This window comes from Canis lupus, chromosome 34 (genome assembly GCF_003254725.2).
Source record: "Canis lupus dingo isolate Sandy chromosome 34, ASM325472v2, whole genome shotgun sequence".
Taxonomy (NCBI): Eukaryota; Metazoa; Chordata; class Mammalia; order Carnivora; family Canidae; genus Canis; species Canis lupus.
In genome coordinates this window covers 20107644-20228518 of record NC_064276.1, presented here as the reverse complement: position 1 = coordinate 20228518, position 120875 = coordinate 20107644, and the positions used below count along the sequence as shown (strand labels likewise).

Below are 120875 nucleotides of genomic sequence, written 5' to 3'. Positions count from 1 at the left end.
AGCGCCTTTTGTATTAGGTGTTAAGTCTAATAGGGGATGAAGTAGAGCAGCATAAGGGGAGCAGAAGTCCCAGGTTTGGGGCGGTGGGGAGGGACTTGCAGGCTGACCTATCAAAGGTCAAGGAAGTTCTTATCAAGAAGATGAAATCTGGGGGCCCCTGGGTGGCTCAGTGGTTGAGCATCTGCCTTTGGCTCAGGGCGTGATCCTGGGGTCCTGGAATCGAGTCCCACATCGGGCTCTCTGCAGAGAGCCTGCTTCTCCCTCTGCCTGTGTCTCTGCCTCTCTCTGTGTGTCTCATGAATAAGTAAATAAATACTCCTTAAAAAGAGAGAGAGAGAGAGAGAGAGAGAGAAGGTGAAATCTGAGTAGACTTGAAGGAGAGGAGGGGATTTAGAAGCAGCTAGGTGGGAATAGCATGCCCGGAGAGAGAAGCGAATTACTCTAGGAGCAGCCAGGAGGCCAGCCATGGTGATCCGCGGGCGCTGGGGAGGGTTACAGGAGCTAAGGTCAGAGAGACCCTGCAGAGCCTTGTAAGCTATTTTGAGGAACGGGGTTTCTCTCTGAGAGAAATGGACACCAAGGCAGGGATTTCAGCAGAGGAGTGAAATGATTCGATGTACATTTCGAAAGGGTCATTCTCACTTGTGAGTTTCAAATATACTGGGTTTCTCAGTTTCAAATATACTGAGAGGCTCAAGGGAAGAAGCAAGAAGACCAGGTAGAAAGTGATTGCAACCATCCAGGGAGGGGTAGCTACAGGCAGTGAGAAGTGATTAGATCCGGATATGTATTTCAAAGGTGGAGCCAACACAATTTCTTTAAGCCAAATGCAATCTCTAGGGCCCCTTCCAGCCCTAAAATCCTTTGACTGCACTACAATCCCTCATCACCTCCACAAACTTTCCCACTAAGCATGGGGAGAGAGACAACTGTGCTACTTTTAAAAATAAATCCAAATTCTCTCAATGGTTCTGTTTCTTGACATGAATATGAAGCCCCTTGACTTCCATTCTATGGCCCAAGGTTTATGGGATGATGTTGACTCAACCCTGTTCCATGCCCAAGTGTAAATACACAATGAGAGAAATAAGAAAGAAAAGGCTCTTTCCCTCCATCAGAAGAACTGCCAAGCCCAGAGGCTACCCAAGAGGGACAATAGTGAGGCTGGAAGTGATGGTGAAAGGGAATTCTGAGCAAGAAGGTAGACTCCCTGTGAAGTGCCTGGTCCCCTGAAAAAAAGCTCCGTTCTTGCTACTGTTTCTGACTGAAGGAAATGGCTATGATCTGTTCCCTGGACCATCCTAATAATCAGCTACCTGGTTCCCAGAAATCCCTCCTCAACCTTCTCTTCGCTTACCACCAGAAATGCAGTCCCCAAGCACAGTGAGGTTGGCATCGTCTTGCTCCTGACCTGTTCTTGCACACCAGTATCTACCCCAGGCCATGGCCTTAAGGACTTTCCTCCTAAGAAAACCACCCCTGCTCTCCCAGATGCCCCAGTCATTGGTGGAGGACATCCAGTTGGGGCAGGAGAATGAATTCAGTTTTGAGGTATTGCATTCTCTTGACCTCAATTCCACCTGGACGATGCAGCCTTCTTCACTTCCTGCCCTAATTGCTGTGCAGTGTTACCGTGGGCTGTTAAACAGCTGCCACCCTCCACCCCAGACCTGGATGCCATCCAAGGGCAGGTAAAAATATTCCTCCCTTTACATAAATTGTCAGAGTCTGGAAGAAACATGCTCAAGAAATAGCGTCACTGTGGCCCATCTAGTGATTTTGGCCTGTCCCAAACTCTAGGAGGGAAATAAGTGGCTCTCCAAAGGTCATGGGGAGAGAAAGTACCTTGTTCTTCAGGATTGGTCACCCTGTTGACTGTTCTTCCCTCAACTGTCTCTTTCTTTACTTCTTTTCCAAGTCTGGAGCTGAGGGGTTTGGTCTAGAAATCATGAAAGAGCACAAAACATTTCAACAGGAAAGAACTCAAAGAACTCATCTTTTTTTTTTTTTTTTTTCCTAAGCTATAAAACCTCCTTCCTTTTATCCCCCAAACACACCAGACCTAGATCTCCAATATATACAGTATATAAAGGCAGAGTGCCTTTGATTGAAGTGGGGTATGGGGGCCCAGTTTACTTGCCTCCTCCCACCCAAGTGACCAAGCTACCAAACCCAGAAGCCCCTAATTCGTTCATTTTCATTTTAGAAATGATAGCAGTTGAGGCCTAGAGATTTATCCCAAATCATTTAGTGAATCAAAAGAAGAGGACAGATTAGGACCTTGGTTCCTGATGTTCAACTCAGGTGGTTTAAGGGCTCAGACATTATTAAGTCATCGGGTGCACAGGACCCTGGGTTTGACTGGAGAGAGCCAGGAGAGCTGTGGCAGTAGCACGCTGGAGTCACCCTATCTTCTCCCAGAGTCAAAGGCACACACCTCTCAGCTCCGCTTTCTTTCTTTCTTTTCTTTTTCTTTTTTTAAAGATTTTGTTTACTTATTAATTAGAGAGAGAGGGAGACAGAGAGAGAGAGAGAGAAAGAGAGAGGCAGAGACACAGGTAGAGGGAGAAGCAGGCTCCATGCAGGGAGCCCGATGTGGGACTCGATCTCGGGACTCCAGGATCACACCCTGAGCTGAAGGCAGACGCTCAACCGCTAAGCCACCCAGGCATCCCTCAGCTCCACTTTCAGTGAGTTCAAGTAGAAGGCTTGAAATTGGCCATGGTGGGAAATTGGCAGATCCTACAAGTTAGGGCTTTCCTTTTCCCCCAGGAGAACTGATCAAATGCCACAGGCTTGGGCATATGCAGTCTGGTTTACCAGGTCCTAAAGTAGACTTCTCGTGGAATGTGATCCTGGCTTCTTAGTTTTGAACAACGTCAGAGAACTGTCTTGAAAGGTGAGCAAGCAAGGAGGACTTTGGGATGGTCTTATCCAGGGGAGATAAACTGAAGTGCCTAAAGAACCAGTTGATAAAGTAAATGGGCCAAGTAGCTGGGTAGAAGAACATGGAGAATGATGAGAATTGTGGCAAAACAAAACAAAACAAAACAAAAAAAACAAAGCATTTCCATCAGCAGCAACAAAAGTACGTGAGTTTGTCAGGACTGCCAAACTCACAGAGGATTCTAAACAAGGTGGCTCGGACAACCGGACCTGGCAGAGCTGCTTCTTTAGAGGGCTGAGAGGGAGGGCCCTGTTCCAGGCCTTTCTCCTTGGCTTGTAGGTTGTTGTCTTCGAGGTCGCATGGCATTCTCCCCGTATGCATGTCTGTTTAATATGGACACCAGTCATGTTGCATTAGAACCCACCTTAGGGATTTCATTTTAACTTGATTCTCTTTGTAAAGGCCCCATCTCCGAATAAGGTCACATTCTGAGATACAAAGCATTAGGACCTCACCATACGAATTTTTGGGAGGACACAACTCAATCCCTAACATCCAAGCAGGACAAAAAACAAACCTGGGAATCACCTCTGGCCTGATGCTAGTCCATTTGCTAAATTTTGCAGGTGTGCAAACTAAAACTCCAGGAGGGAAATGAGTGGCTCTCCAAAGGTCATGGGGAGAGAAAAGCAGAGGCAGGCCTTCCGATTCCAGCCAGAGGCTCTTCTCTTCCACTTATCTGCCTCCTCTGATTTGAGGTTACTTCATTCACATGTGTATCCCCTCTCAGTACCCTTGGAGAGCTGGTAGGCAGCCTGAGGGTCAGGCCCTATCTTGTGCTCATCTCCAAACTCCCCACAGCTTACAGCAGGGTGAAACGCATGGTACACCCTCAGAAAATTCATGTTGAATATCATGGACATCAACTCTCTGTCCTTAGCAGAGGTTGGGGGTGCTCCTGGGCTCCAGGCTAATTTCCAGCCTCTGCACCATGGAATGGACATACGTGCTTTGAGACTCTGGTTTTTCAGTAGAGCTTCCTTGCTATAGACCCACAAAGTGAGGTTAGAGAGAATGAGCATGGGACTTCAGGATTCCACTACTTTTGTTGAAAGTAACTCTAAGAACAAGTCAGACAACGTGGTTCAAATCCTAGACCCACTGCATCAAACGTTTACTCTATGGTGTGACCACTTACCCTCTCTGAGCCTTATTTTTCGTATCTGAATATTGGGGGCTACTAATACTTAGCTCACTCAATAACTCATTCATTTGTTCTTTCAACCAGGCAATATGTATGGTTAGAACCTCCTCGTGCCCTGGGTTCATTGAAGTGAAAAAGCCATGGCCCCTATCCTCTTGAAACTTGCCCTTGAATGAGGAAAGTAGACTGCTGCAGTCTTACAGTCTGTGATCATGCATGCCAAAGCAAAGTTCTGGAGACTGAGTAGACGTGCAATGGGAAAACTGAGACAGACTCAGATCCAAGCTGATTCTTGAAGGGGGAGATGTGTCCAGGCGAAGAGTGGAGTGAGAGAGCCAAGTGCCACCGAGGGACCAGTAGGGATCCAGAAAAACATGTTGGCCATAGAGAGTCCTATGTTTAAAGACCTAGGCGGGAGAGAGCCTGGGGAGAGAATTAAAGAGGTAATGAGATAATGTATGTAGAAAGTGCATCGTGTAGTGCCTGGCACTTAGTGGGTAGTCAGGAAACATCACTTGCTTCCTTTTTCTTCTTACAACATACCTATATATTTTATTTTCTCAAATCTGAGACTAAGAGATGTAAGCATAAGGTTGAAAAATATGCCTTAGTAATATGACTTGAAAGCTACTAGAATCCATGTTCTCATTTATGATATTCTAAACAAGGCATATTTATTTATTGGCAAAGCATGCATGATATTTTTCAGATGCACGGGGGAAAATTATTGTCAATATATTTGCATGTATTTTTTTTTTCGTTTGAAACAATCACTCTTCCTTGTCCACATGATGAATTTACTATCTGCTGACTTGAGTGAACACAAATGTTATTGTTTGTTCTGTACCTTCTAATTATCTTCACACACCTTTCACTCTTTGATCGTTCCAGGCTTTTCACATCAGAATTCTCGGCCCAACCTGTGACTGGGCTGTGCAAGCAGCCAGAAAGCAGCAGACTGCAGGAAACTCACTCAGGTACTCTGTTAATAAAAATAAGAATGAGAGCAACAATCTTAAAGATAGAGAACAACCTGAGGGTTGATGGAGGAAGGTGGGTGAATGTTGGGTATTAAGGAGGGCACTTGTGATGAGCACTGGGTGTTATATGTAAGTGATGAGTCACTAAATCCTACACCTAAAACCAATTTTATCATATGTGTTAGCTAACTAGAATTTAAATAAAAACCTGAAATTAAAAAAAAAAAAAGAATGAGAGCAACAACCTCTAATGCCTATGTGGTTTTCTTTTTCTTGGAAGTATTTTTTGTAATGTGTGTGCCTGTAGAAAATAAATCCCCTCTCTTTTTTCTTTCTTTTTTTTTTTTTTTTAATTTTTATTTGATAGTCACACACACAGAGAGAGAGAGGCAGAGACATAAGCAGAGGGAGAAGCAGGCTCCATGCACCGGGAGCCCGATGTGGGATTCAATCCCGGGTCTCCAGGATCGCGCCCTGGGCCAAAGGCAGGCGCCAAACCGCTGTGCCACCCAGGGATCCCTCTTTTTTCTTTTTTAAAACTAATTAGTAAATTTAATCAGTTAATGGAATTTTTAGAGAAAACAGTCTCTCAAATCTTATCAATAATTTTGTAACAAAAATCAAAATATATCTATTCACAAAGAAAATCCCCTCTCTTTTCAAAGCAATGTTGGGTTATATTGCACAAAATAATATTACCATCTTCACTGATTCATTGGCTGGTAAAAGGATACCAGTGTGAATAGAGACAAGAGGGGGTAGAAAAACCAAGAAAGAATTTAGTAGGCATTTAGTATTTTTCCAAGATATGCACATCAGCACTGAGTGTATTCCTTCCTTCCTTTTCTTTTTTTAATAAAACATCTAATTGGCAATTTCTATTTGTTCAATATTTTGCTGATTATAAGGTGAATTACCATTTTTTCCCCTCCACACTACACTTAGGGAAGATAGTTCTTATTTTTATCATCATTTTCACTTTGCTGTGACATAAACTTGTCCAAAGTTGTATAGGTTGTGTGTGACCTCTATTTATCAGCCCAGGTTTCTTCTCCCATTATATCCACCCAGACAATCCCTAAGATCTCTTCCAGCTCTGACATTTGGTAGAATAAAAGCTTTATGAGGGTGAGACCTTGCCTGTGTGGTTCAACATTCTATCTCCATCATTTTGCACAGTGCCTGGAAAGTCCAAGGAATTCAATAAACAATTTTTTAATTAAATTGAAGAACATGCCCTATACCCCTTTTATAGCCTCAAGAGTTAATGCTAAAGTGATTACTTGATGAGTGATACTAAGCAGCTGGCGCCCCAGAAGGTGACAAACTAAATCCTGTATGAGACCCAAGGATATATACAGAATTACATACAGCGTGCCACAACAGCAAACACAGCACCCACAAGAGAAGAGAGATTAATATCCCATATAAACATCACCACTACTGGTGATGTGGGGGTTGGGATGAGGAGACTGGCAGGACATCCCCTGGCTTCCATTCTTGAGTCTTCCTTTCCCTAACGACATCATTCTAGGATACTGGAGCTCTGAGGGTTTCCAATAATTTGGCCTGAAAAATTCACTGGGTTTTTCCAGCCTGGTAGTACTTCCTCCTTAAAGCTTCAGCTTCTCAAATTGGTAAGCATTTAATTTCAGTTATAAAATTAGTTGCTTATTGGTATGACGTATTAAACTGATAATCTACCAATGAACAACCCATTACAATTTACACAGCATTTTCACCAGACAACCATTTTATAGAGAAGGAAGGAAGATTCCAGTAGAGATAACTGTTTTGTCCCAGATCACACAACCAATAATTTATAACACCAGATTCAGGCCTTCTGACTCAATATTCTCAAATCATTCCATTAGGACACTCCCACTGTGACACCAGTACTGTCAACCAAACAATCCATGAAAATCATGGGCTATAGGGAATCATGGAAACCTACTTGCTCCTACTCAGTATCTTTCCTGTATTCATGATGGATTCTATAAACATAATCCACTCTATCCCAGTCCTTCCTCAGTTTCTTCTTATTAGGTCTGCAGTGTCCAGTGTTAATTGTAGCAATGTCTGTGAATTCCTAAGGTGGAGTCACAGGACCTCTTTCTGAGCACCTTCCCTTATTGCCAACTTTATGAGAATGTTCTCCAGACATGTACCCTATGCGGTATGTGGTACTCAGCCCTATTCATGGCATGCTTACCTTCCTAGATGCCTAACTTAGAAACCCAGAAGTCATCCTAAGCCCATCTTCCTCACTTTCCTTTCTATATCATCCAGTCCCTAAGACTGGTTGATTCTTCCTTTGAAATCTTTCTTCATTCTGTCTACCTACTGACCCTAAAGCCACTTTTAAGTCCCTGTCACATCCCATGGGGTTTCTGCGATAGTCTCCCAACTGTTCCCTCCCACTAGCATCTCTATAAAATGAAAAGGGTGATGTCCAACTCTGCTCTATACATCATGAAAGGAAAAGGCCAGGGCCAATGTCAAATGCTCTACAACGCTTTCCAAAATCAGACAGTGGACAATGCCAATGTGTGGTTGTCCTCACTTGCCAACCTCATCTTCACCTTGTTCTGTTCACGTTTTTCTTCAAAGAAACCACGCTGCTGAATAACAGTTAGACATTCTAAAGTAGAACTCTATGCTTGGTCAGTAGAAAGTGGCATCCTGGCCTACGTCAGAGGAAAGATGACAGGCGACAGCAGAGGAGCCATATATGACTTCAAAATACATTACATCTGCCTGCCGGGCAGGGATTGGGCTCCCCCAGGGCAGGTCTCTGCAAATGTACCCTTAACATTTGCCTGAAACCTTCTAGGGAGCTTGTAGTCTGCTCTGAATTTCTGTTTTTACTACTCTGTCCACAATCTCCTGGTCTCTGGGGAACTATTCCACACCAAGGACCAGGTAAGGAGGAAGGAACACCAGACATGAAATCAGAAGGCCCCTAGTGACCATGGCTAACCCCCATCACCTCTTAGAGCCTATTTCCAAACCTGGTAAATAAGGATAGGGAGCCTCACCAAACTGACCTCCTGGGTTACAGAGAGAATTGAGAATCATGCAACATATTGAGGTCAATGTTTGAGAGGGCTGGAGGAGACATTGGTTTTGGAGTCAGAAGAAATGGGATTTAAGTCCAAGCTTTGCCACTTACTCTCTGATCTGGGCCCAGCCAATAATAGCCTATTGGAACCTCAGTATCTTTATCTGTTGAGTATAACTAATAACATATCCTTCATGCAGAGCTTATGCAAGTGAGAAAATGCCTCACACATGGTGTAATAATATTATTATACTGTATTTGGAGTACTTTCTAGAGTGTTCTATTGTCCCAGGGTTCTTTGCATAGCCTAGCTCAGCATCTTGCTCTTCGAGAGTCTGCTGTCTGGGACTCCCTCACCTGCTGGGGAAAGTATGCCCCTGGGGTGTGTGTGTAGGGCAAGGCTGGAAACTCCCAGTGGAAGAGATCATGGCTTGTCTGGAGATGGCCTTTTACTGTGGGTGGTCTGGTCAAAACAATAGTTAAGTATGAATCAGGCTCCAGGAATGGTGCAAGGACCACAAGACGAGGCAGATCTTTCCAGGGTGGGAGCACTTACAGATGCCCAGGAGCATCTTGGTTGGGATTGCCTGGTTTTACATGTGTTCGTGTGTCTGTTTCAGTGATGTGTGTGTGTGCGTGTGTGTGTGCTTGAGATGAGCAGACAGCAGCATCCTATCTTTGACCTGTTCAGATTCTTCAGTCAAGTCAACCATGCCTTCAGTGCAAGTAAGGAAGAGTCAAGTAGGAAGAGTGCTGCGCTGGCATCGCAAAGCCTAGGCTTCATCTTGGCCTTGCTCTGTCTGCTGGGCCAGGCCTCAGTCGTCACTCCCTCTCTGAGCCTCAGCTTCCCTTCCTAGAGAGCTCTACCCACCCCGCAGAAGCGTGTGCAGGTTGTGGCTGGTGTTAAAGATAGCAAGCCCTCGGTGAAAGCAGGAGAGTCCCAGTCTTGCTACAGAGATGCTATAAGAAAAAGGATCTCTTTCTGGTGTCACACTGCTGGCAGCACCTGCCACGAAAGACGTACTTCCACAACCTCTGGGAACTGCTCTGCCGTGTTGTATTGGGACTCACTGGATATAAAAGGCAGCGTGACCAGGATTCCTAATTGTTTATGGATCAAAAGTAAATAGGTAGGACATTGTAGCCTAAAGACAATTTTTTAAAAGATTTTATTTATTTATTCACGAGAGACAGAGAGAGAGAGAGAGAGGCAGAGACACAGGCAGAGGGAGAAGCAGGCTGCATGCAGGGAGCCCGACGTGGGACTCGATCCCGGGTCTCCAGGATCAGGCCCTGGGCTGAAGGCGGCACTAAACCTCTGAGCCACCCAGGCTGTCCCAGCCTAAAGACAATTTAAAGAAAACTGTCAATTAAAATTGTTAAAACTATTTAAAAAAATAAAGGAATGCTAAGGAGATAAGCGTAAGCTAGTAATGAGAATAAACCAGAAGAAAGGCTGCTAGACCTGGGCTCAGAATGCCTGTGTTTTTCCCCCCTCTTCCACTTCTACTTTGGCCTGTAAGCTCCCTGAGGACCCGATCATATTTTGCTTATAACTGCATCTCACTGTACCTGGCACAGACTAGGAAGCTGTTTAATTTTTTTAATAGTTTATTTATTTATTCATGAGAGACACACAGAGAGGGGCAGAGACCTAGGCAGGGGGAAAAGCAGGCTCCCCTCAGGAAGCCTGATGTGGGACTCCATCCCAGGACCCCAGGATCACGCCCTGAGCCAAAGGCAGACACTCAACCACTGAGCCACCCAGGTGCCCCTAGGAAGCTGTTTAAAAGTATGTACTTGTTAGCAGATTGGAACAGTAATACCCTCACAATACATCATTGTGTGTTAGAAAAGCAAGCAGTATGAACAGTGTGTAGGAAAAAAGCAGGAAAGGTATTAACGTTGTTACATTAATAGCCTTATCTTTGCATGATGTGATTATATGTTAACTTAATTTTCTTCCTTTTTTTTATTCTGTAACTTTCTACATAAAACATATATTAGTTATATAATTTTAAAATTTCAAAATGTACCTATCAATACATAACTATATTTTCAATACCTCCTTATGTTTTTTAAAAAAATTTCCTCTTGGATGATCTCATTAAACTGTAAAAGAGATGGGGGGAATAAAATGTTAATTCGTATAAAAATAAAAATTTTGCAAAAATTGGCATCTAGAAGCAATAATGGAGGCTGGTTTTGTTCCCAGTGATGCATAGAGCACAGATCAATGTGAGATACTAACTCACAGCAGGAACTAGCAAAGTCTTCATACTCTCTACCTGTTAATTCAGACTGGGTTGAAAACAACTCAAATCCTCAAAATAGAGTCCTGGCTCACCAAACCTCAGGATATATGCACTATGGATCATTACAGTGCTTCAAAGATCTCTTACACTTCTAAAATGTCAAGTATGCACGTTATAATATTCTAAAGTAATATTTACATGAAAGGCTGCTAAGTTGCCCATATATATTTTGTTATAACTCTGTGAAAACTCATTTTTTAAAGAAAGACCAAGTTCAAACAATGTAAACATAGAAGTAGTTCAGTTCCTTATTTTGTAGTATTGCTTAGTTTTACGATTTTTGTAAGAAAAGAAAACAAGTGGAAAACAGTGAATGGTGGCCCACCAGTGATTAAAATAATTTCTAAATTTCCTTGGAATTCCAGAAAATGATAAGCAAATCATAATAGAGAAACAAATGCTCATGTACTATGCTGTTGTTAGGAATGTAAATAAACCCAAGTTTCCTAAAACATGACTAGGAAATACATATGTCAGATTTTAAAAGTGTCATTTTCTTAGTTCTACCAATTCTATTTTAAGAATTTCATCCAGAAATAACCAGATACCCAGAGACATTTATCTCACTATCACTTGTGATGTGGAAAAAAAATAAAGGACTTACAAAAATGTCCAACAGTAAGGAATGAGTAGAAGGGATGGATGTACCAGTAGAATGTAATAGTCAGGCAGCCATTCAAAACATCCCACAGACGGGCACCTGGGTGGCGCAGTCACTTAAATGATCGACTCTCGGTTTGGCTCAGATCTGATCTCAGGGTCCTGAGACGGAGCCCAGCTCAGGCCAATGCTGAGTGAGGAGTCTGCTTGAGCCTCTCTCTCCCTTTCCCTCCACCCTTTCCCTGCTCTCTCTCAGTCTCTCTCAAATAAATAAATTAAGTCCTAAGAAAAAAAATCCCATGTTATTGTATTTAGTATTGGGGGGAAAAAAGCTTCATTAGAATACACAATTATTAGATTACCAAATAGAACATGCCATATAATTACAGTTATCTTAAAAAGTTCCTGAAGAATGTAAACCAAAACCTTGACAAAGGTTGTTTCTAGGTCATGGAATTATGGGTAGTTTTAATTCCTTTCCATTTCTTTTAATGTCTAAATTTTCTATTATAAACATATATTACTTTTAAGTTAATGACTATTCCAAATATCATAGCTGGCAAAATCGTGAGGCAGACTCTTCATTTTTGGTTCAGTTGAAGATAGAAATTGCATTGCCATATGCAAGTTGTTTTGACCCCATCTGCAAACATACTCGCTTCTCTCCTCCGCTCCCCACCCCACCCTGATATATAGAAAAATTTCTCAGTGCAATCTTCTTTTCTGGCACTAAATGCTTGTGCACACATCTGCGCTCACATGCACGTGCATGTACACACATGGCCATGCACCCCCGTGCTGGGCTGGTTGCACCTGGCAGGATGAGCCATGCCCAGGCCCCAGGAGGCCTCCTCAAGCCCCAGCAAGCTGCACTCTCTGCAGGCCCTTAGGCAGGGTATGCCCCTTCTTTGGGACTCAGTTTCATCCAATAAAGGAATGAATTGGACTAGAATGCTCTAACGGCCCTCTGAGTTAGTGGTATTTTATTCTAAAGAATAACATTCCTGGATGGGAGGAGGAATTATAAGAAAAATGAAAATAAATCTTAGAGATTCAGTCCCCAACCGTTGGGCCTCTTTTCCTGTTTGGATGTGACATGAAAAAGATGCTCTTGTGAGGTCCCAATTCAGGGACTTGGGGCTGGGGCGGGGACTTTTGGAAAGCCAGCTCTCAGAAGGAATGGGAAGTATGAAAAGGACTTATGAGCATGGGCTAAAATGGCAGAGGATTATAACGGACATGCCATGGGCTGGGTGACAGGATCTTACTTCCAGCAGGGCTTTGGGTCCACACTCTGAATCCATGAGGCCTGGTGCCATGGGGCTTAGTGAAACCTGTGCAAGGACGATGAGTGCTGTGCTGGGGCTGGTGCACTGGGTCTCAGCTGACTCCCCTGTTTCCACACAGGACTGACTTTGCTCTGGGCCTCATCTCAAGTGGCTAGTATGAGGTGAGAATGGGAGGATCTCTCTTTTCAGAGCCTCAGGTCCCTTACCTATGAAATGAAAGCTTTGGACTAGATCAATTCAGAGGTCCTTTCCAAGTCTAATCCTGAATAAAAGCTCTTACACCGTTGGTGGGAAAGCAAGCTGGTAAAAACAGTATGGAGTTTTCTCAAGAAGTTAAAAATAGAGCTACCTTATGACCCAGCAATTGCACTACTAGGTATTTACTCCAAAGATACAAATGTAATGACCTGAGACAGAATTAATGTTTATAGCAGCAATATACAATAGTCAAAATATGGAAAGAGCCCAGATGTTCATCAAAAGATGAATGGATAAAGAAGATGTGATATATATATACATGCACACACACAATGGAATATTGCTCAGTCATCAAAAAGGATGAAATCTTACCTTTTACACTGATGTGGATGGAACTGGAGTATATTATGCTGAACAAAGTAAGTCAATCAGAGAAAGACAATTATCACATGGTTTCACCCATATGTGGAATATACGAGGAAGGGGGAAGGGAGGGAAAATCGAATGGGAAGAAATCACAGGGGAAGACAAACCATAAGAGACTCTCACCTACAGAAAACAAACTGAGGGTTGCTGGAGGGGAGGTTGATGGAGGGATCTGGTGACTGGGTGACAGACATTAAGGGGCACGTGATTTGACTAGCACAGGGTGTTATATGCAGCTGATGAATTACTGAACTCTACGTCTGAAACTAATGTTCTATATGTTAGCTAATTGAATTTTTTTTAAAGAAAGAAAGATGCTTTCTACAAAAAGAAAAAGAGAAGAAAAAGACCTGAATTTGAGAATTACAAACTCTCTCGTGGTTTGGCTAATTCAGAATATGTACAGAATATTGACATTGGACATTAATGATGCATTGACTCATGAGGGTTTGCTCTTCTTTTGTGAATGGTGGAACACTTCAAGATGCATGAGCTTCTAGACCTTTACCTGCCTTCCTTCTGTGTCCTGGAAGAGCAGTATGGGCATTTGATGCAATTATTGTTGCAACTGATTTCTCTTACCATTTTTTTCATATATTTCAATTTTGTTGCCTTCCTTTCTTTCCTACTTTCTTTATCTCTTCTTTTTTACACTTTTGGTGTGTCACACATAAGATAGAGGCCATAATTTTCCCTGTATCTCTTCTGGATACGGGATGAAGCAACACTCAACTTCGTATTGAACAATGGACTCTTCTGCTCAAGACACTCTGGTTTAAAATCCAAAACTTGAATATTTATTCCAGTTTGATATCTAGATGCTGACAATCACTGAAAATTAAATATGAGTCCCAGTCCATGTTTACTACCCAAAAAAGGACAGTTTTGAGGTCATATTTTATCATTATATATAAAAAGTGAAGTGTTAAACACTAATTGTGTGCCTGGCACCTGTGTGGGAATTCTTCCCTCCAGCCAGGCTCAGCCATTCAGGGAAACTCATAGGGCAGAGAGGGCTCCACCCTGGGTGAGGCATCGGCCTGGACTGGGGAGAAAAGCAGGCTCATCTGGTGGTGTACTGCTTTGCCAGTATTTACCGCTCCCAGGGAGCACGCTGACGGCTTTTGGGTGATACCTCCTTGGTGTGTAATTAGGTCTCTTGTCCACTAACAAGACCTTGACTGTGAACCATTCAGAATCTTTCCTTCCAGTCTGGGAAGGATGGCATTCAAGGTACAGGATGGCATTCAAGGATCCTAGATTCCAAGGTTCCACTTTTATCAACCTTCCAGTGACTTTGTAGAAAAGTCATTTTCTCCTCAGATGAAGTAGGTGGGTCATTCATTCATTTGTTCATTCTGGTGCCAAGGTTTGGTATAGGATGGGAATTGCTTGTTGAAGAGCTTGCCAAAGGGAGGGTAGGAGAGCTAGCTCTGGACCAGGCTGCCTGGTTTTGAGTCCTGGGTCTTCCTCTCCAAGTTGTGGAGGCATGGGTAAATCACTTCACTTTTCTGTCCCCGGTTGTCTTGTCTACAAAATGGAAATAATGGTAACAATACTAACCTCATCAAGTTGTTGTAAGGATTCAATGGGAACTCAAAATAGTGGCTGGCACAAAGTAAGCACGCAATACATGTCAGCTCTCTCCGTTAATGAGAGAGAGAGAGTTGTCAATCATTAAAGCACAAACAAGTACGTTGTGTGCTTTAATAGAAGGGTACACCTGGGAAATGATTGATTCTGGGGTATTCACAGAGAACTCCTCATCAGTTAGGGCTCCGTGAGAGGAGCAGAACCACTGCATGTGATATAGAACCAGATATTTATTTTCGGGGCTCAAGGCTCTCAATTGTAGGGACCAGCTCTGCTCATCAGTCAGTGCAAGGCTGTTGTTTCACAGTTGATGCTGGGCTTGGAGTCAGCAGGGAGGGCAGAAGGGAGGGAGAAATGGACATAAAGTGGGGAAACAGATGACAGACTGCGACCAGCAAGGGCAAACCAGAGCCCGTTTCTGCCTCTCACTGTCTCCAGATGAAGATGCTAATGAACTGCAAGACGCACAGCCCTTCCCACATTGTCCACAGGTTGGTCCAGGGTTCAGAGGAGCTGCAAGAAGAGGTCCGGTGTGACCTACAGGAGCTGAGGGCTCAGCTGCTGCCCCATCACAACAGGTGAGCCAGCAGATCAGGGACAACATGTGTGATGATGCCCACTGTGCCCCGCACTGAGCCACTAAATATTAGAACATAGTAGCTAGGCTTCTCTAATCCAAATGCTGTGCAAAATGTCATTTGTGGCCAATGAGGCTATGGAACTATGCTGGGAAAGGGAGTCTGGGGAACACAGTCCCAGCTTACCTAAATTGACCTAGCGCAAATCCACTGCAGCTCCACAGAGAAAGTGACGGAATTGGGTCTGAAAGCATTAGTATTTGCAACGAGGAGAAAGGAGAAGGATGTTCCAGAACGGGGGAATAGTGTGTAGATTGTGAATAGGTCTGGTGTATTTAGGATGCTTGTAGTGACTGCAGCATAAAGTGTTCATCTTATGAGGCCATGGAATCAGCCCAATATAACCATAAGTCATGGTAGCTTGAGGAAGTACAGATCTCTCTATCCATTGGGCCATAATTTTTCTTGAAGCAAAGACTGAACTTTTTGCTTCCAGGTTAATGTCTTGGCCAGCATCAAGGCACTTAGACAGCAGCAGGGAAAGGAGTATTGAATCTGGAGCCAGGAGACTGCCTGTTGATGCCTACCCCTCTGTGTCCCACTCTCAGTGTGGGGGCTTAGACAACAATTTCACCCTCTGGAAGCTCTGCTTTAAAAGGAGGGATGTGTACTGAAGTTATAGCCAAATCTCTAGAGTCATATCAGACCTTGATATTTTCTAGCAACTTTCAGGAGACAAAAGGCCACAGGAATTTTCATTCTAGTGAAAGTCAAAACAGAAAATGCAGGACCCTTTTGCCACATTGCCTGACTTGGATCGCTCCATCTGGGAAGCGGGTACAGGACAGTGTGGCCTCCCGTGGTTGTTCCTGGGGCGTAGGCCTGGGATGATCAGGTGTCCCAGGCCAAGTGAAGGCTCAGTTGTGTTTGTCTTGGTAGCATTAGCCTTGCATTGTGTCAGGAGCGTCCGAAGCTACCGGTAAATATTGGATGAATGAACCTGTGAGAGTGGTCCTGGTTGCTCCATTGTTTTGGCATTGGTGTACGGGCCGCTTTCGGGAAATAGCAAGTAGACTCCTTCATAGGGGAGACTCTGAATCCAAAACAGGTTCCTCAAACCCACTCGAATCTTGTCCTGTATCCCCGGGAAGATTACAGGGTTGAATTAATGAGGGAGAATGTCAAGACATTGCCTGTTTATGGTAACATGAATTCTTTTTTTGAGGTAACATGAATTCTAAACAAAGAAATAGCCACCCAATCTTTAATTCTCTGGATATATTAATAAATATTCCTGACTGGACCTTTCCTAGACATAGTTATCTCCTCTCTCCAAAATTATTGGAGAAAGTCAAACTAATGCCTTATGGGTTTTTTTGTTTTTTTTTTTTTTTTTTGCCTGTTTTCAGAGATGTTCAGACATTGGAGCCCAGGGAAGCCATGGGCTTGGTCTTTTTGAAACACAATAAAATCTTGAGATATTTAATTTTCCCTCTATTATGACAAGTAATTTTGCTAGCAAACAACACGGATGTGTTTTATGTTCACAACTCGGGAATTTGGAAAATGGGGGCTTTGGAATCTCCAAATATGGGCTTTACTTCTTAACAAGTATGTGTATACCAGGCACATTGTTTCATATCTGGGCCTCAGTGCCTTCTTCTATAAAAGGGGCACGATAATATTGATTGTTTACAACTCTTTTTTTTTTTATTGTTTACAACTCTTAAGTAAGACGGCATTCATAAACTATGGTAAGTGTTCAATATTGTTTATTTGCCTTATTAGGCCTCAAAACATGAAAATGGCAAAGACCTCTTTCTAAGTTTTCCTATTGCTATTTGTCTGTTCTTAGTATCTTTATTGTGTTATATATTTGCTCTTGAAAGCAGATAAGTGATAACAGGAATGAAGAGATTGAGAAAAAAAAAAGTCATGGGACAAAAAGGAAACTGATCTTATTATTTTTTTTCCATACAAATTCTATACAAAAAGACACTGTAATTCTGTTTTGGAGGCAGAACCCATTCATCCCTTTGAGAAGCCCAGGGATATGCCATCATAACGGTCAATTTCCCACTTTGCACAGTCATGTTTTAGGCATGAAGTAGCTCTGAGCCTTGTCTGCTAGACCCACAGACCATCAGCATTAGATGTTCTTAGAGGTTGTCCAGCAAAGCCCTTTCATGAATGGGGAAACTGAGGGGAAAAAAGAGAAATGAGTTGCCCATGATCTCTCACATGGATGGAGATAGTGCAAGGACTGGAATTTATGTCTTTTGATTCCTCATCCTGTAACAGCATGCTGTCTCAGAGCCTTTGCTGACTCATCACATAATCTTGGAAAACTCCCTTCTTTTTCTGCGTACTGGTCTTTCCACGAAACATAGATGGCAAGGCTAAGTCCTGATCCCTACTTCATGGAGGTGCCTGTGGATTAGTCAGACCCAGGCTGCAATAAGCATTCAGCTCCTGAGAGTTGGGTGCAAACCATCAATTATTCATAAAAGATACTTGAGTGTTACAAAGGAAGCTGCTTTGTGCTAGTCAGATGGAGGGACCCTCCTTCCGTGTGGTTGAGAGAATCCATGGTCGTAGTCCGTTAAGGTGCGGCATGATCCCAGATGATTCAGTTGTCCTCCCTCAGCTCCAGCATACTCATCTGTAAACCGAGGAATATGGCCCTGAGCGTCACTAAGCTTCCTTCTTGCCCTAACGGTGTGACCTTCCAGGAGTTATTTCAATCTAGGACTAACTACACTTCCCAATGACAGGGACCCAGGCCAACTTAGAATCACTAGCTGGAGAGTCAGAAAAAAAGCCAAGGAGAATGAAACTAAAGTAGAAAGGAATATAAACTCTTTTAAGCATCGCTTATCTGGTCTATAATCATAACCATGTAAGGATATGCTCAGTTCTCTTCACCTGGAAAAAGATTTCCAACCAGTGTCTCAGAAGTATTCCTGTCTTCCTTCTTTCTCAGGGTAATCATCTTTCCACAGACTCAATATACAGACATATATTGACTATTGACAAGCAGTGATGACAAGCCAGGGTAAGTGGATCCAGGCCAGGATTAGGACCAGGTTTTTGTCTTTATCTAATCTCACTTTCTGCCAGGATAAAAAGGCAGCGTGCGGGAGAGACATGAGCTCTGGCCGGGAGTCACTGGCTGGCTCCCCAAGCTTTGGCCCTGTATGTTCCACTTTGAGCCTTGGTGTTCTCTGTAAGGGAAAGGGGTTAGGCTAGATGCTCATTACAGTTCATTTAAGGGCTACCATTCTGTTATTTGGCTTATTTGGGTTCTCAGAGCAGGGTCCTTGAAGCAAGTATCCTTTACCAAGCTTTGTCTCACGGGCCAGAGACCCCCATGTCTTTTCCCTCCAGGGCTCCAGCACAGGGATTGTGCTTGGTCCATTTGCAACTGAAATCTGTTTCCTTGCAATGAGTATTTGTGTTCCAATAATTTTTTTTTAAACTTACACTAAGTAAAGCCAAAAGCATTCCTCAAGTGGCTGCCATTAAAAATGCATTAATGATAGGGGGTTAGGAGTAGAGGGGAGTTGGAAGAAGAAGACCGGGCTTCCCCTTGAAACCCTGCTAGGTACAAGCAGCCATAACTCTGATCCCCTGGAACTGCTGAGTTGGCAATGCCTTTAATGACATCACCTCTCTATAACCTCAGTTTAATATGTTCCCGCAACGAATCCTTCATCTGTGAAGACAGGCACAAGTTGATATATTCATATGGACTTCTTTTAAAAAATAAGCCCAATGAGTTCACTCTGCTTTTAGAAGGCTGAGGAATTAATCTGTGGAGGAAAGAGTTAACATTTCCCTGGCTTGAGCTTTGCAACAGGCAAGCCCCTGCTGAACGTTTGAGAAGCGAACATGCAAACAAAGATGGGCAAAGTTCTTCAGGCTCAGAAGCTTGTTTTGGAAAAGAACTGCAAAAGTTCAGACGGTTTTGCTGAATTTTATCTGATTATTCAAGCTGAGGATGGGAGAACACAGAGGCATCCATGCAGCCAACAGAACATGAGGTGTGTTCTTGCTTCATCGTTGCCACCTTTACATTTTAGCTTATGTGCGTTTTGAGGAGAAACCTAGTCCACATGTTTTATATCTTTTGCGCATGAACTCATGGAGGTGCTGGTTGGTAAGAGGGTGGTCCAGATGGCCAGGTGGCTGCTAAATAGTAGGAGAATCCTCCAAGCGGAAATGCATCCGAGAGTGCAGATCAGTCAGTTCCCCAAGTACAGGCAGAGAACGAGGCAGGAAAATAGGGGCACAAGAAGGACAAAAAAACAAGCGACAGGACAGGATATAGTCTGTGACCCCAATAGAGACTGGAGGGCAGTACAGAAAACCCAGAATTTGAAAGTAGGAGACTGGGGCTTGAGTGTCTTCAGCAACTATAGCCTTAGTTTTCTCACCTGTAAAGTGGACATTTTGATCAATAATTCTTGTTCCCTGAGGTTATGTTTATAAAAGTCGATGGTTCTGTGCTTGGCACAAAATAGGCACTGAATAAATATTTATTGCCTCTTAATGTTTAAGTTCAATGCAAATCCTGGCTCCTTTATGTGTTCCCCAAACTGATTCACCCTGTCTCCCACCCACAAACCCTAATTGTCACCATGAGAGCAGCAAGGAGTACGCTCTCTTTGGAAAACAATATAAATTGGCTCACATATTTTTTTTCACACCAAACAGCATGGTTTCAAAATGCTCAAAAAAAAAAAAAAAAAAAAACCCAGAGCCAAAGTAAATTCTCTCTCCGCACCTCCCCACCCCCCCGCCCCCCCATCACATTCACATGAACTTTTAAACCTTGGAAATCAGACGAGAGAGAGAGAGAGAAAGAAAAAAAAGCTCAGCCTTCCATTGCCTCACACTGTATATATATCGAGTTCACTTCACAAACACAAAGTGCACGGTCAGAAGTGCCTTGGGCAAAGTTTGTACTCTGCTTGAATTCTAACTTTTGTTTACCAAGGTAATAAACCGGTCCTCTGCTGCTCCAGGTGTAAAGCTATTATGAAAAGGCATATTTGTATTTTACCCCACCTCCGATGTACGGTATGTGGGACATCCTGCACTGTAAGAGCAGCCTGGGTTTACTGACAGAGAGAGGCGCCCAAGCCCGGGAGGGGTGTCGGCAGCCTGGGCAAGGCCGGGCCCCAGCAGGACCAGGCCACGCAGCCTCCTCTCTGCTCGTCCACCTGCCCCTTCCTACACCCGTGCTGGCCCCCTTCGTGTTGGCGAGAGCCTGGCCTGGGGGCCACCCTCCAGGGCCTCTGTGGTCTCTAGTTAGACAAGATTTGTCTCTTCGGCATCTCATCCTAAGCTTTCCAACCAAGCCATTCCGGACACATTTTGTTCGGCCAGAAAGAGAGCGGACAAATGCAGCAGCTGCAGAGACTCCTGCTCCAATCCTGTAACCGAAAAATCTCCCTGGTGTTTCTCTCCCCCCGCCCCCCTTCACCCTGGCTGTCACACCCTGATGGGTTATCTTGTGGCCTGGGATGGCTGGGAGGAAACTTTCACCCAAATTTTTGACTGAGCTAAATGGTCTGGAACCCACTGTAAATCGTCTCTTGAAATCTTGGCACAGGAAAGAGGAAAGAATATATGGAAGGGGGCCGGCTCAGAAGGCCAGAGCTGTTAGCCTGGGCAAGTGGGAGAGCTGCAGAGGGCTTGCTGTGATGTTGTGGCCTCCAGGCACGTCTGGCCGACCACCCAGAAACTTGTGCTAAGGCACAACACAGCAGCAGCAGCGTCCCAGCTAAACCCCCAGCTGCAGGAGACAAGCAATCCTCTTGGTCTTTGGTCCTTGGCCAGAAAGGGGGGGGGGGGGAGGCTCCCTTTTATCTTCTGGGAAGTCGTTCCAATGTCTTTGGAATTCTCAATTCCTGTGTTTTCTGAGCCCCTACTAAGTGCAGAAGATTGAGCCAGGGGCTAGCACATTGTCCGGCATTCCATAAATATTTTGAAATAATGAATTAATTCCAGCTTCCTCGCTTGAAAAAGTAAGATCTTGAGCAAGATAATTAACCCCTGTAAGCTCAGATTCATCTTCTGGAAAGTGGGAATCATAATAGTAATTTTTTATTGTTGTTTAGAGTTGGTATAAGGACCAAGCAGAGAGCCCCTGGTCAACTCAAAAGAGCTGCACAGGGCAGCTGCAGTGGCCCAGTGGTTTGGCGCCGCCTTCGGCCAGGGGTGTGATCCTGGAGACCCGGAATCGAGTCCCATGTCTGGCTCCCTGCATGGAGCCTGCTTCTCCCTCTGCCTGTGTCTCTGCCTCTCTCTCTCTCTCTCTCTCTCTCTTTCTCTGTGTGTGTGTCTCATGAATAGATAAATAAAATCTTAAAAAAAAAAAAAAAGAGCTGCACAAACGGTAGCTACAGCGATGTTGAACTACTTCTGTAAGTCACACTTCTAGCTCTTGCTGTGCCAGTCATGTTTCCCGCACGTTGCCTGGAGACTCAGAGCCACACATACCCCTTGAGCATCTACTAAGGTTTAAGCCCAAGGAAAGCCATCGAAAGTACAGAGATGAACATAAGTCTTCACTTCCCTTTCCTCAGGGAGCTTGGTGGGGAAGAGGTGAGGGTAAGAAAAAGACACTGCATCCCTGAACATATAATTATTGAGTATCTAAAGTTCAGTCACTTAATAACTATTGAGGGCTAATTATGGAACAGGCATTGAGAATTCTTTGTCACTGGGAACTGTTTGAGTTCGGATCGGCTACGGTAATGACTCAACACCAAACATATTACTTTCTTGTTCTCCAGCAGCAGCTATAACAAACAAGTGCAAGGTGAGACTCTGGTGCGTGGAGAATAGAGCAAAGGCCGATGTGGTGGGGGCACTGTGAATGAGGGAGAACTTTAGAGAATGAGGACAGAGAAGCTCCAGATGGACCAGATTACATAGGTACTCAGAAGCCAGGTAAAAAATTTAGATTTTGAACAATAAATTATGTTTCAAGATTCATGGTGATCAATGTGGAAAGGAGGTGTCTAGGGCTTATTCATCCTCCAATCCATTAATCCACTGACTACTCACCCCCAGCTCTGCTCCGCGCTGCAGGAGGGCTGACCCCTGTGTGTCCCAAGCTCCCATGTCAGCTAGCTTCTGTCTGGAAACAGCCAATGGGAGGCCGTAGCAGGAGAGTGGGGGGCAGGAGATAGGGGGTAAGGGGAGCCTCATGAGCACATACGTCAGGTCTCTTCCCCGTCCATGGCCCCCAGCTGCTGGATAGGCCCACTGTGGTCCAGCTTCTGCTGGGTGATCTCGACCTCTGCACTCTGGTAATATGGCCTCCTCTCTACGTCCCTCTAGCCCAGCCTAGTAGCAACCCCTGCTATTGCTAATAGATGGATTGACTTTTCAGCTTCTTCTATCACCTCTATAGCCAGTGACCTGCATTAGATTCCGTGTGTCTAAACTCTTAGAGTGGCTTGTTTCCCCAGTTGGACCCTGATGACTGGTACACCGTACAAACCACATGCTGCGGGGATGTTCTCTTGGCAACTGGTCCCAGGCCTGGCACATGGCAGGTCCACAGCGACTGTCTGGCTTTCCTATTGCTGTGTAACAACACAGATATTACAGTTCTAGAGGTCAGAAGTCTGACTAGGCCTCACTGAGCTCATATCAAGGAAGCTCTATGGAAGAAGCCATTTTCTTACCTTTTTCAGATTTTCCAGCCTGTATTCCTTGGTTCGTGGTCCCATAGTATATCTTCATAGCCAGCGATGGTAGGTCCAGTCTTTCTCTTGATGTCACCACTCTGGTTCTTACTCTCCTGCTTCCCTGTGTGGGGACCTTCGTGATTCCACTGAGGCCACATGGATAATCCTGGATAGTCTCTATTTTGAAGGTCTGCTGATCAGCAAGCTTCATCCCATCTGCAACTTTAGTCCCCCCTTGCTGTGTAATAGAACATAGTCATAGGCTCAGGGATTAGGATGTGGGTATGTTGGGGGAGCCATTACTCTGCCTCCTGCAGGGACATTGCAAAGGCGGAGTGTGGGGAGGAAGGTTAGGGAGGCTCGCTAAAGGGGACAGTGACCTGGCACCTTATACTGTGCACAGTGAGGGCTCTATGTCCACGAACTGAATTAGACACAGAGACTGCAGTGCCCCGGAGGGAACATTTGTGGCCTCTGGTTCGGAGGGCCTCTCCCGAGATGCTTGAAGCACAGCTCCCTGTTGGAAACCCCTCAGTGTGCTCTTGCCTGCCATGCTTGGGATGCGACGCTGGGACACAGCTCTTGTTCGTCTCTCACCCAGGATGGCACGTAGGTTTCTTGTTTTCCCAGAGAAAGGTTCATTTCGGAGAGGGGAGTGGGTGAAGGCAAACTGTTGGCTGCAGCACGTGAGTCCCATCAGTTCCAATTCGGGGACAACTGGAGTTGATGCAGGCGTTCCATCCAAATGTAATCAAACGCCTCCTGTTGCCAGACGACGTGTTATTCAGTGGGGGGTTGGCGGGGGGTGTTGTGAATCCGAGATGCCTTCTGTAACTTCCTCAGATGGGTACTGGGAGGAGAGGAAGGAGAGCAGATAGAAATTCACTTCACTGGTAAATAAACTTCCAAACTGTAGTCTGATTCCTGAAAAACTCTGGAAACTGCCTACGGGGAAGACGATCCACAATGAGATGGTGGGCGGTGCTTGCTCAGAGTAGGAGGATTTGTGACAATGTGAGCCCACGGGGCAGCACACGGCACCAGATCTCAAGGAAAATCCTGGGAACCGCTCCTCCACTTCCTTGTGTGTGGAGTGGGGAGGTGAGTTTGAAGAGGACAAAGTTTGGGTAAGTATAGAATGGCTTTCTCTATTTTGAGCTAGTTTTTGTGGAAATGACTTTCTTTAAACGGCTTCATTGGAATTAGAATTCCCCCACCCACTCTTCCCACATCTCGCAGCCTAGTACCCTAGGGCAGGACAAAGTGAGGAAGTCCTTGCCAGGTCTGGTCTGGGGAGGAGGAGAGGCCTGCCTTTAGGGACATGGCCTGGCGTTCATGGCTTTCTTAGCTACTGCAACTCAGACACATACAGACTCCAATGTCAAGTTTTATGTTTTTTAAACCAGTAGGGGCCACTGGGAACATCTCAGGGAATCTTTGGGACAGACGCCTATGAAAGGGTTGTGTCTTGGTTGAGTACCTCCAACCACCTCTGTCAACTAAGAATGCTCTTTTTAAGGAGATGCACTATCTAATTCTGGTTATTTTCCAGATGGAGGTAGTAAAATTTTATCTTTGGTTTTAAAGATTTTATTGATTTACTCATGAGAGACACACAGAGAGGCAGAGACACAGGCAGAGGGAGAAGCAGGCTCCCTGTGAGGAACCTGATGCAAGACTCGATCCCAGGACCCTGGGATCATGGCCTGAGCCAAAGGCAGATGCTCAACCACTAAGTCACCCAGGCATTCCAAAATTTTATCTTTTATCAGCACAGAGATGCTGCATTACAGACACGCTTCGTACTTATAGACAATGTTTGGTTCCTGAGAAGTTTAAAGAATCAATTAGGGCTGCTAACTCATTCAAAAACTGTCCAGAGCTAGGCATAGGACTCCTCTGGAAGGATGTTTAAAGGACCTGGGAGAATGCTGAGTGGTGGAAGGCAGGAGTGGGAGAGAGACTTTTCACTCCCTGCTCTTTGGTACCTTCTGAGCTTGGTACTCTCTGCGTGTGTTATTTATTCACAAATAAGTAAAGCATATTGTGAGATACATGGGGTCAGATTGATCCCAACTATGTAAAATGAGCCAGGTAGGACAAGGGAACTGTAATGAAATGTAACTGGTCAGGATGAGATGGCTTTTTAAATCTGTACCTTTGGACTTTTTCTCTATCTTCCCCAATGAACAGTAACAGTAGAGTTTTCAATGATTTAAAAAGTTACACTTTGGGGGCACCTGGGTGGCTCCTTTGGTTAAGTAGTTGCCTTCAGCTCAGACCATGATCCCGAAGTTCTGGGATCCAGCCTGGCATGGGGCTCCCTGCTCCGAGGAGAACCTGCTTCTCCCTCTACCCCTCCGCCCTGCTCGTGATCTCTCTCATGCTCTCTCTCTTTCTCTCTCTCTCTCAAATAAATACATCTTTTTTTTTTTAAAGTTACATTTATTAACCAGCAGGGAAAACAGTATTTCCACATGCCACAGCTACATTAATCTATAGATCAGGCTGGAGCTGATAAGATAGGCCTCGCCCATATGCCTTTTCCATTCTCCGTTTCTTTCCAGTTTGCCAGCCGCGAGTGGGCCACGTTTCTAGGTCTGATTCGTGGATCCCTTGTTGGTCACTCAAGTCATAGTGAAACAGGGTGCACACATTACACTTTGTGCCGGCGGGGTTTCGATTCAGGTAACCCCCCGTCGCCGTGCTCCGCTGCGGCACGCAGCACCAGCTCTACTGTCAGCCGGCTCCAGGCTCAGCACCCTAAGCGCCCTGGCACGCTGGCAGCCCGGGGCCGTGTGCTGGGGCAGGTGCCGAGGTGGCCCTGAGCTGTTCCGCCCACTAAGCTACGTCTGGGAAGGGGGAGCATATGTGGAGGTAGCATTGATTGGAATCAGAGTGTGGTGAGGGCTTTTAAAGGTCTCACCATGTGTTAGACTGTGGGCCGGGAGTAGCCACCGATGCTTGCTGCAGGGAGGAAACCTGCCTTGGTCGCCTGTGACTCTCGCTGGTCTTTACCACAGTCTACAGTGGGGCATGGTCACGTCCTTATCTTGGCCCTTTTTCTTGCCTAGTGTGGCCCACTGAGTGCCACAGAGATACGAACAGAGTGCTAGGGAGCTTGGAGGAAGCAGAGATGAATTCTGATCTGGAGGCCGAAGCTAGCATTTGAGCTGACTCCAGGGACGGATGGCATTTAGGTAGCAGAGACAGAAGGAAGAATGACTTAACAGAAAGAGTGGGGCAAAAGGGTGTGGGGGTGCTGTGTGGGGATGCTCTTATCTGAACTTTAGATTCCACATCTGAATGTGAGGGCAATTACATCACTGACCTCAGAGGGCGGTCATGTGGCACGTCGAATGTACAGCTAGCATTTGCACTGTACCCGCTGGGGGCCCACAGTCATGCAGCTAGCAAGGAGCAGAGCTGGGACACACACTTGAGCTCAAAGGTGAATGCCCCGAGCCACTACTCTGTACTACCCTCATGGGATGAAGAAGTGGTCCGTAAACCAAACCATTTACAAATGTGAATTATATTATTCCTTCTAACTTGTGCCTGTTCCTTGGACCCTGGAGGTTTCCGATCTGAAATTCCGGATTGTTTCTGAGCTAAATCAGCATCCTGACAGTCATCAGCCCCTTGACCTGGTACTTCATCTGCTTGTGAGGATGTTACTCTAGGTGTGAGCCTTCCCACAACTGTAGAGTACCGATCAAACCCTGGACCTGGAGTGATCTGACGTCGGGAGGGCTGTCGACTCTAGGCCTGATGGTGACCAGAGCTCCTTGACTCCCACTTTGAGGAACCAGCCACCATTCAGAAGCCCCTCATAGTTCTGAAGTGCTCAGTTACCGCAGACGTGAGTCACCTGGGCATCTTCCACGTCAACAGCCTGCTTGAAGAAAGAGCTAGCATAGGCTCAGTTACTTCCAGCTATGTGAACACGCAGATGGCACGTTCTCACCTCGGCCTAATGAGAGCATAATGCCTTTTTTGAAGAGGTCTTTAATTTTCACTGGAAAAATGCTAACTCATGGCCCAGTAGATATCAAGCCTTAAAGCTGGTATTGGACTCAAAGATTCCTTGGGAAGGTTCTCCATTATGTGTCTTCATTACTGCTGTGGTGGTACCTACAATGTCACCACAACTGCTTTTGATGGAAAAATGATCCAGGAATAAAGTTCTTTTTCTGTGCTTTCTCAGGAAAACAGTCTTTAGAGTGACATACATATTTGTCTTATGTTTTTTAGCCCGCAGTGCTTTCGCATACATTACTTTCAGCCCTTCTAACAACCTTTTAGTGGCGTGGGGGGGTGGGGAGGATGACAGGAGGATTCATCAAGGAGAGGTATCACTTCCTTGGAATCCATTAAGACTCTGAGGCTCAGAGAGGTTGAGCAATATAAAGAAGGTCACACAGCCGGTGAGTGATAATGCAGGCACACAGATGCCAGGTTCCTGCTTCCAGAGCGCATGCACTTCTAGCTTTCCTGAATTCCTGGGGACGCCCTGTCCCCAGGCCCTTAGATGTGGAGGGAGCCTCTGTGCCTGGTTTCCACACCCTCCCCAGTCCATTGTCAGCTACATTACTCTAAGGAATCTGTCAGTTTGGATTGGAAATGCAACTCAGGGGGGATGGTTCCCAACAGAGGATGATTTTGCCTCCAGGGAACTATTGGCAATGTCTGTAGACATTTTGAGTTGCCGCAGCTAGGGACAGGGAAGTGGATGCTATGGCATCCGGTGGGAAGAGATCAGAGATGATGCAGAGCATTCCCCACTGCACAGGAGAGCCTTACAGCAAAGAAATATTTAGCCCAAAATGTTAACTGTGCCAAGGTTGGGAAACCTTACAGGTGAGAGTAAAGGGGAAAACCCACAGATCCCCAGTTTCCCATGCACATAGAGAGCTTTCCAGAAATGTCTCCTTTTAAAAAACAACTCTAGATGTTTTGTACGCATTTCTCCCTCCTACCATAATGAAGATCTGCCAAATATGTCAGAACTGAAAGAAGAAACTGAGGCCCAGAAGAGGGCAAGGACCGCTCAGGATCACCCAGCTAACATGTGGTGGAGAAGGAACTGGCTCGGTGAGCCCCAGGTTGAACACATTTTCTACTTGATCATGCTAAATTCCCCGCTCACTCGCTCTGCTTTAAGCCATTTTCTGACTCACTGATTCAACAAATGTTGTGATCTGAATATGCTCACTGACACAGACCTGCCTACAGCTTATTCTAATATAAAACAGTACAGTGGCGGAGAAGCTCATGGATGCTGCCTCAGTCCCCTCTGTGTCTTCAGATCCAGGGCCCCTGCACAGCTGCTGGGCGGAGGGGCTTTTCCTCTCTCGTTAGGAGACAGAAGGTCAAAGCTGGAAATGAAACTGACATGCCACCCAAGCAATCAGGTTTCCCTGCAGGAGGCACATTACTGAAAATACCTAAGTTTCTTGGAACTGAACTTTTTTTTTTCATATTTGATTTTTTCATAGCTCGTTCTGTTGGTTTTATGTTTGTTTTTTACTCAGTCAGTGAAACTGGGTTGGTCAGTGAAATTTCTAGCGCCTGGAGGTTTCACTTTCAGGGTCTGAAAGTTTGGGTTTGGGCTTTTAAAGCCTTCACAAAGGCAATGAGGGGGTGCAGCCTTCTAGCCAAGAGTGAGTTTTAAATTACATGAACACAGAAAATGCTTGGATAGTATTTGTCAAGTAGGTTCGTTTATACAAAATATTGATTCAGCGTGTGCTCTGTATTAGACTCTGACATGTGCAGTAGAAGTATAGCCCCAAGCAAGACCAGAACATCCTCCCACAACTGCTTACAGTCTGGTTGGGGATGTAAGTCAGTAAATAGCCCCCATCTTTTCCCCTCAAACGCTCTTTATTCACTTTATCAGGGACTTAGCTCAAATTTTATTCTCAAATTTTAATACTCTTACCTTTTTGTCTTTGTCAAATTTCTATTTAGTTTTCAAGGGCAACATCAGATGCCAACTCATTTCAAAAAATAAATAATAATAAAAACTCTTAGAAGATGAACATAGGGAAAGGGAAGGAAAAAACAACATGAGGGGCAGCCCAGGTGGCTCAGCGGTTTAACGCTGCCTTCAGCCCAGGGCCTGATCCTGGAGACCCGGGATGCAGTCCCGCATCAGGCTCCTGGCATGGAGCCTGCTTCTCCCTCTGCCTGTGTCTCTGCCTCTCTCTCTCTCTCTCTTTCTCTCTGTGTCTCTCATGAATAAATAAATAAAATCTTGAAAAAAAAGAACAAAGAAAAATAAAATGAAAACAGAGAGGGAGACAAACCATGAGAGACTCCTAATTCTAAGAAACAAACTGAGAGTTACTAGAGGGGAGGTGGCTAGGGGGATGGGGGAGCTGAGGGACAGGCATTAAGGAAGGCACGTGATGTGATGAGCACTGGGTGTTATATGCAACTGATGAATCACTGAATTCTACCCCTGAAACTAATAATACACCATATGTTAATTAAATTGAATTTAAATTCTAAAAAAAAAAATTCTCCCTAGGGAATCAGAATATACTTGTTAAATGTATCTTCAACCCCTCCTTTAAATGACTACAAAACTGTCAGCATTTATTGTGCCCGCTTGTAGAGAAGCAGTGTAGGCTGCTTGTGTTCAAATCTAAATTGTATCATGTACCTACTGGTACCTTGGGCAAGTTACTTAGCCTCTCTCTGAGCCCAATTTCCTAATCTGCTGTGAGGATGAAATGTCATCAAGCCTGTACAATACCTGGCATATGGCAACTGATCAGTACAGAGTGAGCCTGTATCAGGTTCTAGGATCTGTGCTACAAAGGATCCCAACATTCAAAGTAACATGAACATTTGTTCCCAGGAGTTTATAACATAGGAAGTACACAGAAAGGTTCACAGAAATCTTTGCAGAAGATAGACCACCCTTGGTCTATCTTGGTGTTCAGTGTTAGAACATTTACTGTAAGAAATACTTGAAAACAGGTAAAAATTCTGAGTGAGTAGATCTGATTCTATGCAGGTTCTTGGAAAAGTAGAATTTAAACTAGACCTTAAAGAGAGGATAGGGCCCTCCAGGCAAATCTCTGCAGGTGGGGGAACCAGGGAGAGAAATGTATTGGGTATTCTCAGAAGAGGGAACAGCTTATCCAAAAGCAGTGGATATGAAAGTGCCAGGTGTGGTCAAGCTGCCATGTACCTAAGGGAGGAAATTCTAGAGGTTATGTCAGGGTGGGAGGAAGAGGGTTTGGGATTGGGATAGGACTGAATATAGGCTGATTAGCAGAGGTAATTGGAAAGATAGATCCAAACATTTAAGGGCTTTCAATATCCAATATAAAGGGTGTAGACTTACCCCTGAGTGCAAAAGGGAGCCACCCAAGATTTGTGACTTAGAAGGAGCACTCCAGTTGATTAGATCCCTGCCATCAAGGAGCTCATAGTCTGGTTAGGGAGAGACAGTGGAGAATGAATGGTAAAAGGATGCTATGAGTGAGGAGGCTAGAAGCATGAAGAAAAGTACTGTGAGATGCATAGAAGAGGGAACAACTGAGGAGGAAGCTCTTACCAGGAGAAAGGAAGAAATCTAGCCCTCTGAGCTCCTCCATCATGGCAGCCCAGCATAGTATTGTCCTTACGCTTTGATTTTATCTGCCTTCTTCTCTGGATTGTGAGCTTCCTTAAAGGTCCAGGTACAGTGTCTACATTCAACAAACCTTCAAAAGATGTTGGTTACAATGAAAGACTGGAGATAATTCTAAGCATGACATGTAGAGTAGATTGGGAAGAAAGATTGTTGAGGCTGGGCGATCACTTAGGATATTTTGTAGCAGCTCAAGTGAGAGCTAAGGAAGTTGGAAGAGGAGCAGTGAGTGGGCATGGAAAGAATAGGATGGACCAGAGATACACAGAGAAAGAATAAACTCTACAGACCGGTTGGAGGTGAAGTGGGTGAGACAGTAAGAGGGTCAGAATTTACACAAGATGTTGAATCTGGGTGCTTGGGAGGGGGATGATCTACCAACCCAAAGCAGAAGGCTTGAATTGCATGGACATATCACAAGTAGGAATTCAATAAATATTTGTGGAAAGGATGGGTGGATTGATGAATGGATGGATGGATGGATGGATGGATGGATGGATGGATGAATGGATGGCTGAGTGTAGAGATGGGTCTTAACACTAATTAGGAAATTATGAACTCATTTATTACAAGAGCTCAAGGAGAACTTCCATAGCATCAAACCTCTCATTCTATATATGAGTGAAATGAGGTAAGATGGGGGAAGTAACTGCTTTTGATCACATAGCTACTAGGTGATAAATTTAGGGCATGAAATTAAATCTCTGGACGCCTAGGCTAGTGTTCTTTCCAGTATGTTATATGGTTATTTTCTTCAATTCTTAAAAAGAATTTCAGAGGAAATGGTATGCATGAATATCATATACCACTTGTAATTTTTTTTTTAACTAAAAGCTACATTGGAATTTCATTTCCGTTTCGCTGATTAAAATAGGAATTCTGAAAGTCATGCATATTGATTGAAGAGTCCTCAGCTTTGGGGCCAGATTCTCCCAGTAGCTGTTCCCTTCTACAATCCCATTTCCCCAGACATTCCTCTGTGGCCCATGGGAGTGCACAATTTGCAGCTGAAGAAATGCAGGGCAGGCCCGGGTGAATGTGTGTGTAGCAGAGAGGCCAGCAGCACTGGCCTGAGAGTACAGCCAAAACTTTGCAAAGGTGAAATGGCCATTTAGGTAAATAGCCACATGGTGACTGAACCCATCAACACGAAGCACACACTACTGTAAAGCAAAGGGACTGGTTTCCTTAAATCACACCAAAAAATCAGTTCCGTTCCTTCTCCCCACTTCGTATGTATTGTGTATGTCCTGTGCGCTTCCTGAGCACACTGGTTGTCATGGTGGAAAAGATGATAAAAGAAGTTTGAGATATGATTCCTCCTCTAAAGAGGCTGCATCCTAATTGAGGAGAGGAGACTCACATAATTTACGGTGTAATGACTATCTCTTTCTCCTTGTAACTTTCAGCATTTAAAAATTCATAGAGTGAGAGAGTCTCAAACTCAGAAGCTTATCGCTTTAAATTCCCTTTGGGGATTTGAGGGAGACTCCAGCATCCCAGCCCATAGGTCATCACTATCTGATGTCAGAGAACATACCTCTTGTCCCCCAGGGACAGTATGATGGTCGATGATGAATCAACTGATTACATTTAATGTGAAGGGGTAAGTACCGGGCTAGGAGCACAGAAGGAGAAACCCCGTTTCACCCAATCTGGGCGGAGCCACCTGGAGCCTCCCCACCTCTGTTCTCTCTCCTCTCCAGCTCATCTTTCACGCTGAACCAGTTGTTAGAGCTTCTGGTAGGTCTCTATTGTGGCAGTATGCTTTATTTTTAATTTTTTAAAGATTCTATTTACTCATCCATGAGAGACATACAGAGAGAGGCAGAGATACAGGCAGAGAGACAAGCAGGCTCCTTGCAGGGAACCCAATGTGGGACTTGATCCCAGGACCCTGGGATCATGATCTGAGCCCAAGGCAGATCCTCAACTACTGATCCACCCAGGCATCCCTTGGCAGTGTGTTTTAATAAGAAAAACAACCAATATTTAGTGAGCTCTTACACTGTGCCCAGGACTTTCCTTAGTATTTTACATGCATTATCTTGTATAGTGACCACAGATCTGAAATCTTGGTACCAGTGTCGCCAATACCTATGTGGGTATCATTAGACAACTGCCAATTTTCTCTATGGCATCTCTTCATCCATCAAGTGATGAGGCAGTTCCAGGGCAGGAGGGTGAGTGTGGAAGAGGCACTCCTTTCAACTGTTTGTTGGAGTATCAAATAGTACAATCTTTTTGAAAGGAATGGTGTGATTTCTAATAAGATGTAGCATATGCATATTCTTTGATTTAGCAACTAACCTCTAGGAATCCATCTGATGGAGATAGTAGTAAGAGTACGTCAGGATTCACGTGCAAGGATGTTTGCAGAGGCATTCCTTGTAAAAGTAAACAGGGTGAATCATCATAAATGTCTATTTACAAAAAAGCACTTGAAAACTTATGGTATATCTAGTCGATGGACTAGACCACATATGAGGCATGAAGTTGGAAATTTTTTCACAATATAGTTTAAAATAAAAAACAGATCAATATATAAGGCATAATTCCTCTTCTATAAACGTGTGTGTATATATACACACACATATAAACACACATGCTTATATATGTAGAAGGAGATATATTTGATTTAATTAGGAAAATATCCTGACTGGTAAATGTTAATAGACGAAACAAAGAAACTTTTACTTCATTATGCAATTTTTAAAAACTACATAAGGGAATAGGGGAAATTTTAACCTTTTAATGTCTCTTGAAGCTTTCAAACACAAACGAACACCTGCCTTTTGAGGAAAGAGGATAGGAGGGTCTACCTACTGGTCCCTGGAGGAAGCCCAGCAGAGATAGTTGACTAGGCCGGGGGCAGTCTGGAGGGGTGGCTGAGAACTTGAGATGGGAGGGAAGGCCCCTAATAGAGAAAAACCACTAAAAAGACAGATACTGGGGGCACCTTGATGGCTCAGCGGTTGAGCATCTGCCTTGGGCTCAGGTCATGATCCCGGGGTCCTGGAATCGAGTATCACATCAGGCTCCCTGCAAGGAGCCTGTTTGTTCCTCTGCCTGTGTCTCTGCCTCTCTCTGTGTCTCTCATGAATAAATAAATAAAACTTTAAAGAGAGAGAGAGAGAGAGAAACTGGCCACCACACAAGGCAAAACAGTCAGTTTTTTAAGAGAAGAGGAACAACGTATGTCATTCAAAATAATTTGAGTTGCTATCATGCCTCTTCCTCTGTGTCCAAACTCAGGCACTGTTCAACCAAGCTTACTTCACATACATACTCACACGTACAAAATTAAAAATAAGAATACAAGGACAAAAATGATTTGTATCATCTCCAGGCTCCCTTCTGGCTGAAATGTTGAGTGTCTCTGTACCTTTATGTCTGTCTGCCCTTATCTGGACCCACCACCATCCCAGCCTTATCTCCTGCTGACCTGTGTGTCTGCTTCCATGCATCTTCCAGATGAGCCTTCTGCACTTACATGCCTTTCTACTTTTACCTGCGCTTCTCATGCCATAGGATCATAGGATCCCTCTGCTTTCTCTGCTGGCCCAGTGGATCCTACTCAACCTCTAAGGCTGTGCTCACACGTGCCCTTCAGTCATGCTCCCCACCCTCTACCCCCAAGATCTGTGGGAACATTCTGCTCCAGATGCCTCCTGTTCCACCCACAAATATGCCCAGGATCATGCCATCAATTGGATGTACCAGGCTCTGCTGGCCCCCAAATGGTCCACAAAGTCTGTTTGGATTCCCGAAGACCAGTTTCCCTAAAGCCCTAAAGGGGCGTGGTCTCACTAGGAGCAGGATTGGGCCTGGAAGATTGGTGGTGGCCATGCCAGCGGAGGTGACGTCAGCACAGGAAGAGGGTTTTTCTCAGAGTAAAAAGCTGATTCTTCCCTGAAGCTGATGGTCCTTTAATGGCTTAGTGATCATGTGAGAGTCCTTGGCCTGGCCTGGCCAGGCACTGAAGAACTGGCAGTGCCAGGCCTGGCATAGGAGAGCCCCACCCAGGTTAATTGATCTGTTCTATCCTCCGACAGGCCTTGGGCAGGAGTCAGCACATTTTCCTCTGTGTACAGATCTTCCCTGTGCCAGGCTCACAAAAGGAAGTCTACTGAGCTGAGAGGGTCAGACTGGTGTTAAGTTATCCATGTCTTGTGCATGTACCCACACTCCTTCATTACTTCCTCACTTTTCTTTCCTGTCCCCTAATTTTTATCTCATTTTCAGTCTAGTTCTGATGTTCTCTCTAGATGTCTGTGCCTTTCTCTTTTTCTCGTTTTTTCCTTCCTTCCTTCTTTTTCCCTCTTTCCCTTCCTTCCATGTTGATTTGTTCTCCTTCTTATCTCTCATTCCCCCACCCTTAGTCCAGATTCTTTCTCTCTCTCTTGTCCATAAGGACTTCCTCTTCTTCTCCCTTCCCACTCCCATGTCTCTCACCAACTCTTCTTTCACCAACATTTTAGAAGGCTTCCCTTTGCTCTCCTGCCTGCACTATTGGACAGAAGTCAGATAACTTTTTGTATTATCTCACCCTCCTTCCTTCTCCAATCTCTGAGCAAAGAGGCCATACAGTCTCACTTTACTCAAAATTGTGTTAGGTACAATGCCTGTGCTGGATCCATGCCAGGATCCCCTCCTGGTGGCCAGGTTGACCAATGCTGATGCACAGAAAACAGACTCAGGCCCCTGGCCAAAGCCAATGCGGGTTGGCTCTGGTATGCCCTCATGCTGAGATTGGCAACCCAAAGTTTAGGAGTTGGCTTCTTGCTCTTTTTCTCCATCTCATAAGCTGGGACAGGATCCCTCTGTGTACTCTGATCACACTTGAGTGGTCATGGATGAGCACCAAGTTTACAGCCATAGAGACATAGAGAGGACGTCTGGTGCTTCTAAGATAGATCTTCCGATTCTCTGATGTTTCCTGATTCCTCCTCATAAAGGATAAAATGGAGGCTACTACTAAGCTTATCGTCACTCCGAGGGGGCTTCCAGGGCACAACCTGGATATAGATGAAGTGCCTCTTTCTTCCATTAATTTATTCAATAAACAACTGAGCAGAATTTCTGGGCTTGGAAATAGGGATACAAAGATGTTCCCAGTTCTCAAATGGCTACAGCATAACAGAGGAGATGGACCTGTACACAGGGAACTAGAAAAACTTGAGGAAATTGCTTAAGGAAGTATGGATGAGGTGTTGGAATAAAGACTGATTAACAGATGGGAAGATATTTGAGCTCTTAAATTTTGAGAAAAAAAAAATGTGCAAGGTGGCCAGGAGAACTGGTATTAATCTAAGGGGAAAGAGAAAACCTGAGGAAAAGGAAGTATGAAAAAGTGAGTGAAGCCCCAACAAAAATTAATGGTCAAAGAGTTAATCCACTCCCTGCCTCCCAGCCACTACAAAACTCTACTGATATTTTTATTTGAAGTGGACATATGTTTATCAGCCCCTCCACCGCAATTCCAGATCAGACATCCTAAAACTAGAGGAAGAAAGACATGGTGGAAAGAGGATTTAGAACCAAGAAGTTGAAATACATTTGTCTTTACCATACCACTCTGAGCAAATGCTTTCTCTTTTAGCCTTTAATTATTCCAAGGTCCCATCAACTTTAAATGTGATGGTTATTTTTCAGATTGATAGCAATGGTGTGGGTTCCACTATGCCCCTGCCAAGCGTCTGTGTTATCCATGTCAGGCCTGTGTTCCTAAAGCCACAGTCTTTCGGGAAAGAAAGAATGGGGGCAATTTTCAGACATTTTATATATCCAGAAGAGAAAAATACTTGGGTCCTACTCCCCCAATGAATCTTCCATTCACCACATTTTTCTAAGCAAGTGGGTGGAAAGAGGCAGATGAAAGACTTGAATTATATCTTTAAAAGGGAGAAAACTGCCACAACAAAGCTATGTGGAATAGAGAAAGAAGTTAACCCAGTTCAGCCCCTAATTTTAAGTATGGGGAAAATTTGGCCGAGAAGAGCAATTGGCTCTGCCAGGCTCCCATAGAAGTTAGTGACATAGCTCATCCTAGAGTCCTGTTAAGCCAGCTTCCAGTGAGATTTACTTCATCAAATATCCCCATATCTCTACCTCCATGCCTCAGCTGTTCCATGGCCAGTTTGCCTCCCCATACTCACATCCATGGTCCATCAGTAAGGCTCCATCCCTGACTGAGGCATACCATGTTATGGACAGCATAGAGAGCATGTCCAAGGGCCACTCCAGAATATGCACTGGTCAGTTCATGGGAACTACTCTCCTTCTTCAGGATGGGGAATTGAGGCATATGCTTCATTAGCAAAGGCCAACTCTGCTTTGTGCAAGTAGGCTTCTGGGGGCAGATCTGCTGACAATCTTAACACACAGCAAATCCTCTTCTCATTCATCCAGAGGATGGAGTGAGGGACAATGAAGTGGTAGGACAAGAAGTCTCCAAGGGCAAAGTAACAAAAGGAAAAATGAACTACTGGGACATCATCAAGATTAAAAGCTTCTGCACAGCAAAGGAGACAGTCAACAAAACTAAAAGGCAACCCTACGGAATGGGAGAAGATATTTGCAAATGACGTATCTGACAAAGGGCTAGTATTCATGATCTGTAAAGGACTTAATCAAACCCAACATCCAAAAAAGCAAATAATCCAATCAAGAAATGGGCAGAAGACATGAACAGACATTTCTCCAAAGAACATATAAATGGCCAACAAGCACATGAAAAAATGCTCCACATCACTTGGCATCAGGGAAATACAAATCAAAGTCTCACTGAAATACCACCTTAAACCAGTCAGAATGGCTAAAATTAACAAGATGAGAAATAAGAAATGTTGGGAGGATGTGGAGAAAGGGAACCCTCTTACATTTCGGTGGGACTATAAGCTCGTGCAACCACTCTGGAAAACAGTATGGAGATTCCTCAAGAAGCAAAAAATAGAGCTACCCTACTACCCAGCAATTGCTCTACTAGGTATTACCCCCAAAATACAAATGTCGTGATCCAAAGGGACAACTGCACCCCAATGTCCACAATAGCCAAACTGTGAAAGGAGCCAAGATGTCCATTGACAGATGAATGGTAAAGAAGATACAATATATCATATATAATGGAATACTACTCAGCCATCAGAAAGGATGAATACTTACCATTTACATCGACATGGATGGAATTGGAGGGTATATTATGCTGAGTGAAATTAAGTCAATCAGAGAAAGACCATTATCATATGGTTTCACTCATATGTGGAATATAAGAAACCGTGCAGAGGATCATAGAGTAAGGGAGGAAAAACTGAATGGGAAGTCATCAGAGAAGGAGAAAAACCATGAGAGACTCTTAACTCTAGGAAACAACTGAGGGTTGCTGGAGTGGAGGTGGGTGAGGGGATGGGGGTAACTAGGTGATGGGCATTAAGAAGGGCACATGATATGATGAGCACTGAGTTCTATATGCAACTGAAGGATTATTGAACACTATATAAGAAACTAAGTATGTACCATAGGTTGGCTGATTGAATTTATATATATATATATAAAAAAAAAGAAGTAGAATAGAGGAGATAAAGTCCTACCTGTTTGTTTGCCAGCAGACACACACGTCTCAGTTTTCGTGAGGAAAACATGCATAGAATCATGGTTCTCTCTCCTAATTCCCAGGAAAGAACACTGAACCTTTAGCCACTGAAATAACATGACTGAGATCAGGAAGGGCAAGTGGAAGTCATCATTGTGGACATTTATATAAATAATAATTTTCCAGGGGGAACTGTGAACTCTCTTTTTCTATTTTTAAATGCTAATTGCTTCTGATTTTGTTTACGTAGGCGGAGCTAATAAGAACGTTTACTTCTTAACCATTGAACTTAATGTATCTGTTTTTGGACACTTGTGATTTATTTTTGCACCCATGCTCCAAATTGGTGCTAATTACTTTAAAGGATCAGGGTTTCTATTCCAAGAGGGATGACGACAGAATGTCAATTTGCAGTCTCTGAGCATAATGTCCCAATTATCAATGCATTCCAGACCAGAATGGACTTGGCACCTTCTTGAAGGGGTTTGGCTGCACTTTTATCAGCCAGTCCCTGGACATAGCTTCATTAAAACTTGCTTTCTAGTAACTTGTGGGTATGCCTATAACTTTCCTGTGTCTTGAAGGCCCTTTAGTGTTGTTCACAGTATCCAAATACCTACCTTTCCACGTCCAGGTTAGACACTTTTCCCTCAGAGCCTTCTTTGATCTCTCTGGCTGATAGAAATTTTACGCCTTATGAAAGTCCCAGAGCACTTTGCTGGTCCCTTCCTCAGGAAACTTAGCACTTCCCACAGTGAATCAGAATTATTTATTCACCTACTTATTTCCTATTTCTTCTCTATACTATAAGCCCCTTAGTGACAGTACCTTATCTGAGTTATCTTTGTCCCCAACTGCATGCTGAAGCTTCTCCTACTGCCCTATGCATGATAGATGCTCTGTGCATCGATTTAATTGGATTTTTTTCTAACATTCAACTTGCTCCAGAAAAGTTTCAACATAGGATTAGATAAATAGTTGTGGAGCAGAGGAAAGAATACATCTATACACACACAGATAAAATGACTAAAGTCTATAATGAATTTGATGAAGTGTATTTGGATAACCCAATATTTAACTCATATTTAGAAAAGAAAAAAGATCCACTGTGCTGTGAATAGTGATTGTGTGTGACACAGGACTCAAATCTTGACCAGGGCCACCAAAGGAATCAAAATGTCTGGCACGGTATTTGCTCAACACGAGTGTTTAGCTGAGCACAACAGATGAAAATCTATCCCACTGAGGGTTCACTGACTATACAGAGTGAATGTGGAGCATATTGTGACCGAGGAGATATGGTCACAGGAGAAAGAGTAAACAGGTCTGTCCTAATTTGCTTATTTACCATTCACTTATTCGTCCAACACACTTTTATAGGGAAGCCTCTATGTCTAGCACCACACTTGCCACGCAGATACAAAAATGAGTAAGAACATTGTGGTTTAGCTCTTTGGGCCAGCCGTATGTACTATCTATGGCTGCTTTCCCTCGACAACTGCAGCGTTGAGTAGTTCTGACAGAGACTATATATCCTGCAAAGCCAACCATACTTATTACGTCATCTGTCCCTCTACAGAAAGTGTGTTGATCTAATTTATAGCCTAGTTTAAAAGTTATTAAAATGCACTGGAGAGAGTGCCATGTGGGGTGAGGACAGGTTTCTATGGGAGACCTACGCAATCTTGGAAAACCAAGGAAAGCCTCTTGGGCTAGGACCCTAGGGACAGAACCCACATGTCCCTTGCTTACTGTTCTATTACAAGTGCCTGAATGGTGTCCAGCGCACAGTAGGTTGCTCAGTAAGTATTTAATGTATGCATGAAAGAATAAAGTCACTTCTAAGGTGTGGAAGAGTGACTGGAGTAACCCAGGATATGTGTGGAGAGATGGATAGAGAAGGGGGCAGCACATGCTATGGCCCTGAGGCAAGAGAGAGCCAAGTGTCATGGAGAGCAGATGCAGTGCGGCTGGCAGGAGCATAGAGTGTAGGAGTGGGGTGTGGGAATAAGGAGGTAAGGCTGGAAGATAAGAAGGATCCAGACCAGGCAGGACTTTTTAAGCCTCTTTTTGGAGTTAGGACTTTATCCTGAAGTTCATAGAGAGCCACTGATAAGTTTAAAGTAGGACAGGTACAAGTTCCAAGAGTTATTTCAGAAAGACCACTTTGGAGGGCAGGTCCAGGGCATAGCTGGTTAAGTAAGATTTGTGGCAGAAACCCAGGGGCCTGCACTAAGATCATGACACTGATGATAGCTATCAGTGGAGTCATGCTGACATGACTTGGTGGTTGAATGTGAGGGGATGAGGAATCAGAGAGAGGGAGGAGTTAAAGATGATGACAAGATTTCTATCTCAAGAATCTGGGTAGAAGGCAGGGTCCTTCACCGAGATGGGGAACACAGGAAGAATAAAAGATTAAAGAGGAGGGAAAATATTGACTCGATTTTGGGCATGCTGCATTTGAGGAGCATACAAGGTATCCACAAGGAAGTTAAATATGTGGGTTTGGAGCTCGGGTGGGTAATCCAGTCTGATGATGATCTAAAATTGGGAGTCATTAGAATCTAGACAGTAATTAAAGCCATTAGAGCAGATAAAATTGGCCTGGGAGAGTATGTAGAGTGAGAAAGGAAGGGTCAAAGAAAAAAACTTGGAAAACCTGAGGCATTCCAACATGAATAAAGGAACAGGACCCAAGCCGTCCTTCCCAAGGATTAAGACAGCATTTAGGATGATAGGAAGAAAATCAGTACAGTTTGGTGTGTAGAACCAAGACACATGATGTAGTGAGGATAAGAGTTTCAAACGATTAAGAAAGGTCTACTGCAATAAATATGGCAATTTATTTTTTTTTAATTTTATTTATTTATTCATGAGAGACACACAGAGAGAGAGAGAGAGACACAGGCAGAGAGAGAAGCAGTCTCCCAGGTCTCCAGGATCAGGCCCTGGGATGAAGGCAGGTGCTAAACTGCTGAGCCACCTGGGCTGCCCAAGATGGCAGTTTAGACAGAGGCAGGACAGCTTTGCTATTGCCTATCGTGACATGATGGCAGCTTGGGTAGGAGAGGGGGGAGCCGAAGCAAGGTGCAGTGAGCGAGCCATGAATGGGAGATGAGGAAGCCCAGCCAGCGCACAGTGTAGGAGGGAATTGGGGTGGGTAGGACAGCTGCTGAGAGGGGTGGAGGGAGGTTTCTTTTCTTTCTCTGTCTTATTTGGAGTCAGGAGATCTTCGATCATGCTTACACATTAACTGGGAGCAAACAATAGTCTCATTTTAATCAATCACTGGGAAAACTTGGCTTCTGCAGAGGACTTCACATGTTTTGTCCTGTTAGAGAAAGAAAATTCAGTAGCCCAGGGTGTTCTCTTTTTATACTTCGTTTCCAGGAAGCTTGGAATCAAATTCAGTTCCCCTCAATGTCTGGTAGTATTTGGTACCACTTCCTTCACTTGCTTTCTGTTCTGTTTTATATCTAAATACCTTGTTTTTAAAGAATAATGATCATGAGCAGCTTACAAGTTGACAAGCACAGCATGTGTCCCCCATTCCCCTCATGTTTTCCCATGTGCCCCTGTGGTCAGGTCCTCTGCTTTATGTGGCAGACACAATGCTACGGGAGTAACAGGGTTGCTGCTTCTGCAGTCCAGTTGAGACAGACATGAACCAAACGATTGTGCTCCTAATTGCAACTGTGATCAGTGGACCAAAGGAAAGTGCTGGAATCCCTAAGAACCTGAGGGATCAGGAGAAGTGTCCTTGAGACTGAAGGATGAACTTGGAAATGGGCAGGATAACCTCCATTCTAAATGAAATCTCTTTGGAGACCTTGTTAAGCAATCATTCGGCTCCTGCCTAGACACTTGCAGTGGTGGGAACCAGCGCTGCATTTTTGGGCAGTGCCAACAGTCAGGGCAGAATTTGACTCATGTAACCTCCACCCAGATGTCTATACTTGAGTCCACACAAATAACCTGAACTTCTGTCTTGCACGGTGCTTCACGACCAGAGATGGTGGTGATAAGCCCCACCTACGCACACCTATAGGCAGCTCTGCTCTCTCATAGTTAAAAACAGGTTTTCCAATTTTCATTTTCCTTGTTTCCAGATGATGTCATATTTATAGTGACTTCTAATGGTTTCCAAATATCCCTTTGTAGCTTCCATCGAAATACAATTCCTCGTTCCTGTATATAGAATTGTTAGCTAGAAACCTGGCTGTCCTGGGTGGGGGGGGGGGAGGGGAGACTATATTTTCCAGCTTCTCTTGCAGCTAGGTGCAGTGGATTATTGGTAAATTTTTATCACCTCTTCTAGAAGGAAAAAAACAAAAGCCCTGATTATTATCTGTAGTGTTCATTCTCTCATATCCAATTTTAAGCAACTAACCATGACTCACTGAACATGGACTCGGAAGGAAAAGTACACAATGGGCACTCACATGCCATACGAGTGGACTCTAGCACACCCCCAGCTAAGTGGGACCACACGATGAAGTTCTCAGTGGGATATGAGTGGAAGCACTGTATTATTAACTGTCCAGTTGTGCCTTAAATGGAAGTGGGGGACCTCTACTCCCCCTTCTTCTTTTTCCAGTGGCCTGGAATCCAAACACGGTAGATAATCTACCAATCTACCATGTTGCCATAGATAAAGATAACAGAGCAACAAGATAGGAGGAGCCTGGCTTCCAAATATTTTAGTGCTACCTGGCTAGACCTAGTTTCCTTGTGGGTGATTTTTTATATAAACAAGTAAGACGTTTCTAGCTTGTTTCAGCCATTATCATTTTAGGTCTCTGCTAGCAACAACTGAACCTGTATCTGACATGACAGAGTCATCCATCACAGAATGGCAACCAGACCACTGCTCCAGCATCATCCAAAACCCTGCTACTAACAAGACATGGGATGAGCAGGTGAATTAGACATTCCCCCTGGTCTGGGGAGGCCAGCTCAGGACAAAAAGGTGGCATGGACTCAAGTTGCTGTGAAGTAAGGTGCAGGTCATGAGGGCTCAAAGTCAGCATGGATAGGCAACCACACGGAACTACTCTTATTCTGAATGAGGCAATGTTCGAACCCAGCCATCAAAGATCGTCAGAATTTTGACAAGTAGAAAGGAGCAGCAAAGCATTCCAGGCAGAGGGATTGTACTTCTCATTCAGATTTTAGATTCCAATCATTCTGAAAATGTGATCCCTCAAAAAATCTCTAGACTGTTATTTTTTCCCTTGTAATAGAGCAAATTAATATTGTAAAACTATGACAAAAATGTTTAAAATATTGAAGAGAATCAATTGTTTTCTGAGTTTCTGATCCCCGCCCCATTTACAAAGAAGCCCTTGATTTGTTCATTTCAAAGTGTTTTGGTGGATTAATTAAAGCATTCCTCTAAGTGCTTTCCTAGGCAGCACTTTCTGGGCTTATTTTTGAATTACTAAAGGTTCCTAAAGACACTAAAACTTCATTCCTTAAAAAAAAAAAATCTATAATGCAACCTTTTCACTAATGCAAAGGCCTCTTTTCTAGTTAGTTTTTCTTTCTTTCTTTTTTTTTTTTTAAAGATTTTTATTTATTTATTCATGAGAGATACAGAGAGAAAGAGAGGCAGAGACACAGGCAGAGGGAGAAGCAGGCTCCATGCAAAGAGTCCGATGTGGGACTCGAACCCGAGAATCCGGGATCACACCCTGAGCCAAAGGCAGGTGTTCAACCGCTGAGCCACTCAGGCATCCCTCCAGTTAGTTTTTCTTAAGGGAAGAAATGGCATGTTTCTTTTTTGTTGCTTCATGGTGCCCACCACAGCAGTGAGCACAAGAGAAGGTCTCAAGAAATATTTACCAGTGTGAACAGGAGTCATAGAATTTAAAACTATGAAGGGGGATGCTGGGATTGTGGGTGAGGATGGGACTTCATAAAGGGTCGGGAGATGGGAAGAACAAGTCTGGCAGGTGCATGATCATCTTAGGAATGAGCCTCTGAGATCCCCCAGCAGATCCTTCCAGCAAAGCTCCTGTCTCCTTTTCTCTTCATTGCATGGGTCAGAAAGCAGAGGCCCTGGGGGGGAAATGGCATTAATGGAAGTGTCAAAGCTACTGCGTCTTAGAGCCAGCCAGCTTTCCAGTGCTTTTCCAAGTTAACTGATCCTTGTTCTCAATTTGGTTTTCAAAGTTGTGGTACCCAAAAAACATGATAAGAAAGAATCCTATGGAGTTTTTGACATGCACATTCACATTGTGTTTTTTCCTCAGAAAAATAATGCATAGATGAATATATAGTAGTGGGAGAGCAAAGTCACATCGTGAAATCCCAAGGCTTGAAGATATAAATCCTTTTCATGAGAATAAAGTTTGGGGGTTCCCCCAACTCATCTGAACATCCAGGTGCTACCTTCCTAGCTTCTTCCTCTCTGTAGAGTGAGAGGAAACAAGCCAGGCAGGCAGATTCCCCAAGGAAAATCAGACAGAGCAGAAAAACTTGAATTGCCATGGGGCTACGTGAGGCTAAGCCTGTGATTCAAAGAAAGAGGAGCTCAAGGAACCAAGATGGTGCAGTCAGGACAGCACAGATGGGAGCTAGTTCTTGTTAGATGCTAAAGAAATGGACAAACTTGGGGTTCTTAATTGGAGCAGCCATAAATAATCTACTTGAACCCCTCTAACATATCACCAGCAAGGTATATTTATAAGGAAAACTTTTTATGCAGGAGGCAACATGTGAGACATGTTTGGATCAGGTTCTGGCCCAAATTTTAGTAACTTTTTTGTAACTTGGACATTTTATCCTCTTTCTGAGTCTCAGTTTCTTTATCAACAAATGGGATCTCTCTTCCACAGCCAGTGACTGGTACCTCCTTCCTATGTTTAAGATAACAATACTTACATTCCCAAGAGAAACTCAACTTTTCTGATCACAGTTACTCTGCATTATCATTAACTTCTGTAGAGTCCTGAGAGTTATTTTCTTTTGCTTCTTTATTACTTAACAATTGGCTAAATTATTCAGTTCATAACCCATTTAATGATTCAAGTCCTACAAGAACCAAGAAAAATGATATACAGTGTTACTTTATTTTTTGCAGTTGGAAGGAAAAATTGTCCATATACTTAGCAAAGATAATATTTATTTGCATTACTCTAGAGAGGTAGAAGGAGTCACATAATTTTAAATTGAGTTTACATTTTCCTGAACTCTCATTCATAGTTCAGGTCTTTAAAGATAAATTATCCCTAAATTTGGCCCAGAGATTTCTCTCTATATTGGGCCAATGGCATATACGATTATAGTTCAAGCCACAATCATTTCAAGCTTAAACTCATGGAATAGCCTATTTATCCATCTCCCTTCTCCTCATGTCCACCTCCCTTTGCCTGCCCACCCCACCAAGTCTATTCTGACCATAGTAGCTAGGTGAGCCATTTAAAACCTAAGTCAGGTCACGTGACACCTCTGCTCAAAAAGCTTCAGTGACTTCCTGTCTCACTCAGAGTCAGAGCCATAATCACATTCAGGCCCTGGCATGCCATTAGGCTCCCCTGTTGCCTCTCAGACTTCATCTCTGAATGCTTTCTCCTCATGGACTCTGCTCTAGTTGTACTGGCCTCCCTGCTATTCTCAGGCACACTCCCATGACAAGATCTTTTCAAAAGATGTCCCCTTCATCACTTCCCCTCCAGATGGCAATAAGGTGTGTTACTTCCTAAAGACCTTGGTTCAAATCTCTCCTCTACTAAACAGTAATGCTCTGCACTCATGGCTTGTTATTTCTCTTCACCCGATGTATTCTTCAACATAGCACTCAGCACCTGTTATATTTCCTATTCATGTCTTTCCTGTCCGTTTCATCCCACTAGAATATATAGCTCTCTGGGCTCAGAGATTTTGTCTATTGGATTCATCCTTTTTGTATCTCTAGTGCTTAGAAGTATGTGTGGCATATAGTAGGCATTCAATAAATATTTATTTTAAAATATTCAGAGTGATCTATTTTTCTTCATGTTTTGACTATTTTATTGAACAAGGTACTCTTCCTCTGACACAATCATTTGAATTAAGAAAAATTTATTTTTGGAGCACCTGGGTGGCTCAGTCAGTTAAATGTCTGCCTTTGGCTCAGGTCATGATTTCAGAGTCCTGGGTTTGAGCCCCACGTTGGGCTCCACTCTCAGCAGGGAGCCTCCTTCTCCCTCTCCCTCTGCCCTTCTCCCACACACCCCCATGCTCCCTCTCTCTCATGCTGTCTGTCTCTCTCTCTCTCAAATAAATAAATAAAATCTCTAAAAATTTTTATTTTTTTCTCAGATCTAGAAACAATGACCACAAAAAAGATCCCTCTGAGATCACTACCAAGAATGGCAAAATTCAGGGCAGCATGGAAGGGCCGAGAGAACAGTCAACTAGATGAAGTTCAGGAGACTTGAAGGGCCAGAAGTCCTATCCTGTCACCCATCACAGGGCTGTTTCTATCATGTTTAGAGACATACAAATAACTGATTTATATCTGTCCTCCTGGGAAACGTGAGCAATTTTACAGGCAGAGGTGCTAACTGTATCATCCATGAAAGTTACTATACTGATGTGAAGATCTTTTTTTAGATAGGAAAGCTGTCTTATTGAGTCTCTGCATGTTCACATTATCAGCTGGCTTGGGCTCATTTGGCTGAGATGTCATGAGGTGTCAGAAGAAAAAGTACACCAAGAACAGGGCCCAGAGCCCCAGTGGGAGCTTTCAAATCTGAGCTCAACCACTCCACACTGAGTGAGTCCAGGCAAGCCACTTAACTTCTTCCAGGCCGTAGTCGTTCTCTTCAGCAAAATATGAGTCACAAGCAATCCCTGCTTTGCCACCTCATGGCATGATATAACCAGCGTGAGAACTTCTCTAGGTATATAGGACTCCACACAAACTGCTCCATAAATGACTAAATGCCATTACTTGAGTCCTTAGGCTGATTCCTGAAAAGATGAATAGGCATGTCTAAGTAAATGGTCCCATCTTTTCCTGCCCATCACCAACAGAGGGGAACTAGGGAAGGTCAGTCTTATGGCATCAGATTTTAGGTTCTGTACTTGGGGATTTGTTCATTTATTCACAACACATCTACTGAGCACCTACGATGTGGGAGGTGTTGAACCGCAGACTTTGTAGGGAGAATAGACTTCAATGTAATCCAGTCTTGTCCTTAAGGTGCTCACACAGAATAGTGAGGAAGACCACACACACATACCCCGAAACCTGTCATATGACATAGAGATTTGTCAAAAGAAAGACCCCTGGAATGAAATCAATTCACACAGCCTTGGCAGTCACTTCAGTTCTCCGGGCTTTAGTTTCATCTTCAGCAAAAGTATAATAATCACAGGGCGATTATGAAGATCAAGATGGGATAGTATTTTGTTTAGGTGCTTTGTTAACTGTGAATTGCCATTCATGAGTCAGTTCTTCTGTCTCTCCTCTTCTTTTTCCTCCTCCTCATTCTTTTCCTTCCCTCTACCCCTCTGCTTCTCTCTCCTTGCTCCTTCTCCTTTTCTCTGTTCTCTCTTTGCTTTGGTAGGAGCCCCACTGTGCATCACTGAGACATTCTCACAATTAGCTGAATCTAGTTTGATCGTTAAAGTGACAGCCCAGTTGGAAATCTTTGATCCAACATGTTTCCTTATTGTATTACCTGATAGCTAAGAGTTGCTAATGGATCTAACCCTAGCCTGACTTAGATGACATTTTTTCCCCAGTCTGTTGCTACACATAGGATATAGAATTGAATGAAGGTGAATAATGATCTTTATTTCCTAAAGGTTTGAATATAAGTGGAGGTGGGGGAAGTGTTTAGACACAAAATGTAAAGTGCTCAATATTTCAAATTGATTAGCATTTAGGAACAAAACAGACATACCCATAACTTCTCGGTTCAACCGTTTCATGTTCTCTTCTTCCAACAAAGCCTTGATTCCTGGAAACTGTGTCCTAGAAAGGAGAGCAATCTGACCAAGGTCAGGCAATTAAATTAGCAACAAAAAGTCTAGAACTCAAATCTCCTGATTCTCATTCCATTCTTGTCCCCTACCCCTAGGGCTAGCCTCCAGGTCCAATGGGATGAGTAGCCACAGGCTCTTACTCTTTCCATAAGCTCCCTCCTCTTCCTCTTACCTCCCCGAGGAGGTTTAGACATTCCTCCCTCTTTCCCTACCCTTAATCCTCCCCCACTCCAACCTTCTTTTTGAGTCACACCTTCTGATAGTTGAGACTCTCAAGTTGAGCTTGTGTATAGCCAGGTGTCACGCGACCTGTGCTCCACATTTCTGTCACCGCAGTAAGCACTGTTTCACATAATCTTCACAAAAATTGGCAAGGTGTCATTCTGACCTTACAGACTAATCAACTGAAGCTCAGAGAACTGTTTTACTTGCCCCAGGTTACACAGTTAGAAAGTAGTAAGGCCAGGATTTGCATCAGACCTAGTGCCAGAACTGATTATTGCCTTATTGCCCCCTCGGCACAGCTCTGACCTTGCAAAAGGGAACCCAGTGGTTTAAGTAAATACCAAGGGGTAATTGACTCCTAGCTCTTCTGCTGTGGGGGGGAGATGGCACAATGATCCTGGACTCCTGAACATTTCTGAATCCCTTAACTACATACTAAGCAGTAAGAACTACAGTGAGTCACTTCGCTCCCCCTCAGACAGGATAAGTAATAATGCCTCCATAACAAGAGTTGTGAAAATTAAGGATTAGAATGGATAATGTTTGAGAAAGCATCAGGTAGTCTGTAAAGAACCATATAACTATTTGGTTTTAATAAACGGCTTGTGATTTTCTTAATCCAAAGGTTAATGATGATATTGTTTACACTATTTTATTGTAAGCCTCCTCAAATACTTTGATTAAGTGGGTAGTCTAAGATAATAAGGGCATGAATAATTAAAATATTTTATTGGATTTTTTGTCTCATTTTTCCATAAAAGAAGTTGGCTTATAGCTTATAATGCATACATATCATGCATGCATTTCCCTAGACCAAAAAAAAAAAAAAAGATAATTGTTGTCATCTTAATAAACATTTACTGCGCACATACTCTGTGCCCCAAAACTGGTCCAAATACTCTATTTCTCATTATCTCATCTAATTATAAAGAGGTAGGTACCATTACTATCTTCATTTTATAGATGGGAAAACTGAAACTCAAAGCACCTAAGTGACTTGACTAAGGTCACACAAACTGTTAAGTGAAAATGACACAAGTTTTTAGAACTACACACAATATATTTGACATTACTTTATACCACCTCTGTCAAAATAAAACTTGTCAAAAACTTGAGTCGCTGGCCTCAAGGTATCTAGCAAAGTAGAACATAGGCAAAATGTTAAAATTAGTAATGTGTGTGTGTGTGTGTGTGTGTGTGTGTGTGTGTGTGTGTGTTTATAAAAGAGACAGAAGGGATGGAAAACAGGTAAAAAAGCATAATGAAAACTTAAGCTAAAGAAAACCACTGTAATTGACCACAGAGTATAGGCCTGTACCTTATCACATAGAGAGACATTGCATGCTACTGGTTCATTGGCCAACAAATGATTGAGCACTTACTATGTACAAGGACAAGTGTTCAAGTCTATAGAATAAGAACACAAAATCACAGAACCTCCTTCTTGGACCTCATAAACGTCTAGATAAGTTGTCAGATAAATGCACTTGAATTATTTTGTGTGTAAGTGTGTATTTACCACTTAAGTAAATTGCCTCTGGGGTGTGCTCAAAATTGGTTCTTATCTGAACTGCTCTTTTATACAACTGTTTAAGGAAAGGAATAAGGAAGAATGTGCAACATTGGGAAACAAAAGAATAGGATTTGGAGAATAACATGAGTTCTTAAATTGGTCAAGACATTGGGACATAGATACTTTTATTTTCAGTAGAACTTTGCAAAAAAAAAAAAAAAAAAAAAAAGGAAAAAGAAAAAAGAAAAAATCCAATGTCCTGAAAGCTAAATAAAGCAAACTGGGCCTCTGATTCCCCCAAGGTTCAGATTAAGAGCCCAACTCTTCCGTGGAGGACGGGAGGAATGAGAGACTGGGTTTCCATTATAAATAACCCCAGAGTTCAGTCAATAGCAATTTCTTTTGAAGCCTTTTAAGAAACCTGGGACGAGGCCAGCAGAGAGGTACCCACTGGGCCAAGCCAGGAGAGAAAGGAAATATCTATAGCTGATATCACTTTGTATAGCACTTACTGCTGCATCACAGCAGAAGAAAGCACCAGTGATGGCAGAAGTGTCCCTTGGCTGGAGGGCCCTGTCATCAAAATTTCTCTCCTCCACCATGCAGGCAACATGGCCTCAGCTCCCCTCTCGTAGTATCTTTGCATTCCTCCACCTCAGAAAACAGAAAGTCTTGGAGTTAGAAGCCTAGACATTGACATCCCAGTCCATCCAGGCAGCTCTTGGCACAAGCAGGTTATCCTACCTGTTCATGTGAGATTCCTCATCTTCCCCTATGACCCACTTCACAGGCTACAGAGTCACTCAGGGGACATGACAAGTGCTAAAGCACATTAGGATGTGATCAAATTTGTAACATAAAGGAATAAGTTAAAATGTAAAAGTTTTAAATACAGCTGTCCATACTCGCCCATAGTTGAAAACAAAAATGAAACTAGTGAATTAAGCATACAAATTCACAGATACACACCCAGTCTACAAAGCATGGAACTCAAACCCCTTGACTGGTTTTTAAAGTCCTTCCCAATGCTTCTCTCTAGAATTGTCTCTCTGTGTACTCTTTATGTCTCTTCTAGTCCTATCAAATTAATCACCCAGTCACTCAAGAGTCCAGATTATGGGCTTATTCTTTAATATCTCCATTTATTTGTTACATTATTTCTACCTCTTAGAGTGCCTTTCTCCTTCATAGCTATACATCCAAACCTGCTGAAATGCAACCTCCTCCAGAAAAGAAGTTATCTCCAATTTTCTTTGTTGTAAGTCATGTCTACTTAATCTGAGCATCCCTAGTTATTTTTATTTGTGCCTTATATAATAATGTATATGTTTGTGATTTTTCAGTTTTCTTGGAAGGATTATGTCTAATTCTTCATTTCATCTACCAAGGAAATGATAATAGCCAGTGGCTAAGATGTATTGAGAACTCCTTTAATCCTCACAGTTAACTGAGGATGTTGATACTTCCATTTTCCTCATTTTGTAAATGAGAAAACAGGGAACAGAGAGGTCAAGAAAGCTTCCCAAGCACTCAGCTCTTAACTGGTCAAGTTGAAAAATGGGGACTTCAGGTGTAAATCCATTTTTCATATATATGCCTTCCATTATTGCATGTTATTAGCATAGGAAGTACCTAATAAATACTTATTAATGGAGTAAATGAACAAAGAAAGAAAGAGGGAAAGGAAGGAAGGAAGGAAGGAGAAGGAAGAAAGAAGAAGAAGAAGAAGAAGAAGAAGAAGAAGAAGAAGAAGAAGAAGAAGAAGAAGAAAGAAAGAAAGAAAGAAAAAAAGAAAGAAAGAAAGAAAAAAAGAAAGAAAGAAAGAAAGAAGAAAGAAAGAAAGAAAGAAAGAAAGAAAGAAAGAAAGAAAGAAAGAAAGAAAGAAAGAAAGCATAAGCATTCTCTTCCAAGCATAGGACTTCACCTTCTCTTTCCGGTGGTGCCACTCAGTGAGCATTTGTTGAATTAATGACTGAGTAATCGGCCCTAGAACAGATGTCTGGGGACTGCTGAGTCTAGAAAGCTCTCAAAGGGGAGTCATTCACTCATTCTTTCAGCACTTACTCATCATTCATTCATTCTTTCAAGGTTTATTAAAAGGCTACTATGTGCTAGGTAGATGGTGTAGGAATAAAAAATAAATCAGCCATGAGTCCTGGTCTTTGAGTGCTTACATTTTGATACCATGAGAATCTGCTAGTGTTTTTCAAGTCTAAGAACAGACATTGGCAGAGTAAAGAGGACTGAAGCTCAGGGGATGACCAACATAAACTTCAGAGGCGACTGCTAAGGACAAGTCTGGTGCCAACCATGAAGAAGCCTTCCCTTAAAGAGGAAATACAGCTGAAGATCATGAAGAATAACTGGATGACTCACCTATCAAAATAGGAAGCTCTGTCTGGTAAAGAAGATGGTGGCAATGAGGTAGGAGAAACCACAAAGATCCTGCTCAAACAATCACCACAGTAGGCTTCACCCTTGCTACTTGGGCTTTACCATGTGTAGAGTGGAGGACCTACTTGTTCAGTAGCCAGGGCTGGATCGAGGTGGTGCAGCACTGTGGTAGGGGATTCCAGGCTCTGGGAGGCACTGCCTCACCCTGAACAAAGGCTCCCTCATATAGAAGCTCTGCAAACTTAGGCATGTATAAAAATGGAGATAATAGTGATCCCACTTTCATGAAGCTGTAAAATACATAGAGCAATGCCTGGCTCATAGAGAATACTCACAAAACATTTGCTACTTTTACTGTGCTTCTATCACTGACTCTAATTGTTTGTATATTTGAACTGAAAAATCCTCAGTGAATTTTAGAAAGAAGAGAAGATGCTCACATTTCACTTGGGTATGAAGTAAGAGTATAAATCATACATCTTACATCTTATGAAAGCTTTATTCATCAGATGACAGTTCTTCCATCAGTCCAGGGGCTGGCTTCTCTGAACTGCCATATTATGGTCCCCCACAGCAGAACTCCAAATGGAGCATGATGCTTCACATTTGTGTACTTTAACACAAGACTTTAAGAAGAGCACAGAGTGATTCTGCTAAAGCCAAGTAGTTACATTTTCTTTTACTTTACCAGACCAGGGCTCCTATCAGAATCTGATTTCCATCTTTGGTATATAAATGTTACTCTAACCTAGAAAGATCTTTCTTTATAAAGGCAAATATTGACTTAATCCACGTATTTCTTCCTATTTAAAAAAATAAAAAATATTTTTAAAATATATGCATTAAAAGTATTTATTTAAGCAAAGAATTTATAAACAAGTGCTGGATTTTGATTTACTACAAAAAAGTTCTGATTTTAAATTTTGCAGTTAGTTTTTTTTTTTCAGCGATTAGTCCCATCATACACACACACAAAAAACAATCTCTCATTTTACATAGGCTTTGATCCGTAAAACAATGGCTCTCCTACTGGCAACTCTTAAATAGTCAAGATTAATTTCAAAGACATAAATTCGAAAGTAGCAAAACAACACTTAACTTCTTGGAAGTGCTGTCAAAGAAAAGACAAGATTTTCATACTATATATTTTTTTACGTTGATAATAAAGTAGATTTCCTTTTTTGTTAATTCAATATTCCTGTTGCAAAGAATAAGAATCATACACTAGACAACTCAGAGGCTATCACTTAAAAGATTTTCAGACAGTCTCTTAATAGAAACATGTCTTAGTACAACAGTTTTAAAAATTATGACTAATGAATAAATATGTTCAAAATGTTATTTTTAATTAATTAATTAATTAATTTATTTATTTATGCTTACATATCAAACATTGTAACTTACCAGGGAATGCCATGGTCTTCCTTTGCCATGTTTTCTAAGAGATGCATTTAATAGGAAGAACATACCAGGAAATGGGGGAGATACTTCCCAAACTGACTGATGAGATATGTAAGTTGAACAGTCAAGAAATTCCACACCAATATCTCAAGTTCATTCCACACCAGTGGCCGCCATCTGAGATATTTGAGGCTTGTCAGTGGATGGGGCACAGGAGTGGGTTTGAGATAAGCTATAGGAAGGTGGCAACTGTCGTGAACATGGCACTAGCTTTGGAACCAGGAAGACTGGGCCCCAAATCTTGACTCTGCCACACTTGGTCCTGTGCCTTCTGAGCCTCAGTTTATTCACCTGAGAAACCATCATATCAACATCAACCTCACAGAGTCGTTGGAAGCATTAGAATATTAGTAGATGCTCAGTAATGGGCAGTTCTTATGAGGGGGGATAATTTTGGTATATTTACATACAGATGTAATTAGGTGGAGTTTGCAGTGTATTTATGTGTAGTGTATGGATATTTTAAAAGGCATGTTAGCAATCCTTACTCCACGAGGTTGCCACATGGATTGCAGAAAGGCTGGCACATTCTCCTGTTCCACAGAACTTTCTGTGATTCCAAAGTACACTGGAGACACCATCACTCTCTGAGCATACTCAACATAGTATCATCAAAAATGAAGAGTTGAGCAGTTGATTAGTAGTAGAGAGACCTGTGATTTAGTCCTGGCTCCATCTCAAAAGAGCTCTGTGACCTTGGGTCAGTTGCCTTCTCTCTCTGGGCCTCAGTTTCCTAGTATGAAGAAATCACTTCTAGTTCTAAAACTGTATTAGGTACTGGAATCTCTGATTTTCTGACTGAGGCAGAGGTTCAAGAAGAAGAAAACCTGTAGAAATGACTAAGGTAGTGGGAGAGATTGATTATTCATCTCATGTCTGAAAAAGTGATATTGACCAATTTTTACATGTTCCTTAAAAGCTAAAATTAAAGTAGATCAGATCAAGTTCCTTTCTTTGTGACTAAGGATGACAGGGAAATGTTACAAAGGTTTCTCTAAACCTAGCAATAGATGCACACGACATGCAGCATACAATTTTGTCTGTGCACAGTCCTAACCAAGCCTTCAGTAGGTGTTGGGATTTGGGGTGCAGTCACCACTGGGGTCACCAGTCACACACAGCCCCAAATATCTTTGATAAGTGTTATTTTGCTGTGGTGAATCTTTTCTACAAGATTCAATTGAACCAATAAACAAATCCAAGTTTAAATGGTCCAGTTTCTAAGTCTAACCAACCATGGAACGGGCCACATTGGGAGGCCGAGAGCTCCTAGCCTGGAGCTCTCTAAGAAGGAGTCCAATGGACACTTTGTTAGGTGTGTTATGTCAGGGACTCAGTTATGGAGTGATCTATAAAGACCTTCTGAGCTCCAAAATTTTATGGTTTTTCTGGTTCTATCAACTCTTACCAGGCCAATTCTGGGAATGCATGTGATGGGTTTTACCTTCATGCTTATATTAAAAAAAAGAGAGAGAGAGGGAAAGGAGTTGTTCAAACCTATTGAGGAAGAGAAGGCTGTACATGAGTCAATTGAGTGTTTTAGTGCTAAAGACACCAATATTCCAGGATTCTGAGCCATCGGGTTCTGGGTAATGAATTTTTATTAAATTTGGATGGCAGCACTGTGCAAAAAAGTTCAGCGGAGGTGACAGACATGCCCAAACCTGGACCTGGCAAACAGGAGGCGGCAGGATCACCTTGCCCGCAGTTGTTACAGTACCTGACAACTACCTGCCTGCTGGCTTCTCCCTGGATCCGCTGAGAATTTCCAGACCCGCCTTGGTTTGTACCCAGCTCAGTGCCCATGGCTCAAGGATTATTCTATAATTTAATCTCATCCTTCTCCTTTTGGCAAGCTGCCTGCTCCAACTCAGAAGTTAAAAGGTTGCACTTCCTTAAAATGCAGTATTTCCCAACCGAACCTGCATCAATCAACCGATTAGTATAATTACACATGCACTGCTTAAGGCTAAACACTGGCTAATGATCGCTGGCTTTGTCTTATACCAGGCTGGTCTTTCTTGATCCAGCTGAGAACTGACCGCTTGAAAGGAGGTGCATGGGAAGATCGGAAAAGCAACTGAGAGAACACCGTGTCAAATTGTCATAGTCCTACGAGGGTCAGCCTTTGCAGCCACTGTCCAGATCTGGTAAGTTGGTGGAGTCTCAGGTTGAACTGTGGGGTGTGAATAGTGACTCAAGATTTTAAAAAATGGCATAGTAAAGGAGCTAACGAAGAGGTTTCCTGCCCTAACTCTCTTTTTAGGCTTTTTAGAAGGTCCTGTTACCCACCTACCCACCCCCCAATCTTACTGGTTCCCTCTGCTTGCTGTAGGTTTGTGTTGATTTGCTGGCCGGGGTAAGGAGTAGTGCGGTCCAACATTGGTAGGCATAGGAGCTGTGGATCTGAAGGGTTCAGAATCTTTTCGAGACTCACCCTAGCTCCAGGCAGAAGAACCCAAGGCCAGGGAGATAGACCCATCCCTAGAAGGATTGTACCTGAAAGGCCAGGTCCATGCTTGCTGTTGCAGGGCAGGATGTTAAGGCCTGGCTCACTCCAGCATTCTCTCTAAAGAACCACAAATGGGTGGTAACACCCTTAGTTGGAAAGTAGGGCTCATGTTTCTGCTCCTGTCTGCTCCTGTCTGGGATTGCTTAGACCTTCTTTGTTTGAAGAAAACTATTTGGCTCTAAACTAAAATATAAGTCTCAGTAACCATGCTCCTTCCATAGAGTCCAGTCCTCTCTCTCTCTCTCTCTCTCTCTTTCTCTCTGCCCTCTTTCTTCTCCCTTCACCTCTGCCTTCCTTTTTGGTTGTTTAGATTATGGTACATTTCAAGCAAAGGACTTATATGTTTAATCAACATTTTGCCGGAGAAGCCCACACAGAAGGGTTTTGAATCTGTTAGTGAAAGAAGGGAAGTGATACCAGCCCTTGGTGAGTGGTGACATCACTGAAGACTGTGTTCTGTTCCTTATAGTGCGGCTGGGATTTTTCATTCCAAGAAGAGAATTAAATAATAGAGCTTTCCAGGAAAAGAGTGATATTTATTTATTTATTTATTTATTTATTTATTTATTTATTTATCTATCTATCTATCTTTTCCAACTTCTTTATCCAATCCATTCAGAAATATAAGCATTTGATACCTGGAGACTGATTTCATTTTGTGGAGAAGACTATCGAAAACTAACATTAAAACTACAATCAATGAGAATAATAATATCCAAACATTTTTATATCCACTGTGTTGATTCTATGAATGAACAGCAGGGTTTGAAAGGACAAGTATGGACAATATCCTAGTTTTTCATGGAGAAAATCAGGACCAGAAAGAGAAATGCCTTGCCCAGGTTCATATACATGATAGATAGAAACCCCCAAACAGAGCCATTTTTCTGACTTGAGGCTGAGCATGTTTTTTCATACATCTTGCTGCCTCTTCTCACACAATAATCTTTCAAGATTAAGCCTTTAGGCTTGAGAGTTGGGTCTATGGAGTTACCAAAAGAACTAAGAAAGTGAAGCTTTGAAAAGATTATATTCTCATCCTTATTTCTCTGCATAGTGTCTGAGTATCAAGGCAAAGGATTATTTGTTAAGACAGCTTTGAAAATTCACTGGCCCATGATTATTTGACTAATGCCAGTAATAAAATCCTGTATATCAAAACCATACTCTTTTTGGCTCATTACTTGTTTTAGCTGAGTGGCCAGCTATGGGTGAGTTTACTGGTAGGAAGGTTTTCTGGAAGCAATGATTGGTTATAAAGTTTCTGTTGAGATCCAGGTAGCAACTTTAGTCAAGTACATATCTGTTACTAGTGAGAGGGTAAGAGATAGAACAGACATCAGCCAGGTGGCTCCGCCCCAAATATTTGTCTGGCAGAGTCTAAACTGATCACCACTTGGATCACTTCTGGAATACTGGGAGAAGAAATAATGATTGTTGATCAGAGCTGGGTCTTAGGAAGTCCAGGATCTTGAATAAAACTAGCCAATTTAGTGTTTTCCAGTTCCTACCAAATAAGAATGAGATTTAAAGGCCCTTTCTCCCCTCTCTCCTCCTCTCTCACTCATTATCAGCATCGTAAAATCAAACCCGGGTGAGATCTCAGAGAGATCAAGGTAGGTGGAAGGCATACTCAGCTGGGAATGCCAAGTCTCTGCTTCTCTCCAGGCTCTGTGTGGTCTCAGAAGTATGAACGATTTGACTTTATGGGTTTTAGTATCTCCATTTATCCAATGGAGAGTTGAACTGCATAGTCTTTGATACTTCCAGGCCTGGCATTCTTTGATTTTTCCCTAGAATCTCAGATTCTGGTCTAAACCTGCTTGACCAAGAATGCCAAAAGATGCCCAAGCTTCTTGTCTTTGATTTGCCTCTCTCTTACCAAGATTACCAGGATGAAATGAGCAGGGGAGTGGCCTCTCTTCCTCCATTGTAGTTAGAGGTCTCACTGTGATCACTCAGCATCCCTGCCCAATCCCACCCCACCCCACCCTAGGCCTTCCCTCTGCCAATGACCTTAAGCTATGGCGAATGAAACACCCAGACATAACAGGAAACCCCTGATAGGGACAGCTTTTATTTTAGAGAGGAGAAATGGGAGATGGGGAGTGTAAGACCCAGTTAGTCACAGATGGGCCTGGACTCCAGCCCAGATGCCCCAACATCCCAGTTGAGTGCCTGTTCCACCATAGTGCTGCCATGCTGGATATATGTATGTGTGTGTGTGTGTGTGTGTGTGTGTGTGTGTGTGTGTATACACACATACATTTTTTTTAAGCTCTCATTTGGATAATATCTTCTGTTCAGGACTCTCAGAGTCCAGAGGAGCAAGTTTACTAACTTAAACCCGGTGATTATCTACTCTCAGTTCCTAGTCTATGTCCATTCTCTTTCTTCCACCTTGTCTCTTTCTCATAATTAGCTTTATGATTGTAAAGGGTTTTTTTAGAGAAAAAAGCTGTTAGGTATAGTAAGAAATAAATTAGCATATTAACAAATAATTTCTGATTTGAATATCAGTGTAATGTACAAGATTAGAAAGCAAATAAATGAAAGTAAAAATAAAGCTTCTTGTGATCCCATCACTTAGAAATATCCACTGGGAACATTTTGGTGAGTTTCCTTCCAGTCCTTTTTTTAATATATATATACATATGCATATATATTTACTTTCAATATTTTGTCATTGGTATTTTAAATGGGTTTTAGGACTTGTCGTCACTACATACCTTTGGTCTTTTATCAGTTGTGTAAGTTCTAATTCGTATAATTCCATATCATTGTGGTGGCTCTCCTTCCTTAATTGAATGCTGATCGATACAGAATATATTGCTAAAACTCCTAAAACCCGTCAGATGTGGATTTTGGTACTTACTTCCCTACCTGGACATACTCCAACAAAGAACTTTGAGGCATTGGGCAGTATGTTTCCAAACAGCTCCAGGGTTTTTTTTTAAAGTCACCCATTGTCTATTACATTTAACATTTATTGAACATCTGCTATACATGTCCAACATTGTGGTAAGTGATTTACATGTATTACGTTACTTAATCCTAACTCCCTGGGGGTAAGTATATCCTGGTTTCCATTTTATAGATGAGGAAACTGGGGCTTAGGGGAGCTACAAAACCCAAAGTTGCAGAGCTAACAAGTGGTAGAGTCGTGCTTCAAACCTAGGCAGTTTGGTTCTAGAGTCCATGCTCTGGGCTCAAAGTTAAGTTACTCACTAACATACCAAGCTGGAGATGCCTCACCTGTTGGTAGGAGGGCAGGGTCTTGGGGGGCAGTCATTTGAACTGTGGGTATACATGACCTTGTGAAATGATCCCTCCTGATGAAGGCAGAAGATGTGCTGGAGTGAGTGCAAAACTAGGAGTCAAACAGACATGGGCTCTAAGCCTACTCTTCCAACATATCAGCCATGTGACCCTGGATATGTCATGGTCCTGTCTGAGCATCAGTGTTCTCTATAAAAGGGAGATAAGAGTAACAGTCTTAAAGGTTGTGGTGAGAATGAAGAATGACAACATGTAAAACCACCTGGCATGTTTCCAGGCATATAGCAAATGCTAATAGAATTTACTTGAATCTGAATCTGAGCAGAAGGTTTCAAGTTGAGACCTGGTTTTTAGTCTTGGATCAAATACCCTTGGTGTGTGTTTTTTAGCAATGATCCTGGGGCCTTTCTAGGTCCAAGTTCCTCATCTTTCTAAGAGGTGGTTGGACTAGAGATCTCCATGACCCTATCTAGAAGCTGGGCCTCTAGAAGTTGGTTTTTAGCAAAAGGAGTGTGGCAGATGGTATCTTCCTTTCTCCTATCAGTCTGAAACAAGGCCAAGGTTCCTTGAGTCCAATATGTTTCTCCTTGGCCCCTCTGCCCTGTGGTTGTTCTTGACTAGAGCCATGCACTTGGAGCTTTCTGAAATGACTGAGGTCTGATGAAATTCACAAATATTTCTAAGAAAGAAGGGGTGAGGTTGTGACTGTGGGACACATTAGCCCTTCTAGGGATGGAGGGTCACAGCTTTATAGTTCTTTCAACGATGAAGGAAAATAGCTCCTTGACTTGCTCCTAAGAATGCTGTTGGGAAATCACAAAGCCAGATGATTCATTGGGTCTCTTGTACTAGATCATTTTATGATTCAGTTGGAAGACAACCCCTTGAATTTTAACTGAAGGGCTCCAAGAAGCTAAGCCCTGTGAGGAGTGGAGATACAGGGGTCTCACTCTAAAGATATCTCTCATATGCTTCCATCAAGGAAACATCAACCAAGACCTGAAGAGCATAGACATGTCTTGTTAGGATCCCACAGAAAGGATAATTAAGGTTTTTTTCCTATTTCCCTGACCATGTCTTATTCGCCTTGGCCAGCACCTCCTCCTCTCCCAAACCACTGAGGAGTGTCTCAAGGCTCAGCTATCGGACTTCTTGTTCTGTGTTCACTTCCCTGGGGACTTTATTCAGTTTCACAGTTTTAATAAAATCTCAACACTGACAACTCCTGGATTTCTATCTCTAGCTTAGATTTCTCTCTGGGACACCAGACTCAGAAATCTAGCTCCCACTCAGGCACCACTTTCTGACTGTCTATTTGGCTGCTCTAACTGAGCCATCCAAATTAGAGTTCCTGATGTGCCCCAAACTCCTTCAAATCTGCTCCACCTGCAGTCTTTCCTTTTTGGGTAAATAACAATTCCATCTGTTATAGTTGCTCAGACCAAAGAAAATGAAGCCGGGCTTGATTCCTGTTTCTCCACAACCCACATCCAGACTACCAGCAACATTATTGGCTCTGCCTTAAAAATTATATACAGAATACTCCTCACCATTTCCTAGTCCAAGCCACCATCATCTCCCTCCAGGATTATTATAACAAATCCTTAAATAGTCGCTATGCTCCTACCTTGCCTATCTGAGCAGAGTGGCTAGAGGGATTCTGTGAAAATAAACTTTGGATCTTGTCCAGGCTGTCAATGGTTTTCCATCTCATCCAGAGGAATAGAAAATGCTTTCAGCGCCCAATGGAGTTTATATAACATACTCTCCTTTCCTCGCTCTCTTACTGCTCTGCCCTCCTTCACTCTGCTCTAGTGCCATTTGCAGGAGTGCCAGCCTCCAGGTGTACAGCCCCCTTGCTAGTCCTCAAACAATGGGCATGCTCTAGCTCGAGGCCTTGATGCTTACAGTACCCTCGTCTGCTACCAAGAGGTAGCAGACATCCAAATGGTTCCCTTCTTCATTTCTTCTCAGTCTTCTGTGTCACCTGCCTAATGGTGCCTTCCCTAACACCCTATCTCATACTGCACCCTGCCCCAACACATGTCCTGCTGCTCTTCCTTGCTTTTTCCCTTTTTAGCATTTATTATCATCAGAACGATTATATATTTGCTCTCGAGTGTATTGTCTGTTTCTCCCTGCTAAAAGGAAACTCCAAAGGGTGGGAGCACTGCACAGTGCCTGGCATTCAGTAAATAATAGTTAAAGAAATGGGTGGGGTGGTTGGCCAAAGGCTTTATGGAGGAACCTGAGTTTGAATGACCCTCTGAATCACAGGAAGATCGGAGGACCAGAGGCTTACAACAAGGTGCTCAGGAGAAAGAGACATTTGGTCAGAGGCCAAGTGGTGTCCCACAGGATAAATAGGGCCAGACTAACTGCCTTATTCTTTATCAGCCTATATCTACCTGGTTTTATTTCTTCCAGAGCACCTAGTGTCTGTCTTTAGGTATGTAGAAAAATCCCATGGCTGCCTGGTATAATAGAAAGTTCATGGATGGAATTCAGAGTTGTAGACCTAAATCTAGAAGTGTGACCTTAGACTAGCCACTTGACCTTTCTCAATCTCTGTTTGCTCATCTGTCAAAGAAGGAAAACAACACTGGCTTGTGTTCTTGTGGCAGGGAGGGGGTCTGTTGTAAAGATCAAATGAGATAACGGATGGAAAATGATTCACACTTTGAAAGCTGGACCATGTAGTAGGGATTAGTGAAATACATGAGCATGTCACTGAAATAGTCACTCAGACTCACATATAGATATCTACCTCAGTGACAAGGAAAGAAGTAAAGGGAGTTCCAAATTGGTGACTAATTCAAGAAATACTTCGTTTGGGTTTTTGAATACGGAAGAGACATGGGAGAAGGGATTGGAAAATGTACCTTCCTGAGGACATGGCTTGTGTCCAAATAAGATGCTATTTGTTCCCTATGCACCAGGCCCTGGAGATTATATCTCTTTTCATCCTTACATACATGTGTGAGTTGGGTATTATTGCCACCTTCTTTAGAGATAAGAAAGCTGAGGTTCAGAGAAGTTAAGTAACTTGCCCAGGGTCACACAGGTATTTGGTATCAGAGTCCAAATAAATCAGCTTTGTTTTAAGAGATTCTGTGTTCTTTTGATAAACTGCCTTTGCAGGGACTTAGATGCTATGAACTGAACAGCTGACAGTGTTGCCTCAGTGGCCTCAATTTGGGCAAGTAAATAACACACAAGTTTAAAACATCAGGGGCCCCCACAGAAAGCAGACTCTAAGCTATTAAACATAATTCAAAAAGTGAAAAGGAAAGTCCATGTGCCAAGTGTGAATCTAAACTCTTTTCTAGGCCACTGTCTTGTGCTGTGAATGGTTTCTCATGGCAGTGCATGGCAACCATTCAGAAGAAACCAAGATTTGGAGGTAGCTTTCAGTAAAAGCATAAGAATGATACAGGGGAAACAATGCCCACTGGTCTTCCTAAGCATCAGAAATTTTTTTTTCCTACAAAAAGCAGCAGCATAAGAAATGACATGACTAGCATCCCAGTCCAGATTTTATTTATTTGTTTGCTTGTTTATTGGAGTATAGTTAACACACCATGTGACATTCCAAACATACAACGTTTCAGGTGTAAGACACAGTGATTGGACAAGTCTACTTATTATTATGCTCACCAAGAGTGTAGCTACCGCTTGCCACCATACAAGACTATCACAGTACCTTTGACTGAATTCCCTATGCTGTACTCTTTCATCCCTGTGATTTATTCATTTTATAGTGGAAGCTTGTACCTCCCATTCCCCTGCACCCACTTTGCCCATCTCCCCTTCCTCCTCCCTTCCAGCAACCATCAGTTTGTTCTCCATATTAATAGGTCTATTTCTGCTTTTTGTTTGTTTGCTTATTCATTTGTTTTGATTTTAGATTTCACATATAAGTGAAATCATATGGTATTTAATTTTCTCTGTCTGACTTATTTCACTTAACATAATACCCTATAGGTCCTTTCATGTTGTCACAATAGCAAGATCTCATTCATTTTCATGGCTGAGTAATATTCATATATATATATATATATGAAAAAAATATATATCTTCTTTATCCATTCATCTCTCAGTGAATACTTGAGTTCTTTCCATATCTTGACTATTGTACATAAAGCTGCAATAAATATAAAAGGGCTTATATCTTTTTGAATTAGTGTTTTTATTTTCTTTGGGCAAATACCCAGTAGTGGAATTACTGTATCATTTGGTAGTTCTATTTTTTTTTTTAATTTTTATAAGTTCAATATAATCAACATACAGTGTTATATTAGTTTCAAGTGTGCAATAGAATGATTCAACAGTTCTCTACATTACTCAGTAATCATCACAATAAGTGTACTCTTAATTCCCTTCCCCTATTTCCCCCATCCTCCCACCCAACTCCCCTCTGGTAACCATCAGTTTTTTCTCTGTATTTAAGTGTCTGTTTTTCTGTTTGTCTCTTTGTTGTTTATTTGTTTTGCTTCTTAAACTCCACATATGCATGAGATCATATGGTATTTGTCTTTCTCTGATTGACTTATTTCTCCTAGCATGATATCCTCTGGATCCATCCATGTTGTTGCAAATGGCAAGATTTCATTCTTTTTATGGCTGAGTAATCTATCTCTCTATCTATCTGTATAGATTACTAATTTGGGGGGGGATCTCCATACCATTTTCCACAGTGGCTGCACCAGTTTGCATTCTCACCGACAGGGCAAGAAGATTCCTTTATCTCCACATCCTTGCCAATACCTGTTATTTTTTTATCTTGTTGAATCTAGCCATTCTGACAGGTGTGATTTCACTGTAGTTTTAATTTGCATTTCCCTGATGATGTAGAGCATCTTTTCATGTGTCTGTGGCCATCTGTATGTCTTCTTTGGAAAGATGTCTATTCAGATCCTCTACCCATTATTTAATTGGATTGTTTGGTTTTTTGGTGTTGAGTTGTGTAAGTTCTTTACATATTTTGAATATTAATCCTGTATCAGATATATCATTTGCAAACATCTTCTCCCCTTCAGTAGGTTGGCTTTTTATTTTGTTGATGGTTTCCTTCACTATTCTAAAGCTTTTTATTTTGCTGTAGTCCCTGCAGTTTATTTTGCTTTTGTTCTCCCTGCCTGAGGAGACATCCAGAAAAATGAAGCTAAGGCTGATGTCAAAGAAATTGCTGCCAGTGTTTTTTTTTTTTTTTTTTTTTTTTTTTTCTAGGAGTTTTAGGGTTTCCTTTTCACACTTAAGTCTTCAATCCATTTTGAGTTTATTTTTGGTTATGGTGTGAGAAAGTGGTCTGGTTTCATTCTTTTGCATGGAGCTGTCCAGTTTTCCAAGCACCATTTGTTAAAGAGACTCTTCCCCACTGTGTATTCTTGCCTCCTGTATTGTAGATTAACTGACTGTATAAGCATGGGTTTATTTCTCCCAGTCTAGATTTTAACTGGTGACACTTGTGCAGCAACACATCTGTCATCTGCCACATAATGGGACTTAACCAATGTTCAGTGAATATACACAGGTATCTCTGTATGTATGCATAATACACATGGTAACAGGTATGGTTTTGGTAACTATGTATGTAAATTTGTTTGGATCAGTGGTGGCTATACAGATGGATGGATACTGGTTCCACAAGTTGGAGAAATGCCAAAAAATAATAAAAATAAAACAGAAAAACCTATAACATGCTGACAGAATATTTGCTTTAAACATTTATGTACCTGGGACGCCTGGGTAGCTCAGTGGTTGAGCATCTGCCTTTGGCTCAGGGCATGATCCTGGATTCCCAGGATCGAGTCCCATATCGGGCTTCTTGCATGGAGCCTGCTTCTCCTTCCCTCTGCCTCTTTTTCTGTGTCTCTCATGAATAAATAAATAAAATCTTTAAAAAATATAAAAAATAAAATAATAAAATAAACATTTATGTACCAGAAAATGTATTGATCACCTACTGGATGCTAGTGGGAGCAAATGAGAGGCATATCTCTCCACTGGCCTCAGACAGTCATAAGAAAAGTAAACAGATGATTTTAAATATGTGATTTTTGTAAGAACTACTTGGATTTGGAGGCAAAGGAGAGCCATTTTCCCCTTGGTGTAACACACCAATATATTGTTAGGGGTGAAAGAGGCCTAGGTCATCCTGCGCACTTAGCCATTTTAGATTGCAAGACAGCTTCCTAAAGGAGGTTACACAGTGATTCTTAAACATATTTTTTTTTAAAATAAAAATATAAACAAACCCTTTCTCTAGCCACACTGTTCTCGGTAGGTGCTACACAGAAAAATGGGTCTTTGCAAGGAAGCAGAGAGTTTGATGGGATGGTGTAAGGCCAACAGCATGGGCTTTAGATTTGACTTAATCAGGATCTCTCATCTACGAATTAACTCTTTGATCTCAGAAGGCTATTTCCATTTGGAACCTAGGGCTCTTGTCTTAGGAGATGAAGACACCTGTCTGTGTCTCCCATCAGTATGAAATAAGGTTACCTTGTAGGGGGCTCAGCAGAGTAGCTGGTTCACAGAAGATCTCAGTATCTCCTTTCTCCCCACACTGGCAAACACTCCATCAGCCTCGAACTCCCTCAACACCCTTGAGCAAGGCACTTACTGCCTTCTTCCTTTCCCTCATCTACCATATTCGGTGTTGGGCCAGATGATCTCTAAGGTTTTGTTCAATGATACAGTCTAGTTCTCTTTTTTACCATAGGGCTGGGCTAGCTGGACAGTACATCAAACAGCCTACTTTCTACACATTTTATATTAATGAGCCATTGACTATGCTTCATGGCATTTAATCCTCAAAAGGATACCTTGCGGTAGCTTTTTACAAATGAGCAAACCAGGGCAAGAGGCATTGAGAGAAATCATACTAGGCCTCCGGTTTGGCATCCAGCTCGCAGCAAGACTCTTTTGAAAGGGTTGACAACAGTGTTAAAAAACAAAGCCCTTTATTATAACCCCATCCTTGAAAATCAAGTGGAAACTTCCCAATTTTCACTCCATCCATTCCTCCTCTTGCACAGAAAGCTTTAGTCATCTTATCTTTCCTTTTCACTGTCCCTTTTAAATTGTTCCTGTTGCCATTCTAGGCTAAGATCGTGACCCTCCAAGAGACTTAAACAAATCCAGAAGGCAACAGGACTGAACACAGAGTCTTCCATATCTGGTTCTCGGACTGAACATGCACAAACAAAGCAGATGCCCTAGAATTCAGCCTTTGTGCCTGAGGCTGTGGCAAAGGCTGTGATTTTTAACCATCACTTGCTTGATTGTCTTTCTCTGGCATTTGACATACTTGTCACTAGATCCCTGGTAAAGCTGATCTCCTTCTCTAGCCACTGATTTATCCTCCCCCCAGAGGGGCTAGAATTATGCCCTACACAGCAAGTGTGCACTGAGCTGGTGATGCAGCCAGTGCAGTCCCGATTACATCGAGCCTTGCAGCAATTGCACCGAATTGCTGGCCAGTCTGGAGTGTCTGGTCAGCCTTATTCCCCACCTTTCCCTCATAGATTCACAAAGTCCAGTTTCAACCAATTCCTAATAATGCAATTAAATTTTTGGAAACCATGCAGAGTTTCATATTTAAATGTTGACTTTCAGCATACAGGAGAGGTTGGCCAAAAACAGGAGTGACTGAAGATTTTGGCAAAGAGATTAATTGGGATTTTCCATTCTCAGTAAAGCTGCATGTGTTAATGCACAGGTAATACTCTGTCCTCAGGGGTTCCCAGGGACCAAAGACTAGGCAAAGCATGAAACTGAAAACCAACATGCCTCATAGGAAATCAGTAGTGTTCTCAACAAAAAAAAAAAAAAAAAAAAAAAAAAAAAAGTCAAGTAGAGGCAGACTTGAACTATTTCCTCTTTTGAAATGTAACAACACCTTCCTCTCAGGGCTGTTGTGGGGCCAGAATTAGAACATACATGAACACGCTAACACAGGACCTCGCTCAGAGTAGGAGCAATGAATGTACTTACTTGCTAATACTTCAATCTGGGAAAAGACACTTGTCTGTAGTTAAATGACCAGGTTTTGAACCTCAAGCTATAGCTACCAGCCCAGCTGGTGCCTTCTCATTCTGGGTCCCAATTTACTCATCTTTCTAATTAGAATAATAATCATGGCTTCACAGGGTCATGAGGAGAAGCACATTAAGGAATGGCTGAAAAAGTTCCTTGCAAACTAGACAGCTTTCTAGATAAAATAAAGTACTGTTAAGTGTATACCTAATCTCTGTGCCATTCTTTCAACTCTTCTCTGTCTGGAATATGCTCCTTCCCCACACACCCTCTAATACTAATTTGCTCCTCTCTTCCTTATTGAAAAAGAAGATGCAGTCATCCCAAATGGATGCTCTAAGGCTTAGATTTCCTCAATATAAAATTGCACAGGTAGGTCCATTTGGGATGGCTGCACCTTCTTTTTCAGTAAGTAGGGAACCAGGAGAAAAGGTTCTATGTTGACTAAAGGAAGAGAGGAGTAAATTAGTAATGAGAGTGAGGTGGATTATATGCAGCAGGTGAGACTATAACACCATGAGAGACATCTAGAGAGCTCTATAGATTTCTTAGTCTCCACCATTTTGATGTCAAATGCTGACAAAACATTGTAAAAGAAACAAATGAAAGTGCTGGTCCAGAAAGAAGACCTAATCTCTCACCAACTCTGCTTCCACCAATAGATTCACTACACTGGCTCCTGGTTTGCTCTCAGTTGAGAAATTAGTTTGGACTAGAGTATCTCTCAGGATAATTTCACAATTACTGTTTTTTTTATTCTATTTTTTGAATGCCTGGCCTGATATGAAAACCAATTCTTTCTCCTAGCTTCAAATACTTTGTCTATTTTGATGATTCCCAAATTTATATCTCCAAGCCAGACCTATCTTTTGGGTTCAGGTCTTGCATATCCAACTCCCTACTTTGACATCAGAGACATCTCAGACATACCATGTTCAAAACCAAGTTCTTGATTCCCGGAAACTGCTCCCCACAAACTTCTACTTTGCAGTGTTTCTAACTCAGTAAGTGGAAACACCTCCACTCAATTGCCTAAATCAGAAGCTTGAGATTCATTCTTAATACTCCTCTCTCCTTTACCCCCTACTCCTGATCAATCCAATCTTTCTTTCGATCTTGTCAATTCTACCTTGAAAGGATGCCTCAAATCTTTGCACACCACCCTACTTACACTGCCATATCCTTTCTTCCCTTATCAGCCTCTTAAAGAATCTACTCTTGCCCCTTTCTAATTCACCTTCCATATGATAGCTGGGGTGCTTTTCTTAAAATATATGAGATTATGTCATCACTCTGCCTAAAAATCTGAATGATTTCTTAATATATTTAGAATAAACTCTAAATTCCTGTCCATGGTATACAAAGGCCTCCATGATCTAGCTCCTGATTCTCCCTCCAAATTCATCTTATTCTTTTTTTAGAGATTATATTTACTTATTTGACAGAGAGAGAGAAAGAGAGAGCGCAAGCAAGCACAAACAGGGAGAGTGGCAGAGGGAGAGGGAGAGGCAGACTCCTCTCTGAGCAGGAAGCCCAATGCAGGGCTCAATCCCAATACCCTGGGATCATGACCTGAGCTGAAGGCAGAAGCTTAACCAACTGAGCCATCCAGGTGCCCCCCTCCAAATTCATCTTCTACCAGTCTCTCTGCTTGTGCCATGCTGGCCTCTTTCAGGTCTCTGATCACACCATGGGTTCACAGAGTTGTTTGACCTCAGTTCCCTCTGCCCAATACACTTTACCCCTCCCTCTTGGCCTGTCTAGCCCATCCTCCTTTTTTGTATTTCAGCTTAAAGCTTACTTTAATAGAGAGGCTTATACACTAAGTAAATGATGTCCTTCCCCCACCTTACAGTACCTTACTTATTTTCTGCATCTCAGTTCTCATAATTTATAATAAATGCTCCTGTGTGGATTTATTTGTGTAGTACTTGTCTCCTCAACTGGACTATGGGCTCCTCCAAAGACAAGTCTGAAATTGTTCTTTGTATATGCAAAGTCTACCCCAGTGCTTACCACACAGTAGGTGCTGAATTTATAATTTTTGTGGTTGCATATTGATCAGACCTGAAAATATCAACAATGCTTATCCCATTCCAAAAAAAATCTAACCAAATAAGTGATAAAATAATGAAAAACAGTCAACTATGTCCTATTTGTCCAAACTTTTTAGTTCCTAACCCCTAGAATCTTCCAGCACTCCTCCATTGTCTTACTAAAACTTCCCAGTTTTTAGAGTTGAGAAGGGAAGTATCTTGCTGTTTATCCCTTTGCTTAATCTCCCTCCCGCCACCCCAGACACATTTAGCTTTGTTCAGGAATGTGGCTTCCACAGGTATGGTTGGGTGAGAGGTGTTAAGAACAGGAGGGGTGGAAAGGGAAAAAAAAGGAACCATATGGGGGAGGTGGCTGCCCTTGCACAGCTTGGACATCGTCCCAGCTCACCCACGTTGGAGTTTTTTTTTAATGCCATATACATCCAGTATTCTCTTCTTCCCACCTCTAGGAATCCAAAAATAAATGAGCTGTTGATCAAGGGCTTGGTGCTGGCAAAACTGGCAAGTATGGGCAGACAGACTCCCAATTCTGAAAGTTTTCTCTTGCCACTACCACCTGCTGCCCTCAGCCCCTATTGAGGTTGTTGAGCACCTATTTCTACTAAGTCCACTGGGAATTTTGTACCATATAGGTCCCTATTGTTATAGATTGCAGGAAGCAGGATCTGGGCTTTTGAGTAGTTTTTGACTTTAACAAAGGTATGCTGCTTCATCTGGTGAATTCCTGCTTCATTCTGTTATTAGAGCGAAGGCCTTACTTCTCTCCAGCACCCATGCTCATATTTTCTCTCCTCCTCCCTATCAAGAACAACTTGCTCTATATCCCTTTCTATTCACCTCAACACCCATAGATCCACTCCGCATTTGTTGCAGGGACAGGAGGGATAGATGTATGGATTCTCTTAGGAATCCAGGGCTGGTGTTGGGCCAGGGCTCTTCCTGTCACTCACATCGGACCTTAGGTAGAAAGTTACCCAACCTTCTTGTTGTAGTAACCTGTCCATAGACTCAATTGCTCGAAAAATTTATAGAAATCCACCCTGTTGATCCTAGAAAACAGCCCTGATAAATTTGGACTTTGTTTATACCTTTTGCTAAGACTGAAGTTAAAACAAATGATTTTTTTCCATTTGGGTGCAGGGGAGGGGCAGGGAGGGGCTAAGGTAGAAGGAGGAGGAAGAAAGAGGAAGAAGGTACCAAAAAGGAGGATCTAATACTGGATTTCAGTTCCCACTACTGGGAAAAGGTTCATTTCCAATTCTGCATTTCAAGAACAAAAAGACTTTCTGATTATCTTTTTTATTCTCTTTGGATCAGTATGAATCCTTAGCAGTTAATTTATGTCTTCCTGTACTTAAAAGGTTAAAATATTTTGGGAAGTGAAATTAATATATTTAAGGATGGTTACCAAGTCAAGACAGGGCACTTTAAATCACTGTTCCCCAGATATAATCTGAGTCACAGCATCTGTTAGGGAATAACCTGAAGGCTTTGCTTAACTCTGATAGTTCACTCATCAGTCTGTGTCTGTTCATTCAACATTCAACAACTACTTTGAACTGTGCCTTATAATATCCAAAGTACTTCCCCTCTCTGCCATTGTCCTGGATTCTCATGAGAACCCTGTGAGGTAGTCCTTTAACAGAAATTACCATTTTAGAGAACAAGAAACCGAGACCCACAGAAGTTACTCAGTTATGGAACTTTAACTGGAACCCAAATCATCAGATTTCACATTAAATTCTCTTTCAGTTCTACCTAACTTTAATTTAACCAATATTCCCTACATGAGCAACGTGTTGGACACAAGTCTCACAAAACAAAAATGAAATACTCTTAGCCTTGAGGAGCTTCTAGCCTACTGAAGAAAGATGGAGATCAAGGCAGGGGTGTGGGGTGGAGGTAGGTGCTTGGGTCCTTGGAGTCTGCTGTAGAAAACTGTTGTAGGAGACAAGACTAGAAAAGGTTTGAGGGACTTAAGCACTTGATTTCTTGATTTGCCATCACCATCAAGTCTTCTTAATACACCTTCCCAAAATATGGCTTTTATTAATGTCAGAATTAATCTTTTTTGGTCTCACTTTCTTTTGAACATTTTGCTGGCATTGTGGTGCCAGCATCTCCAAAGAGTAAGGTTGTTCTTGGCAACCTAATGTTTATACAGTGAAAGCTACTGGACTAATTGTAAGATTGCCATAATCTTGTCTGGTGGTGTCATGGTATTACTGCATGGTATCCAGTCCATCCTTGCCTGGCCACAGAGAGGAAATGGTTACAACTGTTGGCAGATAGGCCTAATCCTAGGTGTGCTGGATGTTGATGACTACAGTGCTATGGAAAACTGTTCTGGATGTGGGACTGGTACCTGGAGATGTCATCTGCCTGTTTATCACCCAAAGGTCTGGAGTGCCCAGAGTGTTGAGGTGAACTTGGGCTTATAGTTAAGTAGGCATCAATGCCTATTAAGTGTGCAATTCCTACTAGAAATGATGTTGAGTTCCAACATCCGGGCTGCAGATGTTACTTAAGACTGTGTGTTCTAGAAGAGCATGATGCTGGGTGATCTGATTGTTCATGGTGGAGCCTGTCTGGTACAAGAAGATACAAAAATCAGGTCCAGGCCAAGCTCTCGCCTGCAGACTGAGTTAAGTTGCTGTTTAGAGCAGTGAAGATAGCTGAGGCTCTGTGTGTGCCCAAGCTCATGTGGATCTTCCTGCATTGGGTATTGGGTATTACTCGATGGCACATTGAAATGGCTGGGTTATAACTTGTTCTAATCAATAGTGGGTGAAAAATTCAGAGACTGAACCTGTCCCAGGTCCCAGGGGGATGTCAATACCTCACACTGATGTCAGAGTGGGGAGGTTAGGACATGGCATTTGAGAAGAAGCCACAGAGTTTTGTTTGGCTCAGAATCAGGAAACTTGGGGCTCAGTCCTGGCTCCCAGACTATCTTTTGCATGACCTAAAGCAAGTTATAGCACTTTTCTGAGTCTCTGTTTCCTCAGTAGATTGTGTGCCCTTCTGGGGTCAGGGTCCCACACTGTATTTATATCTGTTTCCCCATCATCTAGCACAGTGTCTCCTTCACAAAGGACTGTCAGTGAACGTTCATGTTGTTTGAATGAACAAATGAGTGTGTGAAAAGGGTGAGCTGAGTGTGAGGAATGGCATTAGTGATTTCAGGGAAGAGGGGCTTATCAGAAGGATGGACCTTACCCTCACCCCCTAGATTCTGATGCCTACCCCCAGGCCCTTTCCAAAAACCAGTGATTCAAATAATAGTATACTCTCCCAAAGTCCCTGATAGCCTGTGATTCCCTGAGGGGGAAAAAAATGAATAGTTCATTTAAAAAGGTTTTTTTTTTGCCTTATCATTCGCTAGCCAAACATGTTATCAGAATAAAAAATAAATGTCCGATAGCCCCCAAAGTATCCCAAAGGCAGTCTATCTACCAGAAAAGTTCTTGGGTGGCCTCACAGAGACAGCAAAGTAACAAGAAACCCTTTGACATTTGCAAATGCTGTGAAACACCAACAAACAAGATAAGCACACTAAGACCCAGGGGGCGGGAGATAGATCAAAGATTTACAGATCTACCTAATCTCATTTGGGTCAATGTGTTCAACAAGGGTGATGTTTGTTGTTGTGGAGACAAGCGTCTCCCAGAGTAAAAGGTCTTCTCTAGAGTGAGTGGGCTGCTCTCACTTTTGCTATAGGTCCTAAAGATGTGGGCAGCATTAACTTGAGACCAAACATTCAGAACTGTGAACTAGTCAACTAACTGTATTTTAAAAGACTTCATTTAGGACTTTTCAGTGTCTTAGGTGTGTACTTGTGAGATAGGTAGGTAGGTAGGTAGATAGACAGGTATCAAACTAATATATAAGCATTATATAATTTGGAATATAAGGGGGGAAAAAGGGAGGAAAAAAGTATCCATAATCCTATCACCCTAAGACAGCCACAAAAGTTTTCATTTATTGTGTACTCTTGTTTATATCCAGTCTATTTTCTATGAAGAATATTTTTAAACATGGTTATGTATAAGCCATACACACACACACACACACACACCCTACTTCTTTTCACTTTATCTGTTACCATAAGTATTTTCTAATTCCAATTTTTAAAAATTAGCCAGATTATACTTCATCATTCTCCATCCAGCCCCATTTCCCTCAAATCAGTTAGGACATGGAGGTTGTGCAATTTTTTTTGTTGTTAGATATAACACTTAGATACCTATATTCATTCAGAGATTTTCCTCCTGTATATTTGAACGTATGCACCTCAAAGATGGGTTCCTAGAAATAGAATTACTGACTCAAAGGGCTGACTATTTGTGATTTTTGAGATATGTGACCAAATGGATCGCTGAAAGAGTCATGCTAACAAAAATGTAACAAGACAGGATTTAATCTCACTGCATTTCACTAAGAATTATTTCAATGTCGGCCTCCATGGTGAACATAAGTATTGGTCCAAAGATTTTATAACCACTTGGCAGAGAGGTTGATCGATGTGGGAAAAGACAGAGAAAAAAAAGGAAGAGACACTTAAAACTCAAGTACAGCATAGAAACTAGACACCATTGGTAACTGAAAAACTGGTTAGAAATCAATGAGGCATTCCTGAAGTAATGTACGTCAATGTAGTAGCAGCCTTCAGCTTACTAAAGTGGGTACAGCAGCTAAATAAGTGATTCAGTGATTCAAGTGATTCATCCTGGACTAGTTGGCAGGAATCAACTCTACCACTAATTTTTGGGGTGGTCTTTGCAAAACATTTCCCTCTCTGGACTTAACTGTAGAACTAATAGATTGAAGGCTGAGGAGAGTTTATAGTGTCAGATCCAGATGATGGAAGGCAAATTCACAGAGGCATGGGGTCCAGTCAGCTGCTTTTATCTAGACACACAGAGTTAGAACTCTGATGATATCCCTAGTTCTATCAGAGCTGTATAACGAAATAGCAGACATTCAGGGAAGCTCTTGGGGCTCCCCCAACCTCAGTTATGAATCCTCAAGTTCTGCATGTCCCATATGGACTGATGGCAAAGATTTTTCAGGGCCTTGTATCCATAAAGAATCTCTGCAGAAAAATGTTGAATAAGTGGACCAATGAGGTGGCTTGAGTCATCTGCCACTATAATGCCATTTGGCCTTTGATGACTCTCTAGCGGTCTCCAGACAGTTCTCTAGCCAGATGAGGACTTACAGAAATTAGCTAAATTGCTTCCAATTTAGTAAACTAAAAGAATAAAGGTAGGTTCCCTCATTTTCCAGACTCTGTTTTGGGGGCAGGACCTCTCAGATATCAAGAGAAGCCTGGGTCACTTTTTGGAGGCTTCTAGTATGGAGGAAAGAAATGGAGAAGAGAGAAAGAGATTATGTGTGTGTGTGTGTGTGTGTGTGTGTGTGTGTGTGTGTGTGTAGGTCTTTAACCTTAAAAAATGAGAAGATAGTACAGAGAACAATCCTGTACGCAGTTTCCCCCATTAGTAACATTTCACCTTAGTATGGGACATTTGTAACAACTGATGAAACAACACTGACACAACATTATTAACTAAAGTCCATCATATATTCATATTTGTTTAGATTTACTTTCTTTTTTGGCTAAATACTACTTTACATTAAGTTATCATGTCTTCTTGAGTTATTCTTGGCTGTGGCAGCTCATCAGACTTTCCTTGTTTTTGATAACCTTGACGGTTTTGAGTAATTCTGGTCAAGCATTTTGTAGGATGCCCCTCTACTAGGGTGTGTCTAATGTTTTTCTCAGAAACAGACTGAGGTATGGGAGGAAGACTACAGAGGTAAAGAATGATTTCACCACCTTATATCAAAGGTACATACAATCAACATGGTTTATCATCATTTGTTTGTTTGTTTCTTTGTTTTTGGTTTATCATTGTTGATGTTGACCTTGATATTGTGGCTGATGTAGTGTTAGTCTGGTTTCTCCATGTAAAATTACCTCCCCCACTCCCCTTCCCATACCATACTCTTTAGAAAGAAGTGACTATGCCCAGCTCACATTTAAGGAGAAGAGAATTATACTCTCCCTCCTTCAGGGGAGAGTGGCTACATAGATTATTTGGAATTCTTCTGCATGAGAAATTTGTCTCTTCCATTTATTAATTTTTCCCATAATTTATTTTTATCTGTGTAAAATTGTTGCCGTTTATTTTATACTTTTGGTTATAATCTAATATTAGTCTATATTGTTGCTCAAATTTGTAGCTTTGACCATTGGGAGCTCTTCAGGTAGCCCTAGTATCTCTGAAATATCCCCCCCGGTCGATGTAGGGATCTTTTGTGTATTTGTTTGGTTTCTTTTCTTCTTCTCCTCCTCCTCCTCCTTCTTCTTTTTAGCAAATCCTTCTTTTACGGTATAATCTGGGCACTAGGTGTGTTCATTGCTACTATGGTATCGTTGCTTCTAGGCCAAATATATTTAAAACTTCACATTTTAAATACCAACATACACACAATTACAATAAAATTGCATGATTCATAAGATAATTCTAGATTCAGAAACTATGAAATCATAGCACTGTGGGAGAGTGTGAGGGCTTCTACATTAGGTCCTACGGTGGGTACTGCACACAAAGCTTGTGTGTGAAGGTCTTGTTTCCATCCTGTCCGTGTACCATTAAGACTGAAGCAGAACCTCAGTGGAGAGCAAATCAAAAGTCCAAATTTGAAGTCTTCTCTGAATATAAGGCCACAGCAAAGGGCTCTTTTGCAGGGCTGCCCATCCTATCTCCTCTTTCCATGATAAGCTATGGAAAAAACAAACAGTGGATTTAGAACCAGGGTATCAGAATTCTAGATCTGACTCTGTTAGGGATTCAGAGGATGTGGAAAATGCCTTGTCTGGGCCTCAGTTCTCAATGCTATAACATCCGTAGCGTTGGATTGGATTGTTGCTAAGGACCCCTCGGTTCTAGCACATTATAGTCCAGTAGTTTTACACTGAGAGTGTAATTGACTCCACGTCTGCTGGTACGTGGGCAGCAATATCCCAGAGGGTCTAAGCCAAAGGAGAAATGGTGGTGGTAGGGAGGTCTCTGCTAATAAATAGGAGCTGTTTTATTACTTCCTGAGGATGCTGAGGTCTGTTAAAGACCTTATTTCATCTAGATAATCAGGTCTGAGAAACTTTAGACCTTTTGCTTTAAAAGAATGAAGATCAAAAAAAGTATAGGAAATACTGATTGAAAGTATCTCTTTTATTGCCTTTAAGTTTGTTCTGGAAGATCTAGGCTTTTCTTCTTTTGTTTTTAAGGGCAAACTCCTCATCTGTTATTTCCTCTAACTTCAAATAATTACCTTTAAGGCAGTGATGGCTGAACTACCTCTGAGTTTCTTACTAGGAATCTCTCTCTAGGTTTTTTTTTTTTTTTTTCCTTCCTTCGTGTGTGTGTGTATGTGTGTGTGTGTGAATGTTATGACATATTTTTCACATCCACATGGGGCCCAGTGGCTTAAAGACTGCCTGCCCAGTTTACAAGTGTCATCTCCTTCCTATCATTGACTGGGACAGTTTCCAAAAACAAACAGAAGGAAGAAAAAAAAAAAAAAAGAAGAACAATAGTGCTGAAAAGACACTTGGGAACTGTCACAACTGATTATGAATGCTAGAGATCCAAGGTACAAGGTCTTAGAACCTGTCTCCTCCAACTCAACGTTAAAAATCTTCAATTGGTTTTTGGACCTACTCAGCATAACCCCAGACTTTGGTCTACAATTGGTTAAAAATTGATAGAGGTGAGGATTCTGGGACTGCCTTCTTTATTTAGTTTAAATTTTAACCCCTTCCCCCATCCCAGGTACACATACAGATTCAGCTCCTGTCCATCCCTCCCATCTTAAAGTTATGTAAAATATGTATTTGGATATAAAAGTATAGAATTTAGGACAGATAAACATCATGTAAATCATCGGGGTTATTTCTTCACACGGCGGAGGAAACTGAGTCCTGACAAGTGGTTTTGCTCCAGGTTCCAAAAGGGAGTTCCAGGCAGAACTGTAATTAGAAGCCAAGGGTTTTTTGGCAACAAATCCAGGTTTGGGTTTTTTTTTTTTTTTCTTCCTACCTCACACCATGCCCCTGCAGAGTTACATGTTTGTGTGTGTGTTTGTGTGTGCGTGTGTACATGTTACATAGACACTGACATGTAGCAAACATGCGCGGAGCATCTGTAGTCTGACCTCAGGGAACAGTGTAATGACTCGAATTTCAGGCAGCTGAAAGGTTTCTGCGGGTGGAGGTTGAAATAAACAAGAAAAGCCACTGTGGAGATGTGAATGGAAAAGTACCAGGACCCAAGCACTCCCTCCCTCCGCACATTCTTCCGCTCTCCGGCTCTGCCTGCCATCCAGCCGGCTTCAGATAGGCTTCTGCATGGTCAGGTGTACAGAGGGCGGTGTGGAGAAGAAGAGAGAAAAAAAAAAAAAATGCAGGCACAACAAGCAAATCAAGTTTTTCCACTTCTAGCCTTAGGTAGTAAAGACAGCTAAGTACCGGGAGGCAGCCGCAGGGAGGGTGGGCCAGCTACCCAGAGTTTACAAACACTCCAGTGCTTTCCTCTCTTCATCCCTTCCTGGTCCAGCTGCTACTTTCCTTCATGCTAGAGTTTCATAGGAAGTGAAAACCCTGCTGTTCAAAACAGTGATCCAATGCAATAAACAAATGATTAGGTGCCCCCCTCATCACTTCTCTATTTTAAGCTCCTGATATTTGTTTCCATTTAAAAAAAAAAAAAAAGTGAGAAAAGTGTGGAAAATCAGTGTTTGGGGCGGGGAGGGGGTACTCTGAGCTAGGCTGAAAAGGTTTCTAAAGAAAAAAAAAAGTCTCAGAATAAAACAGGCTGAAAGCAGGCAGCATATGGATCAAAATTAAACGTTGACACTTCTTTTTCAGAAGGTAGTAGCTGGAAATCATCTTCTGTTTTTTCTTTTACGGTCTCAAAACTTTCTGCTCGATTCCTCTAAAATATACCAAGAAAACTCTTTTCTTTCTCCAAGGATGATACAGGGAGCTTGTTTACAAAAACTCTAAGTGAAGGATTTGAGAGAAAAGGAATAAGTAAAATTGTAGACAGCAGGTAGACAGCATCTCCCACACCCATCAGAAGCTGTGTCGAGGACCGCAGCACAGGTGACAAACCTAAGCAAACCCAAATGTCCATCAAAACTCAGTAGTGACATTATGACTTGGGAGTTCGTTCTGAGAACGAATTTACAGTTTCCGAGGAACCCAAAGCAGCCTTGCTTTCCCCAATTCTGCCGGGAAACAGGACACCCTCCTCCAAAGCCAGGTAGTCAGATGGCCTTCATTCTCTGAAATGACGCTGGACCATCAAATGCAGATCCATTTTGTTGTGTCCAGGGTCACACAGGCCTCTGGTGAGGGCCAGCCTGTCCTCTTGATGAGGGAAGCCTGGGGGTGTTGAGTGATTGATCTGCAAGGTTCCCTCCCAGTCTAAAATCCGTAATCCTGAGAAGTGATGACTTAAAAGATCTACCAACTTTCAAGGGTTCCTGACAGGTAAAACTGACTTCCCGTTTGGAGCCCCCTTAAAAAGAGGGCAAGACGGTATTTATTCCAAGGATAGCTTCCTTTTCAGCTATGATTGAATTTTGGGGAACTGGATGCAAAATCCGTTCCTTTCCTTAAATAGATGTAATATTAGGACCAGGCTATTTTATTCGTAACAAAGCTTATATTTACCCCACAGCTGCGATCAGGAACCTATTACTATGCCCAGTCCACTGGGCAAAGGGGCTGGCCTGGTCTTCCACTCTGAGTATTAATAGCCAGTGACAATTAAATCATAGGACTGGTTGACACACAGTCCCTCCAAGTCTACAGGAATCGCTCATAAGACCCCAGACATGGAATCTCTCTTTAGAGCTTCTTAAGGATGATTTAAAAGAATTTGAATATATTCAAGTCAATCCTTCCTTTAATCCTATAACATAGCACTGCTGGAGTGAGGGAGCCCACACAGTGATGCCAACTGGCTACTGATGGGGAGAGATCAAGAATGAGAGAAAGAAGGACAATCTGGAAGAAATGCAACTGGCATAAAATTTGACAGTTACGCTCCTAGGATTTGAAAAGAGATTGAGAGGTGGGTGCACAATTTTCCTCACTGTTCATTCAGTAGAGAGAAGGGGATCTACCTAAAGTAAGTCTCTAGCTTCACAATATTTTCAATATTGTTTTTCTTTTAACGGTGTCCTTCTGATTAATTTCTTTCAATGTAAACACTGATTTGGCAAAACAAAAACAAAAACAAAACCAACGGGTCGGTCGTAGAAATGTGGGACTCTGGCACTTGGGCCCAGAAATAATGTGCTGAGAAGGTCTGAGGTCCCCGGTGGTGGGGTTAATTACCTATAAAGCAGGCCTGGTGGGTTTTCCCTCCAAGGGCTCCCAGAAAAGAATTTAAAAGGGCTGAGGTACAAGAAGGGCGAATTCCTTCCCATCCCCCCTTCTGGCTAGTTCTACTGCCAGTGGGAGCAGATTTCCCTCTGCTCTGCAGCGCCCCCATGGGGCTAATATTGGAGTGGCAAAGAGAACGCAGGAGGGACAAACTGTTCAATCAAGGTTGGGGTAGGGGGCTGACCCAAGGGGACCAAAGAGGCAGGATGCCAACTCTGATTAGAAAAGTGGCCAAAGACCATAAAAGTAATTTCCATTGTAAGATCAATAACAGGGCAGAGCCATACATTTCACGTTCCAAACCATATAGAGATACACCTGAGAAACCTTCAAGTTCTCTTACTGCTCTCAAAGATAGAAAAAACATCGCACCTATAAATGCACAGAGAAAATCGCTTCAGCAAAATCGGGGTATCATTTTGAATCCAGTGGAATTCATTTAAAACTCTAAAAAGGAAGGGGAAGGAGACAATAAAAAAGCAGATAGTCCGCCTTCTGGCAGAATGAATCTGCACTTGACAATATCATGTGTCTTTGGGGGTAAAATGTTCATTTCAACAACAGTGACAGGATTAGGCCTATGTATATTTTTCAAAAAATCCTTTACAAGACAGGCTTTTCTGCAGAGGCTGCAGTAATCCATCTGTCAATAAGTATTAAAATATTCAGATTTCATAGGAACAGACACTTACGCATATTTCCTAAGCTCCAGACCTTGTGGAAAATAATCAACCCCTTTGGACCTCTCCCCGTTCTAAAATTCCCAACACAGACTTTTAAAGGGGGGCAGGGAGGGAGTGCACTGACAACAACACTTTCAGCCACAGATCTGAACTTCTTCCGGACTTTTCCCCGGGAAAGAGATCCCAAATATCCCAGGAAACGGCCCGCAGCAATCTCTTGACAGCTCTGCTCACTTCCCATTAATAAACCCAAATTCGAGATTGGGAAAGGTAGACTGTTTTGGGACGTTATCTTTTTTTTTTTTTTTTTTGGAAATTAACATGTGCAGAAATTTTGTGGAACCTTTAAGAACTCATCTGTAATTTAATGAGTCGCCTCAAGGACTCTCCTAGCCAAGGCTCAGAACAGCCTGACCTTTGAGAGCTGCTTCTGGTCCAAACATTTTGGGTTAATTCTTGAGGAATCTGAAATATTATTTTCCCCTCACACCCTTCTTTTAAGAGAGACACATAAAAGAAACAAGAGTCTCCCTCATTCGGGGATGAGTAGGAGGGGAAAAAACCCCAACCAACATTTAAATAGGGAAACTGGCAGTTCTGAATAAACAAACCGAGGCCCACAGTGAAATGATTCTGCACTGCATTTGCCTTTAAAAAGAAAGGGAAAAAAGAAAAGAAAGAAAGATCCCCCCCCCCTTCTCCTCCTCCTCCTCCTCCCAAGTGAGCTCCGAGGCTCAGAAGCCTGTGCTGCGTGCGGAGCGCGGTAGTTGTAGCACAGGCTGTTCTAAATACACGCAGTATCTGTGATACTGGCACGGCAGGCCTTTAGAATTCCCTCCGGCTCATCTCTTAAACACAGACAGAAGAGATTTTTTACCACGACCTTGAAGCCAGCCGGGGGGGGGGGGGGGGGGGGAGCGCGGAGGATCAAGCCCTTTCAGAAAAAAGCAAAACACAAACATGCATCTGGCTCAGATAATTTTGTAGCACACACGCGTCCACACACCCAAAGACACACACGTTTCTTTCAACAAGAAATTTCCTAACAGTCAACAATAACAGAAAGAGTAAAACCCACCACTTGCTGTCCTGGAAAGAAACAAACCAAACCAAAACAGATCCTTTGAACACGTCCCTCAAGTGCAGGAGAGCCTCCTCTCAGTTCAAAGTCCAAGGGGAAGAAGACCATCGCACACTGTCCTGCCCCCCCACCTCCACCCCCACCCCAAAAAAGTGGGGGATGGGATTGTTCCATGCGATCAAAAACCGAAGCTGTTTTCAATCGTATCCATATGAAAATAACACCTCTTCTTTCAAAACGCTGGAGACATTAGAGAGGGATAGAACAAAACAACAAAAACAAAAACCCCCAAAAAACAAGAGAAAAACCACACACACAACAAAATCCAACCGATGCGGGATCCTACTATTTACGTAACACCACAAACTTGCAAAAGGCAAAAATCAGAAGCAAAAAAAAAAAAAAAAAAAAAAAGAGAGAGAGAGAAATCCGAAAATCATCAAAATACAACCAGAAAAAAAAAAAAAAATCCCAAGCCACCACATCAACAAGGAAACAAAACAAAACAAAACCCCAAACCGTCCCAAATAAAATAAAGCAAATGAACGCACCGAAAACTGCTTGGCAAATATTTTTCTCGTGGTGCCTAATATTCTAGCTGGAAGGAGCTGTGGGGTTTATTGTTTTTTTTTTTTTTTCTTTTTTTTTTTTTCTCCCCCCTCTTACTCGCCTCTAAAGCTACTATATATAACAGACTTTTTCCAACGGGCCGAACCTCTTCGCTCCCTTTTGTGTGTTTAGCTCGAGGAGCGGAGTTTATGGGTAAGAGAGGAGGAAGGCGCCCCAGACCCCGGGAAAGCGCAGCGCACTCCCCCTCTTATGTCACCGAATAGCAAATTAGTTCTCAGAATTCCAGAGGCCGAGCTTTGCTACAGCGAAGACGCCGACGTCACAGAGGGGGCGCCCACGTGACGCTGGCGGAGCGGGCCGTACCACCGCGCGGGGCCCGGGGAGGGGGGGCAGCCGTCTGCGCCCTCGGGCCGCCGGCCGGAACCTCCAGACCCGGGGCGCCCCGCCGCCCGGGACCGCGACGTCTCCCGGGAACTGCGAAAACGGTGCGGCTCGGAGGGCTTTCCATGGGCCGGAGGGGCCGCAAGTCCCGGAGAGCTGACACCGAGTCCTCCCCTGCCACGTAGCAGTGGTAAAGTCCGCAGCTCAAATTCCGAGAATTGAGCTCTGTTGATTCTTAGAACTGGGGTTCTTAGAAGTGGTGATGCAAGAAGTTTCTAGGAAAGGCCGGACACCAGGTGATTATTGCTGTTGCTGCTGCCGCTGCTGCCGCTGCCGCCGCCGTCGCTGGTGCCGCTGGTGCCGCTGCCGCCGCCGCTGCTCATGATCATTATTTTACCTTTTAATTCTTTTTTTTTTTTCCGCTCTTGCCAAATGCTTTGGCTCCAAGTTTCCTATGTGTATCTATTGATATAAATGTATATATTTATTTATTCTCGCTGTCAGGTGTTAAAATAAATGCCGAAGATTAGTCCCACGTCTCTCCCACTCTAGGATCTAGATTTTTATATATTTATTATTTTATTATTCTTGTTGTCTTTGAAGTGAATCGGCCGGTTTGGGGAGGCTTTTTGCCACCCTCCCTGGTGTTGTTTTGGTTTTGGAAGAGGAGGTGGAGGAGAGGAAGGAGGGGAGTTAGGGGGCGGCCGGAGCCGAGAGGACGAGACCGCGCTTGGGGTGCTGCGGGCCAGGCTGGGGGCCGTGTCTGGCCCCAGACGGCGGAGAGGACGCGCGCTCGCGCTCGCGCTCTTGCTGCTGCTGCTTGCGTACGGCTTGTGATCTCGCTGGATTCGGGCGGCTGTGTTTTTTTTTTTTTTTCTTTTTCTTTTTTTCTCTCCCCTCTTTTCTCGCTTGCAAACTGCCTTCCTCGCTCCCTCGCTCCTGCCTCCCCTAGCCTCCCTCCCTCCCTCCCTCCCTCCCTCCCTCCTCTCTCCCTCGCCTCTCCTTCCTTCTCCTCTCCCGTCCTCCTGGCTGACTCCGGGAGGCCGGGGAGGGAGGCTGCCCCGCTCGCTCGCTCGCTCGCCCGCCCCGCTGGCTCCCTTCCACCGGCCTCGCTCCTCTCGATTCCCTGCCTCCGAGCCGAGATTTGGGAGGAAAAATGCAAGCGAACTCCTCGGGTTTTGTTTTCCTCCACAACCCCCCCCTCCCCTTCTCCTCCCCAGAAGCCCAGTTGAAGTATCGTTTCTACTATTTCCTTTTAGAGCCGCGATCTTCCTAACGAGATCCGAGTGTTTTGGTGTCCCCTTACCCTGCGTTTTGGGGGAGGTTTAGCTTGCCTGGGGGGGGGGGCGGGGATGTTGAATACTTTGAAAAATTATTCTTTCTTGGTTGCAGTCGAGGGAGTCGGGAACCCCCGCGCGCTGCCTCTCCCCATCCTGGGGAGAGAGACCGGTGGCGGGACAGGGATTTGGGGGTGGGGGTGGCCAAGGGGTGCGCGTTTGCACCTGCGGTGCCGTTGAGCGTGCGGGGACTCCGGGAACCTGCGCAGGACGGCCCAGCCGAGCGGGAAGGTGGCGGGATTTCTGGCGGCCGCGGTGTTTGTGTTTTGGGCGCTGCGTGACTCGGTGTTAGCTCCCAATGGCTGTTCCCCCGCCTCTCCTAAATTTTGCTTTATTTCTTCCCATGGTGCGAGCTTTGTAAAAAGGACGACCGCAAGCCGGGGGGAGAGTAGCCGACGTCAGGCTTCAGCTTCCCGAGGTCCTTGCACCGGGCGAGGGGAGAAACAAACAGCCCCAGCCCGCGTTCCTACGTGCAAGACCCGGGAGGAGAGGAGGGCACTCTGCGGCCCCGGGTGGGGGACCCGGCGCGGGCGGAGGGGGCGAGGGCGCGAGAGGGAGATCTTTGTGAGTGATTTTGCAAAAACGGATTGCGAGGTTGGTTGGATTTGCAACCTGTGGCTCTCCTCGAGGGAGTAAGGAAGGGGGAAGGCGGCGGCGGCGGCGGCCCGGGGCGGGAGCGGGTGGGGAGTTGGAGCCTCGGAAATGGGGCGCGCTCTTGGGCAGCGGGTGCTAGGGGCCACCCCGCTGCGGGATGTCGTGACCGTGGTCAGCGTCTTGGGAACTGTGGATTGCGTTGCCTTTATGATGCCGTGTTATTGGAACTCTGGCGGAAAAAAAAAATGGAGCTAGTGTTACAATGAGTTGTAAAGCTCCCCCATGGAAAACAAAAACACAACTCAGTCGATGAGAAAAAAAAAAGAATTGAAAAAGACCCCTTTTATGGGGCACCCCTTTTTTGCAATGGGTAAGAGTCGGTGGTGGGGGTCCAGCAGATGAACAGGGAGAAAGACCCCAAGTAGGGTAACTGGAAGTCAGGCTCTGGTACTGGGTCCCTGACCCCCACAGGGAGCTGGTCATCTCTCCCCCACCTCACCAGCACCACCAGCCACAGGAAACTGATTTTTTAATGGATTTTTTTTTCTTCCATTCAGTATATAGTTTCCAAGAGGAAAATCTTGTAACTCTACTTTTTTTTTTTTTTTGAGTAAAGTGAGTATCAATAGACGCTTTTTTTTCCCCTATCAAAAAAAAAAAAAAAAAAAACTGGGGCAGGAGAGAGGGAACCAGGGAAAGGGCTGTTTAGAAATACAGTTTGTGGCTCTGAGCGATGCCACCGGCTTCCTCTACAGAGACAGCCAGTTTCCCTTTTTCTTTGCAAGGTGTGTGTGGTTTTAATAAATAACTTTAAAAAAAATAAGAAGGGGGCCGACAAGATCTGTCAGGAGACAGGTATCTATTTTGCTCACTATTTACTACCAAGAGCCTTTGGCACTGGAACAGAACCTCGTAAATCTGCAGCCCAAGTTGAAGTTCATCTGGCCCTAGTCCACACGCTATTCCTGGAGGTAGCAAACATGAGCTCAAAGGAATGAGGTGAAATCACATTCTTGCTTTAAAATATATACTTTTTTTTTTTTTTGGTTAAGGAGAAAAGAATATTGTCTCTGGGGGAGGAGGAAATGGAAAGAGAGCACCAGGAGATGGGGCATTCCCTCGCTAAAATGATTGCAGTTGGGTTGTCAGGCTGAAATAGAAACCTGTAGATGGGAAATATCCCCCCCCCCCCACTTATAAATAGAAGTTTCCAAATATCCTAGTTGGAAGACTTTCCAATACTGCAGGCCCAAGCATTGGCTGATTTTAAGGGTCTGTTGATAATGACAGTAAGGGCCCAAGCTGTTGGTAAACCGGGCAGCTAGAAGGAGAAGGAAGCCAGAAGAGGGGAATTCTCCTATTGGCCTTTTCTTCTGTGCTCCATTAAGAAGGGTTTTGCCCCATGCTTTCTTGAAAAGACTTTTCAATTTATTCTGAGTGTGCTGGACAGGGATGGGACTCGGAACTCTTAAGCTGTCGTTTGCTGAGCCTTGAAGAGTTCCAGTTATTGGTTGAGTAAATGGTAGCCAGGACTAGATGTCAAAATCCTTCCTTCCCTCTCTCCCCTGCCGGGTAGCCACACTCACAACCCACTTTATTGTGAAAAACTTGAGGAGACGCAGAGGCGGTAGTGCGGCAGCGCCACCCCTTGGTGGGTGAAACTCTCCTTTTGCAAAAGTCAAATATTTGAAAAACATTGTGAAATGACCTGATGAGGATTTTTTTTTTTTCTTTAGAAAGAGGAGATAAAACTAACTTCTAAAAAAGGCCTCTGTAGGTGATTTCTCAAGTGGGAGGGAAAGGGTTGCTTTCCTGCTAGGATAGTGTCATAAGAGACAAGTCCGAGCGTGTGTGTGCGCGCGCGCGCGTCCGCGCGTGGGGAGGGTTGCCTAGTTGGCCTTAAGTAGGTGACTTCTCCAGCCGGAGATGGCCACCTTCCCCCCTGGACGTGACTTCTCGGAGCACCCGAATTCTGTTGCCAGTCTGACACTGAGATGAGGAAGGAATGTGTTGGTGTAAACCAGTGATCGCCGGTCCTGGAGTTTTGCTGGCGGTGATGGTGGTGTGGATGGGGGCTGGGTTGGGGGCGGGGGGACGGAGGTTTGCGGATGGCGCGGGGCAACCGTAGGCTGGTGCGTAGCTGGGTCTGGAGCCTCCTGGGAGTCGCAGCGGTGTGCGCGCGCCGGTTGCCTGCACTGCGCAACAAGTGGGAATGCCGCCGCCGCGATCTGAGCGAGGCTGCTGCGTGGTGGCGAAGGCGGCCCCTTTCTCTTCGCCCCCCTGGAAGCCCGCAGTGGCTCTTCCCAGCCCCCCCCCCCAGCCTTCCAGTCTGTAACCCGCAGCCCCACCGCAAGACCGCACTCGCCCCCCCCCCCGTCCACCCCCCACCCCTCCGCCTCGGCGAGCGCTGGAAGCCTGGGTGGGACCCTGCCTTGGCCTCCAGGCCCTCTCTCCGCGGGCATCAGAGTTTATTTCCGACTTTCTTTGCTGGTCGACCAGTGCTTGGCAAGAAGCTCTGCTAATACCTTCGAGTGCCATTCTGCTTTTTGAAGACGAGCGCACCCTTTCCTTTCCCTTCTGATACCCTCAGCCTTTCGGGCTGGGAGGGGAAAAAAAAAAATATCAACGTATAATACAGGAACGCAGCTCCAGAGACCGCGTTGTGGTTGCTAGAGGAGTGAGCATCGGGAAGAACGGAATTGCATCCAGTAAATTAAATGTTTTGCAGCGTTGCCTATAGAGGCGACCTCCTCCCGCTAACAGATCAAAAAAAAAAAAAAAAAAAAAAAAAAGCGGAGGGCAGTCGGTAGTGGAAAGCTGTGGCTGCGCGGTGCTTTTCGAACGGACTGAGTCTGCCACCTAGTGGTAAATCGTAGCCGAGTCCCCCCCCCCCTTGCCTGGGGCGGTGGACCGACCCTGTCACCTTCCAGGTCTCCAAGTATCCTGAATGCACGGGTGCTAGGGCTGACAAGAGAGGGCAGCATCCAGTGAGGATGACACGCGGCTTCCAAAACTTTGGTAAGATGGATGAAAATTTAGGAAGCCTCCAGGTGCTCGCCCTGTCCACCGAGGCTCAGAGAGGGCCATCCGCCTCCTTACGAGAACCTTTAATGAGATAACCCTTTTGAACACACCCAATCTGCCGTTTGGGCGTCTCCCAGGGTGAAGTGGGTAGTGGAGAGACACATGGGGGTGGGGGGGAACTATAGGACATAAACTCGTTACAGTTGAGGAAACAGGCGGCCTCATGAGAGGGGAGGGCCTGTTGCCCGTGCCTTAGTACCCTAACCTGGACCAGATTTTTGCCTTTCTGAGTTCCAGGTCAGTGACTTAGAGTCAAAGGCTAGTGTATCTCCGCTCCGTTGAAGTATCTAGGAGAAGGGAGCAGCAGTAGGAGAGGGCCAGGGTTTTAATGTCTCAGGTCAGCGTAGCTGGAAACAGTTCCCCAGATGCCCTGGAGAACTTTTAGAAAGTATGCCATAAGATTTTCAGTGACAGGCATGGGTGGACAGCCTGCTGTAGTGCTGAGCGGTGGGGTCCCAGGCCTTTGAGGGGTGTGTGTGGGTGTTAGTGGGTAACTAAGTCCCAGTCCCTAGACTTGCAGAGATGTACCTCGCTTCACAGGAGGAGGCTCACATTTGGCCTTCTGAAATCACCTTCTTTCCCTTCCTTCCAAACTGCTTAGTGGCTTGGCCAGAACCCAGGGCTGTGTGCATGTGCGTGTGTGTGTGTATGGGGGGGGGGGGTGTCATATGGACAGGCAGAGTGTAATCCTCGTAGAATTTGGGCCACAGCAGCTTCTTATTAAGCGAAGTTTTATCTTCTCTGAGCTCAAAACTTAGGGTGGCAAAGGCACACAGGGGTGCCGGCGACCCCTAGCGACGGCCCCGGCGCGCGCCCGCGGGAGATGCTGCGGTCCGAGGGAATCCAGTTCAGCCTCTCCCACTGCGGGAGCTGTCGGAGGCCGCGTCGGAGAAACGCGCCTCTGTTCGGGTTGGAAACGAATCTGGGGATGTGTTTGAAGAGCGGTCAAGTTTGACTCATCGCTTTCCAAGGACAGTTAGTGCCTTCCATCTTCATTAACGTGAATAAAGACCTTGGCTGACTTTCGTCCAGATCGGATTTTTAAAGGCATTGTTTGCTTGGGGACATCATGCCGCTCCCCTCCCCTGGCAGCCTTTTTGCAAGGGCGGAGCCCAGTCCAGCCTGGATGGCCGAGATAGCTTTGCCCGGGGACGTGGTTTGCGGGCATTGTCTGCCGGCTTTTTCTGGAAGGCTGTCGCGAGCCGGGGGCATGGGGAGCGTCCCTTCTGCAGCTCCTCTTCAGATCGTGATGATAAAACACATCCCTCTATTTTATTGCATTTCCTAGAAGCTTGCAGGCTTGAAAGAGCGCTGTTGGCAGGAAACGTGATAGAAATAAAGTCAGGACATAATGTCCCTGAACACCTCGGTCACCCAGAGCGACTGCCGAGGCTACCGCGTTATCAAATTCGCTTTCATGTGTTGCCGTCTCCTCTGCCCTCCCGCCCCTCGGTCAAGAGAGCGAAGAGTGTTTCACCCTTAAACCCAAAACAGCCGCGCGCTTTGACCCCCCCCCCGCCCCCCCCGCCCGGCTGGACCACCGCGGCGGAACTGGAGCAGCTCGTTGGCTGAGCTGCGGCGCAGAAAGGGAGCGCGCCGGCGGGAGCCCTGATGCTGGCTGGTTTCACCACGGCAGCTCCAGCCCCATAAAATTTCTCGTTCCTGCCCCTCAGCAGTGCTTTGCACTTCCAGGTTCTCCTCTGCATTTCTCGGCGAGTTATCGGAGTTATTAGATTACCACTATAATCCAACGGCCGGCCGGGATAGAGAAGGGGCGGGGGGAAGGTGGGGCGGGGGGGGGGGGGGTTGCAAAAGGCGTTCTCCAGATCTGGAGACTGTGTCTAAAGTAGGTCAATGGGAAGGAGAGGCGGGGCTACACGGGGCTTGTCGGCTTGGAGCCTTGGTGGAGGGCTCTCCCTAGTGTTTAGCCGCGGTAAGACATGAGTAGGTTTGAGCTCCCGGAACCACGGGAGCCCTAATTTCCAATAAGTGCATGTACTTAATTTTAACTTCCCTTCCTAGATACTCACCCCACTCCGCATTAAATCTCAACCTTCGCTTTCACCTTTATTACACCGGGCGAAGGGATGAGAAAGTCTCAAAGTGCGACTCTCTGAGGCCGCAGAGGCCCAGTCCTCACCGACCGGCCCGACCCGCCTCCGCGGCTGCCGGGATGCGCCGCGCGCTCTGACGCCCCCCGCCGGCTCGAGGACTGGACTGCGGCCTCCGGCGCTGCGTCCTTCCCGCCCCTCGCCCCGGGAGATTCCTCCCGGAGCCCACGGCCGGCGCCTGCAAGGAGAGGGTGTCCGGGGCTTAGAGCCCCAAGGCAGGCCCCGAGAGAGCGAGGCATCCTTGGAGCGCGCCCGCGCGCTGGGGTCAGCGCCCCGGCCGGCCCGCGGGAGCCTAACGGCGCCTCTACGGTTGCGGGGAAATCGGGTTCCGAAATCCCGAAACCTGGTCGGGTTCGGCCTCGCAGCTCCTTTTCTAAAGACTTGGGGGCGGAAACTGAGCCTAGCAGGGCTCCCCTACTTGCCAGCGTAGGCGGAAGGGGCTTTCGGTTTGGTTTTCCTGCGCGTCGGCCGGGCGCGCGGACGGAGACCCTCAGCGCGGGGACTCGCTGCTGCCTGACCTTGACGCCCGGCTTCACCGCCCTCTTAAAGGGGGCGGAGGCAAGCAAAAGGCAAAAATAAATACATGACTCACGAGGCGAGCAAAGGCCAGAATTGGGCAATTTTTGAAGTCATGAAATGAGCCTCAGGTTGGCCCCGAATTCCTGGGTTCTAGATGGGCTCGGCTGCTAACTTGCGCGAGTTTCCCCATTTATAAGACTGTTGCGGGGGGTGGGGGGTGGGGGGAGGGTCGGGTGAATGCAGAGAGCTGGACCCGCGCGGGCGAGGGATTTAGGGGAAAGTGCGCCTCCCCGCCCCCCCGTCCCCTCCCCTCCCCGGGTGAATCCCCGGCGGCCCTCGCGGCGCAGGCGGCGATCCTGGCGGCCGTCGGGGGCCGGCAGCTTCCTGGAAAGTTACTTCTCGTTGGAGCCGGCGATAGGCAGAGAGTGTTCTGTGAAATCCGCTGAGCGGAGATCGACTACGTTCCGGGAATGAGAGGGCTGTGCCATTCCCCTCACTAGCCCCTGCCTTGACAGCGTAACAGGAAAAAAAAAAAAAAAAAAAGGCACACACAATGTTAGCTACCGAAGTGCACGAAACGTTGTATTTGAATGTCACCAAATTAAGGGCTGCCACGGTCTCTCCTCGGGGCCTCCGCGGGGGCTGCGCCCGGGGGTGGGCGGTCCCTGGCGGGCAGGTACGGTAAGGTCGGGCTGCGCGAGGCCGCGGGCAGGGCTGGGGCCGTGCAGGTGTGCGGGAGGGGATGGATGGGGCCTTCGGACCGGCTCGCCCTCGCTCGTCCCCCTCTCACTTCCTCTCTTGTCTCCACCTTCTCCTGCTGCTGTCTTCTCTTCCCTCTCTGCCTTTTTCTTTTTCTTTTTTTTTTTTTAAGAGGGAACGGTCCCTCTTTTTTTTTTTTTTTTTTCTTCTCCAACTCCTTTGGAAGACCTGCCTTCTCCTCGAGGTGCCTAATTGAAAATCCAGAGCTCCTGAAAAGGCAGCGGGGAGAAAGTGTGTGGGCGGAAAGACGACGTTTAGGTGTCGCTTGGTGGTTCCTGCGGCTGGGGGCGGGGTTGGGGTCGGGCCAGTCCAGGTCTGGGCCCTTGCACTTGTCAATTCTCTTTTGACAGCTCCGTTATCTTGGCAGTTTGTTTCTGTGTTAGGAGTGTTGTGTGCGGCGTCGGTGGAGTGGCTGAAGCTAGGTAAAGGAGTTTGTCCAGGACTTTGCTGGAGACTAGCTTTTAGACTCGGGCAAGGCTTATCCAGTGGAGTCTCAGTGGCCTTCCCAGTAAATCAGGGCAGCTATAAGGATCCCATACAATAACGGATGGGAAAGGGCTGAGTGGTCTGTGAGAAACAAGGCAGCTGTTAGGTGCTTCCACACTTGCAGCATCTAGAGGGAGGCATGGCTTCCCACATCTACCATAACACACACTCGCTAGCTGTGGGGTTTCCTAAGATAGAGCTAGCTGAAGGAGGAGTGGACTTAATAGGGATGTGGGCCTCGGTGTATGTGCCTTTGCTTTTGACCAAGCCGGACAGACACTGAGAATGAAAATCGCCCAGCCCCAGGGCCTGGCTGACAAGTAGACCCCTGGGAATAGGGAATGTTTTGTTTGTTTCAATCTGCAATATGGAGTGACTCGTTGCCACTTGCCAAGGTGAAATGGCAAATCTGGGCTTCCTATGGTTCCGAAAGTCTGTGACTGGGAATTCGCAAGCAAGCTGGTGGTTGAAGCTGGCTAAAGGACAGCTTTAGGTATTCCAGAAGTATTCAGGGGTATCTTTCATGAGGGAAGAGGAGACAGTTTATAAATGAAACTTTCATGTGTCTTCAGCATTCTTTCTCAACAGAGATAATCATTGAACTTTGGTTAGGACCCATCTGGTGTGTCTTTCTTTGCCCATCTTGAGTTAGGATGGGAGAGGAGGAAGTAGGTTCTTTCAGTCTCTTTCTGTCCTCTCCCTTCCCCCCATTCCCTTCCCTCATCCTCACTCACTCACATGCACACACTAACCTTGAAGCCGATGGGATTGAGTGACTGGCACTTGGGACCACAGAGAAATGTCAGAGTGTTTGGTTACAGACTCAAGGAAACCTCTCATTTTAGAGTGCTCATTTGGTAAGATTCAGCAGCCTGGAATGGGGGCAAAGTGTTTGTGTGGGGGAAGAAACTTAAAAATGAGATTCACCCACATTAGGGTGCTGTCTTGCATGTTCTACAGCACGTAGGCTGATTTGGAAAAGGCACAGGAATTTGAGCCAGAAGACCTAGGGCCGGGCCACTAACCATCTACGTGGCCCAACATGACCTCCCTGGCCTCGGGCCCCTTTACCCGGAAAATAGCTCTAAAGGGCTACGCTTTTAAAAAAAAAAAAAAAAAGGAAAGGGTTGGTGGTGGAAGAGGATTCAGATATTGTTTTGCTTTGCAGCCCACATGTGATCATAAATGAGAGTCTTACACCTGTGCTTTAAAATTATTTTGTTTTAGAGAAACCAATTTGGAGCGGGTACATATTTCAGGAGTGCTCCCTGGCCAGTTCTTAGCTAAAGCACGCAGTTAAATATTTCACCAGCAGGGGGAGCACAAGCTTGGAAGTTTGTAGCACTGTATCTGGTCTTAGACCCAGGAGGGAAAGAGGAAACTTTGAAAAAAGACAAAAATACCCAAGGAAAGCAAAGACTCGCCATCTCTGGGTTTGTTCTGCAGATCCTGTATTTACTCTTAAATATTCAGACAGTCAGGAATTACTGCCTGGCTTTTTGTCCTAAGCAAGCCACTTGAACCCGTGAGCCTCAGTTTCGTCACCAGAGAAATAGGGATTAGGATATTGACCCAGTAGACCTCGAGAAATCATTCTAAGCCTTAAAAGATAATATTTTAGTAGATTTTGGAGATTGTTCAGAGTTTTAGGCCCCCGAAGGATCATTCTCATTAATATTGAAGGAATCACTTTTCTTATATTTTTCTTTCCTACAAACACAAGTGGCCTTCGGATGATATGCTTTTTTTCTACTTTGAGAAAGGAACTATATGTATATATGTACCTGTAATTAATCTATGCAGTTGTGTTCCCAGTACTCAGGGCAAAAACATGATTATTGCATAGCTCGGGTGCCTGTTGTTTCCGTAAGAGCAGAGCTGGAAAAATGTTTGCTAGCTTGTGGCAAAACCGCTCCAGCTGGCAGACTGCAGCTATCAAAGTAAAACTAAATACGTGTGTCCTAAAATAAGACTATAGTGGACAATCTAACATTCATGGAATCAATTTCTGTTTGCTTTTTTCTCTTCCTTGCAGATTTTAAGCAAAATTTTGGACTGTGAATCAAGGCATTGGGTAAGTGAATCTAATTATATGCTTTAAAATTTTGTGGACAAACTGTTTCTTTTGAATTTGCCGATGCATGTGTTACTGTGAACTTGGCCGCTTTTCATTAGCCGAGATAAAGGATAGCCGATTCCCTCTCCCTCACCCCTTTACCCCTGTGTTAGACTATCTTAACTCTTGTGTGATCTTTCATTCCTTCACTCGTTTCTCGGTTCGGATCCAAGGTAGCCACCTACTGTGCACCAGCAGTGTGCTAGGTGCCCGAAGTACATTCAGACCATTCTAAAACCTAAAAGAGGAAAGAACAGATGGTGGCTGGGATAATGAAATGAGATCCTGCCGAGAATAGCTGCGATTTTTGAGAACCTACTATGGACCAGGCACAGATCTCTAAATTTTACAACCACATAGGTATTACTCCTCCCATTTGGAGAAACCGAAGCCCAGAAAGAGTAAACAATCTGCCCCGAGTCACACAGCTAGCAAAAGATAAAATAAAGCTGGCGTGCTAACCTTCAAAACGTGGTTTCTCTCCCTGTAACACACTCACTGCCTCTCGACGCTTGGCAGAGTATTCGATATGTGGGAAAAGGCACGCTACAGCTATTCATTCACTTCTGCTTTCCCCGAAAGGGCCTTCTATTCCAACTCGTTAGAGAAAGATTATTTCCCCGTCTTACAGATGTGAACAGTAATGCCCAGAGATGGGCCGAAGACCAAACACAAGGGACCTCGGTTTGCATACCATAGGTTAGCAGGCTGTGCCACCTGGTTTCACACCCCGGCTAAGCAGGAACCGGGTTCTGGATGACTTACAAGGCTCCGACCCTTTTCTTTCCAGGTGAAGACAAAATGGCCTCCCCGGCTGACAGCTGTATCCAGTTCACCCGCCATGCCAGTGACGTGCTTCTCAACCTTAATCGCCTCCGCAGCCGTGACATCTTGACTGATGTTGTCATCGTGGTGAGCCGTGAGCAGTTCAGAGCCCATAAGACAGTCCTCATGGCCTGCAGGTGAGGGGTCTGGAGGGGAAAGGTGGTTGTGTAAAGGGGAGCGCTGCTGTGGGCAGGCCGGAAGGCAGGCCGCCTGGGCCTTTTGCTCTGTTGGGAATCACGTCTCGTTTGTCTCCAGACGGCCAGCACATGGGCGGCAGGGCAGAGTAGGTTCCCAGGAAGCGAATGGATGAGCACACTTTTGGAGAAAGAGTTTCTGTTCTGTGGGAAGGGAGGGAGTAGAAATCATATACCGTCTCGAGAAAGGATGTGTTTGGGACAAGCAGAATAACTTTGGTTAACCAGTGAAAAAAGGAGAAGGGAAAGAGGGTTTTACAAAATTGTAAGCCAGTGAATGTGAAACCTTTTGTCCTTTTAGCCTGTAACTGCATGTATTTGATCCCGTGACTGCCTTTCCAGGGGTGTTTCAGGCTATGTGTGTGTAAGTAAGGGAGAGGGAGCCAGCTGATTCTTCATATTTGTCAAGTATTTCGAGTTCTCGGAGCTGGTTCATATTACATCATCTCCCTGGATCTGGGCAGAGGCCTTCCGTGTTATGCAGGCATAATTACTTCCATTTTATAGACAATAAAATGAAGGCACACATCCGTGAACTGATATAAGGCAGGGGAGCTCTACTGCTAGCGGAGACCTTACTTGACATCTACATCTACGGCGAGCACCTGTGTTTTAAGAGTGGCGCGAACAGAGGTTTACAGAGATATAAAAGGAGTAGAAAATGCTAACCGGGTGCTTCCTCTGTGGTAGGCATGCACCACCCTCTCAGGGAGACACTATTGCTCAGGAAACCAGGGTGCAGAGAAGTTAAGTATCTTGCCCCAAGTTGCACAGCTACTTGCTGGTTAGAGCTGGCTCACAGCTGGCAACCTGTTCAGAAAGAGCAGAATCGAGATGCCAGCCCCAAATCCTGACTTGTAATTGAGTACTTGTTCCTCGACCGGACAACACGGTCCCTGGAGGCAAGGCTTGAGGTTTGACTTGTGTCTCCCAGGAATAATGACCTTAGGAGAGTCTTCAGACTTTTAGAAAATCAGTAGACTGTAGACATAGGCACTATTTTATTTATTTATCATCAATACCCAACTTGTTTCCAAAAACAGACAATGGCATTTTAAAAATAAGGATCATGTGTTGGACTAGGAAGAGAAATGCTTATCTCAAAGTTATAGACTAAAAATGGTTCCTGCAAATGAGTGCTAAATTTCACTCTGGTAATCCAGGCAGTTAAAACTATAAGGAAAATAGCTTCTGTGACTTTGAGAAAATCATTTAACTTCTGATCTGTGTTCCCCCATTTGTAAAGGGGAGAATGATAATGTCTACCTTGCAAGGTTGTGAGGAACACAGGATAATGTATGTAAAGTGCTTAATGACTCTCCGGCATTTAGTAAGCTCTCCATAAATGGCAGTTATTATTAATGGCCATGGAAATTCTGGACCGAGGCCCAGGGGAGAGGAGCTGAGCCTTGACACTGACTGTAATTGATCACAAATCCTGTGTGTTTGTTTTACAGTGGCCTGTTCTACAGCATCTTCACAGACCAGTTGAAATGTAACCTTAGTGTGATCAACCTGGATCCTGAGATCAACCCTGAGGGGTTCTGCATCCTCCTGGACTTCATGTACACGTCTCGGCTCAATCTCCGGGAGGGCAACATCATGGCCGTGATGGCTACGGCGATGTACCTGCAGATGGAGCATGTGGTGGACACCTGCCGGAAGTTTATCAAGGCCAGGTGAGCTGCCACGGAGGTAGAAGCCCCTGGAAGTGGAAGGGATCCCAAATCCTTGATAACGCATGCATATCCACTGTCGTGCACCACCACCTACATTTCCGCTGGTTTTTGCATGCTTCTGCCTCAATTCTTGCACACCAGACAGACGCTGCTATCCAGATATGCCCCGTGCATTCCGCTCTTGCTTTCTTCCATTTGCCTGATAATACCCTTTCCTCCCACCCATCCTGCCAGGCCAAGCTTGGAAGCCGACTCCTCTGTGGATGTTTCCATGATTGCCACTCTTCCTCCCTCAGCTCTTATTCTGTATTCCTAAGACTTTTGCCAGTCCTTCAGACCTTCTTTCTCTTTTAGGCATTTGCATGTGTGTTTTAGTTCCCCTTTAGACTTTTATATAATGATTTACATACGCGCCTTAGTTCCCTTCCCAGGCCTTGGGCTGCTTTACTCAGCATCCATGACATTCCAGGACGTTTGTTGAATCAAGTTGAGTTCACTGGGTCTAATCTCTTCCTCGAGGGCCAGTCAGACTTGACCATCGTTGAAAGGTGAAGAACCTGAGAGAGCTCATCGAGTGAAGGGCTGTGCTAAGTGGAGCAGAAACTCGGGGCTTGACTTTTTTAGAACCATTTGATTTAGCTCCCATAGGGTGATTGCCTCCCTTACCAAACAGAAGGGTTTCCAGCCTGTGTTTGAACCCCTCCAAGCCAGGAACCCAGTGTTCCCAGAGCCACACTGTCTACCTTGGACAGTTAGAAAGCTCCTCTTTATGGCAAGTTGAAATCTGGCTCCCTTAACCTTTCCCTGATTGGTTCTAGCTCTCTTAACTGTGATCATGTTGAGCTGGCCTATTTTTCGCCCACATAATGTCCCTTCAAATATGTGCAGCTAGAGCTCGTTGTCTCCTGTGGGTGATAACAGTAGCAAGATCACCATCGCTGTCATTTACGAGTACTTTCTCTGGGTCAGGCCTTGTGCTTGGAGCGGTTAAGTAACTTGCTCCAGGTCACATAGCTGCTAAGTGGCACAGCTGGGATTGGAAACCAGGTCTGGCTGCTTCAGAGCCCGGCCTTCCTGGACTGACAGACCTTGCCTGTCCTCCAAAGGAAACTCCCCCAAGACTCCAGTCAGCTTACGGGGCGAGTCCTTTCTTCAAGAGGCTACCAGCTTGCCTCTGACCCTCCGAGTCTGTTTTGTATAAATTCTTCCTTCTCGGAGTCTCAATTTCTATGTGTGTCAAACAGATACAGTAATGCCTTTCTTCCTTTGCAGGATTTTGCATGGATGAAATAAGGGCTCTGAAAGCTTTGCATTCTGTGATATCTGAAGAATTACAGATCCACGCACATACATACATATGTGGCTTAAACATGTGATGTCATATATGAGCAGGCACAGATTGTGTGGCTGACTTGCGGCCTTTCTCTGGGTCTAGTCTTCCACACTGATCTAGGTTGCTCTATTTCTAGCATAAAAGCCTTATAAACTGAGCAGCCTGGGTGGCTCAGTGGTTGAGCACCTGCCTTCAGCCCAGGGCATGATCCCGGGAATCCAGGATTGAGTCCCATGTCGGGCTCCCTGCATGGAGCCTGCTTCTCCCTCTGCCTGTGTCTCTGCCTCTCTCTGTCTCTCATGAATAAATAAAATAAAACAAAATAAGCCTTATAAACTGTATTTCCCTACCTCAGAGCCACATCCCTCATGTCTAGCTGAGCCAGCCTAGGTGTGGCTACGTACACCAGTGTCACTTGGAAAGTCCTCTCTGTTCAACAGTTCTGATTTGGAGGCCTGTGTCTCCTCTGTTTTCTCCTGCAGTGAAGCAGAGATGGTTCCTGCCATCAAGCCTCCCCGTGAAGAGTTTCTGAATAGCCGGATGCTGATGCCCCAAGACATCATGGCCTATCGGGGTCGCGAGGTGGTGGAGAATAACCTGCCGCTGAGGAACGCCCCTGGGTGCGAGAGCAGAGCCTTTGCCCCCAGCCTGTACAGTGGCCTGTCCACCCCGCCGGCCTCTTATCCCGTGTACGGCCACCTCCCAGTCAGCAGCTTCCTCTTCTCCGACGAGGAGCTGCGGGATGCCCGGATGCCTGTGGCCAACCCCTTCCCTAAGGAGCGGGCCCTCCCCTGCGATAGTGCCAGGCCCATCCCTGGTGACTACAGCCGGCCGGCCATGGAGATATCCCCCAATGTGTGCCACAGCAGCATCTACTCACCCAAGGAGGCAGCCCCAGAGGAGACACACAGTGACATGCACTACGGTGTGGCCGAGGGCCCCAAGCCTGCCGTCCCCTCCGCCCGGAATGCCCCGTACTTCCCCTGTGACAAGGCCAGCAAGGAGGAAGAGAGGCCCTCCTCGGAGGATGAGATCGCCCTGCATTTCGAGCCCCCCAGTGCACCCCTGAACCGCAAGGGTCTGGTTAGTCCACAGAGCCCCCAGAAGTCTGACTGCCAGCCCAACTCGCCCACGGAATCCTGCAGCAGCAAGAATGCCTGCATCCTCCAGACCTCTGGGTCACCTCCAGCTAAGAGCCCCACCGACCCCAAAGCCTGCAACTGGAAGAAATATAAGTTCATTGTGCTGAACAGCCTCAACCAGAATGCCAAACCGGAGGGGCCCGAGCAGGCCGAGCTGGGCCGCCTTTCCCCTCGAGCCTACACTGCCCCGCCGGCCTGCCAGCCACCCATGGAGCCTGAGAGCCTCGACCTCCAGTCCCCAACCAAGCTCAGCGCCAGTGGGGAGGACTCCACCATCCCACAGGCCAGCCGGCTCAATAACATCGTCAACAGGTGCTTTCAGAGGCAGTCAGGGCCTGGGGTTCTGGGGTTCCCACGGGGTCACTGCTTCTGATGGATGTGTTCTTTTCTTGCCTGAATATTGGGTATATTAGAGGTGTGGAGTAAGTACCCATTGACTCGATTAGCCTCAGTAAGGAAGCATATTAGGCTTCTGTGTATTTTGTCATAGCAAAAAAAACTCTTATCTATGGTAAAAGAGCATCCCGGGAATCCCAAGGGCAGCTCCTTTGGTCTTGGTGTGGCACAGTGATCTCGTACTTGCTTTGGCCTGAGTGGGCCAAGAGACTGTAGTACTGAGGGGAAGAAATTGGCCTGGGCTGGGGTTTTGGTCCAGTTTGACTCCTTCAGTGATCTCAGGGCATATGCCATTTGGAGGTGGGCTGAAGGAGAACTCTGTGGCCCCAGATGCAAAGTGAGGCAGCCCAGCTGCAGCCTCTGGGCTCACCAGAGCACAGGACAACATCCAGGCTGGGTAGAGTGCTTTACCCTCTCCAGCTGCTGAAGCTCTCTTTCCTCCTGCCCACAGGTCCCTGACAGGCTCCCCCCGCAGCAGCAGCGAGAGCCACTCACCGCTCTACTTACACCCCCCCAAGTGTACATCCTGCGGCTCGCAGTCCCCACAGCACGCGGAGATGTGCCTCCACACCGCTGGGCCCACATTCCCCGAGGAGATGGGGGAGACCCAGTCTGAGTACTCGGATTCCAGCTGTGGTGAGTCCCTCTGTCTCCTTCCTTTCCCTTGCCAGGGAGAAGGAAGGCCCCTGCCTCTGCTCCGTGGGGTTTGCATTCCTGTTTCACTTATGCATTTGCCACTGACTGGGAGAAGTCCTCGATTGGAAGGTCATCGGCACTTAAAATCACCAGCCCGTTACTCCACTCTTGGCCTCTTGAACCAGGCTGACCTGAGCAAGGGATGAGATATTGGAGTTAATCTGGGGTAATAGCAAATGACCAAACAGCCTTTACAGTGGCATTCCAGCAAAGATAGCCTGTGGGACCGGCTCTAACTCCCAGAGCTTCCTCGGTCCCTCGGGACCCAGCTGCCAGTACTGACCCGTGTAGGTTCAGTACTGCTAGGCCATGTGTTCTCTAAGGACAAGCGGCTGACCTTACTTATTTCTGTGTCTCCCATACATCCTAAGGACTTTCTAACATGCAGTAGGTACTCAGTTAATGTTATCTGAATTTGATTAGTTGAACTGAATGATTAAATTGAAGTTTTGGATGCTCTGTGATTGGCATCCCCAGTTTTGTTTTTTGTTTTTTGTTTTGTTTTTTTTTTTTTTTTTGATAGAAAGGTCTATCTTTTCCCTGAATCTCTGGCTGCAGTAGGATAGCCCAGTCATTCCTAATCAGGGGTGAGCCACCATGACATGTCTTTTTCCAAATGTTATAACAAAAGGGAAAAATCAGTTGCTTATCCTGTGAGATTTGGCACACAGTTGTGGACATATAGTTCGGAGAGCAGGGACTGTCCCCATCTGTCCCCCTGGCCATTTGCCTTGTCTCTGCCTCCAGTCCCTTCTTGTTGGGCTGCCGTTTCTACTTCTATCCTTGTTGGCTCTCCCAATCTCATAGAAGTGTTTGGGGGGGGGACACGAAACCCAGAGAGATATGAGGTGACCCTGTTCACCATCACTTCCTCCTTTAATGATCTCCTAGTATCATTGAATTTTATATCTTACATTCCTACAATACCTTGTGATACACAGTATGCTCCTGTGAGGTAGGCAGCACTGGGGTTGACTCTCCTGATCTTGGAGATGGAGACACAGATAGGCTCAGAGAGGTGAAGGGTCTTGCTTGAGGGCTTCTGTGAATGAATGTAAATAAAACAATGAACTGATAAGAAAAGTCAGTTTTCAGAGGTCTCTAGAGAAGGAAGAGCCCTGTTGAGCGTTCCTGAAGCTGGTGCAGGCCATACGGGTACCTGTTGGTTTGGGTTTCCCTTCTGTACCTTAGTATTCAACTCTGTCTCCTTCCTCCTCCATGACCCAGACTCTAAATGCTCAGAAACCTTTGCCCCCGGCTCTTAGGAATGTCAGGTGGGGTGGAGATTGGGGCGTTCAATCTTGCACTGAGGGCAGCGGCAGAGGGGAGTGGCCTTGGAGCCCTACCTCCCTTCCCTGTTCTGACTGTGGTACCCCACTCCCCCCACCCCCAACAGAGAACGGGGCCTTCTTTTGCAATGAGTGTGACTGCCGCTTCTCTGAGGAGGCCTCACTCAAGAGACACACGCTGCAGACCCACAGTGACAAACCCTACAAGTGTGACCGCTGCCAGGCCTCCTTCCGCTACAAGGGCAACCTCGCCAGCCACAAGACCGTCCATACGGGTATGGCCCTGCCCCCTGCCCCCCAGCTGGCCAGGGTTACTGGGGGTGGGATGGAGGGGAGGACCCTAGAGAAAGCAGTGTGGGGCCCTGGTCCCCATTGGGCTGAGGCAGCGAGCAGGCCCTGCTTTGAACCGGATGTGGGCCTAACCCTGTCCTGTCTTTGCTTAGCGACTTATCCACTCCCTGTGTGCTTGGTCTTTTCTCTGAGACGCTCTGTCCTGCTTCTCTTCTGGGGTCAGGAGTGTTCAGCCCAACACATGAGTGAAAGAAACTAAGGCTGAGAGAGGCAGAGTAGATCTTTTTTATAAAGCCAGAAAAGAAAAAAAAAAGAAAAAAAAAGAAAAGCCTCTTGATTTCCTCTAAGGGCTTGCACCTTATCAACTCACATTCCTTTCCTAGGTAGCTTCTAATAACCTGATTGTTGTCCAAAGTTGACTCTCTCTTGGTATTTTAAGTGTGTCCATTATCCCAGAAACTTTCCACGAAGGAAGGCTCGGCCCTTCTATTGGCTTCCCCAGCCCGAGCATCTCCTCTGACTCAGCCCTCAGCCCTCTTGCAAATGGAATCCAGCTGTAGTTGCCACAAGCGGAAAAGTATGTTTTTTCTAAGAGAGAAACTAGAGCAGCCTGATCCTATCTTCCTGGTGAAGGGCTTGATTACTGAAGCAGTCTTATCCACGGGAAGAGCTGGAACAGCCTTACTATGTCATCTAAATTCACCCCTCAACTTCCAGAGAGAGAAGGCGAGATCCAGAGAGGGGGGTGACTTGTCCAGGTCTGCAGTTAGGTGGTCCTAATGTCATAGCTGGTTCCAAGGCCTCTGGGAACCTCCCTCCCTCCCCGCCCCACCCCCACGTTGTGCTTCCCTCTTCTCTAGCCTGCTTCTTGACCCTGACCGCCCGCAGCCTGTGCTGGTGTGTGTGTTGGTGGGGGATGGTGGCCGGCCCCGGGATCCTCTCTCGGACGCCTTCCAGCGGAGAGAAAGCTGAGGTGGTCCAGGAAAGACAGTCTGCTTTGAGATCCCGGGGCCTGGAACTGTGCAGACCTCTATCAAATATGGCTTTCTTTGTTCCCTTTCTTTTGGTAATAGGTGAGAAACCCTATCGCTGTAATATCTGTGGAGCCCAGTTCAACCGGCCAGCCAACCTGAAAACTCATACTCGAATTCACTCTGGAGAGAAGCCCTACAAATGCGAAACCTGTGGTGCCCGATTTGTGCAAGTGAGCAGGGCTGTGGGGAAAAGACCCATCAGCCTCCGTAGGCTGACAGGGGCTCCTGGGGTGAAGTGGGGGGGGCACACGTCACCCCAACAGAGCCTCTCATGCTTTGCTCTTCCACTCAGGTGGCCCACCTCCGTGCCCACGTGCTCATCCACACTGGAGAGAAGCCCTATCCCTGTGAAATCTGTGGCACCCGTTTCCGGCACCTTCAGACTCTGAAGAGCCACCTGCGAATCCACACAGGAGAGAAACCTTACCATGTATGTGAGCCTCTTGTGGCCATCGGCTGGCCTGGGAGGGGTTGGTGGCAGGGAAGTGGCAGGTAGCAGAACTCTTTGCTCCAGTCTCAAGCACACAGTGGGATGACCACTGAACCCCGCTTGACATTAGCTGTGTCTCAGTTTGTCCATCTGTAAAGTAGGGGTATTAGGTGGTCTGGACCATAGATATATCAATTTTGGAGTCATTCATTTATTCCATGCTAACTGGCTTCTTATAATATGCCTCTGTGCTGGGCCAGAATGTCTACTGAAGAGGACCAGAGGTGTTTGAGAAGGGGCAGCCATTGGAGTGGGAGAAAAATCAGAAAAATGTGGTGATATAAGAAAAAAAAGAAAGACAGAGAAAAGACCATTTGAAGAAGAAGCAGGTGGCCAGCTACACAACACGATACCATGAATAGGCCATTGGAATCATTGTGTTCTGGAGAAGGGTTTCAGCCAGCTATGGCTTGTGGGCTAATATATGAACATTTCATGAGCTAAGAATGGTTTTAATATTTTTTAATGGCTAAAAAAATTGAGAAATAATATTTTGTGACATGTGCAAATTACATAAAATTTAATTTTCAATGTCCATAGACAAAGTTTTTTTGGGATACAGCCATGCTCATTTGTTTACATTTTGTCTGTGGGTACTTTCCTACTACAGGGACACAATTGTCATTGTGATATATTCACTCTCTGGCTCTTTCCCGGTAAAAAACATTTTGCCCATCTCTGCTACAGAGGGGAAAGATACTGGCCGGGCAGGTGGGATATCTGGTTCTTATTCTCATTCCAACACCAACCCTTTCTAGGGCCACAGGCTAGCCCTGACCCTCTCTCAGTGGACCACAATTTTCTTTTTTTGTAAAAGGATAAGAATGCTGTAGATGAGTAATTTTCAAACTGTGCCCTTTCAATCATTGAGGTTCTGCAACCCCGCAGCCTCTTTAACCTTTTGAGTTTCTGTTGAATTTGCAAAAAGGGACCCATGGCTTACAGGTGTGGGAACCACCACTGTGTTTGATGACACTGACTTTGGTGAGTTTGTGGCATCACCATAGGTAGTGATGACCATAAGAACGAACCAATGACTGGTTAACCCGTATCACAAATACGAACCTGCAAAATGTAGTTATTTTCATCCACTTGTTTATTAGTCCCTGAGTGAATATCTTCTTACTTGCTTTTTGTTCTTGGGCAAATTAGTTCTCCTCTCTGATACCCTTATTTCCTCATGTGTAAAACGAGCCTGATAATAGTACCTACCCCGTGGAGTTGTTGCATCCAGTTAACAAATTCACTCAAGTGTCAGAATAGTCCTTGACACACAGAAAGAATACAATTAATATTTGCTAGAAGTTTAGATGCACCACTGTCAAGTTAAGAGTGACCTTCAGAGCGTATTGACTCAGTTCTTTACAGAAGGGAAAGCCAAGGCCCATGGAGAGAAATGATATGCTTGGGTGGAGAAATGCAAGAGCAACACTTCACTGCTTTAGAAAACAGGAGAGGAACATTTGCCCCACGCTTACTTACCACTTAGCTGGAGCCAGAACTCTTTTTTTTTTTTTTTTTTTATAAATTTATTTTTTATTGGTGTTCAATTTGCCAACATACAGAATAACACCCAGTGCTCCAGTCTTAACCTGGACTTCAGGTTAAGTCCCAGGACTTCCCTGGGAGGGAAGAGCTGCCTGCTCTGGGTCTTTGAGCAGTGACAGTTTCCTGGCGTTGATGACAGCTAACAGTTTGCCTCTGGTTTTCCTTCAGTGCGAGAAGTGCAACCTGCATTTCCGTCACAAAAGCCAGCTGCGTCTTCACTTGCGCCAGAAGCACGGCGCCATCACCAACACCAAGGTACAATACCGTGTGTCCGCCACTGACCTGCCCCCGGAGCTCCCCAAAGCCTGCTGAAGCATGGAGTGTTGATGCTTTCCATTCGAGTCCCTTCTCAGAATCTACCCAAAGGATACTGTAACACTTTACAATGTTCATCCCATGATGTAGTGCCTCTTTCATCCACTAGTGCAAATCATAGCGGGGGTGGGGGTGGGGGGCGGGGCGTGGGGACTGGGGGCCAGAGCAGCTCCCCGTCCCCCACTGCCATAAAACATTAAGAAAATAATATTGCTTCTTCTCCTATGTGTAAGGCAAACCATGTCAGCAAAAAGCAAAATCATTTTATATATCAAAGTGGGGGAGTATGCAAAAGTTCTGACTTGACTTGGTCTGCAAAATGAGGAATGTATATGTTTGGTGGGGACAGATGTTTCTTTTGTATGTAAATGTGCATTCTTTTAAAAGAAGAGACTTCCGGTATGTTATCAAAGAGAGGGCTTTAATTTTTTTAACCAAAGGTGAAGGAATATATGGCAGAGTTGTAAATATATAAATATATATATATATAAAATAAATATATATAAACCTAAAAAAGATATATTAAAAATATAAAACTGCGTTAAAGGCTCGATTTTGTATCTGCAGGCAGACACGGATCTGAGAATCTTTATTGAGAAAGAGCACTTAAGAGAATATTTTAAGTATTGCATCTGTATAAGTAAGAAAATATTTTGTCTAAAATGCCTCAGTGTATTTGTATTTTTTTGCAAGTGAAGGTTTACAATTTACAAAGTGTGTATTAAAAAAAAACACAAAAAGAACAAAAAAAGCTGCCGAAGGAAAATGTGTAGTTTTGTTCTAGTTTTCGGTTTGTATATACCTGTACAACGTGTCCTACGGTGCCTTTTTTCATGGAAGTTTTCAGTGATGGACGAGCGCGCCATCCCTTCTGAAGTGTAGGCAGACACAGGGACTTGAAGTTGTCGCTAACTAAGCTCTCTTTGGGAATGTTTGTCTCATCACATTCTGCGTCATGCTTGTGTTAGAACTACTCCGGAGACAGGGTTTGGCTGTGTCTAAACTGCATTACCGCGTTGTAAAATATAGCTGTACAAATACAAGAATAAAATGTTGAAAAGTCAAGTCAACTCGTTCCAGGGGTCTTTCCTTGTGTTGGGATCAGGACTTGAATGGGTCTGGTTTCCTCTGCTCATGGAGAGGAGTGGCTGCTGGCTGCGGGCCGCCGGGGTCTCGGGCAGGCCAAGGCTGGGACTGCCTCCAGGGAGCTGGGCAGGGTCCTGCTGGGGGCCCCCAGACCAGGAGGGGCTGCAGCCTCCAGACCCTGGTGCGTGAAGAGCTCCAGTGCGGGGATGTGGGATGGACCACCTCTAACCTCTCTCTCCGGCTGGTTCCCACGTCTTTCTGTTTTTGCTCAGCGTTCTAGGCTGAGCTTTCGTGACTTTGGTTCTTGCCCTTCAGGCACAAAGGTATAGGTGTCCTTTCCTTCTCTGGGTCTTAGAGAACTTGCCCATTCTGTGAAGGCTTATCTTGCCTCTTGGCTTCATAAACAATTTCCCTCTGCTGGGGTTCAAGGGACAGTATGAAGGCAGGTCTGGCCTCATAACACATTTTTCAGCCTTGGTGCCTTTGGAGTCTTTCTGGTACCTGCGGCGTGATTGACGGTTATCTATAGCCTCCAAAACTTTACAAATGGTGACCAGTCACACAAACGTTTCTTCATCCTTGGAGAAATGTTCTTTGTCCAAAGAACCCTGGTGGAAGACAGCCATTTCTGCCTGTGTGACCTGGGACAAACATTTCCCCTTTGAGTCTCTTTCCCAACCTGTCCATGAGAGGATTAGATTAACTAGATCATTTATGAGTCCATGATTCAGACGTAAGTTTACCCTAGCTTGCTCTGGCACCCAGTTTTGTTTCACCTCAAAAAACCCCAAGGATCAAGTTTGATTGATGAGACCTAAGAACAGTGAGGACACGTGCAGTCCTGGCCCCTGGCCAGAGGAGAAAGTCCACATTTGCACTCTTCTGGTTCCTGGGTGGCCGTGGAGTGGGGTTGGGGGGTGTAGCCCCTCCCTGGGCCCTCGGGCCAGTGGTTGGACAGAGGTGGCCTTGGCAGGGCCTTTGCAGCAGGCTCTGGGCACGTGCTGAGAGGCTGGTGGGGGCTGAGCACCCAAAGCCCCAGAGAGAGCCTCACAAAGTCACACCACCCTCTGCCAGCCACATGGCCTTTTGGTTCAGGTTTCCTTTGAAAATGACTTTAGAGGACTTGCCAGCTCGAGGCCTTAGCTCACCCTGCTCTTTGAAAAGGGAGAAGATGATCCCTCTGCTCCCATAGAAACTTGGCAAAAGAACTTACAAAACAGACAGCTTCAGAAATGACAATTCACAGGCCCGAGGGAGGCTGGCCCGCGGCCCCTCTGCTCCCAGAGAGCGTCCGAGTTCCTTTATGTGTCATTCCTGTTTAATAGAGACGAGGAGCCCAGGGCAGACAGTGTGGGTGGCGTTCAAGTTCAAACAAAATGGAAGATCAAAGAGTAACTGGAGCCAATTGACAATCAATAGTAAGTAAAAAAGCAAACATCTCTAAACAGATACACTAGGGCAAGGGAAGACAGAATTTTTATTACAAAAGCAAGCATGACACGAATGCCACGTTTTACAAACACGCTAACATATAGAAAAGGGGCTCATGATGTTCTTCTCTATTATTGTTGGAATTTAGGAGGAAAAGCTTCTGCAGACCAGGTTGGTGGTTGGAGGCTGAATTCGGAGAGACAGGGAACTTAGAATCAAGCAGAACTACTAAAGGAGCTGGGAGGGATGAGATGCTAAGGATCATGCAGTTCAAATCTGTCATCGACCCACAAAGGGACGGAGGCGGAAGAGCTGAGGAAAGTTGCCTCCTGTCCCTTCTCTTTGTGTGGACAATTTTCAAAGTATCTTTGTATCAATGATCTCCTTCAATTCTCACAACCACCCCTCAGAGCAAAGGTGACAGGGGAATGGAAAACCACACGCCCACCTCAGAAACTCCCAGACAGTGCCCCCCCAGAGCTACACCTAGAGGTCTGTAGTAACACCTCAAGCTGTACCTGCCCACAGAGTTTTCCCAAAGACTCTCCTTTGTCCTCAGTCCCTGCAGAAAAGCCAGCACTTGGGCAGCCACAACCCTCATCATGCAACCCTACCTCCCTGACCACTGATTTGTCTAAGGGTGGACACTGGATCCAAGGGCAGCCAACACCCCCACCACCCTGAGGACTGACAGCCCTATTCCAGCACTTGAAGTGTGATGTAAATAGGAAGTGCTAATCGGTTGGGCCACCGCTAAGACTGTGTGTTCTGGGAATTTGCAGAGAAATGTGGAGATAGGTAGCCAGTCCAGTGTTTCTCAGACTTCATTTTTGACTCAGACTTCATCATCTCTATGATTTTGCTATAAAATCACACCCTGATTATTTATGTATTATTTTCCTTTAAATCAATACACTTCTTAGATATGCATTTTTCCCAAATACAAACTAAAATAAATGAGGTGCTAAGTGCATTTAAAATAAAAATATTCACTCATGTGTCTTCACTTCTACTGCCTCGTGTTCTACTAGAAGCGTGCTTCAGAGAATGCTAAGATCATGGGAACAGGGAAGAGAAGCAGAGAAATGCTGATAGAAGTGGATCCCTGGATAGTAGTCGGGTTGTCTTAATGGCAGAGCACTGGAGTAAAGTCCCAAGAGAAAGCTTGGAAGTAGAATGACCTCCTAGTACCTGGTTCTATGAAGCTTGTCATTGAGTGGGAGTTTCTGGTCTTAGATTTCTAAAAGATTCCATCCCTCCTTATAACCATTTTTCAATCAGGTCCCTGCCTCTACTGCTATACCACCCACCGTTACTTGGACTGGTCTGCATGGGTCCTTGTTTCCTGGAAACAAAAGAGCACAATTTACCCAGGTGCTCAGGCCTTCTGGTGTATCTGCCATTAGGAAGATCCTTAAAGACTCTTAGATTGTGTCCAGACTTCTCCCTAGTGGAGGCTGAGGCATGTTGTGATCCCTCAGAGGCAAAACAAGTGAGCTACTCAAAATACTATAATGACTTGGAAAGACAGTTTTGTTCCTCCAGGTCCCCCAAGCAGCCACAGGCAACTTCTAACAGGTACCGGGAGCCCAGCCCTGCCATGAGCATGGGATCCAGCACATCTAGTATTGCGTCACTGAAGGAGAAGGAAGCATCAGCAATCACTAAGGGAGAGGCCTTATAGACAGGTGGGGGGTGAAGAGAGAAGTCCTAGAGCCTAGGAAGGGGATCTAGTGGGGCTGGGAGCCCCTGCAGTACTATATTGGCCCTTGAGCCCTTGGGGTCTAGTCCTCTCATTAAATGGGTCTGACACATTTAATTCTAAATGGCTGGCTGGTTGGCATATCTCAAGGGAGTTTCCTCCCTATCTTTTGCATCCCAAGCAAGCAGGTTGGTTAAATAATGAGAATGCTAAGAGTCAGAATCACAGAATATTGTGACTAGATGGGGCCTTAGAGATTAAGTTCCTATCTGACAGGTGAAGGAGCAGAGGGGAGAAGGGACATCCCTAAAGTCACACTAGGAATTTTTTTTTTAAAGATTTTATTTATGAGAGAGAGAGAGAGAGAGAGAGAGAGAGAGAGAACACAAGCAGCAGAGCAGCCGAGTGAGAAGCAGGCTCCCCAGTGAGTGGGGAGCCCTACTTGGGGCTCAATCCCAGGACCCCAGGATCACTAAAATGAAGGCAGATCCTTAACCAACTAAGCCACCCGGGTGCCCCACACCAAGAATTTTTATCAGTGAGGGCTCCTGAATCCCATTTTGGTTTATAACATCATCCCAGCCTTTAAGGAGTGTGTGAATAAGTGGGGAAAACAAAACATGGACACACATGGAGGTAACATTACAAGGAAACATAAAGAGATGCAGCATTATGGCTAATGAGTGACAGTCCTGAGGACGCAGGGGCTTGAGCAGGGTTGTCAGAATGTCAAGTTTCTCCTTCAGGGCAGTAAGAGGCAGATACCTGATGAGCTGGAGGCCAAGCAGCACCATTCTCAGGGCTTTCCCACATCTCCCTTCTTCCTGTGGGACTGCAGTGCCTCCTGTCTAGAAAGAGCTGTCCTCCTTGAAGTCACCAATCGGAGCCACCTCTGGAGGTGGCTTAGTTTCTTACAGCTGCTGTCACACAAACTAGTGGCCCAGACGACAGAAGGGTATTGTCTCACAGATATGGAGGACGGAAGTCTCAGATCAAGGTGTTGAGGTTAAGCCCTTCTGAGGGCTTATTCCAGTCTTTTCCCCTAGAGCCTGGCAGTTTGCTGGCAATCCTTGGCACGCTGGGAGAAGCATCACCTTGGTCTCTGTCTTCACCTTCACATGGCATTCTCCCTGATGTCCCACAGACATCAATCAGATTGGTGTAGGGCCCACCCTAAGGACTTCATCTGAACTAATTACCCCATTTCCAAATCAGGTCACATTCTGAGGTTCTGGGGGTTAGAATTGCAACATGTGAATTTTGAGGGGACACAGTTCAACCCATGACAGGGATTGTTGGTAGGAGAGGGGATGGTGAGATGCTCTTGGAAGTGACACCACCCCCATCTTCCCTTTGCACTTTCTCCCTGCTCCCAAAGGCAACAGGAATTGAGATTTGGAGGAGATTCTGAATGCCAGGCACGGGGCTTTGCACTCATGGCTTCAGTCACCTACATTACAGCCCACTGAGAGGGGCTCGAGTGATGTCTTAGGTGAGGAGGATGAGATGCAGAGAGACTGGGTCACTTGGCTGAGGCTGGGCAATGCTTCTTCTCTTTCTCCTCCACTCAACCATGTCCTGCATATCATTGGTGGGGCTCACCTCAGAAGAGCTCTAGGGGACAAAGTAACTGTGCTCAGTAACCACTCTTTGGTTAAGCAGAAAGGAGAAAAATCTAGATCCACATAGATACTTTTGGAATAGGAATTACTGAGAATGTGTATACCAGACTGCTACAGGTTTGAAAAGGCTCCTTAACAGGGACTGGAGACTAATAGTCTAACGCAGCAGCTCTTGCCATAGGGAGCATTTAAGTGTACTGCCAACTGCTCCCCGAGTGACACTCATGCACAGCCAGGGGTGAGAATCTCCGATCTAATCCAATCCTTGTATCATATATAAAAGAAATCCAAGTGACATTAAGCAAAGACATTATATGAGGAGTAGGATCCAGCTCCCCAAATACCTAAGCAAGTGTTCTTAGTGCACTAAAATCAATGCCTTAGGTTGCCATGATTTTCTATTTCCAGAAACTTTAATGAAGCCCATATATGATTGCCTTCCTCAAATATCTTCATAGTTCTAATCATTTCCTTGATATGACCCTAAGGGAGCAAAACTTTGACACATGGGTAGGAATTATAAAAAGGCAGAACTCAACTGGGGAAAAGAAAGGATTTCTGAACATATGTGTAGGGATGGAATGGGCTTGGGGTGGGCTCCTGAGCTCACTGCTAAGATGAGTAAGCAGAAGATGCAGGACAAGGGGACAGTGATGTTGACCTAGGGAAAGGGTTGGGCTCTAAGGTCCCCTTTCAAGCTCGAGGTTCTCTCAGGCTCCATTCCATTGAGAAACTGGTTTTGATCATGGGAAGACATCAGGAATATGGGTCTGCTGTGATTCTCAGGAAAGAAAGGCATGATCACACAGGTCTGGGGCCATTTTGTGTAGGGTTGGACAGCTCCCGTACCTCTGAACTGACCTGCATTCCAAGGGTGGCTTGTGTCTATGTCTTTTTTTTTCCCAGCACACCCTGGATTGGGGTTTCACACACTTCATCTCCTGATGGTGGAACCATGCATCATCTGCTACTACTTCTACCTGGTTCCTCTTTTTCAGTCACGTGGAGAAATGTATCACTTCCCAGACACACCGGGCTTCAGTTTTTGTTTTTTTGTTTGTTTTTTCACATTAATAAATATTATCTATTATAGTATAAAGATTATAATTCCATCTTATGCAATTTGTAAGTTTATATTGTTATTCACGTATCATAATTACCTCTATTATATTCTATACATAATAAAGTATCTGAAGGAAAAATATTGATTTTTTTTTCAGAGTTCAGGATTGATTTATTTATTTTTTAAATTTTTTTAAATTGAAGTTCAATTTGCCGACATATAGCATAACACCCAGCTCATCCCGCCAAGTACCCCCCTCAGTGCCCATCACCCAGTCACCCCAACCCCCCACCTACTTCCCCTTCTACTACCCCTTGTTCATTTCCCAGAGTTAGGGGTCTCTCATGTGCTGTCACCCTCACTGATATTTTCACTCATTTTCTCTCCTTTCCCTTTATTCCCTTTCAGTAATTTTTGTATTCCCCAAATGAATGAGACCATATAATGTTTGTCCTTCTCCGATTGACTCATTTCACTCAGCATAATGCCCTCCAGTTCCATCCACGTCGAAGCAAATGGTGGGTATTTGTCATTTCTAATGGCTGAGGAATATTCCATTGTATACATAGACCACAGCTTCTTTATCCATTCATCTGTCGGTGGACACCGAGGCTCCTTCCACAGTTTGGCTATTGTGGACATATCTGGGCTTCCGTTTTTGTATACCCCACGCCCTCTATTTAGCATGTCTTTTTATCTCCTTCTACTCTCCCCTAGCACTCCACCCTGGGAACTCCTTCAGGACCAGCCATCCACGAATTTCCTCAGTCTAAACAGCCGTGTGCATCTGTACAGGTTTGTTGAATGATGGAGCCAGAGAGGTGTGGTGAAGGTTCCAGTTGGTTTTAGAGCTCTTCCGGGGCCTACATTTTTGAGGCAGTCTAGCAAACAGCCGCAAGGTGGCAGGGTACACCAAGCGCTGAACGCTCAGATGCCACTTTCCGGTGGAAAAGGCAGTAGGAAGGTGTAAATGGGATTAGCGCTATTTCTTCTAGTTGGCTTTCTGTGCCTTTGTGCCTGCTCCCTTCCTATAACCCTCTTCTTCATCTCAGCGAAGCCATCCCATGGAATCGGCTGGTGGTCTACAGGATGTGATTTGAGGTCCTCTGGCCCCCAGATCTCTCTCTCTGAGACCTGCTTGGGTGTGTGAATTTCCACTCTGAAAGCCATTCCTTTGTTTCAGGTTTGCAACTCTCCTGGGGAGAAAGGAGGTTAGAGGTCCTATCTCAATTCTCAGGCAAAAGCAGGACCTAATAGAGCTCTGGAGGGAGGCTGGGTCTCATGAGATGATGCCAACAATAAATAGAACCGAATGCACAGATCACCACTGGCCTCCCTTGCCAAGAGCTCTCTTAATCGTCACCACAATCTTGCCAGTGAAGGAAGAAAAGATCCCACTTGGCAGATGAAGGAACTGGGATTCGGAGCAGCCAGCCTGAGAACACACGGCTAGTAAGAGGCGAGGCCAGGGATGGGACATTTACCTTCTGACTTGCAGGCAGGGCCTCAGCTAGCACAGCCAATACCTGTGTGTTGGCTGTTGAATTAACAAAAAGTGGCCCCTTTCTTCATGCACCCAGGACACAGCTTTCCAACTGCACAGCATAATCTAAGGAGAAAGTTTAGAATTTCAGAACTGGAGGGATGCTTGGGTGGCTCGTTAGTTAAGTGTCTGCCTCTTTTTTTTTTTTTTAAAGATTTATTTTTATTTTAAGATAGACAGAGAGAGAGAGACAGACAGGCAGAGGGAGAAGCAGGCTCCATGCCAGGAGCCCAACGCGGAACTCGATCCCGGGACTTCAGGACCGCACCCTGGGCCGAAGACAGGCGCGAAACCGCTGAGCCACCCAGAGATCCCCTAAGTGTCTGCCTTTAGCTTGGGTCATGATCTCGGGGTCCTTCCTCTGCTAGGAAGCAAGTTCTCTCTCTCAAATAAATAAATAAGTCTTTAAAAAAATAAAAAGAAAGAATTTCAGAACTGGAGTTCTCATTGGGTCAAAATCCCAAATTCTGAATATTGGAGAGGAAGCCACCAGGGCATGTCACGCAGCTCAACATCTGCAACGGAGTGCTGCCCGGAGCTCTGGATGGTGGTACCACGTGTGGACTGGCTGCGCTCTGAGCATCTTGCCACCCCTGTTTAATGCTGAGGGTCTGGTGTTGTCCCTTCGACTCTTCTCTCCCAATCATATTCAGTGACCCTAGGTATATGAGGGTGGAGGGGCATCATCTAAGCCCTGCTGGCCTGGGCCCCATGCAGTGAGTCCCTGGTCAAGCAGCTCTGGCCTTGATTCAAGATCATTTAGTTTGGTCAGGAAGCTTCTTCTCCCGGTCTTAGGTTTCTGACTACACATGAAAAAACTGCACAGGATAATCTCCAGAATCTTCTAGAAGGGGCCTTTTCCATCCTAAGTAACTGGGAGAAGGAGATTGCTCTTGCTGGTGGTGTCCCAGGCATAGAAATCACTCACGGGGATCATGGAGTTCTAATTGCAGGAGGCCAGCCCTTTCTTATCTACTATTTCTAGTGTTTTCTGCATCCACCAGACCAACAGTCAGAGACCCAGGATTTGGGGCTTCCCTATACATGCCTCTCGACATTTTCACAGGTCAGAAGGGGCTTACAGTGTGGCACCAGTTATTACAAACTTCAACCTACTTAACAGTTCACAAGGGGCTCTGAGTTCCTATATATTTAACAATTTGTAACCTTGCTCAGGCAAATGTTTTTGTTTTTTGTTTTTTTTTAAGATTTTATTCATTTATTCATGAGACAGAGAGAGAAAGAGGCAGAGACACAGGCAGAGGGAGAGAGGGAGAAGTAGGCTCCCTGTGAGGAGCCCTATGCGGGACTAGATCCCAGGACCCTGGGATCACGACCTGAGCCAAAGGCAGATGCTTAACCACTGAGCCACCCAGGAGCCCCAGCAAAATTAAAAAAAAAAAAAAATCACTATTTTATTTCAAAAGAAATGCATGTGAAGTGCATAAAAATTTGAAAAATTGCTATGACAAAATAATAATACTAAATAGCATTTCTTGAACATTCACAGTATTACAGGATTTTTAAAAATATTTTTATTTTTAAATAATTATAGATTCACAGGAAGTTATAAAAATAGCGCAGAGAAGTCCTGTGTATCCTTCTGCCGTCCTGGTACTCCAGTGGTAACCTCTTAGGTAACAATAGCGCAATATCAAAGCCAGGACTTGACACAGTTGGCAAAATCTACAAATCTTATTCACATTTTACCAGTTTTACATGTGTGCATGCATATAGGTGTGTGTGTGTGTATGTGCGTGTAGTTCTACGTGATTTTACTCATGTGTAGATTCACGGATTTGTGCTATCCCTTGAGTCATCTTCTTCCTCTCCCTTCATCCCCACCCCTTGGCAACCACTGTTCTTCATCTGTATAATTTTGTCTTTTAAGAATGTTATAAGCCGGTCGTAGAAAGACAAACACCATATGATCTCACTCATATGTGGAATTTAAGAAACAAAACAAATGAACATAGGGGAAGGGAAGGAAAAAAAATAAAATTTGAGAGGGAGGCAAACCAGAAGAGACACTAAACTCTGGGAAACAAACTGAGGGTGGCTGAAAGGGAGGGGGTGGGGAGATGGGGTAACTGGGTGATGGGCATTAAGGAGGGCACATAATGGGATGAGCACTGGGTGTCAAATAAAACTGATGAATCACTAAATTCTGCTTCTGAAACTGATAAAAAAAAGATAGATAGATGATAGATAGATAGATAGATAGATAGATAGATAGATAGATAGATAGATAGATCAAGACTAGAGAATATGCCTTGGCCAAAACAAAACAAAACAATGAATGTTATATACATGGAGGGATGCCTGGGTGGCTCAGTTGGTTAAGCACCTGAGTCATGGTTTCAGCTCTGGTTGTGATTGATCTCAGAGTCCTGAGATGGAGCCCCGTGTAGGACTCCCTGCTAAGTGAGGAGTCTGCTTCCTCTCTCTCTCTCTCTCTCACTCTGCCCCTCCCCTGGTTCATGCACTCTTTCTCTCTCTAAAGTAAATAAATAAATATTTAAAAAGATTGTTATATACATGGAATGTAATAATAGCAATAGGGCAGCCCGGGTGGCTCAACGGTTTAGCACAGCCTTCAGCCCAAGGCCTGATCCTGGAGACCCAGGATCGAGTCTCATGTCAGGCTCCCTGCATGGAGCCTGCTTCTCCCTCTGCCTGTGTCTCTGCCTCTCTCTCTCTGTCTCTCTCTCTCTCTGTGTCTCTCATGTATAAATAAATAAGATATTAAAAAAATAATATCAATATAATATAGTGGCATAATAATGTAAGTAACATATTGAACATTCACTGTGTGCTGGGAATTGTTTCTAGCTCTATACAGCTGTGAGCTCATTGATCCCCTCAAAGATTCATTGCAGTGATTTCTATTAATACCCGTACTTTCATATGTGGAGATGAGATATTCACCTAATTTTATTCAGACAGTAACTGGCAGAGCTGAGGTTAAAATCCATATCTTGCTCTAGAATTTAAACCTTTTCTTATAACATTATGCTACCTTTCTAAACAGATTAAATGCAAATTTTTAAAAACTAAACACAGAAAAGTATGATTCCACAGAGGCCTCAGAAAATGACAAATGATTGCTACCATACAGAGGCACATTATCTCAAGACAATGCAATTAAGGGAAAAATCAATAATAAAAAGGGAGCAGGAAAAATTTCATTTGTCTATAAATTTTTTAAAAATCTACCTCTAAACAATTTGTGGGTCAGAGAAGAAGATTGGAGTTTATCCTCACAAGGGAGCAAGGGTTCATGGGCAGGATGCCATGAGGCAAAGGTGCAATTGTTTCTAGACTGTAAACAAAGGTGACACTGTGACACCCCGGACTGAGTTTAGGAGGGAAGACAGTGTGCTTTGGTCATCCCAATCGTCTCACCTGACACTCTGCATTCAAGGAACCCATAATGTTTAGTAATGGATGCCACTAAAAAAAAAAAAAAAAAAAAAAAAAAAAATTAAAAAAAGACCTCCTAGTGGATACTGCCTCGATTTTCCTGGATCCCAGGTCAAAAACTCATAAGTATTTGCAAAGGCTTTCTGGTTTTTACTGGAGTCACATTTAGAGAGCATCGTGGGTTCCCAAAACATGGCCTCACATCACAAATTAACTGCTTTTTCAACTTTTAACAGTTTCCTCCTTCTTTTTTTTTTTTCCTCCTTTTTTTGATGAAGAATCACTTTCATACAGAGACAGTATTGTGGTGGCATCACAAGGCGTTGCCTTGCAGTCCCGTAGGTGAGCTCCATTAGGAAGCAGCTGCTGAGATGTGCTGCTGGCCTCATCTGGGAGCCCTGTACTGATGCAGACTCACAACAAGGCTCTGTGTCTCATAAATCATCAGGTACTGCCATGAAAAGATATCGATGCTGCATAGCATTGCAAATTATAGACACCAAAACATTATGATCCTTTTTAAATCAAATTTATTCTATAATCAAGTAAATTCTAAATTTTAAATCCATAATAACTTGACACAAAAACTGAAGGACAGGGTGAGGTGGGGCAAAGAGGATGTGGAACTTTTGTTTTTTTGTTACTGTATTTTTGTAAAGCTTGATATTTTGCAATGAGTTTATTGCTTTTAAAACTGTATCTGGGGAAAAACTTAATGGATAGATGTAGTCAGTGAGCCACATTGTTTGGGTTCAAATCCTGGAACTGTCACCTAGTAACTATGTGACCACCAGTAAATTACTTAGCCTTTCTGTGTTCAGTGTCCTCCCCCGTAAGATGGGAATAGTAATTACAGTGTCGACCCCATTGGCTCTTGTGCCAAAATGCATGAATACACATAAAGTACTCAGAAATACTCGTGATGCAAAATCAGCATTCTATCACTATTCACTTTTACTACAATAAAGTTTTATTAGGATTTTCTTCCCAGTGAATTTTTAAGATGAGGAAATAATGCTCTGTTTCCTTGCCCAGTTCCTGGGGCCTCCAGAAGTGGGTTGCAGTTTCTGCTGTTTCTTGCATCATATAGTCTCTTGGAAGGATGACCTGAACTCCCAGGTGGAAACCGCTGCTACCGTGAGCTTAGAGTTGTACTCTGACCAGTTTCCAGCAGTAGGTCCCCTTGGACCCTGAAACCATCTGGACTGAATCTTAGAGTTTCTTCCCCCTCTTGGATTTTGCTTAATTGCCTTTGTAAGGAGTGATACAGAGTAAGTAACCATTATGCCTCTTGCAACTGTGGTTTCTACGTTATCACAGAATATATTCTCCCATATATATTTTTTAAGATATTTATTTATTTATTTATTTATTTATGTATTTATTTATTTATTTATTTAACACACAGAGAGAGGCAGAGACATAGGCAGAGGGAGAAGGACGCCCCTTGCGGGGAGCCTGATGCAGGACTCAATCCTAGAACCCCGGGATCACGACTTGAGCCGAAGGCAGATGCTCAACCACGGAGCCACTCAGGTGTCCCTCCTGTATATTATTTATTGAGTCCTTTTTAAATTCCCTCTTTCCCTGATCTACCAGCATGAATCCACCCTAAGATTTTCCTGTCCCTTTTGTATCATGTTTTTAAAAACTAGGTGGGAGATTTAAGGCAATTTGATGGCTATCTCCCAAGGATGTCTGTATCCATTTGACAAATGCAGACTTAGAAGCAAGAGTGCACTCATTTCTTGTTCATATGAACTTCATCAGGGAAAATGGTCCATAGAATTTTTATTGACAAAATGAACTCATTAAATACCTTTAATATTCAAATTCTGAGTATTAATTGCTTTCCAATATAAGTACTACAAACTACTTATTTCTTTATTTTCTCAATACTTAATCCAGTAGGTCTCAATTGGCTGTGCACCACAGAACTCTCTATGGAGTCGTTTGGTATGCTAGAGTGAAGGTACTTTGCACCTTCCTGCAGAGGGGTCTGGATTTGCAAGAAACTGAGTAGATCAGAACTCAGAGCTAGAGTGTTATCAGAATAGCATTGGGAACACCAGCCAATTTGTGAGGAAAAGGGAGACAGAGTGAGGTCTCAAAATGGCTCATTACCGATATGCAAATCTGATTACAACCTTCAGTCTTAAAACAAATCTGAGATTCCACATCTCCTTTAAGACAAAATCTTAACTCTTCACATGGTGTTTAAGGATCTTTCACAGACACTAACTGGAAGATACCTGCATCCCTGTGTTTAGAGCAGCACTATTTACAATAGCTAAGACATGGAAAAAGCCTGTGTCCATCAATGGATGAAGGGATGAAGAAGTGTCATGGCATATAAATATGTTATTCAGTCATTAAAAAATGAGGAAATCCTGCCATTTGCAACAACATCGTGGAACCTGAGGGCTCATGCTAAGTGAGATAAGTCAGACAAATATCGTATGATTTCACTTACATGTGGATCCCTTAAAAAGAAAATTTTAAAAATACCCAACAGATACAGAAGAACAAACTCATAGAAAAAGGGATCAAATTTGTGGTTACTAGAGGCGGTGGGGCGGGGGGGGGGAACTAGGAGAAAAATGGTCAAAAGATACAAACTTGCAATCAGAAGAGTAATAAATACAAGGGATGGAACTGAGAGCATATGACTACAGCTAACCCTGCAATATAAGGTATAGGAAAGTTGTGAAGAGAGTAAATCCTAGGAGTTCTCATTACAAGGAAAAGACATTTTCTTTCCTTTTTTTGCCTTCTCTTTTTATTGTATCTGTATGAGATGATGGATGCTGACTAAACTTACAGTGGTCATCGTTTCACATTATTTGTAAGCCAGACTGTCATGCTGTACACCTAAATTTATACAGTGACGTAGATACCTGGAAAAAATTGTTTTAATTAAAATTTTTAAAAAGTCCTTCATAATCCTGCTCCCATGGCCTCAGGCCTCAACCTTTCTCATTTCTCTCTGTGATGCAGATGTACTAACTTATACAGAGTTTCTAGAACGATTCTAGATGATTTTATCCTTCAATTCTTTGCTGATAGTTCCCTGGCTTAGAATGCATTTATTCCCCTTCTTTGTTTAGTTGCAATAGCTGATTCTTCAAGGCTTTATTCATGCAGCACTCCTTCTGGAAGCCTCTTTTAAACGTGTGTGGTACACATATTTATCCAAATACATTCTGTGCTCAGAGGAAACACTCGGTAGGGCTGCAAAGGAGGAACGATAATGTAAAACCTTTCATAGTAAGGCAAGATTAGAAAGGATTTTGTAAAGTTGAGGCCGAATTGGGCATATCTGAAAAGGGGTGCTTCGAGAACATGTCTTGCATTTTCTTTGGCCTATAACATTGTTGGTGGCTTGCCCCAAGTTTGAAACCAAGAGACCTGGGTGCCACATCTGCCAAGATTCTCAATAGCAGGGCTAGAAGGTCTTTGTCCATCGTAGACAGTGAACCAGGTGGGGTTTATGCAGCAAGGATTCCCATAGCTAAACCTTGAACGTCTCAGTCTACTGAGTCATTACAGACAAGTGGGAAGGGCTCTTGGACATCACTATGGGGAGACACTGCATTTTCTGAGCATCTTTCCTTACCTCCTTCTAAATGAATGCTGCGACCAACTAAAAATCAATAACTGGAAGCAATTGCCGTATAAGGAGTACAAGTTAAAATTCTGAAATTTTACAGAACTTCAGTATTCTGTATAGTACGATCAATCAAACAAACTACATGTGAATATCAACTTGACGTATCAGCTTGGATTTCTCAGATTTTAACATCTTCCAAACCATGCTCTTGATCTCCCTACAAACCTGCTCCTCCTCCTTCCTCCCTCCGTAATGGCCCCTCAGGTCTCATGTCAAACACTTAGGGGTCGTCCCGGACTCTTTCCTCTCTCTCATATACTCCACATTCAGTCTTTTGTACCATCCCATTAAAATGTGTGTAGAATCTGGCCATCATCAGTGTCTGACCGCACCACTCTGTCACTCTGGCTGTGACTCAGTCTTCTCTTATACTGAAAAATCT

The 120875-nt window shown here is 44.4% G+C and overlaps 1 protein-coding gene and 2 long non-coding RNA genes across 10 annotated transcripts; 1 reads left to right on the top strand and 2 right to left on the bottom strand.

Moving 5' to 3' along the window:
• Positions 1-2603: 2603 nt before the first annotated feature.
• LOC125754283 (uncharacterized) lies at positions 2604-50697 on the bottom strand. Its single transcript, XR_007408068.1, has 5 exons — positions 50308-50697; positions 47976-48063; positions 22835-23687; positions 4960-5073; positions 2604-4514 (listed from the first exon to the last, which is right to left on the bottom strand). It is a non-coding gene; the product is annotated as an uncharacterized LOC125754283 (long non-coding RNA).
• Positions 50698-55653: 4956 nt separating this feature from the next.
• BCL6 (BCL6 transcription repressor) lies at positions 55654-106018 on the top strand. 8 transcript variants are annotated; one of them, XM_035710160.2, is made up of 11 exons: positions 55654-55800; positions 79536-79686; positions 93641-93679; positions 94512-94683; positions 96198-96419; positions 98235-99206; positions 99742-99926; positions 101383-101550; positions 102640-102770; positions 102893-103030; positions 104807-106018. In XM_035710160.2, exons 4-11 carry the CDS (start codon positions 94523-94525, stop codon positions 104948-104950), a joined length of 2121 nt encoding a protein of 706 aa, XP_035566053.1. In that variant the 5' UTR covers positions 55654-55800; positions 79536-79686; positions 93641-93679; positions 94512-94522; the 3' UTR covers positions 104951-106018. The 8 variants fall into 8 exon arrangements, with proteins under 8 accessions (XP_035566053.1, XP_048961594.1, XP_025281110.1 ...); XM_049105637.1 differs by lacking the exon at positions 55654-55800 and having other exon boundaries at positions 78496-79686; XM_025425325.3 differs by lacking the exons at positions 55654-55800; positions 79536-79686 and adding an exon at positions 82867-83011.
• On the bottom strand, positions 75104-82769 carry LOC112645812 (uncharacterized). The gene is made up of 2 exons (XR_003127268.3): positions 82316-82769; positions 75104-76329 (listed from the first exon to the last, which is right to left on the bottom strand). It is a non-coding gene; the product is annotated as an uncharacterized LOC112645812 (long non-coding RNA).
• Positions 106019-120875: the final 14857 nt, after the last annotated feature.

Coding starts and splice junctions, on each gene's coding strand:
- BCL6 (XM_035710160.2), top strand. CDS start 94,523: ATGGCCTCCCCGGCTGACAGCTGTATCCAGTTCACCCGCCATGCCAGT. Junction 94,684..96,197: donor ACAGTCCTCATGGCCTGCAG/GTGAGGGGTCTG, acceptor TTTGTTTTACAG/TGGCCTGTTCTACAGCATCT. Junction 99,927..101,382: donor GTACTCGGATTCCAGCTGTG/GTGAGTCCCTCT, acceptor CACCCCCAACAG/AGAACGGGGCCTTCTTTTGC.